The following is a 122,430-nucleotide window of genomic DNA, read 5'->3' as shown; positions in this document are numbered from 1 at the left end:
CATCATTGATGCCCTGGATGTGCTGGGGATCACATTTCCTATTACACGGCAATCATGTGTGCACACACATGGCTATGGGAGGTGTGACGCCAGCGGGTGACCCACCCCTTCCATAGTAACTGAGAGGCATTCCGGCTGAATCACTAAGGACCACATGATCTTGCCTGTATTCCCCTTCACCCTATAATTCTGACACCTTTGTGATACCCTTACACCAGATCACAGTATCAATTGCATAATCACACAATTCACTGCTTCTACCAGTGTTTTATTTGACAGTTTACAGATATATTCAGAATTCCTGGAGAACATTTTAGGCTTGCCCTTACCTTGTTAGGAATTTGCGCTCGTATAGGTATTTATCTTAAAGGAAGTGCTTTTCTCAAATTTACCATTTCCCTATCGAAGTGGGAGAGTGAGGTTCTTGTCTCACAATAGAGTTTTATTAAGCAAGGATACAGAAAAAGCTCTCAACAGTTACCAGTGAAGGCTTTTCCCTGGCAGTCTTTCATTTGGAATTGACCAGGAAACTTGTGGCCTTACAACTCTCAGGATGTCTTTTGTTGAGGAAGGATTTATGGAAACATCTTTAATGATTAACTTCTCCTTTGAAGTGTGGTCATTTTCTGTGGTCAGGATGTAATTATTAGAAAAACATTTTAACCCTAGCGATTGGGACAGAGCACTCTGATTTTTCTTCCCAATCTTTTTGTTTGTTTGTTTTCTTCTGTTTCAGTGCCTGCATACCTGAAATACCCTCAGAGCTTAGTTGGGGTCTCTATTCTTTCCCTACTGGAGTCCCATCCTTTCCCTATTCAATAGGGATGGTCTTGTGAGTCATTGTTCTCTCTTCTGGTGGCACGGACTTAAGCTCAAGGCACCTGTGCCAGGGAAGCATTTTCCTTGGCTGAGGTTCACCAGGCAATTTTCTCCAAGTTGTGTCATCCAGGTCAGCTGGATTTCATTGGCATCACTTGTGCAACAGAAGCACTTGTAAAGCCAGCATCTCTCTGGCTGTTCTAATTCATTTCTCTTCACTCCCTGGGAGGTGACCTGTGTAAGCAGGAAGCGATCCTGAACAAGCAGACCCACATTTAGTCAAGTGTGGTTGTGGCTCTTGTGGGTAAGTCTCACCTGAGCTACTTTTTAAAAATGCAGAGTTTTTTTTTTTTTTTTTAAGATTTTATATATATATTTGAGAGAAAGGGAGAGTACAAAGGGTGAGTGAGAAGGAGAAGCAGGCTCTCTGCTGAGCAGGGAGCCCAACCTAGGGCTCGATCCCAGGACCTTGAGATCATGGCCTGAGCTGAGGGTGGGTGCTTAACTGACTAAACCACCCAGGCACCCCAAAAATGCAGATTTCCAAATCTTACCCTAGAGTCTCTGAATCAGAATCTCTGGGATGGTGAGTTAAATGTTTGCATGAAAAAAATATCTAGGTGAGTCTGAAATTTAAGAACTATGGAAAATGTATATTTCTGAGTTCCACAGAATCTGCTTCTAGAGTTAGAAAACCAATGCCCAACAATCCCAGTAGAATACAGTCTGTGCAAAACGGAGGCCAGCTGAATCTACGGATTACATTCAGGGAGGATGAATATGTGAAGTAGGTGGACGAACATGTGGAGCAGCTAAGAGTGCTCTCCACTGATGCAGTCAAGAATTTCCTAGAGCTCCGTGTGCTCTGTGCTCTCTTAAACTGAGATCTCCAGATAGAGAAACTTAGTTATACGTTTATTCATTGGTAGAATTGATAGGATGAAATAAATCTATTTTTTGAGTCATTCCCTTTTGAGAGGCAGGGCAAGAGATTCCCTTAGTGTCTTTGCAGGGTTGGCCTTCTTATGTCCCAGAATGCAGAGAATGTGGGAATCTATCAAGGCTGCCTCGAGGAAGTGGCACACCTAAGGTCTAAATGCACATCATTCCCTCTCCTAAGCCTATGCTCCAGGCATCGGGCGTGCCTCTCTAGATGCAACTCTGTTTCAGCGTGGGCAAGGAGATGGTTCCAGTCACTGAGGATGTTCAGAGAAGTGGCTCCCAGGGCACTCCTCACTCTGAAAGCCCTGGCTTTCTATTCTAGGACCCAGTGATTTATCAGACCTTGTGCAAGTCATTTCTCTTCTAAATATTCCATCTATGACAACTGGACTTTGCCTACGCATTTGATAAGAACTGATAAATGATTCAAAAATAGGCTGTACAGAGCAACAAAATCAAAATATGTGTTTTCAAACCATCAGAGAGTTGGGATTCAGACCCTGATCGTGATAGATACTCTTGGGCTCCTGGGTGGCTCAGATGGTTAAGCATTTGCCTTTGGCTCAGGTCATGAGTTCCCTGGTGGGCTCCCTGCTCATCAGGGAGTCTGCTTCTTCCTCTCCCTCTGCTCCTGCTTTTACTCTGTCTCTCTTTCTCAAAAATAAATAATCTTAAAAAAGAAAAAAAAGAGGTGGATTCTCTTCTTACACCTAGGGAGTATACTGATCATATCAGTCTATAGATTCAGGTAATTCTTCACTTGCATGTGAACCCTTAGGTTGAAGGTTCTTCTAACAATTCTGCTTTGGTCATTCCTTTTTTTTTTTTTTTTAAAGATTTTATTTATTTGTGAGAGACACACAGAAAGAGACAGAGACACAGGCAGAGGGAGAAGCAGGGGGCCCAAAGTGGAACTCGTTCCCAGGACCCTGGGATCACACCTTGAGCTGAAGGCAGAAGCTCAACCACTGAGCCACCCAGGCATCCCTCTTTGCTCATTCTTGAGTCTGTTCACTGACCACTACCAGAAAACCTAAACTCAAGTACATAGAATTGCCTTGGGGTCCTGTAAAAAATGTGGTTTCTGATTCAGTGGTTCTGGGGTGAGATCTGAGATTCTGCATTTCTAACAAACTCTCCGGTGATGCAGATGATGCAGGTCCATGGGCCCCACTGAAGAGCAGCCTTGCTTAAGACACACTGTCTTATTTCTGTTCTTCAGGGAGCTGTTTCTGAGACTGTGGTCCCAGCTCAATGAACTGATAGCGGGTGGGGCAGATCAAAACCCAACACAAACAATGCAGGATCGGACTTTGCTCTCAGCAGCTCCTGGCATGAATGCTGTGTTGGCTGCTAATGTATCATAAAATCCTCTCCCTTTCATACCTGATTCAGGTCTTTCAAGCCAGCTAATTCTTTCTCTGGGAAAACAAATTTGGAGTTCTAGCCTGTCTGCTCCCAGCCATATCCTAAACTGGTGACAATCATCACGACTGCTGTTGAACATCTCCCAAAACCTCAATGGCTCTGTGGTGTCTGGATCCGATGGTGATTTTTTTATCTTTATTTTCTAGTTTTGCCCATTGAGCTTTCTGTTCCCCATTTATCCCTGGCTCTAATCACCCTTTTTTTGGCTAAAGTCTCACCCGAAGCCACTGACTTTTCTATACCTCCCCAGTCATCCAGCCTGCCTAGCAAGGGGTCTAGTTTATAAGAGCCAGGTCTCAATGTATCTATGCTCAAACTGGTGCCACATGACTTTTTAAAAAAATATTTATTTATTCATAAGAGACACCCACAGAGAGAGGCAGAGACATAGGCAGAGGGAGAAGCTGGCTCCCTGTGGGGAGCCCAATGTGGGACTCATCCCAGGACTCCAGGATCACGCCCTGAGACAAAGGCAGACACTCAACCACTGAGCCACCCAGGTGTCCCGGCCACATGCCTTTTAAAGAAGGTCCTTGCATCCTTTTACACCTGTAAGCTAAGAGTAGAAAAGGCTGATTGTCATCTCATAATCATCTTGGTTAGGTCTAGGATTTTCCTCCAATAATTCCCTGTATTGAGGGGCCTGGCTGGCTCAGTCGGTAGAGCATGCTACTCTTGATCTCAGGGTTGTAAGTTCAAGTCCCATGTTGGAGATGGAGATAACTTAAAAAAAAAAATCTTCAAAAAAAAAAAAAATCCCCAACCTTGATCTTGGAGAATAATCTTCCCATGTAACATGAGTGATACTCCTGAGGAATGCTGTATGTAGGGTGCTTGATTTGTTTTTTCACCATGCCCTTGTTCAACATTTGGACCATCTCTATATACTTTCCAGAGACAAACTGTTCTCAGTCGTTGAAATTTCAAATAAAGTCCTTTTTCTAATAAAATATCAATGACTTTTAAAAAATGTTTTACTAGAGTTGTCAATATGTCAGATGTATGCCTTCCAGAGTTTTCATATTTCAAAGATTTTTTTTTTAAAGTTTAATTCCAGTTCAGTCTCCACAATTTGGATTAATTAAATTTAAGTCCTTAGCCATTCAGGCACTGTATATTTTCTGTGGAACCACCCACAAACTCAAGTATATCAGCAATTCCCAAATGCCAGCTCTCAGCTATCAGCTGGGGAACTCAAGGGACACACACACACACACACACACACACTCACACTCACTCAGGAACCTACCTTCCTTTCTCTCTTCCCTCCCCCACAATAGATTCTGGTTTAGTTTTTAAAAGTTCACCAGGTAATTTTGACCATCATCCAGGTTCAGAAACTAGTGGGATGGTTCCTTGAGTCTATCTATCTATCTATCTATCTATCTATCTATCTATCTATCTATCTATCCTGTTTTCTTTATTCCAGAAAAGACTTAAGATACCGACTTAATAAAATACAGTATCTTAGGAAACTAACCATTTAAGTAAACAAAAAATTGATAATGATTTAATTTTCACCTTCTTTCCCATGATTTTGGGTATTCCAAATTTCCTCGGCATGTATAATTACGATGATAATAACGTTTAAAGAGTACATTTTTATGGATAAAAAATTGACCCAGTGACTTGTCACAGTTGCCCTGTCTACTTTTTTATACTTGATAAGTTATCAGTTAACCAAATATCTTTATTTTTAGGCTCTGTTCCCTCAGAAGACTAATGAGGCATACTTTTATGGCTACAACTTTACAGAGTACTGGTAAGATGCAAGACCTCTAAAGTTCTAAGTTTCTGTCCTCTATGACCTGACAACTTCCCTGCCCCAGAAGAATGACTCCCATTCTACTTAGTTAGCAGTGGTATATGTAAAATATAAAAAGGGAACTTGATTGGAACTTGAAATTGAAATGTAGCCTATTAGAATCATAGAATGAATCTGAATTGGAAGACCCACTTAACATCCTTTGTCCCCCTCACAATCACACACACACACACACACACACACACACACACACACACACACACACAGTGCCCTTTGTCCTTACTGCCAGCGGATTGCTTCCCCCTGGTGGTGAAAATAGTTATACCATTTCAGTTTTCAAAAGTAATTTGAGGGCAGCCCCTGTGGCGCAGCGGTTTGGCGCCGCCTGCAGCCTGGGGTGTGATCCTGGAGACCCGGGATTGAGTCCCACGTCGGGCTCCCAGTGCATGGAGCCTGCTTCTCCCTCTGCCTTGCCTCTGCCTCTCTCATTCTCTCTCTCTCTCTGTATTAATAAATAAATAAAATTTTTAAAAAAAGTAATTTGAGAACATCTAGGGTGGCCCAGGCGGTTAAGCATCTGCCTTCCACTCAGGTCATGATCCCAGGATCCTGGTGATGTGGGAGAGTTAGGTTCTTGTCTCATGGAGGCGAAGAATGAATCTCACGAACTACGGAGAGTGAGTAAACTGATAGAAGTTTATTAAGCAAAGATATAGAGAAAGTTTTCAGAAGTGAGAGGGGTCCCGACAGGGTTGCCAATGAGGGCTTATAACATTGGTCTTTTATTGAGAGCGTAATCAGGGAGCCTAAATCCTTTTAACATTACCTATTGACATCACCATTGCGTAAGGACTATTGAAAACATCTTTAATGGCTTACTTCTTCTTGGGGTCTGATTATCCTCTGTTGGTCACGAGTAGCTGTTACAAGACACCCTCTCAACCCACACCTTTTACTGAAAGCTAATCAGGGAACCTAAATCCTTTTAGCATTATCTTTTGATATCACCATTGAGTAAGGACTAGTGATAACATCTTTAATGGCTTACTGCTTCTTGGGGTCTGGTTATTCTTTGTTGGTCACAGATGACTGTCATAAAAAAAGATACCCTCCCCGCCCATACCTAGGGTGGGCTAGTCTGGCTTGTTCCCTTATCTCTGGTTTCCTTACACCTCAGCATTTTTGGGATTTTTGTGAGCCTGCTTCTGCGGCCCCCTACCTAGTGCTGGCTAGCCCATTTGTCCCTAACTCACTAGAATTGAATCCCTCATCAGGCTCCCTCACTGGGCTCCCTGCTCCAAGGAGAGCCTGCTTCTCCCTCTCTCTCTGCCTGCCACTCCCCCTGCCTGTGCTCTCTCTCTGTCAAATAAATAAATAAAATCTAGAAAAAAAATTCGACTTCAGGTCACAGTTTATAAATTTTTACACACCATGAGTTGCTTTGACTATGATTATTACAACCTATGCTTTTATGACAATAACACATAATATCAATGCTAAACCAGCCCATGGTTTTAACAAAGCAACAGTTATCTACAGGCAGGTGAAGCTCATTACATCTCTAATTTTTTTTAACTCACTGTTTCAAATGAAACAACTTATCTCTGTTTATAATATTCCTATTGTTAAGAAATCTTACAGAAATGCAGGTAATTGTTATAAGTCAGCCCTTACCACGCTAAGCATTATAAGCCAGGATGGTTAAGTTTCTGGAAATGGCAAATTGCCACCTTGTGGTTATAGCCTTAGTGACAAAAGAAAGCATAACAAACCAAAGGGATCTGGACAGTTTACAGCCAGATCCAGGATTTGGTAAATGGTTCATGCCCAGAAAACAGTTCATCATTTTGAGGCAGATTGCTCTGAAGAACCTCAATGAATTTGGACTCATTTTGAAATAATCCTTTAGTATCCTGGAGAAGGTAGATATAATTATACCTTTTTCTTTAAGAAACTACTTTTATACCATTTTCAAAGGGTGTTTGTATATACTGATTACTTTTATCTGGTTCTTTAGCAACTCTGTGAGGTATACAGGGAAAGTATTAGTATATCTTGTCTTTTTTTCTGGTCGAGGAAAGAGCACACAGCAAAAACAGTCCCAGAAATGGGAAAAGAATCAGTTGTCCCAGTGTTTGTGAAATGCTTCAGATTCAATATCCAGTTTTTGGCTGTCCATTACTCGGTTGTCCCACCCACAGGATCTAATGTAACTCATCCCAAATTGCTCCTTCTCCTGGATTCCTATCCAGGAGGGTTAATGCTATCACCATCAGTAGCCTCATCAAATGAAACATCTGGGAGGCCTCCTGGAACCTTCTCCTTCCTCTGTCCCCACTTGCAACCGACAAGTCTTATTGGTTTTCCTGACCCTCCTCCACATGCTGTTACTCCCCCACATTACTCCCCTAGAGCTGCCATTACAAAGTACCACAGCCTTTGGGGAGCTCAAACATCAGAAATGTATTTCTCACAGTTCTGGAGTCTAGAAGTCTGAGGTCAAGGTATCATCAGGGTTGGTTTCTCTCTGAGGCCTCTCCCCTTGGCTTGGCTGTCTTCTCTGGGTATCTTTCACAAGATCCTAATGTGTGTCCTAATCCTCTCTGCTTATAAGGAGGCATACTAGGTATATTGGATTAGGGCCCAACCTAATGATCTCATTTTAACTTAATTACTGCTTTAAAGATCTATCTCCATATACAGTTATATATTGAGGTCCTGGGGATCGAGACTGCAATATAAGAAATTTGAGGATGTCCCAATTTAATTCATAACAACTCTTTTAGATTTCTGAACTGGTTGAGGGCTGCCTTCTCCTACCCTTCACTTTGCAACATGTTTCCACCTGCATCTTCTGCTCCAGTTTATTATTTACAGGGATCTTTTAATATGAATCTGATCGTGCAAACTCCTCTGCTTCTAATCCTTTGATCAAGTCCATGTCCCCTCACAGGGTGAAGGAAGAGCTCTGGCATCCAGCCCCACATTTTGCACCTGCCTCCTTCTCTTCATGCTTCTTTTTTTTTTTTTTTATTTATTTATGATAGTCACACAGTGAGAGAGAGAGAGGCAGAGACACAGGCAGAGGGAGAAGCAGGCTCCATGCACCGGGAGCCCGACGTGGGATTCGATCCCGGGTCTCCAGGATCGCGCCCCGGGCCAAAGGCAAGCGCCAAACCGCTGCGCCACCCAGGGATCCCCTCTTCATGCTTCTTGGCCTGCACTTGACTCTCACTGATGCACTGTGACAGGGCCATGCTGTTTCATGCCTCAGTGCTTTTATTTATATCCACACCCTTATTCCAACAGACCTTTTTCTCCACCTGCCTACCTTTTCCCCATTCTTCAAAACTCATAGCAAGCAAATGGGCATGTTTTCTAGTTCCTACAGGCCAATCACAGCTCTGGCTTCCAGAACAACTTGTTTGTATGAGTGTATCTTGGGGTGTTATGAGGGATGGATATAGGAAGATCAAGATCACTTACTGTTGGTACAGTTTGTCAAGGAAATGGTGATCTGGCTCTGACATTAGAAACTCACTACTCCAACAAGCTGTCCCCTGTACTTTGAGAGGTGTCAGCTGCCCTAGACTGGGTGGCCTGTGTGAACCTTCCCATAGACACAGTCTTCTATAGACAAATGACTTTCTTCCCATTTATGGCTGGCTGTACAGGCATTTTTGTGTTGTATACATTTTAGCTTTGGCTTGTACCTGTGAGGCTGTTAATTTGTGGAGATGCTCACTTCTGTTTTCTTTTACCTACCCTTTCTCTATCCCCAGCCCAGATGATTGTGGGACCCATGTCTTTTTGCCTCAGGAGATTTGTAGCAATGCGGAGAGAGAAGGGGAATCACACTGACTTTCAGTGCTCTAGGTTTTCTAGGTTGTGAATTTTGCCAACACATCTGCTCACAGGTTCAGTCAGAGAAGTGGCCCGCTTTCACATTTTAGCCAGCCCCAACCTCATCATAAAGGTGAATCTTTAAAATAATATCATGTGAGATCTTCCATACTAGCAACGTTATTGCAAACTTTACTCTCACTCCAGCATGTGATTACTATTATTGATTTTGCTTACAAATCCTACCACTGCCCGCGTGAAGCTGTGTCAGGAACCAACTTTGTCCAGCCCCCAACCTCATGTTATAATCAAATGGGATGTTTGTGTTTTTGCTTCCTGGTCTGTAAACTGCCCAAACAATGCCCTATTCATCTTTGTACCCCCAGGACCCAGTGCTGGACACATAGTAATTCTCCCAAAATATCTATTGAAAATAAAGTTAAAATAATCCTATTTATGGGTGGATAGGACAAAGGCAACCCAAGTAAATATCTTAAAGTATTTTTAGTGAGAAGTTTTTGTCACTGGAGGTAGAGAGTGGAGGTGAAGGTACAGATAAAAGAAGATTAGCGATGGTTTGATCATTATTGAAGCTAGGAAAGGAGACTGCATTATAGTAGTCTCTCTGATTTGAAAATTTCCCTTTTAAAAAGTAAAAAGCCCCCCCCCCAAAAGTCCATTTTATAAACAGGCATGAGAAAGAAGTGTTAATGTTATAATGAAGATGTTCTGGAAAGTTTATATTTTGCATTTTGTCACAATGGCCCTTAGTTGAGGAACAATGGCAGTGACTTCCATGTCTGGTGGGGAGAAGCCCGGAAGAGGATGTCACTGCTGTGGCTAGTCAGCCCTTGATGGTGTCACAAGTTTCCCTAGGATAAAACCTTCATTTAGCTGCAGAGGGAACAACTGAGTATTAAAATGATCATTGTTATACACTAGCCTTTGGCTCAGATTTGGCAAACAGATTTGTCTTTAATGATAGTATGAGTAAGGGATTGTAGAATCTGATGGGATTGTCTGAAACATCAGACCTGGAAATTTCCACAGCAGGGGGATGTCATGAGATTTGATACTGAGCTAGCCATTGAAAGTTATAAAAAAGAAAACGACATGGAAATAAAAAAATAGGCTTGATATTTTTATGTGATGAAAGGAGAATGAAAATAAGTACACTCTACACTATTTGCGATGAGAGACACAATGATAGCATATAAAAGTTATGGTGTTGGGACATTTTGCTATATCATGGATAAACCTGGAAAACAGAATAAGTCTAAGAGCCTAGTCATAAAACTGCATATTGTGTAAATCAGTTTATAAGAAATGTCTAGAATAAGCAAATCCATAAGACAGAAACACATTTAGTGGTTGCCTACACTGGCCTGGAAGAAAGGGAGAGGAATGCTAGGGTACTTGGTCTCCTTTTAGGGCCATGAAAATGTTCTAAAATTGTGAACATTGTTGCACAACTCTGTAAACACTCTGAAAACCATTGAGTCGTATACTTTATTAATTAATTTTTTGAGTTGTACACTTCTATGGCTGTAATTCCTGGTGTATAAATTAATGCTTAATTAAGGTGTTAAAATGTTGGGATTCTTGGATAAGAGGTTTCTTTTTTCTTAATTGTCTTAATACATTATGATGTAATTCATTACATTATCTTTTCCACAGACAATCCACAATGTATGGTCAGTCATAGTGCAAATCCAGTAAGGATGTATCCCATTCACCAATGAAAATGAATTTTTGTTAAAAGAAAACTCCAGAGAATATGTTTCTGATAAACTTCAAAATCGAAGACTCTTAAAATTAAGTTCAATCCGTTTTTTGGTGAGTGCTTGGCAATTAAGCACCAAAGGAAAATGGCGTCTTGTTTGGTTTTCTAGCCGATGCCATATGGTCTGCCAATGCCATCTTCTCTCTTTCCTCTGTTGCTTTGTCAAGGATGCGCTTGGCAAGGAGAGTTCTTATACTAGTTGGCCCTCCAGGGTAGATGTGAGCAGTGGTCCCTAATCTCAATTGGAACTTAAAGCTGCCTCCCCAAACAGTTGTTATTTTAATGGCAGGTCCCTTGCAGGTTGTCAGGTGGCAAAATGTTATGGAATTGACTTCTTTTACTTCTGATTCCTGTAACCACATATCCAACTTGTTGAGCATTTGTTTCTTACCTATAAAATAGGTACCATGGTAGTAGCTACCTCAAAACACAGCCATGTTGATTTCAGGGCTGGAACCCGGAAAGCACAAGATAAGCCTAGAATCTTGCTGTGCCACAGGTAAAGAAATGCTCAGTGGATACATCAAAAGGAGTTACCAGAAGGCACTCTCACTGGTCACATTTGGGACAATTTGAGCATCAGAATAAATAATGAAATAGGAATGGATAATAAACTATCCATACCGATAAAAATAGGTGAATAAATATATAAATAGATTCTACTTTACAGTAAAATGCTAACTAATCCACATAGAAGGAATAATGGAATTAGGAAAAGAACCATTTGGTAACCATCGTAATAACTGATTTAGGCAGGAAACATCAACAGATGCTAAAACTAGTGGGTGAGAATTTGAGGGGGAGTAAGCTGTTTACATAGTCTCAAAATATCTCTCAAAAAGATATTATTTTGAATGGGAAAGAGAGTAACCACAGTGGAGAAATCTGACAGTATCACTCTCCAAGTGATCGAAGTTAATACCACCAGTAATAGGACAAAAAGATACCAAATACCTTCTCTAGGATGTAGTGAGATGGTGACAACATCACATCAGAGGTAATTCCTGCCGAGAATGCTTAGCTAAATCTAAGGAAACCCAAACTGAGGGAGAGTCTATAAAATAAATGTCTTGTGCTCTTCAAAATATGTCAAGATCATAAAAGACAAAAAGGACTGAGGGATTGTTCTAGTTTAAAGGAGACTAAAGAGATGTGATACTAAATGCAACCTGGGTGTTAAAAAGAAAACAAACTACAGAGGTGCCTGATTGGCTCAGTCAGCTAAGCAACTGACCCTTGATTTTAGGTCAGGTTGTGATCTCAGAGTCCTGGGATTCAAGCCCCGTGTCGGGCTCCGTGCTCAGGGGCGAGTCTACTTGAGGATTCTCTCTCTCCCTCTCCCTGCAGCTCTCTCTCTCCCTAAAATAAAAAAACAAATCTTAAAAACAAAATGAAACAAAAAACAAACTGTAAAGGACATGAGGGCAACCGTTGGCAAAATTGAAATAAGATCTGTAGATGAGATAACAGAACTATCAGTGTTAATTTCCTAATTTTGATCATAGTACTGTGATTATATAAGAGAATGCCTTTAAAAAATGTATTTTAAAAGATTTTATTTATTTATTTGACAGAGAGAGCACAAGCAGGGGGAGCAGGAGAGGGAGAAAAAGGCTCCCTGCTGAGTAGGGAGCCCAACATGAGGCTCCATCTCAGGACCCTGGGATCATGACCTGCGCTGAAGACAAATGCTCAACCAACTGAGCCACCAGGCACCCCTAAAAAATAATTTTAAACGAAATACACACTAAAGTATTTAGAGATGTTAAGATGTCTGCAACTTACTCTCAAACACTCCAGCCAAAGTTTATGCACACATATACCTGCACACACATGCATATGTGCACACACATAGTGCACAACCATATGCACACACCTACACATGTGCATACACTTGCACACATACCCACACAGAAGAGGTGAAGAGAGGAGAGAGAGAATATGATAAAGCAAATGGGGTAAAATGTTAACATGTAGAGAATCTGCATGAGAAAGGGATCAATTCATGAATTTCCTAGGATTTTTTTTTCCACTGTAAGAATCTACTACAGTAGAAGCCCTGAAGTTGAGATTTAATTATTTATTTATTTTAGTAATCACTGTAACACAACGTGGGTCTCAAACTCACAACCAGAGATCAGGAGTCCCATGCTCTACTGACTGCAGCAGCCAGGAGCCCCTAAAGTTGGGCTTTTAAAATGGCTCTGCTGACCGCTCACCACAAGGAACATTGCTTTTCAAAACCAAAGTAAAATTTTGAATAATTTGCTCTGGAGACAGAAATCACTCTGACAATATAATTACTGAATAGTGGTTATGTAGGAAGCTGCTTCTCACATGGGCTGCTCTCGCTGAAGATGCCCAGGGTGACCGTGAGCAGGGACAACAAGGTTTCCCTACAGATTGGTTACCGCTCTCTTGAGCAGTACTGAGGAGTTCCACTGGCCTCACATAAGCATCTCCTTTTCCTTAGAATGGACACTTTGTCTTATCTTTCAAAATCTTTAGGGTTGAGAGAATTGTTACAAAAGAAAAAAATGTATTTCATCCTATTTATTCTTCTCCAAATGGCAAAAGAAAACTCACTGTTGTTGTAAAGTTGTTTGTCATTGTTGCTTATTATTTTTTCCAAAACAAAAAACAGTAAGACAAATAATCACATGCCATGTATAAATTTGTTTTATGTAGCTGAGAACTTGACCTATGAACATAACAGAAATGCTTATATATGTAGTTGAACTGGTAGTCGGAATCCTCAAAATGTTGAATTCTTTATGTATACATATGTAATCTTCATCTCACATTACCAAATAGCCCAAATGAAAATGCTGAGCTTTAGTGCCTGCAATGTAGTAGGTGCTCCATTTGTGATAAATATGAACATATTATAAAGCATTAAAAATCACAACATTTTGGAGTGGGAAGGAAAATTAGAGATTATCTTACACAAGCTGGTTATTTTACAAATGAAAAAACTCAATCTCCAATTTCAAAACTGGTAATTAGAGTAAGTACTTCTCAGGGTTCTGGTGAGGATAAAATGAGATAATGCATGTGGAGTACTCAGCATAAAGCCTGGCATGTGGCAAATGCTCAGTAGGGATCAAACGGTATTCATGTCAAGTGGGGACTAATTGTTGACATTGCGGTAGAAAAGCAAATGTGATTATAGGAGCAAAGGAGAGCATGAAACCGAATTTATTTGGCAAGAATTGTATATGTGTCATAATTACATAGTTTTCTTATGAAACTCCACTCCTAGTTTAACAATCAAAATTAAAAGAAGGCGTAGAAGAGGGGAACAGGAGGAGGAGGGGGAGAGGGAGAAGAAATCTTTCATATATAGAAATTCATCTAAAATGCGCACGGGAACTTCTCGGAGTGGCTGTGTCCCTCTCCAGCATCATATCCTGAGATCATGGTTTACTTTTGAGATTCTCTGTGCCTTACCTAGTCTCCTTCTGCCTCTCTATGATATCCAAAGGTGTACCCCGCATATTGTATACGTATCTGAACTCCATGTAGGTGAAGTAAGTGAGTACTTCACTTTCAGCAAGGATTTCCTAAATTATGATGCCAATCTAATGGTGTTGACTAATAACACAATATTTTGCTCATTTGTTTTATATCTAAACCTTATTTATTCTTTTTTTTCAGGAATATTGTTAGAACAGGAAATTCTGGATGGGAGTAACATTACTCTGGTAGGCAGAAAATGTCCCCCAAAGGTGCCCTGGATTGGTTGGGTGGGCCCAATGGAATCACAAGGATCCTTCTAAGAAGGAAGCATGAGGGGATCCCTGGGTGGCGCAGCGGTTTAGCGCCTGCCTTTGGCCCAGGGCGCGATCTTGGAGACCGGGATCGGGTCCCACGTTGGGCTCCCGGTGCATGGAGCCTGCTTCTCCCTCTGCCTGTGTCTCTGCCCCCCCCCCCTCTATCATAAATAAATTAAAAAAAAAAAAAAGAAGGAAGCATGAGGGTCAGAGTCATTAGAGTCACCACCTGTATGATGGAAGCAGAGGTTTGAGGGATGTCATTGCTGGAAAGAGCCACGAGCCAAGGAAAGCAGGTAGCTTCTAAAAGCTGGGAAAGCAGAAAAACAAACTCCCCAAGACCCCCAGCCACTATGGAGGGTGACTTGAAGCATTAGGCAAGAGGTGATTTGGGTGATTTTTTTTTTCTAGGTATGGGAAAAATGTAACCATTTCAATGGGCTCTGGGCCTGAGATTTCACCTCCACACCAATTATATACTTATAGCCCATTTTGGTGACTTTGAAAATCATGCACTTAGTTTTTAAAAAAGGAATTTATTTCATATTTAGACCATCATTAGCAATGGGAAACCACTTAAGTCTGCAATTTGGTGGAAGGAAATAGGAACCTATTAATCACCTTAGTTACTTCTTAAGAGGGAATGGAGAGGTGTCCCCGGGACCCCATGGGACAGGATGTTGTGTTGACACCAGGTGGGCTCCTAGGTGGCAGGTGGGTGATTGCAGCAGAGCCTGGATGTATACAGCTGACAGCTTGGACAGCAGACAGGTGAGCTGGGAAGGACTTGGTTGTTACTCAGGGTCTGAAGCCTGTAGGATGAGGAAAAATCTTCCAGGGACCAGGATCTGGACAGTTGACAGAACATATCATAAATTAATCCAGCCTCAGACAGCCCTGGCTGGCTAGCAGGGTAAGTGGCAGCCTGGGGGACAGGACCACAAGGAACTCAGCCAGTGCACAACCCCCCACCAGCAGGAGGCCAGGGGGAACCCAGCCAGTGCACAACCCCCCACCAGCAGGAGGCCAGGGGGTACTTCCAGGGAGCCTGTGTGCACCTGACCTCCTTTCCCATAATTCCCAATCATCTTCTCTCCCATAGCCCTAGTGCCACCTTCAAGAGTGAGGTTACCTGAGGAACTAGCTAGCCATTTTATCCCAGAGAGGCCTCACATGACCTAGAGAGATGGTATAAATGATCAGGTTAGGTTAAACTGGACTGGGTGTTTATTATTATTATTTTCTCCTTACTCATAAAATGACCAGATTAACTATAGTCAAAATAAAGGAGCTATGTTTTTCTCTGTATGTTTGAGTGATCAGATCATGCAAGTGAACTGTGACCCAGATATCTTTTCCCTTCTTTACCCCAGCAAAACTCTCGAAATTCCATATAGGAATTTCTTCAGCAATAGCCCTAAGAGATGCCTTTCAGACTGAACCTGATTATCTCTATTAACATTATAGCTGCTACCTGATGGGTCGCAGTTTGAACTTTTGAGGTGTTATAGATGATTCTGAAATCCTTGAAAGCTCTGGACTCAAGTTGCCAGGAAGATTCACAAAAGCCTGCACTTTGACTCCTTGGGACACATCCATCTTGGTCAAGGTTACCATCTTGATGAGATCATTCCACTGTCAGAGGCAAGAGTGAATTTACTCTGCCCCTGTGTGGCAATGACCAGGTTGAAGGCTGTAGCCGGGCTAACGTTGTTTGCAGGCACATCACAAGCTGTCCCAGAGTGAATTACCTGCAGGCACTCAGGGAATGAAATCTCAGGAGGGCAGGGACTTTTTGTCTGTGTTCTCTGCTCTATCCCAGCTCCTAGATCAATTTCAAAACCCATTGAATGAATAAATGTACCAAGACTCTCGGATATTTATCATATAATAAACTGTTGCCAGTCTTCTGTGTGATTTATTTTTCAACTGTCAGCAGGACTTTATGTTAAATTTGATAGGACATTGACATTTCCACTTGTTTTCAAGACAGCCCTGCACTCTGTCACTATCTTTCGGATCCATCTCCTATCACGTTCACTAGCCCTTCCAGCCCTGTGCCATCTGCATATTTGATGAGTGACATCCGTCTGCTCGTCTGCTCTACATTACTGTAGCTATGTGTGGGATGGGGAGAGAGGGCTGGAAGGGACAGATGGGCCCAGCAGGGAATCACGAGCAATTAGAACAGAAAAGATGTCATGGAAACCTCTGGAAGCTCAGCATTAAGCAAAATAGAGTAAGTCCAGATCGAGTGTCATTTCAGATGGAGCTAATTTAGAGGATTAGACAACTTTCACTTGGCATGAAGATAGGAGACCTGAGAAAGAATTCACCCCAGGGGCATCGTAGGAAAATGAATTAATGGAATTTTGTACCTGTATGAGTAAGGGTTCTCCAGACAAATAGAATCAATAGGGGAGTGTATGTGTGTATATTTGTGTGTGGCAAAGAAAGAGAGACAGGCAGAGGGAAAGACCATTTTCTTAAAAAATTTTTATTTATTTATTTGAGAGAGAGTGCGAGCATGAATAGGAGCAGAGAGAGAGAAGCAGGCTCCCAGTTGAGCCAGGAAGCCCAACATGGGGCTCTGTCCCAGGACCCTGGGATCATGACCTAAGCCAAAGGCAGATGCTTAACCATCTGAGCTACCCAAGAATTTCTTATGTTTAGAATTGGCTCACACGACTGTGGGAACTGGCAAGTTCAAAATCTGCAGGGTGGACCAGCAGGCTGGAGATCTAGCAGTTGCACTTGGAGTCCAGTGGCAGCTTGCTGACAGCATTCCCAATCCCTTGAGGGAGGTCATTCTTTTTCCTAAGGCTTTCAACTGATTGTTGAGGCCCACCCACAAGATGGAGGGCAATCTCTTTTACTCTCTTTTACTGATTGAAGTATTAATCCCATTCAAAAAAAAATACCTCCACAAAAACATTTAGAATAGCATTTGAACCAAATATCTGGGTACAGTGGCCTGGCCAAGTTGGCACATGTAATTAACCATCATAGTACCATTTACGGGAAACCCAACACAAACAAACTGGGTTTACCTACCTGGTGAATTAGAACATTCTCATCCCTCTGGGTATTCACATGCTTCCAGGCTCTCTGTAATTCCATACCTTGTGCCTCCCCCACATTATTAACTCATCCTGACATGCCCTTCTCCAAACCACTGGAAAAAGTCTACTCATCTTTCGAAGTTCAGATCAAATGTCAACTCTCGGATACTATCTTTCATACCACATCCCATCTGGGAGAAGAAATTCCTTCTTTAGTCCTTTATGCATGTGCTGTTACAGCATTTAGCACATTGCATTCCAATTGCTTGACCCTCAAACAACAGATTAGCAAAGTGGTTACAAGTATAAACTTTGGTTTACCCAATCTCTGTATACTTTAGTTTCTTCATCTATAAAGTGGAAATAAAGTAGTACCAACAATCGGAATTTATAGCAAGGACCCAGTATATGTAAGACTCTTAGAAGTGTCTGGTATATAGTAGCCACTTGAAGAAAAGAGAAGGCAGGTATTTTCATTCTTCGTGGTATTGTTGCTATCTGATGCCTATCTTGTGGAAAGATGAAATGTTTCTGGAGGACAGGGAGGTTACCATATGCCACTTTACATCCCCTCTAATATTATGTGGAACAGAGCAGGGATCTATAGGTATTTATTGGAGTGTTCATTACCTTATATTTGTTGAGTGCTCTCTAATCATAGATATATATATATTCATTCAAAGGTTGGCAACAATATTGTCCATTTCAACCTCATTGCAACCTGGTGAGGTCTTACTACTCCCATTTTAAAGATGAGAGGAGTGAGAAGCAGACATTAAGTGAATTGTCCAGTGTCCACACAGCTGGCAAGTAGCAGTCTCTAACTCCGGGGTCAGTGTGAAGAAAGGGCAGGGATGCCAGGAATTCAGGAAAGCTTTCTTTTCTGATCTAGGCACCGCCCTTCCTCCCTCCACTTTTTTCTTCTTACCTTCCAGAACATGGGCGTTCTGGACTGCTAAGGCTGCACGCAAAGGGAGGACCCTGCTCACACTGCAGAACTGACTCAGGAAAAGGTGTAAGCAGCAGAGGGCCATCAGTATAGGATATCCTCAGCCGTGACCGTGGCCTCTTCAATTTTGGTCTTAATCTCTGGGAGCGGAATTTGACTGATTGCCACCACTACCAAGTTGGCAGCGTGGGCAGAGGCACTGGCCACGCAGATCCAAAAGCACTCTTCATATTGTTCCTCCACCACCACGAAGCGGAACAGCTTCTCCTGGAAGTTGGCGATGCGCTCAGTCAGGTCGTGAAATTTCACGGCGGCCATGAAGCTGGTGATGGCCAAGGCCACGACTCCACCTGCAACCCAAACATCACCCTCATTCGGTGCGCTCCTCGGCACAACTGTACTGGCCGTATGTGAGGTGACATTTCTGTAGCACAGGCAACACACTTGCTTTGGGTTGAAAAAATTTTTAGGGGGACACAATGGTTTTTTTATTAAGTAAACTCTACCCCCAAGGTGGGACTCTAACTCAAGACTCCAAGGTGAAGAGTCACACACACACATACTCTATTGACTGAGCCAGCTAGGTGCTGGGGGTGACACACATTCTAATGTGCTTTTATTCAAAAAAAATTTTTTTTTAAAGATTTCATTTATTTGAGAGAGTGAGCAAGAGAGAGAGCACAAGCAGAGGGTAGAGGGAGAAGTAGGCTCCCCATTGAGCTGGGAGCCTGATGTGGGGCTCAATACCAGGACAGATGCCTAACTGACCGAGCCACCCAGGTAACCTGAAGGTTGTGAGGTTTATTTTATTTTATTTTATTTTTAATTTTCATTTATTTATGATAGGCACACAGGGAGAGAGAGAGGCAGAGACACAGGCAGAGGGAGAAGCAGGCTCCATGCACCGGGAGCCCGACGTGGGACTTGATCCCGGGTCTCCAGGATCACGCCCCAGGCCAAAGGCAGGCGCCAAACCGCTGCGCCACCCAGGGATCCCGAGGTTTATTTTTTTTATCCTTTAAAGATTTTATTTATTTATTCATGAGAGACACAGAGAAGCAGAGACATAGGCAGAGGGAGAAGTAGGCTCCCCAGGGAGTCTGATGTGGGACTCGATCCTAGGACCCGGGGATCAACCTGAGCTGAAGGCAGATGCTCAATTGGTGAGCCACCCAGGCGTCCCAGGTTGTGAGGTTTAAATGAAAAGAAGCCGATCAAAGAGGCCAGGTGCCTCATCTCCTGTTATTTGGAAGGTTCCCTCCCACCCTCACAGCTGTGCTCTACCTCTTCCCCTCCTCCCACAGTGCTCTCTCTTCCTCCCTCCACCCCCCCTTCTCTTTTCTTCTCATACCCCCACTTCTCCTCTTTGCTCTAAGTCCTCAGCCACTCACTCATGCCACCAATTTGGCTCTTTAATGTGACAGAATTCTGCAACTTTCAGCAAAGAGGACACTCATATCCATGAGGAAGTTTGTAGACTAGGGAAGGCTGCGGTAGGCACCTACCTACTTGGAACTCAGTCTAGTAGTGACAGTAGATGTGGATTTCTCTCCCTGAGGGCCTTCCTTACCTGCAAGGACGTTCCATAGGCAGATGCCCCCGGGGCCATTGACTGCCCTATATGGAACCTGGATCATGTTGAGAATGGCAAAGCCCATGCTGACCAGAGCCAGGGCCAAGGCCAAGAAGAGGAGCAGCAGAATTGTCACGTGGAGGCCTGCATTGAGTTCCTTCACCAGGTGGGGGAAGACTGGGGGAGAGAAGACACAGCCAATATTTCAGTGTCAGAGCTGAACTCAAGTTCCTACAGTCCAGGCTTGCTTACCACAGAGGCTTTAATAGAGGGGAATGAGAGCAAGGCAGCAAGGGCTGGGTTCTCAAAAAGGAGACTTACTGAGATGAATTCATGCACCCCAGATTTGCCACTGGTCAGCTGGCCAACAATCCTCTCTTTCTTGCAGAGGATGCAAAATCTTTTTTTTTTTTAATTTTTTTATGATAGTTACACACACACACACACACAGAGGCGCAGGCAGAGACATAGGCAGAGGGAGAAGCAGGCTCCATGCACCAGGAGCCCGATGTGGGATTCGATCCCGGGTCTCCAGGATCGCGCCCTGGGCCAAAGGCAGGCTCCAAACCGCTGCGCCACCCAGGGATCCCTGATGCAAAATCTAAATGTATCCCAGCTGACAATTTAAGTTGCATTGACTTCAAAGCCCTAGGATCTGGTGTGAGCTAATAGACGCCAGCCCCAGATAGTGTCTCTTTAGCAAAGGAGGTTAGCAAGAGAGTCAGCCCAGGAGGGCTGATTGAAAAGCTTTGATCTGGGTCAGAGAGTTGCCTTCATTAAATCAGAGAGGTAGAAGAGGTTTCAGGTACATCTGCAAAGAGTGTAGAAGGGTGGAGCAGAGTGAAGCCTAGACCTGGCATTTAAAGATCTGACTTCAAATCCGTTTTGCTCATTTGCTATAAGTATAAAATTGGATCCTCTAAATACTGCCTCTCCTATCCATCTTTCCAGATTATTGAGTGAATCAAGTGAAGTGCATAGAAATAATAATAGCACTTAATGAGTATTAATAGGAAGCTAGGAGCATCATCTTGGATCCCTCAAAATGACTTGGCAAGGTAGTCATTTTTCCTCTTGTATGAAGGACACTCATGTATGCAGTAGTCTATTATAATATCATTTTTCCATATTTATGTGGCAGATAATTTAGTGACTTATTAACTTGTATCTGTTTTCTCTATATTGGCCACCACATAGTAGCTATGAACAGTAAATGATACAGTATGGCAGATATTGCCTGGGAAAGACTGAACTCTCAAAAAGGCGGCTGTGGCTGTTGCTGTTCTATTGTTTCTCTCCAACTTAGGAAAAGTGAGTGATTCCTCAGAGTCTCAGTTTTCTCATCAGTATAATGGAGTAGAAATAGCTGTGTATGTACCGAGGGAATCAACATTTACTGAGCAGTCACATAAAGAGCCAAATGCTTTACATCATTACTTCACTCACTACTTGTGACAAGGATATAAGGTAGATTTTACTTTTATTTTTTTAAAGGTTTTATTTATTTATTCATGAGAGACACACAGAGAGAGGCAGAGACATAGGCAGAGGGAGAAGCAGGCTCCATGTGGGGAGCCTGATGCGGGACTCGATCCCAGGATCCCGGGATCACAACCTGAGCCAAAGGCAGACACTCAACCTCTGACCAACCCAGGTGCCCCTGGGTAAATTTTATTAAACCCATTTCTGCCTAGGCTTGGACATTACGTCCCTTATCTTTGGGCAAGGTGACTCTGAATTCTATATAGGATTATAGGCCCAGATGCCACATGATATATGGAGTTTAGATCACTCTTTTCAGTAGTTACACATGAATTAAATTGACAGAAGCTAAAGAACACCCAAGCATTATCCCCCTCCTCTGCAGCTAATCCAGGGTTTCTACTGAGCACCTCGTGGTCAAATCAGGGTCCATCTTGTGCGTCTGAACTCCCTGCTTCATCATTTGGTGTCATCATTTGATGATCAGCCCCTCCTTGTCCCCACTGGGGAGCTGGGACTCAAAGTTTTCCTGGTTCCCCTTATTCCCCTGGTTCTTTTCTGGCTCAAGTGCCTCCCTGTATTCACAGAAGATTGGTGTCTCCCAAGCTTGAGATTTAGAGTTTTTGTTCTTCTCCCTTTAAAACCCTTTCAAAAAAAAAAAAAAAAAAACCAAAAACCAAACCAAAACAAAAAAAACCCTTTCCACTGAAGTTTCCAGATGCCTCACATTTACATCCTAGTTCTAATCTAACTTTCTTTCTAGTTCTGTATTTCCATGTGTATTAATCTTCAGGTGGTTATCTTGTTAGTGTCAGAAACTTTACCTGAAGTTTCTTCCCAAGGGATTTTTATTTGCAAGGCTTCTCTCCTTTCCTGATGTGCCCTCGTTTTTTTTTTTTTTTTTTTCTTTTCAAACTTTCAGCCCTGTCCAAGAGAACGTTGTGATAGGTGCAAGTCTGTCTCTGACCTGCAGTGGCGCAAAAACAGCCAACATAGGAGGAGCCTGACCCAGCTCCAGTGAAAGTCTTCAAAGAAAATCACAGCCAAGGTGTTGCTGCAAATGGAAGTTTATATAACCTCCCTTGGGACACCCAGAGGCAGCGGGGAACAAAACTGTCTTGAACATTGCCCTCAGAGCTGATATTCAAACATCCTTTATGATTCTCACACGGTTCTGGTGCTTCAGAGAGCAGATCGGGTTAGATGAACCCTGGGTGCTGTCTCTGTACATCCCTCTGGGAAGGAAGCAGAGGAGGGAATGGGACATTTATGGAGTTCCTCCAGTGGGCAAACAGAAAGTGCTCAATTGCTCTGGCTTCTGACGAAGGTGGTTTACTTTCTGTGAGCTGGGATGGCAGGGGTTTAATTGGCTGCTGCCGAGGAAGGGCTCAGTCTTTATCTCCTCTCCTTGGGCCCTCTTCTACTGCAAAGCTGGTGTCTGCTTCAGCTCCTTCTCCAGAAACAGTGCTGATGCTTAGGGATTCCTGAATTATGCTAAACCTACTAGCTGCCACCTCACAGTTTCTAATACCAGTTGAATTGTGCCCTGGCTACCATTCCCCACAAAAAAAAGACGGGTTGAAGTTCCAATCTCCAGTACTTCAGAATATGACCTTATTTGGAAATAGGGTCTTTACAGAGCTAGTCAAGTTAAGGTGAGGTTGTTAAGATGGGCTCAAATCCAATGTGGTTTGGTGTCTTTATAAAAGGGGAAATTTGCACACAGAAACCTACAAAGGGAAGACCATGTGAAGAGACACAGGGAGGATGCCTTGGGAGACAGTGCCACAAGCCAAGGAATGCCCCTGGGATACCAGAAGCTGGAAGAAGCTAGGGAGGCTCCTTTCCCCATAGGTTTCAGAGGGCGCATGGCTCTGTTGACTTGCTGATTTCTTGAGTTCTAGCCTACAGAACTGTGGGAATAAATTTCTATTGTTTAAGTCACCCAATTTATGGTAGTACTTTGTTATGGGAGCTCTAGGGAACTAATACACCCTCCATTTGTTGGGGTGACCACTTAGTCATTTCTTTTTTTTTTTTTTTAAGATTTTATTTATTTATTCATGACACACAGAGAGGCAGAGACATAGGCAGAGGGAAACACAGGCTCCCCATAGGGAGCCTTATGTGGGACTCGATCCCAGGACCCTGGAATCATGCCCTGAGTTGAAGGCAGACATTCAACCACTGAACCACCTGGGCATCCCCACTTAGTCATTTTTAATGGGATCTGTCCACCCTGGATCCTTCCACCCCTGAGAATCCCCATTCATCCACCACCTCCCTCTTACCCTTTGCTGAATTCTGGAAAAACAATAAGGATGACTAGGATGATGCCTTGCTTTGGGAAAGTTGCCAGTCACAAATTCCAGAAGGAGCAACATGATGAAAAGTAGAACTTTGGGGTCAGGCTAACCTGGGTTGGGGTCTGGCTCTAGCATTCAAGGCTCTGTGACCTTCAGCAAGTTGTTTAACCTCTCTGAGCCTTAGTTTTCTAATTGGCAGAACTGTGGAGGATTAGTGTAGCACAGGTCACAAGTTTGGTATCTTGCATGGGAACATTCAGTATAAATTAATTTAAAAGCACTTTATTGTTATTCATTCAACCAATGTTCTTGAGAGCCAGTGTTCTGATGCACTCTTTTGGGGGCTTGAGATCATCAATGAATAAAACAAGATCCTTGCCCTTGTGGCACTACATACTAAAGGAGTGGAGACAGATAATAGATAATAAACATACCAGAAAAATTATCTAGAATGTAAGAAGGCAGTTGTCATGGTAACATGATATATCATGATATATAATTACCAAGGGCTATTTTTATTATATCCCCTAAGTACTATCTTACTCATTAAAGTCTCTGGAATCATGCTGCTATTGACTGTCACTCCCTTGTTCAAGCTTTGGAACTTCCTTCTTAAGGTTCTTTAATCTCAATTAACTATATTTAAAAATTGAGCCTTTTCTCCCCCAATTGTATTTGTGTGTGTATAGTTTTAAAAGAATCCCAAACTTCAGAAAATTGTAAGAATGGTACAAAGGAATTTGTTTTTTTCTCCTGAACTGTTTGCAGGTAAATTTCCCCTGCATCCCTGAGTATTTTAGGGTCTATTTCATTCAAAAAGAGATTCTCTTGGGGCACCTGGGTGGCTCAGTGGTTGAAGGTCTGCCTTTGGCTCAGGTCGTGATCCCAGGATCCTGGGATCAAGTCCCCTGCATCAGGCTCCCTGTACGGTGCCTCCTTCTCCCTCTGCCTATGTCTCTGCCTCTCTCTCTGTGTCTCTCATGAATAAATAAATAAAATCTTAAAAAAAAAGAGAGAGATGGATTCTTTTACGGAACCACAATACCAAAATCAGTGAATTAATGCTGGTACATGACTGCCACTTAGTCCCATACCCTATTCAAGTTCCACCAACTGTCTCACCAAGTGATGTCTTTTATAGCAAAAAGACCCAATTCAGAACCACCTACTGTGTATAGTTGCTATGGTCTCCTTTTGATGTCTTTTATTTTTACTTCTTTATGTGTGTGTTTTTCTGTTTGTGTGTGTGTGTGTGTGTGAGTGAGTAATGTTGTTAACAGCTACCTTTCCAATATCTCTGGTCTAATTTCATTGTTGGGTAAATATAAATATTCCCAGAGCTTTTCGCCCCTGATTATCCATAACAAATATACATTTCCTTCACATATATAAGGGATGCCAATTCCTATTATTATATTTATCAATGGCTTTAGCTTTGTCTTTATGCATTTAATAAGATACTTAACCCCGAGGAAGATTCTAAAAACTATGATTCTGAAATATAGAAACCAATTGAGTAAAATTCCTTGTCCCCTTGCATCGCATTATGTTGATTAATAATGGTTGTGGAGGACACTGTTCTCACGAGCAATCTGATTCTAAAGACTTGCAGAATATTGCCTTTTTTTGCTTTGTTTTTAATTCCCAGAAGATCCCTTATAAGCTGGGCTTGGATTTCTGCTCTGTTTACACCCAGAGCAGCTCTGACGTAAGACTGGATGTCAGCCACTGACCGTGCCTGCTCGAGTTCATGGAGAGCTTCCAGTACCTTGCCTTAGGTCTTCCCTCCAGGGATCACCCAACTTGGGCTTTCTTTCTTTCTTTTTTTTTTTTTTCCAACTTGGTCTTTCAAACAAAGTAGGCTGACTCCAGAGCCCAGCACACAGCAGCCCCTTTACTTGTTCTCAGACTCTGGAATATAAATATAAATAGAAGTGGAAGCGTGCTGGGCTGGCTGAGAATGCCCCCGTCACGTGGCATGGGTCTGAAGTCTGCTGTTTCCTGGCTGGGGGACCTCAGGCAAGTTATATAACCACTCCAAGTCTCAGTGTAGTCCTCTGCAAAATGGGAATGTTAAGAATTCCTTCTTCATAAATTTGTTATAAGGCTTAAAAGAGAGAAGCCATGTAAACCATTTAGCAGAATGTCTGATACATGTAAGCGCTCAATATTTTAATAGTTATTTCGAAGAGAGGTAAACTACAGAAGTACACAAATCCCTATCTTTTATGTCTCTATAAACTTCTGCAGAAAAAAAAAAAAGTTCTTTTTTTTTTTTTTTAAAAAAAAGTTCTTGATGCTGAATAGGAATGTCATCATGCCTGAGATTGAGGCAGAAGTCAAATCCCATAGTTAGGCATAAGCACCCTTGTAAATTAAAAAAATAAGAAAGAAAGAAAGAAAGAAAGAAAGAAAGAAAGAAAGAAAGAAAGAAAGAAAGAAAGAAGGAAGGAAGGAAGGAAGGAAGGAAAGTGTTCTACAGCACCTTGCATACCCTGAGTATACTCACTCGTGAACTGGGACTGGCGGCCCCCAAGCCCGCACTGTCGCACTTTACATCCTCGGAAGAGCCCATAGTAAATATCCCCAATGAACTTGACCAGCTCTGGATCGGTGGCGTTGACCAGGTCCACTCCAGTCTGACAAAGGATTTTCCCACTCAGCCAGTGGGGCACTGTCAGGGCGACGATGATCAGGATAAAGGAGGAGAAGCTGAGTAAAGATGCCAGCCCATACCACGCCTTTTTGAACCATCCAGGCATTCTAGTGGGTGCAGGTCATCCCGCAGGTTTCCAGGCAGCAGCGAGAGTCACTGACATTCTCTGGACACTCTGCAATTGCCTGGTCCAGGGTCAGCTCTTCCAAACACACCATTTCGGGATCTCGAGTGCACCTCCTGGTCCCCCCTCAGTGCCTGCCTCCACAGCCCATGTTTACTACAAGCACATCCAGAAGTCTCTGCCGAGACCGCCTTCACCTGACTCAAGTGTAGAGGAGTGTGTTACCCAAGGAAGTAATCCTATAGCTCCCACTAGGCTACAGTTTCAGCAGAGGGTTTAATTGTTCCACGTTTCAGGTATTTAAATAACCCTGGCGTGGACCTCTTGATGGCCAGGAAGTCATTAGCAGGCAAAACTAGGTAGATCTGACTATAAAGAGACACTACTCTCAAAAAAATGCATACAATAGGAGGAAAAGGAGCACGTGATGATTAGCACTTGAATGCTTCCTACAATGCATGGTGTCAAATGTCTAGCTCCTGGCTGCGTGCCTGGGCATTTCTTTCTCTAAAATGTCACTGCTGTCAGAACCAGAACTGTTATTAATACCATGCTATGACCTCTGTTCTCAAGGCTTTTAATTGAAATGTGTAAACAAGGCTATATGATGCTTGGATTTATCACTGGGTGAATCTGCCGTGGGTAAAACTGCAGCAGTCATCAATTTGTGGCTGCTGGGGCAGCCTGGACCCCAACACTCAACACTCCTCTTCTCCAGCAGTATCCTCCCCCATCACCAGCTTTGTGTCATCTGAAGTGGGAAAGAAAAGCGTTTCTCTATTGTGTTCGCAGATAGTCCTACCTTGGGGGGGGAGGGGGCTTTACTTCTAATACTGAAGATTTGTTTCTTTTTCTTTTAATCTGTAGCTACTAAGAATGAAATCTTCCCTACTTTCTGCCCCCCCCTCCACTTTCTATCTTATACTGTGGCTTTTCGATTTTGACGTTTAATCTATTATGTCAAGTTAATGTCATGTGAGACCGGTAACAGCAACTCTCAATAGTTTTGGGGAGTCAAATTTGGCAGAAGTGGCACAGTAAAAGTTTTATTTGGTCACAGAGGTCTGGAGGTGCCATAGGTCTGGGTTCAGGAGTTTCCACTGTTAGCCAGCAGGAGTTCCAGAAACCTCACTTGGAGAGCAGCAAGGAGCCTGAGGAACATGTCAGTTTCCTTCCCTATAGTGGGGTTCACTTCTGTGGTCTCTCCACAATGAAAATAAACAAGAGTTTATTGAGTGTCTCTGAAGAGTGTCTCTGAAGCTTGTGTAGAGCTTTCCTTAGTACAAAGAGCTTAGCTTTTGCCATATGTTTGCTCTCCCCTGATGCAGCAGAAACCCTTTCTGGTAGGCAAGAGACATACTATTCTAATGACCTCTCTCATGAGAACTCTGGATGTCAGGGCTGGGGCTGGAGTTCAGGTCTTTGAAATACAACAGCTCATCTTCATCACAGTATCCTGAAATAGCAAATGTTTTTCTGGAGGTGAATGCATACAAAAGGCTGAGAAGAAGGGTTGGCATGTTAATACATGACCAATAATGTTATTTATTCTTATAGTAATGAAGGTCAGCTTTGGACCTGTGTAATACCTTTGCATTGTATTTCTGCCTCAGATGATGGACCTATGTCAACTTTTGGTATTTTAGAGATTGAGCAACTATTTTTAGAATAATTACTTTAGAAAAATATGGGAAACAAATGATTCCCAACAAGCTCTGGCAATGCTGAATGGAAGTGCGGTTAAGTAGGGCTCTATTAAAGATCTGGGTTAAAATTCCTATTTCTCTGGGCAAGTGCTTGAGACTCTCATGCTCAGTTTCCTAATCTGTCATGGGATTGATGGCATACAGAGGGCACCAAATAAATGGTGTTAACCTCCTCATCTGGTCTTCTAGCAATTCTGTTCCTGATAATGAAGCTTCTGATAATAGATTGTGTTGTGGGCTGCATCCGGTTCCCTAAGAACATATTTTTGTGTGCCTTATCTGGCACAGGTGTATTGAGCAAACATCTGTGTGTCTGCTTTGTACAACACTGTATGGTGGGAGGGTGACACAAAACATGTATAATATTGCCAAAACAGTGATACAAAAATTGTAGGATACTATACTTTAAATGTTTAACACTTCACAAATCAGTGCTTTTGAAACAACAACAATAAAACCACGAAAATTATGACAAGAGTTCTAAAAAATTTGACTACATGTGGGACACCAGGCCTTTGGTCTGGTAGAGACAGTTTAAGATGTAGGTCCTATAATAGTGTCCTTGGACCTCTGTGACTGTATATAAGACTCCATTTGACAAGAATGTTAAAGGCCCACAGTTAAGCCCCACCAAATGGTACCAACTGCCCCCACTAAAACAGCCTGGCATTTTCTTTCTCCCAAACTCACAATCTCTAAGAAGCGCAGTGATGTAACAGAAGTAGTGGCAAAGATAATAATATTAATAATGCTCAATCGGCATCTATTGAACTCCTACTACTAGCCACACACTGTTTTTAGTATCATTTTGAAAAATCCTTTCCAAAATCCTAGGAGGACAGACCTTTAGCATTCCCATTTTACCGAGAGGCGACTGAGGCACAGAGCCGCCAAGCAAGTTGTGTAGGGACACACAGCTATTAAACAGGGAGTCGAGCTTCAGAGGTTGCACTCTTATTTATTTATTTAATTTATTTTTTTAAAAAGATTTTATTCATTTATTCATGAGAGACACACACACACAGAGGCATAGACATAGGCAGGGGGAGAAGCAGGCTCCTCTCAGGGAGAGGATCCCCCGATGGGGGATTTGATCCCAGGCCTCCCCGCCCCGGGATCACGCCCAGAGCTAAAGGCCGACGCTCAAGCCGATGCTTCAGCTCAACCGCTGAGCCACCCAGGCGTCCCTTGCACTCTTATTTAAAGGCAAAATATATGCGTGGTTTGTGCCGTCAGCCCGACGGACTCTCGGCGTCGTGAGCGCACACCCGCTCTCCACCCTCCCCGGGGGCCCTTAGCTCCGCGCCCTGCAAGCCCCAGGTGCCGGGCACCTACAGGCGGGCGGGCGGGCGGGCGGCGGGGCTCGTCCGGCGGGACCGCGCGCTAGGCGGCAGCCGCGGGCCCGGCACAGGGCTGGCGGCCGCGCGATCCCTCTTGGCCAGTGGGCGGGGCCGGGGCGGGCCCGGTGGGCGGGGCCGGGCGACCCGGGGCGCTGCGCTCCGGCTCTGGGCGTTGGGCTTTCGGCGAGCCGGGCGGGAGCAGCGGGATGGCGGCGGCGGCGGGCGAGGCGCGCCGGGTGCTGGTGTACGGCGGCAGGGGCGCGCTGGGCTCCCGATGCGTGCAGGCGTTCCGGGCCCGCAACTGGGTAATTCGGCCTGGTCTCCGGCGGCTGGGGCGAGCGGCACGTTGGTGTTGGGTGGCAGGTGTGCACGCTGGTGATGGGGGAGCATCGGGGCCTGCCCGGGCACGCTGGGGCCCGTGTGCGCACCGGCCTGAGTGCTCGCGCGTGCATGCTCGGGTCTGCCGTGCCTGGCCCCGCGTGTGTGCCCACGCTGCGCCCGAGGTGCCGGGCCCTTGCTGTGCAAGGAGGTGGGGGATGGGGCTGCTCGCTCGGGCTCGGCCAGGCCCGGAGAGAATTCCAGAGCGCGACGGAGAGGAGCGGGCTTGAGACTCGGGGAGAGACAACGAGGAGGCGGCTCTGGGATCACACTGCCAGGCGCGGGCCACTATTGCGTAACGCCCTCGAATCTCACTTTCCTCATCCGTAAAATGGAGATAACGTTAGTATTTACCCCTTAGGGGATTGTGCGCCTTGAATGAGATCACTGGTGTGGTTGTAAAGCACCTGACTCGTGGTAAAAACTCTTTAAATGTCAGCCATGAGTATTACCATAATTACCCGGTTCCTTTAGTCCACTCTGGACCTGGTATTTTGAAGGCGTAGCCTCGCAAATGCTGGTGGCTTCTTGTTTTGCGAAGACTATTTCGACTACTTTGCATCGTCGGGTGTTGCTCCCTGTAGGGTGCAAGTAGGGGTGGCGCTGACCTCTGGCCCGAGACCCTCCCTGCGATCCTGGTGGAGACTCCGCCCTGTCTCTCCTCGCTGCAGCTGTCACTTGCACAAAATGTGCTGGAGCTCTGGGGAGCTTTGTCTCAGGGGTTTAGTTAGTAGCAGCAGGAACCAGGGAGACAGGGTCCCAGGGTTTCCTTCCAGCTCAGAACCTGATATAGGACTTCTAAGGGATTCTCAGCACACCACCGTCTTCCTGCTCTCAACAGGCGCCTTCCAGGCTCTGAGGGGTGACCGTGGGGAACTTGTAAGGAGTGTTGGCCAGGGGCGGGGCACCGTGTTCCTACATACTCTTAATTTCATTTACTCTTCTCCAAACTTGGATATAGCGGATCCTGTTGGTATCCATGTGTTACAGATATGAGGGCTGTGAGTTCCCCTGGTGGGGGCACTTGGTAAAATCTGGCAAGCTGATTTACCTCTGACTGTCCCCCCCCCCCTTCCCCTTCATTTCTAGGAGCTCTGGGAGGGGCTACAACCTGGTGTATGTGTCTGTGTCCCCTGTGGCTGGTGACATGGAAGTAGTGAGTGTTGTTGAATGGAATCTGTGTTCTTCAAAGCTTGTGGTAGAGATACTTATCTCCAGGGCCTGTGGACCTTGGGGCCCTGGGAACTTTCTTTTTTTTTTTTTTTTTAATTTTTATTTTTTAATTTTTTTATGATAGTCACACAGAGAGAGAGAGAGAGAGAGGCAGAGACACATGCAGAGGGAGAAGCAGGCTCCATGCACCGGGAGCCCGATGTGGGATTCGATCCCGGGTCTCCAGGATCGCGCCCTGGGCCAAAGGCAGGCGCCAAACCGCTGCGCCACCCAGGGATCCCAGGGGCCCTGGGAACTTTCTGAGAAAGAATTGGGTGTCACTTGTGCTAGGAGCTTTTTCAGTTAATTTTCACACTAGCCTTGTTAATTGTTAACCCCCATGAGAAAGCCACAATACTGCAGGATGAGGACCCAGAGCCATCCCTCTGTGCTCTAGGGCAGGGGTCTGAAAACTAGTCCTCCAAAGGCTGAACCTGGCCTGCCAGTACAGCTCAAGAACTAAGAATGGTTTCACATTTTTAAATGGGAGAAAAAAAAAAAGAATACTGTTTTGTGATACATGAAAATTAAACGAAATTCACATTTCTGGAGTTTTATTGGAATATAGCCACACCCATTCATGTATCTGTATTGTCTGTGGTTGCTCTGGGGTTCCAATAGCAGATCTGAGTTTTTGCAACACAGACCGTAAAGCTAGCAGAATATTTGGCCCTTTACACCAAAGATTTTTGCAGGCCCTGGTCTAAGGGTCTCTAGAAGTGCAGGGTTTATCTTCAGAGGTGAGAGTGGAGGAGGAAGGTGAGGTGTTTGGAGGCAGATGAGATGGGCTGGGCTGGGGCTGGGTAAGGGGTAGGCTGGCTGAAGCCAGATGTCCCTGTAAGGATCCCAAGAGGTCAGTAGTGAGATCCTTTCTCTAGTGGGTTTTCTTTTAAGCTTCTTATCTGTCTCCACTGCCCCCATTTCTGGATGTGGATCTTTAACGGAATGACATCTTACTGTCTCTTGACCAAAGCTGTTTTCTCTTTCACGCCAGTGGGTTGCCAGCATTGATGTGGTGGAGAATGAAGAGGCCAGTGCTAGCGTCGTGGTTAAAATGACAGACTCATTTACGGAGCAGGCTGACCAGGTAATTCCAGAAAGAGACCCCCCCCCCACACCCAAGCACTGTAGGATGGAGACCCTAGGAGGGGAGTGGTTTCCACTGGTGGTGTGTTCTTTTTTTTTTTTTTTTTCCAACTAGTATTTTCTGTGAAAGACATTTGTGCTCATTGAGGGAAATTTGGAAAAATTAAAAAAAAAACAAACAAAAAAGAAGATAAATTACTTGTAATCCATTTCTAGATAGCTCAATGTTCACGTTTTGGCCCATTTTCTTGTCTTTTCTATGCATGCTATATGTTTTTAGTTTTATAAGTTGAGATAATCTTGTATTTTATATTTTATGGTCAACTTTTTTTAACTTAATTTAAATACTGCAGACCACTTAAAAAAACTCCTGTGTGTCAGCGTGTGATTTTTAATTTCCTTAGTTTCCACTTCCTGCACATGTGTTTTGCAGTTTTTCTTTTTTACCATTATCAAGAATCCTGTGGTGAACATCTTTGTTTCCATCTCTGATTATTTAGGATGCATTCTAAAAAGTGGAGCTTCCTGGTTCAAAGCATGGATACTAACAAAACAGATTATTTTTAATTATCAAATGATATGCTAATTGTAAAACGAGAAGTCAAATAAATATTAAGTAAACTGTGAAATACCCCGTTTCTCCCCATGATAGGGTCACTGTTGATGGGCGTCTTGGTATAAATATCAGGATGCTCTTAAGTGGGCTGATCTTTCTGGAAGAGCCATTCCCACAAGCTTGTTGGGGGGCTGTACTCTGGTTTTCTTGCCAGCACTGCAGCCCGCATTTCCAAGGAAATCTCCACATCATGCTTTGTGCCATGTGCCATACTTTTGTAAACACTCAATGAAGCAGGCGAGCAGGTGGTGATAGTCCCATTTTATGGCTTGGGAGACCGAGTTTCAGACACTTAAGCGACATGGCCAGCAGGCTAGTGGGTGGTGGAGTAGGGAGCATGGATTTTCTAATAAGAGATTTACTGGGGTGCCTGGGTGGCTTAGCCGGTTGACCATCCCTCCAACTCTTGATTTCGGCTCAGGTCACGATCTCAGGGTCTTTGGATTGAGCCCTTCATTAGACTCCATGCTTAGCTTGGATCCTCAAGGAAATCTGCTTGAGTATTCTCTCTCCCTCTCTAAAATAAATTTAAGAATCTTCAAGAGAAAAAAAAGTCAAGAGAAACTTATTAACAACTTTCATAAGCTCAGGGTCTGCTCTTTGTTTAGTTATGCTTTCTCTAGTAATCTGAACACTGTTGGGACTCTGATGTTTGATGGTCGTTAGCGGAGTTTTAACAAATATTTCAGATTTTAAAAATGATGCATGTATGATGTAGAAAATTCAGTAAAGCAAAAAGGGGGGGGGGATCATTTTTAGTCCCACTATGTAAGTAATGTTTTGTATTTCCTTCCAATCCATTTCTCCAAACGTATACATGTGTTCAGTCTAAAAATTAAAAAAACAAAAACAACCCAAACTGAGCATACTGTCCTGCTCATTTGCTCTTTCTAAAGCATCAGTCTGACAGAGGTTAGTATATATAAAGCCAGCTGACTTCTAGAATATAGATTTTTGTTGTTTTTTTTTTGACATGATCCTGGTGTTTTCTATACTTGTTGATTACCTGTTGGCCTTAATGATAAAACCCAACCTGTTGTTAAGTGTCAGGCACCTGTTCTGAGTGCTTTATTCACATTGATTTGCTTAATCTCTGTAACATTCACAGACCAAAGTTTCTGATTGATTTCTTTCAGAAATGGGGAATTTGAAGCAGGGAAAGGCTCTGGTATTTGCTCAAGGTCAAACAGGTGGGAGGTGTCAGAGCTGGGATTTGAACCTAGGCAATGCGGTTTGATATCTGCCCTCTTGGCAGCATGGGCTGCCTCCCGGCAACATGGCTCCATGTGAACAAAGCAATAATAGCTAAACTAAATGCAAGGAAGCACCCAGGCTTAGGTATTGGCAGCCCTTCTGGATGTGGTTCTCTGTAGTGTTTCTGTGTTTACTGTCTCTTCGATTCCTGTTAATTGCAAGTTTCTGATGTCACGTGCATTTTTGAAATTGTCCTCATCTGAGACTTGACTTGATAGTGCATTTTATTTTAAAAGATTATTTATTTATTTATTAATGAGAGACAGAGACATAGGCAGAGACATAGGCAGAGGGAGAAGCAGGCTCCATGCAGGGACCCTGATGTGGGACTCGATCCCAAACTCATATCACGCCCTGAGCCAAAGACAAAGACAAATGCACAACCGCTGAGCCACCCAGGCGTCCCTTGATAGTGCATTGTAAAGACAAAGATGGAGAGATGCCTTAGTTATTACAAGCTCAGATTTTTAAAACCTTTTACGCTCCCTAACCCCCCACTCACCCAACTAAGAGTTTCTGGACAAACCATGACATCTTTTTGTTTTTAAGGCTTCAGAAAAGGAAATTCAATCCTAACACATGGAAAATTGACCCCCAAGGCAGGAAATTCACTAGAGAGAGTGAGGAGATAAGATGTGAGAAAGACATTAAATCTTTTTTTGGAGGGAAGAGGGAGAGAGAAAATCTTAGGCAGCCTCCACACCCAACATGGAGCCCTTAATGGGGCTTGATCTCAGGACTTTGAGATCACGTCTTGATTGAAACCCCCCCCCCCCAGCCACCCTGAAAGTCATTCATTAAGTCTAATGAAAAACTATTAGAAAACTATTGGGCAGAGAACAAAATTGGAGGAGGAGGAATTTAAAAATGCATAAATGTGAAAAAAACAAGTCAAACAGGTGTGTTGTTTCTGCAAGCTCTGTACTTCCCTGAAAAGTAGAACATGCACAGGGTTGTGTGTGCATACGGACGTCGGGAGAGATCCAACTTCCAGCAGCTGTGATCTGGCCTCTTGGTAACAGGACTTGATTTAAGCACAAGAGATGGGGGCAGCCTGGCAACCAGGGTAATAGGAGAAAGGTCAACAAATGTAAGGCAGGATTAGATGCGATGATCATGAGTAGAGGCCATGGGGAATTCCAGAATTTCTTACAAGGAAAGATGTAGGTATAGGGTGTAGGGAGAGGAAGGAAAGATTGGTTTCCATTGCCAGAGGATTCTCTTTGAGAGAGTGATTGGGGGCCTCAGAAATTGCTGGAGAAGGAAAGAGGACAGAACATGTTGTCGCTGGCAAAGATACACGGTCCCAGGTTAAGTCACCTCAGCCATGCTGGAGAAATGTGAAAGGGCCGTGGTCGATGGCCAGAATTGCCTGTCTTGCCAGATTTTTGTTTTAATAAATTATAACAGAAGGACATGTATATATTTTCAATACTTTAAAAATTTCAGACAGAAGTAAAGAGATAAATGAACACCCAGGCACTTAGTATTTACTAACATTTTACCATGGACTGTGTTTTTTTTAATTGAAGTATAGTTGACTTTTTTTATTGGTCTTAAAAATATTTCTCATTGGCATTTTGATTTGGGGTTGCAAGTGAAAAGGATTTTTGTATTGAGGGGACAAGAGAATTGATTATCTCACTATGATTCTGTGATGCCTGAAGAAAGTTTGGAAGGAAATATACCAGCAGGTTAGCTGTGGGTATCGATGCTCTGTGAATTTTTTAAAGTCTTCTCCTACTTTTCTTTATTCATTTTTTTATTAAGGATTTTATTTATTTATTTGACAGAGAAGGATACAACACGGGTGGGGGAGGGGTAGTGGGAGAGGGAGAAGCAGGCTCACTGAGCAGGGAGTAGGTAGGATGTGGGGCTTGATCCCAGGGCCCTATGATTGATCATGACCGACCAAAGGCAGACCTCTAACTGACTGAGCCATCCAGGCAGCCCCATCTTTATTAGTTGTTTTATTCCAGGCATGCTTATGTCCCAACCTTTTAGAATGTTCACAAGAAGACACTAGACTGCTTTATAAAAATCACATTGAAATGTAGTTGGGGTTTACCATCTGACATGCTTATTAGAGATTGGTCCTGCATCTACATTTTCAAAGTGTTGTTCACCTGTTTAGGGTTACCTGATGGTTTATGCGCCTTCCCTCCCTTTCGTTTAAGGTGACTGCTGAGGTCGGAAAGCTCTTGGGTGAAGAGAAGGTGGATGCGATCCTTTGTGTGGCTGGAGGCTGGGCTGGGGGCAACGCCAAATCCAAGTGTGAGTCCTTTTTTGCATTAACCATTCATTCTTGTCTGCTCTTTGTCCAGCTGGCACAGATTGGGGCCATCCTATTTGCCAGGCCTGATGTTTTTCTATATTTCTCCCAGAATCTTTGCAGTAGCTCTGTGAAGTAGGGATTAACCTCCCATGGGACAGATGAAGGAAAAGCTCCCCATAAACGGGGTTAGGGGATGGGGGATGTTGAGTTTGAAGTTTAAAATAGAAGCAGAGGGCATAGCTCAATCAGTTGAGCATCTGCCTTCAGCTCAGGTCCTGATCCAGGGACCCTGGGATCGAATCTTGTGTCGGGCTTCCTGCTTTTTGGGGAGCCTGCTTTTCCCTCTCCCTCTGCCTCTGTCTCTCCGTTTCTCATGAATAAATAAATTTAAAAATCTTAAAAAAAAAAAAAAACATAGAAGCAGAATGAAATTATCATTGTTTCTACCCTAATCTTTCAGGGCCTACAAGGATTCAACATTGAGTATGTATTAAAGCTGAGTCCATTTCTCAACTTCTTCTTATGAAAATTTCCAAATACATAGAGAAGTTGGAAGAACAGTTCCTTGAAAACCACGTGCCCTCTATCTAGATTCAGTAATTACCATTTGGCGTCCTTGCACTCTCTTGCCTTCTGGTGTGGGTGTATCCTGCATGTGTGATTTTTTATTAAGCATTTGAAAGTACATTGACATTTGGCCATCCTTCGGCATGTATCTTCAGGGAGTAAACCCATTCTCCTATGTTCTAATAATACCATTTCCATACCTAAGAAAGTTAATAATAATTCTATAAGACTAATAATATTCAGCCTGGATTCAAATTCCTCAATGTGTTCCAAATCTTATATCATTATTTGTTTGTTTGTTTGTTTTTACCCCATCTAAATATTCCAGTCAGGGTTTGTGCATTGCATTCTGTTGTTATTTTTAGTCTGTTAATTTAGATTTTTTTTTTCCTGTGATCAACTTGGTGAGTTTGGGCATTTTTGCCATAGAATGTCCCAGAGGCCCCCGTCAAAGCTGTTTTAAAAAGGAATGGATTTGGGGTCACCTCGGTGGTTCAGAGCTTGAGTGTCTGCCTTTGGCTCAGGTCATGATCCCGGGGTCCCAGGATTGAGTCCCACATCAGGCTCCCTGCAAGGAGCCTGCTTCTCCCTCTGCCTGTGTCTCTGCCTCTCTCTCTGTCTCTCATGAATAAATAAATAAAATCTTTAAAAAAAAAAAAAAAGGAATCGATTTTCTGTGAAATCAGTTAAATGTAAAATTGGTATTTTGTGGGGTGATCAGGTTGGTGAAACATGCTTGATGGCCTTTTGTGTGTTTTGGGAACAAGAATTGATACTTTTTTGTCTAGTCCTTTATAGCCAAGAAATGCAGTCAGCATCTTGGTTATCACCTCCTGAAGACCCCTCCTCCTGTATCAGGAGAGCTTTCTTTCTAGATTATGGGTGTCTTGCCCGGCTGGTGATGTGATATACGTTACCACTTAATCCCTGCTACGTCTCAGGCAAAGCCAGAGGGTTAAAATAAGTGTGAAATGGTTGTTATATCAGTTTTCTTTTAAAGAGCCTTTAAAGCCAGTATTAAACTTCCAGCCATAAAAAAATGTAGCTCTATAAAAATCCTCTTGATGCCCATGCAGTACTCAGCCCTCAGATTTTTATCACAGGTAAAATCTGACTTAGACATACGGCTTCTTATTACACATCTAATGCCTTTCATCGTCCCCTTCCTTTAAGATGTTCTGTAGGGTAGAATGATTTTTGAGGTGAAGCCAGTCCAGCATATTTGTTAACAGTCCTCATTGACTGGCTAAAATTTTACCAGCGGGCAGGTGAAGGAGCTGAGATGTGGGTAATCACACGGTCTGGATTCGAACCCAAGTCTCTGACCACAGGCCCTGTTCTGTTTGGACTGGACCTTGCAGTCAGGGACCAGGAGAGCAGGAGAGGCTCTCTGCGCTTCCTTGTTAGACGCCGTGAGCAGAGCTCACCTTCCACTTTCTTCACTGCGAATGCTGAGCTCGTGTGTTGTTCTTTCTTTGCTCAGCTCTCTTTAAAAACTGTGACCTGATGTGGAAGCAGAGCATGTGGACATCAACCATCTCCAGCCACTTGGCCACCAAGCACCTCAAGGAAGGAGGCATCCTAACCTTGGCTGGTGCCAAGGCTGCCCTGGATGGGACTCCTGGTAAGCCTTCATTTCCCGGTCTGTGAAATGGGAGCGAGTGCTCGCTTCGGCAGCACATGTACTAAAATTGTGAAATGGGAGCGCTTACTCTTGCCCACTGGGTTGCTGGGCACTCTGCTGAGGTGAGGGACCTGGGAGCCTTTTACCCTCCAAGATGCTTCACAGATAGGTGGAGTAGGTGGAGTCTGCTTCCTTCAGGCCTGGATCTCTTTAGGGGAAGGACTCCTGACCCTTCTGCTTGCGTTGTCTTCCTGTTGGTGGTGGATACAGGATCCTGTAATCTGGCATGCCCACCCGCTTCATTTATCTGGGATCCACCCAGGGAGTGGTGCTGAGCTAGATTTTAATCAGTTAATAAACAAGTTTTATCATCATCATATCACACTGTGTCCGTAGGTCCCTGGGAAGCAGCCCAGCCTCTGAAAACGGTGGGGGCCGTTAGAGTAAGAGAAGCTAGCTGCGAATTCCTCACTTGAGCTGGGTGGCTTCAAACAGATTATTTGATATCTTTGACCAAATCCTGCTGTAGTTTCTTTAATTGTCAAGTGAGAGTAACGCCTCCCCAAAGTGTAGCTATGTGGCATTTGAGGCATGGACGTGTATGCAGTGCCCAGTATGCCCCGAGCCTTCTTACAGCCACTCTCTTCCTTTTGTGTATATTCTCATTTGTATATTATCATTTAATCCCAAGGCGGTCGGTTATTACCTTTCTCGTTCACAGGGAAGCTAACTAGAACTTAGAGAGGTGAAGTGACTGATTGTTATATAATAAGTGACCTGCAAATTTACTTTGAACCAAAACCCTGATCATTTCTAAATGGTGTGCTTGTTCTCCAGTATCACATGGGTGGATGCTTTCCTTTTATATTTTTATGCCCAGTGTGACAATGGACCATGCCCCTGATGGGGCTTTATTTTTTTTTTTTAATTTTTATTTATTTATGATAGTTACACACAGAGAGAGAGAGAGAGAGAGAGAGAGAGAGAGAGAGAGAGAGAGAGGCAGAGACACAGGCAGAGGGAGAAGCAGGCTCCATGCACCGGGAGCCCGACGTGGGATTCGATCCTGGGTCTCCAGGATCGCGCCCTGGGCCAAAGGCAGGTGCCAAACCGCTGCGCCACCCAGGGATCCCCCTGATGGGGCTTTAAATAGAAATTTATTTCCACACAGTTCCTGGAGTCTGGAAAGTCTAAGATGAAGGTGCTGGCAGGGTTGGTGTCTTCTGAGGCCTGTCTCCTTGGCTTGCAGGCGGCGTCTTTTCCCCCCGGGTTCCCTCTGTGTGTGTCTGTGTCCTGACCTCCTCTTGTAAGGAGACCCATCAGATTGCATTAGAGCCACCACAAAAGACCTCATTTTAGCTTAATGACACCTTTAAAGACCTTGTCTCCAAATACAACCACTTTCTGAGGTGCTGCAGGTTAGGACTTCAACACATGATTTTTGGATATATAATTCAACCCATAACACTCCCTTTGGGATAAGGCTAATGAAACTTGAGTGGTATGGGGCTTACAGCACAGGGGGGGCAGAAAGTGTCTACCTCTACTATCTAGGCAAGCTCATCTCTTGAAAAAAGGAGAGGAGGGGTTTTTTTGGGGGGAGGGGGTAGCCTTTTTAGTAAGTGGTAGAGAACTTGAATGCCTTTTTCAATTTTAATCTAAGTCACTGAAGTGTGAGGCTCTTACAAATTAACGATTTCTTGTCACTCATTTTTATTCCATGTCTTGGAGCATATGATCTTACAAGTCCACAGCGCTTGCAGTAATTAATGCTGTGTAAATGTTAGATGTTAGTTTGGTGGAGATCGGATTTTTCTTAAAGGTGACATACAGCAGGGGCACTGGAAAGTGAGTCGAGATATGAGTGAATAGCTTGACATTTAAAAAAGAAAACCCTACGACCAAACGACTAATTTTTCTAAAAGACAGAACAGTCTCTTTATGTTGGTTTTTAAATATCTTTTTTATTTATTTATAGTTTCAGATACTGGTTAAGACTACAGGTTCTGGAACCACACCAGTTGGTCTTTGGTTGTGGTTTGGCCACTTACTATGCAACATTTGGCAAGTTACTTAACCTCTCTGGGCCTCAGTTTTATCATCTATAAAATGGGGGTAAAAAGTACCTCCTCTATATGGTGATTGTGACTTATAAATGTCTTAATGGACATAAATGGCTCAGAAAGATATTACAGGGGCACTAGTCAATGTGAAAATTATTTATTACTATTTATTATTATTATTTCTTATTACTTATTCCAGACTGACTTTAAAAGCCCAGCGATTTCTGCTTCATATATCAATAAGCTTATTCATTTTTAAGTTCTTAGTTAGGTGTTGTTAAATTTATTTGAGTCAGGGAGTCTTTAAACTTTGATTTGGAACCTGGGGAAATATGTGTATAATCTAAAAGTAAATGACAAACAGCCTTAGTGGTCCTTCAGATACAAGAAAGGTTGTTCAAAACGGGAAAGTTTTCTCTTAGAAAAGCGCTCAGAAAACCCCACTCTCCTACGTCCCAGCTTGTATTTACAGACTATCTCCTGGTGGATAAACTATCAGAATGAGGGTGACCACTCTTTTACCACTTAGGGATCTGTGCTGTGTTTGGAAATCAGTCTTTAGGGACAACACCAATCCTTTTAATAATTGGGAGGAAGGTATTTATCTTCTTCATGAATGCACGAATTTTTTTTTTTTTTTTTTTTGCATCTTGCAAATGATCTCCTTACCCACATTGTATAGAATCCTGTGGAATTAAACCGTTAGGGTCTGGTAGCTTGTTGGTGGTTGCTTGTTTCTTTCTTCATTGTGTCATTTGAATGGAATGAGGAGGGGGCCCTGGATGTCTGTTGGGGCCTGGTGCTGCATGCATAGATTCGTGCACTGGTTTATTTTAATTGTGCAGAGTTCGGGGCACCTGGGTGGCTCAGTGGTTGAGTGTCTGCCTTTGGCTCAGGTCGTGATCCTGGGATCCTGGAATGGAGTCCTGCATAGGGCTCCCCACAGGGAGTCTGCTTCTCCCTCTGCCTGTGTTTCTGCCTCTCTCTTTCTCTCTCTTCTCTTTCTCTGTCTTATGAATAAATAAATAAAATCTTAAAAAAATTAATCATGCAGAGTTCGTCAGGTCTTTGTGTCCCTGTTGGCTTCCTTCCCCCGATTAGACATAGAAGCCAGAGGTGGTGAAATCTTCTCGTGCTTCTAAATAACTCTTTGAGACCTTGACCCTTTTTTGCAATCCAGGGGTGTTGGAACGCTTAGTGATTGGTTCCTCAGTGGGGCTGTGATCCCCACCTCCCCTGGACATTGGATGCCTCCTGGACTGTTATACTCTGAACAGTGTGAGTGCTGGGGTTTTCTAAGGAGGCTGCTGATCTGGAGGAGAGGCATTTACAGCGACTAAACCTTGCTTCTCTGTTGGTTGATGAGAATCCACAGTTGGGTGCTATGGAGGAGAGAGACTGGGTTCATGCCACCCATCCGTGGGACAAATGGAAACCTGTCCTAGTAAAAGGCCTGCCTTGCTTCAGTCTGCAAACATTCACTGACCGGCGGGAGGAAAGGAAAGTTAGTAGGTGGCATGTGTACTTAGGTGATAGTTGTTCCACTTCTATATTTGGTAAACAGCGAGTGGGACTCCAGGGTATGTTACTTCTGTTCACTTGACAGGAAACGTTTATTGAGCGCCCACCCTGTGCTGAGCCCACAGGTAAGTACATTATCGCCATTTACCAGGTAGGGGTAACGGGGTTAGAAAGGTTTTGAGAACTTACCCGGATCTCTTCAGTGGTGAGTGGAAGAGCTGGGATTTGAACTCGGGCAGCCTGCACTCCAGATGACTGCTCTGTCGTGCCCACAAGCATTTTTCCATCCGAGGGAGTTGCATGACCTTTAACCTTGGTGTAAGTCTGTGTATGAGGCTGGGCACCTGACACACCCTGTCTGCACCTCAGCAGTACAAATAACATCAACTTTGTGGTTTTTATGATAAATGCTATGTGCTGGGTGAATAACAAGTGCTCTTGAGGGGACTTGGGTGGCTCAGCGGTTTGGCGCCTGCCGTTGGTCCAGGGCATGATCCTGGAGTCCCGGGATCGAATCCCACGTCAGGCTCCCTGCATGGAGCCTGCTTCTCCCTCTGCCTGTGTCTCTGCCTCTCTCTCTCTCTCTGTTTCTCATGAATAAATAAATAAAATCTTAAAAAAAAAGTGCACTTGAATATTAGGTTCCTTTCACTTCTCTCTGCAGGTGTCCATCCTTTTCTTCCTCCCCAACTGGCGTGGTGTTCTGCAGACACACACGTGGTGGCCACTGGTCACTGACCTGTCTTCCCCCCCTTCCGCAGGGATGATTGGCTACGGCATGGCCAAGGGTGCTGTTCATCAGCTCTGCCAGAGCCTCGCCGGGAAGAACAGCGGCATGCCTTCCGGCTCTGCGGCCATCGCCGTACTCCCGTAAGTGGTGGGGGCTCCCCGTCCGCTACCCACCTCTGCCCACTGCCAGGAGTCCACATGTGAGCAGCTTTCCACCAGGGACTTGGCTTCTAAAATTTGCCAGAGGCCCTGAAGATACTTCTTCGGATGTTGGGAGTATCCCGGGCTGTCCACAGTAGCTGATTGGCTGATGGGTCGGTCTGTCTGTCTGTCTTTACTCTGTCTTTGTTTGTTTTGTTTTGTTTTTTTTCCTTTCCTCCATCGTCCCTCTGCCTCTCCTTAATAAAAGTAATCTACACGTTTTATTTTAATATTTGTAGTTCTTTCAAGTCATTACAAGGCCAGTGGAAGAGAGATTGTATTTAGTGTTTGTGTGTGTTATTGTGTGTGTGTGGGGGGACATATCTGAGGGACAATACGGGACACTGGGAGATGATCTTGTGACCAGGAGGAAGGTCCTCGCTAGTCAGCTGTCCCAGGCAAGGCAGCTGCTTTGGATGTAGGGTTCCTTTCTGCTGGAATGATTCTAGCACCAACTGGCTTACCTCTTACCTGCAGTTCTTTTTTTTTTCCCCCAAGATTTTATTTATTCATGAGAGACACAGAGAGAGAGGCAGAGACACAGGCAGAGGGAGAAGCAGGCTCCCTGTGGGAAGCCCGATGTGGGACTCGATCCTGGGACCTGGGATCAGCCCTGGGCCGAAGGCAGACGCTCAGCTGCTGAGCCTCCCGGGCGTCCCTTGCCTGCAGTTCTATAAAGTACATGTTGGGACTGCGAGGGCCCTGGGCTTTCTGGGTCCCTTTCATTTGTGAGCTTCTGTGACCTGCTCTGCCAGCTACTTTGAATTATTCCTCAGGCTTCACTGTTTTTGGCGAAGAGTCCTACCTGCCTGAATCCTGTCTTTTCATAAGATTTTGTAGAAAACATGTTTGCCGCAAAAATAAAGGATGAAACGGTCTTTTTCCCCTTATTTAAAAGAATGTTATTCTTATTAGCCTTAAAAAGCCCTGAGAAGAGTCTGCTGCATTTTAGGGAGTGAATAAAGATGTAAACAGCGAAGCAGTTTACTTAATAAAGACTGTAGGTAAGAACAGGCAGGACTGTGTTTAAAGAGGCTCTTTCGTTTGGTTCTGTCTGCCTGAGGGGTGAGTCCCAAAGCCCCTCACTGAATGATGCTTAGACGTGGTCTCTGTAATGTGGGGCTTCCTGGCTCCTCTCCGATTGTCCTCTTGTGGTCTCCCCATGTAAACACGGCCACCTTGGTGCCAGAAACTCACGGTGTGTTTTCCTGGCCAAGGAGGTCGGGGCAGCAGTGGGGAGGCACACATGACAGGGCTGTGTCTGTGCACCGCAGGGTTACCCTGGACACCCCGATGAACAGGAAATCCATGCCCGAGGCCGACTTCAGTTCCTGGACCCCCTTGGAGTTCCTGGTTGAGTGAGTATTGACATCATGCCATAACGTGGGCAGCTTCCTGCCTGGGTTCCTGCCTTTTACAGACCAGGGGCCATGCCAGGTTCTCTCCTCTAACCAGTCCAGGTGGCTCTGGGAGGTTACCAGGCCCCTGAGGGTGTGTCACACATATATCAGTGTGGATCTCAGGGAGCTGGGGTGAGAGTGCTGATGTGAATCTCGAGCTGACCAGCCTGAGTGCATTGTCGAACTGCTCCAGGCCCCAGTTTTCCTGTCCATATAATGGGTCCGTAGTAATTGTTAAGGGGACTACATGTGGTAGCACTTGGCATAGTGTCTGACCCACACAGTGGGTGCTCGATAAGCCTCCACTCCTGTTAATGGCATCGTCTCTGCTACTGAGGAGCAGCGAGCACTCTGGGAGTAAGATGCTGATCTAGGTGCATAACTGGGCTCTTGGGCCTAAATTAGTGCAGAGCCACAGACCTACAAAAATTATCTTTGTTCCCGAAATCACATTTCCGTGTTTGTGAAGGTGGGTGGCATTTGAAGATCTTGAAAGAGTGAACTTCCTCATTTCTTTCGTGTGTGTGCCTAGATCTCAATTCCCCAAGCCCTCTGTGCAGTAAGCACGTATTCTCCAAGCACCCACTGTGGGCCAGGTGCTGTGCTGGGCCCTGGGGCGGGGACGTAAATAAGGTGCAGTCCTTGCCCTCACCGAGCTGGGGGGACAACCTTACCCTGCAGTGCCAGCAAGTGAGCCGTTCGATAGCTGTTATGCAAGATGTTTGCAAAGTTTGAGATGTGCTTCTGGCCTGAGGTTACATCCCATTTTAATTAAATTGAGGGATATCAGGGACTTTTATTTGATGTTTGGAACTAGTTTTATATAGGCCTTGTTATATGCCAGGTACCATTTTAAGCACTTAAAACTATTATTTAATGTTCACAGCAAGTCAGTGGGGGAAGTTTGAGGACTTGGAGGCATGGGGGCAGGGGAGGTAAGTATCGTGCCTCAGATCACATAGCAGAGCCCAGATCTGAGCTGGGCAGTGTGGCTGCAGAGCTTGTGGTCTCAACGAGGCCCACAGTTCTTTCTGCCAGCCACGGTTTGAATTGTGTTTTGCATTTAAAAACATGTTTTGTTTTGTTTTTTAAAGCCAGCACTTCCAGCAACATCTCTGACCTAGACGCTAGATGGAACATTTGGGGTCAGGTGTCTGAATTAGTGCCACGCCATAGGTCCACAGAGGGTGGCTGGGGCAGCCATCCTTTGTTCCAGAAATCATGACCCCATTTGTGAGATTTGAAAACACACAGGGGACACCTGGGTGGCTCAGTGGTTGAGCGTCTGCCTTTGGCTAAGGGTGTGATCCTGGAGTCCTAGGATCAAGTCCCACACTGGGCTCCCCACGTGGAGCCTGCTTCTCCCTCTGCCCATGTCTCTGCCTCTGTGTGTGTCTCATGAATAAATAAATAAAACCTTAAAAAAAAAAAAAGAAAAAGAAAATGTATAAAGCTTATCTTCTTTGTTCTAGAACCTTCCATGACTGGATCACAGGGAAGAACCGGCCGAGTTCAGGAAGCCTAATCCAGGTGGTAACCACGGAGGGGAAGACGGAGCTTACCCCCGCATATTTTTAAGCTTCATCTCAGTGCCTGTTAGGGACCTGCCAGAAGAGTCGTGTATCTCAGTGTGACTGTGTCCGGTCCTGTGTTTTCTGTAATCTTGTTTGTGGTACGAGATAGTGAGTCCTGTTTTTCCTCTCTCCTCATGTGCATTTGTTCTCCTCGGACAGTGTAAAATGTTTATGGTAAATAAAAATGTGTGAGGGTGGAGGCCCGCGGAGAGCACCATTGGTCTGTTAGCTGTGTAAGTTTGGGAGGTCTTGAATGGGCCCCTCTTGTATCTGTCATCTCGAATTGCATTTGAGACAGGGATTCTCTGTTCCTGACAGTGCCTGTTGTCTAGTTCAGAGATTTGTTGATGATTGGGGATGTCTGGGGGTCTGAGTTATTGAATGTTATGTTTATGTCACGGACCTAGTTTTTGGAGCCTCGAATGGAACTGCCTTAAAACTTTTGTGGTATAAGCAAAATCCTGTGGACTCCGTGAAGATATCTTTTCCTGTGCAGTTGCCAAAAGTGCAACAGAACTACTTGTGATTATTTGGAATTTATCTTCCTAATAAACACAATTTATTGTGTTGTCTTCTTTAATCAACTGTGGCTTAAACATAGTCATAGATTAATGTACCACAGTCATGGGAAGGGGGCAGACTCAAAGCCTGAGATATGATTTTTTTTTAAGATTTTATTTTTGATGAGAGACACAGAGAGGCAGAGACATAGGCAGAGGGAGAAGCAGGCTCCCTGCAAGGAGCCCCATGCGGGACCTGGTCCCAGGACCCTGGGATCACGACCTGAGCTGAAGGCAGACACTCCAATCACTGAGCCACCTAGGTGCCCCTAAAACAATTTTTATAGAGGTAAAATTCAAATAACAAAATGAAGCATTTATAAGTGAAAAATTCAATAGCATTTAGTGTGTTCACAGTGCTCTTTCACCACCACAGCGCTGTTTGGTCCTTTTTTTTTTTTTTAAGATTTTTTTATTCATGAGAGAGAGAGGCAGAGACACAGGCAGAGGGAGAAGCATGCTCCATGCCAGGAGCCCGATGCGGAACTTGATCCCAGGACTCCAGGGTCACGCCCTGGGCTGAAGGCAGGCACCAAACCGCTGAGCCACCAGGGATCCCCATGTCTAGTTCTAAAATACAATCATCATCATTGCTTCTCGGCCTTTTGGCTAAGATCAAGTGTAAAATACACTCATCACACAAAATTAAACCCCAGACCCACTCAACAGTTAGTCCCCATTCCCCATGCCCCCAGGCCCTGGCAACTGCTAATCCGCTTTCAATCTCCATGAAATGACCTATTCTGAATATATCATGTAAATGGAATCTGGCAACCTGCAGATTTTGGTGCGTGACTTCTCTCACTCAGCGTGTTTTCCAGGCTCAGACATGTAGCCGATGTCAGTGATGTAGGAATGAGTTAGGGGCAGATGGGGCTAGGCAGGGAAAGATAAGGGAAAGGCCCAGAGTCCGGCTCCCAGAAATTTTTGGGCTCCCATAAACCCCAAAGACACCGAAAGGCCGAGTCAGGCCTACCCATCCCAAGAAAATACATTAGACAGGAAAAACAGGAAAATAATAAACCTGGCTCCCTAGCTCCAAAATGTTAGGGAATATCTCCCTTTGATGGTTACTAAGTAATCAGAGAAACTCCCCAGACCACAAAGAAATAAGTCATTAAGGTGTTATCAATAGTCCCTGCTCAAACCAAGACTGCGCAAGAATCTTAAGGCCATGGGCTCCCTAGGCTCTCAATAAAGGGTCAGCCAAAAAGCTCTCCATGGCAACCCTGTTGGGTCCCTCTCACTTCTGAGAGCTTTCTCTGTATCTCTGCTTAATAAACTTCTATCGCTTTGTTCACTCTTGTCTTCGAGACAAGAACCAAGCTCTCCAGTATCATCGGGACTTTGTTCTCTCTTGTGGCCAAACAGTATTCCATTGTTTGCGTCTATGACAAGTAGCTCATCCACTGGTGCGTTGGTAGATCTATAGATGGGTTCTGCCTTGAATAGTGCGGCTGTGAGCATTCAGGTGGTACTGGTTTCCGGTTCTTGCGGATAGAGTGGGATTGCTCGGGATTGCTTGGTCATTTGGCAATTCTGCGTTTCACTGAGGAGACTTTCCTGATCCTTACGTTCTACTTTGTAGGGGCCAAGGGCAGGCCATCCCGAGATGGGCCACTTCAGCATGATGAATACTGTGAGCTGAAGGCAGTGAAGAGCTCAAAAGAAACATGCCCCTCCCTCAATTATGTAGGAAAATCTACATTGGGGGTCTTTCCCAGAATTAGGGTGATTAGCAGAGATGAACTTTATCTGAGTGACCCGTCTATAGGACAGGACAAACAGCTAATTACCAAACATCTGCTCTTCTACTGCCTGTGAATGACGCACCTTCCCTTCGAAGACCCGGACCCCTGCCTTCGGGAGGGTAATAGTTCGGGATGACCTACGTACCTCATTTTGCCTGTCTTTGGAATTTCCATGTCTTTGTGGATTCCCCACACGTATATTATTACATTTGGTAGTTTTCATGTGTCTCATGTCAATTTGCTTCTTAGTCCACCTTGAAGGACCTTTGAAGGCGGGGGGTGGGTGGGGCAGGAGACTCTGGTTCCTTGACACTGTCAAAGGGATATTATCCAAGTTTTACAGGAAAGTGGGGTCTTAGGAAGGTAGAACTGATTTGTTTAAAGTCACCCAGTGTTATGGTCTGGATGTGTCCTTCCCATCTGACTTCCAAATTTATATGTTGAAATCCCAAAGCCCAATGTGATAGTATTAGGAGGTGGACCTTTGGCGGGGGGTGGGGGGTGGGGGGTATGCAGTGACCCTTATGTATAAGATTAGCTTAGTGCCCTTATAAAAGTGGCTCCTGTGAGCTCCCTAGCCCCTCCAGCACTGAGATCCAAGTCTGTGACCTGGAAGAGGGCCCTTACCCCTAACCATGTTGGCACCCTGATCTCAGACTTCCAGCCTCCAGAACTGTGAGCAATAAATTTCAGCTTACAAGTCACCCAGTCTTTGGTGTTTTGTTGTGGTGCCTGAACGAGGACACCCAGGCAGAGAGCAGTAGAGCTGGAACTGCCTCACAAGTGTGGCTGTTGACAGCACACATACCATACGGCATTGCATGTCTGTTCTGGTGATACTTAAGACAGATGATTTCCGTTCTTCAGGTGAAGAAACAGTCCTGTAAGTTAAGTGGCTTTCTAGTGGTATAGTTAGTTTTAGGAGAGCTAATTTCATTCCACTTGGCAACTAGACCTTATGATTGATTATTTAGCATGTTTCTTTTGCTTTCCTTAGTGATGTGCAAAGAGGATAAAAGGAGCAAGGGGGTGAGGAAGAGGGGATGTGTTCTCTCATGCATTAGCTACTCATTCAAGTATTTTTTTTTTAAAGATCTTACTTATTTATTCATGAGAGGCAGAGACAGACAGGAAGAAGCAGGCTCCCTGTAGGGGAGGGAAATTTTTTTTTTTTATTATACATACTTAATGGTTAGGAAAACAAAGTGTTCAGAAATGTTTAAACTACCAAGAATTAATTCTCCTAATGCTCCAGAAAAAGCCCTTTATAACAATTTGATAGGGCCGCCTGGGTGGCTCAGTTAGTTGGGCACCTGACTCTTGGTTTCTGCTTGGGTTGTGGGATCAAGCCCCATGTCAAGGCTCCATGCTCAATGGGGGAGTCTGGTTCCTCTCTCCCTCTACCTCTGCCCTTCTGTAGCTCTAAAATAAATAAATCTTTTTAAACATTAACAAAAATAACTTGATATATCTTTCCAGATATGACCCATACAAATGCACATGCACACATAGGGGAGGGGACTCGATTCCAGAACCCCAGCATCATGACCTGAGCCAAAGGCAGACGCTCAACCACTGAGCCACCCAGGTGTCCCTAAACAAGTAATTTTTGAGTGCCTACTATGTAGTAGGCTCTGATCTGTGACACACAGGAACTAAGTAGACAAAGACCTCTGCCCACATTGTTTCATTCTATACATTAAACAGTGTACTAGAACTTGAATATGTTTAGAGCATGTGAAAAAGGTAGAGCCTGCTAAAAAAAAGAGCAAGGTTAGATGGTAAAGGAATGTTGGGGAGGGAGGGGCTTACAGTTTCAGGTAGGGTGGTTGTTATGGACTGGATGTGTGTCCCCCACAAAATTCCTGTGTTGGAGCCCTAACCCCTCAATGTGGCTGTAATTGGAGATGGCCTCTAAAGACGTAATTCAGGTTAAATGAGATAACAAAGCAGGGGGTGTGTGCCCAGATCCCATATGATCAGTGTCCTTAGGGGAAGAGACACTAGAGAGCTCTTTCTCTTGAAGAAAGGCCATGTTAAGCATTTGGGAAGAAGACTTGCCATAAGACACAATCAAATTGACATGAGACAGATTAAGAAGAGAAAATCAAATTTAAGGGCGTAAATCAGAGAATCTACACAGGCAGCACATTCCAAAGGCAATGAGACAGCAGGAAACTTACCTGAGCTTAGGGGAGGGGTGGGGCCTGAGGGTACAGAGGGCAGAAGCTAATTGGCAGAGAGGTGGGGGGAGATCTTTGGAAAAACAAGGTTGCCCTATTATGCAGATAAGTACCTTAGGTAGAGGGGAATCTCGGTTATAGGCTAAATTTCCAATGTAAATTTAGACAGTTGTAGGGGAGGCAGAGCTTTTCCTGAATCTGCTGGGTTTTGATTACTTGTAACTCAAAATAATCTTTATGCCAAAGCACAGACTTGGGGCAATCTGCCTTGTGCCCCTACAGTCGACACAGCAAGAAGGTGGCTGTCTGCGAGCTAGAAAGAGTCCTGAAGTAGAATCCTAATCTGCTGGCATCTTGATCTTGGACTTCAAGCCTTCTGAAAGTAAGCTGTCGTTTGGGCCACCTGGTCAGTGGTATTTTGTTACAGCAGCCAGAGTTGAGTAAGGCAGAGAGTGAGCGAGGACCTCATGTTAGGAGGTGACATTTAAGCAAATCTTAAAGGAGGTGCAGAAGCTAGCCACTCTTTGGTGGCGGAGTGGAGTGGTGGGGAGAGTGAGGGGCAGCCATAGATGAGATCAGAGACATGACCATGTGGGGCCCAGGTTCCCAAATCTCGGTTTATGGTGCCCTTTTTGTCTTAGTAATTTTTCATGATGCCTTACATCAAAGGAAATACTGAACAAGGTCTTATGAGTTGTTAGATTCTAACAATTCAATAGTCAAGTCTGACAGATGTTGCTGTGTTAAGCTCAGAAATGGAAGCCATCCTCTGTGCCCCCGTGAATATACGGTGCTGTCCTGGGGTGCCTTGGTGGACAGTTTGAAACTGGCAAAGGTAGAGTGGTCTATTTTAAGGACTTTGGCTTGGACTTTTGGCAGCCACGGCTTTGACTTTGAGCGAAGGAGTGACAAGGTACATTTTAAAAGATTGCCTTGACTGTTGTGTTGATAATCTTTTTTTTTTTTTTAAATTTTTATTTATTTATGATAGTCACACAGGGAGGGAGAGAGAGAGAGAGAGGCAGAGAGACAGGCAGAGGGAGAAGCAGGCTCCATGCGCCGGGAGCCCGACGTGGGATTTGATCCCGGGTCTCCAGGATCGCGCCCTGGGCCAAAGGCAGGCGCCAAACCGCTGCGCCACCCAGGGATTCCCTGTGTTGATAATCTTGAAGCTAATTGCAACAATCCAGGCAAGAGATGATATAGCAGCTGGGGGGGGGGGGGAGTGATGGACGTGGTGAGAAGACAGTTACATAATAGCATGTATTTTAAAGATTTAATGTGAGGGTGAGAGAGAAAGAGAGAAGAGTCAGTGATGACTCCCAAGGTCTTTGACGGTGAGCAGAAGAGGATATCGAGTTGTTTATAAATGTGGGGGAGGAGGCTGCGGATAGGGCAAGCTGTGCTGTGGGTATTGGGAGTGTAGTTTGGACAAACAGATTTGCTCTATGAATATCCCGGTGCACGTATTGGTGGGTAGATGTATCTTGAGTCTGGAGTTTAAGAGAGAGAGAGAGAGATCTGGAGGTTGTGGGGATAGAGTTGGCATTTGATGCTATGAGATTAGATGGATAAGATCCCCCAGGGAATATGTCGGTCATGATCTAGGAGCTAAGAACCACACAACGATGTGAAGAGGGCAAGTTTAAGGTAAAGAATGATTGAATAGCAAAGGATTAAGTATTAAGGGCTAAAGAGAACTTCCGAAACTTGCACTAGGGGAGGAGTACTCAAAGAAGGACAAATTTGGAAGGCAGACCCCTCCCCAAGGCTGACATCTAGACCTCTTTGGAGAAGGTTTGGTTGAGGCCCATTGGATGGCACAGAAGTTTGCTGGGTTTCCTGGCCAGTGCTGGTCTATGATCACTGGGGAAGCAGGAAAGGTCCTGCCAAGGTACAGGTAGACTGAAGCTGGGAAGCACTCCCACTGGGATAGCTTTGAAATTCACTGGGGGTTCTGCTCTTTGGGAGTTGCTGAAACTCAACGGGAAGCCATCCATGAGAGTGTGGCTGGATGTCCCTTGCATGTGCAAGGTAGTCATGAGGCAGGAGCAATACAGAAATGAGCCAAAACCGGGAAGAGAAGCTGCTTCCTCTTGCAGGGTCCCTCTAGCACTCTCTATTGGCAAACTTCACATCATGTCAACTGTGCAGGAGTAATGCTTCCAAGGCTCATCTCCATTAGAGCAGAGTAGGCAATGAAATGTGACTTTGGAACAGAGGCAATACACCGGTAACTGGCTGCTATGGACTAGATATTTGTGTCTCCCCCCAAATTCGTATTTTGAGACTTACCCCTGCCTACCTCTCCTCCCTTTCCCCCTCACAATGTGATGATGTTAGGAAGTAGGGCCTTTGGGAGATAATTAGGATGAGATGAGGTCATCAGAGAGTAGGGCTTGCACAATTAGTGCCCTTAGAGTCATGAAAGAGCTTGCTTTTCTGTTCTGCTTGCTGGAGATGTGAGGATAAAAGCATTCTGAGTGCAGAAGTCAAGGTTCTGCCCTCAAAAGTGGGCTCTCACCAAAACCTGAGCATACTGGCACCCCAATCTCAGACTTCCAACCTCCACAACTGTGAGAAATGCATTGCTGTTGTTTATAAGCCAGTCAGTTCGTGCTGGTTTGATACAGCAGCCCAAACTATGACACTAGCAATCCATTAAGTGCGTGCAGAGTAGTGAAGACCAAGGACCGATCGCTCTAAAACTGAGAGGTTGAGAAGAAGAGGAACTCAACCAGGGACACTGAGAAGGAACAACCGACAAGGTAGGAGGAAAACTAAGAATGTGGTATCCCTAGGAATAAAGTGAAGAAAGCATATTGAGAAGGATAGTGCTGTCAAGCACTGTTGAGAAGGCAGGTAAGATGAAGGACTTTGTTGCTGGCGGCCACCCAAAATGCTGCTGGCCAGTTTCAGGAGAGCAGCGGGGGCAAGAGAGCAGGGGAGGAAAGGAGTTGGGGTGCAGACAGCTTTGACTCAATGTACATACTTTGTTGGAGTCTTCTAAACTTTGTTCCTGATCAGAATCTAGAAAAATCTAGCAGGCTTTGAGGTCTGCTTTGTCCTCAGACATAGACTCTGTTGCTGACATCTTTTCCCAGGGGGCTGATCTGATATATAAAATTTGCAGCCTGGCTTCTTGAATTTTCAGGTTTCCTTAACCTGAGTTTGCTGAAAAGTGCTTGTCCCCAGTGCTCATTTCCTGCCATGCTCCTGACTGAAGCTTCTCCTCCCTCCAGATGGGTTCTCAGCAGTTTGGAGGTCAGCCAATACATTCCCAAGGTGTACACAGCTTCTGGTAGTAGTCAGAGCTGCATGTCACAGGGCTGCTGAGCACTGGGAAGGAGCCCCTTGCAGTCTGTTCATTACATAGATGTGGCTTTTCTTGGGAACTTACAGCCAGAATGTGACCTATGCCCAGAAGCTGTAGAGAGTTAATGATTAAGTATAAGGACTCTGGAGTCAGAATGCCTGCATTTGAACAGGGTGCTTCCTTTTACTTGCTGTAGAAACCTTGAGCATATCCTTTAATCTCTCTCAGTGTCTAAACTGAATCAGAAATGGGAGCATAATGGCAACAGTCTCCAAGGAGTAAGCAGATTAATACATGCAAAGGGACTGAGCAAAGTGCTCAGGAAATATTAGTTAAGGGGCACCTGGGTAGCTCAGTTGGTTGGGCGTCTGCCTTCGACTCAGGTCGTGATCCTGGGGTTCTAGGATTGAGTCCTTCATTAGGCTCCCTGCTGAGTGGGGAGCCTGCTTCTCCTTCTCCCTCCACTCCTCCCCCTGCTCATGTGCTCTTTCTCTTTCTCTCAAATAAATAAAATCTTAAAAAAAGAAAGTTTTAGTTAAATAAATTAGTTTCTGATTTATGTTGAAATATGATGGAAAACAGTCATGTTAGTTTTTAAGAGCTACATCATTTAGTAGTTCAATCAGCTATTAAATACCTTCTCAGGGTCAGGTTAAAAACATGCACTTAATTGGCAAATATTTACTGACCCACTCTGATTTGCAAAATGCTGTGCATATTACAAAGGTGAATAAGAGAGATCTGCCTTAAGAAGCACTTAAAGTCTTTTGGAGAGAGAAGTAGGAACACAAAGAGTTATCATTTATTGTTTATTGGGTGCCAGGAACTTGGAGTATGTTCTCATTTGATTTTCAAAATAACCCTCGGTGTGTGTGTCGGTTTATGCGCTCCCCAGATACACTTGCACAGCTTTATGCCTAGAGCCGCCCTATATAACTTGTGGTTCCTCTAGTTCTGGGCCTAGCCCCTGCTGCTGTTGCTGCTGCTACCCTTTGTCTGCACTGCCTGCCAGAGATGCCATCTTGCACACTGGCTGGTGGGACCTACAGGGGCTGGACTTCCCCAGTGGTGACCTGGAAGGGCCAGGTGATCACTCTAAAGGGGACAAGTTGCCATCCCTTTGTGGGGTGGGGGAGGAGCCTGGAGGGAGCCTCTTGCTCCCTCAGCAGGACTTCTCTGAGATACAATAATTTATTCAGCCCCGGATGAGCACTGGGTGTTATACTATATGTTGGTAAATAGAACCTAAATAAAAACAAATGTAATAAAATAAAATTTATTCAGCCCCTCTGAAGACCTCTCTCAAGACCAAGCAGCCAGCTGCACTTGTTACCAAGCTGTGATCAGTCCAGGAATGTGCTGCCTGGGATTTTTCTTTTCCTGCCTCACTGTCTTTCCTCTTCGTTCCTGCTTCCTGAGATTGCATCTACCCCAAAAGAAAGTGCTAGCACATAAACTTTTATTCTTTAGGGAACTCCCATTATTATGGGATTTTTACATATCTATCTATCCATCCATCCATGGACAAAAATGATATCAAACATGTTAATTCCTGCATCATTAATTACTGAAATCCTCGAAACAACTCAAGAGACCAACAGCAGAGTGTTGTTAATCACTACTGCTAACATTTATTGAGCGCTTTCTATACTGTGTAGGTACTGCTTAATAAGCATTAACCAATCTTTACAGCTCTAATGAGAAACTCCTACTCTGATGTCCCTTTTACAGTGAGAGGTGTGAGGCAGAAGGAGAACTACTTGCCCAAAGTCACTTAGGAGGCAGTGAGAGCCAGGATTTGAACAGGCATTCAGTCTATAGAGTCTGCTCTCAGCCACCCTACTATACCAGCCCACAAATAAGCCAGAGATTTAGCATCATTTAGTTGTGCTAATAACAGATGTAATTTATTATTATTGCTCTTATTAAAGATCACGTTTTCAAATAATGCTTAGTGATATGAGAAAATTTTTAAAAGATTTTATTTATTCATGAGAGACACACAGAGAGAGAGGCAGAGACACAGGCAGAGGGAGAAGCAGCCTCCATGCAGGGATCCTGATATGGGACTCGATCCTGGGACTCCAGGATCATGCCCTGGGTTGAAGACAGATGCTCAACCGCTGAGCCACTCAGGCATCCCGATGTGAGAAATTTTTCATGGTATAATACCAAGCAAAAGGCAGGATGCATGATATATGTTATTATATAATACCACGTGACTCCAGCTAAACACATTGTGCCGTATTTTGTCAATGTGAAGACACTCTGTGTATTTGTATATTTCACTGTTGTTGAAACCAGTAGCATCTTACAACTGATGATGTGTCATAGCTTAATTGGTAGTGTTCTTAATGCCCATAAAGTAATGGTGTCACTTAAAACCAACAGTGTTTTAGATGCAGTAAAATATTGTATACAAGTAGGTGGGGAAAAGTGGGAGGAAATACACCAAAAGGAGCAATAATGAGGGGTCTCTGGGTCATGAGTGATGACTTAAGTTTATACAAATGAGTTGAATCTTGACCACTGTACTCTGCCTCTGCCAGAGAAGGATGGTTGTTTCTTCTTGTTATCAGTTGGTTAATAATTTGTCCTCATTTATTTACTCTCTATCTTGCCTCCTGCATGATAACAAACAAAAGGCAGAGTCTGTTTACCGGGTAAACACTACATCCCACACTATTCAGTTAGGGAGTGATCTAGCTAAGTACACATAATAGCGGCTGTGCGTGCTGGTTCCTTGACTGACTCAGGCTCTTCACTCCTGGATCTGCGGGGATGATGACAATATATGGTGCCTACTACATGCCAGGCACCATGCCCGTTCCTCATCTGTTTCAGCCTCAGAATAACCCTATTAGTCACGATTATTTTTCCATTTTACAGATTAGAAAACTGAGGCAAAGAGAGGGACATCCACTTGTCTGGCCCACAGCTCTGGGTGATGGAACTGGGGCTTGGGAGGACGATTGTACACTCTGAGCTCTCCATCAGCCTTTCAGTTTTGCCCTCAGGGGTATTGGTTGGACTGGGGGTCCCTCCAGGAGGTTAAGTGACTGACCTCAAGGATCACCATGAATTGCTGATCCAGGTAAACAAAAAGCTCATCCAAAGCTTGGGTGATGGGAAAAGTCAGGGAGTGGATGGGGCATGACGTGCTCCCCTCCCGTCCTCTATGATCTCTGGCTTTCTCCCCATCCCCTTTTCTTCTCTCTCTTTGCCTTGTCTCTGTGGTCCTCGCTTCCTGGAAAGTGATAATATATATATATTTTTTAAGTAAGCTCTACACCCAATGTGGGGCTTGAATTCACGACCCCCCAGATCAAGAGTCATAGGCTCTACCGACTAAACCAGCCAGGAGCCCCAGTGATAAGATTTTATATGGCATTCGTTGCCCTACAAAAAGGTATAGAGCTAAATTCTATATATATATAAAAGGGAAAGCTCATCTTAAGCTCTTCATTGAATTCTAGCTAATTCTTAGCTAAAGAAAAAACGTGGTTTAGGAAGTTTGCCTGTTCTTTTTTTAAAGATTTTATTTATTTGAGAGAGAGCAGAGTGAGAGCACGAGGGGAAGGCAGAGGCAGGGAGGGAGAAGTAGGCTCCCTTCTGAGCAGGGACCTGGTGGGGGGCTCCATCCCAGGACCTGGGATCATGACCTGAGCCCAAGACAGATGCCCAGGTCCCCGGGCTTCCTGCTCTTTAGAGTCTTTGCAATAATCTTCCCCTGTTATTTCATGCTCATTCCACAGAATCACTTCCAGGGGAAAGCTATTCCTAGCACCCCTACTGGCTCAAATTCCACATTAGGACTTTTCATAGTCCCTTCCAGAATTGTAGTTTACTCTTGTTTGTGTGATGGTGATTAGTCTGTCCCCCATCAGCCTTTAAGCTCCATGAGACAAGAACAGCAGTGTATGCCTGTTTTTGTTTTGTTTTGTTTTAAGATTTATTTACTTTAGAAAGAATGAGAGGGAGAGAGAGCACGTGGGAGCAGGGGAGAGGGGCAGAGGGAGAGACAAAATCTCAAGCAGCCTCTCCCCTCGATCCCACAACCCTGAGATCATGACCTGAGCCAAAATCAAGTCGGATGCTTAACTGACTAGGCCACCCTGATGCCTCACTTGTTTTTTAAACTCACCTTCATATCCTCAGCACACAGCATGGTGCCTGGTACCTAGGAAGGGCTGTATATTTGTTGCATATGCAGAGTGCTCTGAAACAGAGGAGGAAATCACAGCCCTCCTTAGAGTGTACAGGTTGCCATGAACCCCTGTGGGTGTCTGCTGTAATGGCCTGGCTGCTTTGATCCCCTGCTGTGATATTGTGATTTATAATAGAAATTCGTATTTGGCCTTAGTCCTGGTTTCTGGCACAGAGCTCCTAAACCCTTGGAATTTTTGAGGTGATAAGAGCAAGACAGGTGTGTTTTATTACATTAACGAAGTGACTTTTGGACCACACCTGAGGTTGAGCACAGTTGCCAAGAGAACCAATCAAGTGATTGGAGGGTTGGAACTTTCAACCACTTCCAGCTGAAGCTCTGGAGAAGGGAGAAGGTCTGGAGGTTGAATCAACTGCAAGTGACCAATGATTTAATCAATCATATCTATATGGTGAAACCTCCACAAAACCCAAAAGGATGGGGTTTGGAGAGCTTCTGGGTTGGAGAACAGGTGGAGATGGGGGGAAGGTGGTGCCCTCCCCTCCAAGAGGACCTGGAAGCTCAGCTCGCCTTCCCCTATATCTTGCCCTCTGCTGGTCCTGAGTTATATTCTTTTATAGTAAACCGGTAATCTGGCAAGTAAAATGTGTCTTTGAGTTCTGTCTTTTGAGTCCTCAAGAGGGAGGCTTGGGAACTTCCAATCTAGGGCTGGTTGGTCAAGAAGCATAGGTGACAACTTGAGCTTGTTATTACCAATTGTCATGGGTAGTGCTGTGGGACTGAGCCCTTACCCTGTGGGATGTGGTGCTATCTCTGGGTAGATAATGTCAGAATGAGTTGAATTGTAGGACATCCAGCTGGTGTCGGAGAATTGCTCGGTGTGGGGAAAACACCCACGTGGAATTAGTGTCAGAATCCTTACCTGCCAAGCTCTTCCTGCCATTCTCTAACTTAGTCTTGTGCCAAAGTGAGACAAAATGGCACCCAGAGTGGTACAGGAAGGCAAGCGCTTTTGGGCCGAGAGAGGATGACTGGGCTGCAGGCTCTCAGCTCTGTCATGGTCTCTTTCATATCATGTGAGGCAAGACTTAGGGGTGGTCTTTGTGCCTCTGGTTTTTAGGAAACAGTATGGACATGAGAATCAGTAAACTTGATACTGAATCCTTTTTATCCCTCACTCATGCTCCAGCCTAACATGCTTTCTTTCACCTGCTCCTATAATGGTGTAGCCATTCTTTTCTACTTCCAGGAAGCTCAAACAAGCCTCACTGGGATGTGTGGGCTACCAACAGTTAATAGTTTGATACTTCTTTGAATGGATATGAAAAAGTATCTGTTGTGGAGAAACAGATTTTTGGTTAATAAAAATTTCATGGCAAATGCTTTTTTCTTTCTTTTATTTATTTTTTAAGATTTTATTTATTTATTCATGAGAGACCCAGAGAAAGAGGCAGAGACACAGGCAGAGGGAGAAACAGGCTCCCTGCGGGGAGCCCGATGCAGACTCAATCCCAGGACCCCAGTATTCAGGACCTGGGCTAAAGGCAGATGCTCAACCACTGAGCCACCCAGGAATCCCTCTTTCTTTCTTTTTTTTTTTAAACTGATTTATTTCTGCGAGCAGTAACCAACCCAACATTTTGAAAATACTTTGGCAACATCATTCTTGTTGGTAGTATTTATTCTGGTTTCCCTATCTGATCTTCCAGATCAGATTTCTTGGGAGGGCCTTGAAAGGGCTTGTGGTTTAGGTGGTCAAAGGCTGCGACACAGCAGAGAGGCAAACATAATCTGAATCAGCATTTCAGCCCACGGTGATGGGCTTTAGCTGCCTGTGACTGCAGGTGCAGAGAAAAACTCAGAGGAGCGGAGTTCTAAAAATGTCCACTTGGCGGTGCTGTCAGCTTATTTAGGTACAAACTATTCTGGTAACGTTTCAGTGACTGTTACAAATTGATGCCCCAGACAACTATCCACCAATGCAGATCCCACGATTACAATTACACAACTTGCAACTGGATGAATAAGTTCTGGAATCTAATGCACAGCAATAATGATTATAGTCAACAATGCTATATTATGTACTTCAAAGTTGCTAAGAGTAGATCTTCAATGTTCTCACTACACACGCAAAAATGATAATTATGTGATGTATTAGAGGTGTTATCAAAGATTGTAGTCATATTGCAATCTGTAAATGTATCCGGTCAACATGTCCACTTTGAAGTAACACAATGTTATATGTCAATTACATCTCAATAAAAACAAGAACCAAACAAGAAAGACAGCATGTGGTGTGCTTATTTGCCTGTTTCACCTTCAGGACTGTAAAATTCATGGATGAATATCAGTGCTCCCAGAGATGCTGCTCGGTTGTCTTCTTTCTCCAACTTTGGTTCGTCAGCAAACGAGATCATGTAGGGAGCTTATTAAAAATGGATTCCTAGAACCTTCCCCAGTTCTGCATCAGTAGTTGTGGGATAGAGTCATGTCTTAATTGTCTATTGTTTTATAACAAATCACCCTCAACTCAGTGGCTTAAAAGAACAGTGCTTATTATCCTACATAGTCTCTGTGGGTCAGGAATTTGGGGGTGGCTAATTTGGGGGCTCTGGCTTGGGGTCTCCCACAAGATTACAGTCAGATGTCACCTGGAGTTATGTTCATCTGAAGGCTTGATTGGGCTGGTATATCCACTTTCCGGGAAGTTGCTTCCAGGAAGAGTCCAGGACAGGAAAGGCGTACTCGACTGGCTCAGATATCTATTCAGCCACAGGTGCTGTCTGGGATTGGCAGAATTTTAGATGCTGCTTCTTTTGTTGGTTGCATCCCTGCTGGGGTCCTCTGACCAGCAACCCTGAACATAGCTTTCTCCTCCAGCAGGTATAACCCTTTGCCCCTTCTGTGGGGCCTCTAGGTTTCCAGGTTTTCCTTCTGTGCTGGTCACTTTGTTCTTCCAGGCCATTCTCTTGGGCAGTGGACCTTTCAAGATTGTTTGAGATGGGCTCCTTCCCACATGGCCCACATCTGGCTGCTGAAAAACTTGAGCCTTTGCCTCTGTGAGTGAAAGAAAGGAGAAATACCATAGCTCTCCAAAGCTCCCCTAAGACCTTGCCTCTCCCTTTTCATCCCTTTGTTGTAGGCTGGAGGTGAGTGTTCAAGGACCCTGGTAATGGATTCTCAGTTTCCTCATGGGCCCTGCACAAATGATCTCACACTCTGCTGGGGACTTGGTACCTATCCTGTTCTTGGCCTGTGGGCATCACTAGAAACTCTGACACATAATATCCTTTCGACATCCTGTTCTATCTCTCCATACTCCAACAATCAGGCTTCACCAACCAGACTCCCCTTCCAAGGAACCTCTTGGCCCTCTGCTCTTGGGTGTCCCTGTGGTGACTTGAATGTAGCAAATCAGAGGTCAGCATCCATCCCTGTCTCAGCTTGGGCTGCTATGATAAAATACCACAACCTGGGTGGCTTATAAACAACAGAAATTTATTGCTCACAGTTCTAGAGGCTGTTAGTCTAGGATCAGGGAACCTGCATGGCCAGGGGAGGGGCCCAGTTCTGAATTTCAGACTTCTCATTGTATCGCCCCCTGGTGGGAGGGGCTGGGAGCTCTCTGGAGTCTCTTCTATAAGAGCACTAATCCCCTTCAGCAAGGCTTGGTGCTGTGCTATGTGCCCTCTTCTCTTCCTGTGATATTCTGTGCCTTCACTGGACCCCTCTTATGCCCAGCTTGCAGCCTGTCTGCCCGTATTTTATTCCAACTGTTGCTGGGGCCACCAGCTTTGAGCAGGTTCAAGATTCGCGCTTCCCTAGCGTATCTTGCTGCCTATTTCACTTTCTGCCCTGGCCTTGCCTGACCTGGAGGTTCCAGATGCCTTCAGGAATGTGCCAGGTATTTGCATAGGCACAAACCCTGAAGGGCAGGAGTGAACACGGAATGAGTAACTCTTGAGCCTGGGCCAGGGAGTGGGGTGGGGGGTGCGGGTGGGGGTGGTGGTGGTGGTGCGGGAGCTGGTAGACTGATGTCTTCTCTTCTGTCCTTCAGGCACTCAGCATGAGGTACATTCCTTGAGGCGCCTTCCAGAGTCCCAGGGGGTGCACCCCAGTGGCCCCACATGATCCAGCTTGATAAAGCACCGTGTACTGGCTTTCTTTTCTGCTTGGTTCTCTCTTCCCAAGCCCCCAGACCTCCATCCCTGTTCCCTAGGAACCACTTCCCAAAATAAATGAATGCCTATGATCCCTCATCTTAGCTTTGTTTTTTGGGGGGAACTCAAACTATCTTTAACTCTGCCACTGCCTTTGCCAAATTAAAAGTATGATAATTATCGGTCTATATTTCTTTCTTTACCAGCTACAAGATCTTTAAAGACTGTGCCTTATTTTGTCATTCATGTAGTTCATAATAAATGCTTGTTCAATGAATGGCTCAGAGATAGGAATACTATGATAAGTTTACAAATAGCACCTAAAGGGTATTGGGGTGAATTATGATTGTAAGATGCCTTCCAGGCTTTAGCTTATCTAACTCTAGAGCAATTTTAGGAGGCAGATGTTATTACCCCGATTTTACAGATGAAGAACACATTTAGAGAGGTCAAGTGACTTGCCCAGACACACAGCTAGGGAGAAAAGAAGTGAGGATTTGAACTCTGGTCTGATTCCCAGATTGGCCTCTTACCACTATTACCGGGAAGCTAGGGAAGCTTGTTGTTCTTGGAGCATAGAGGGCCAGCGAGGGAGTCTGCGGAGAGGAGGTTGTCTTTGCCAGGGGCTGGATCATGCGGGAGCTTCGTCCTAGCGGTTTTTATCTTGCAGACAAAGGAGAACCTCCCAAGGCCTTCAAACCTTTTCTCTTTGTGAGCCTCTCCAGGTTTCGTTGCCTTTTAGAAAATACAAGCGGTTTGGAAAACATCCACAAGGGGGCAGGCGTTGGCCATAGATGAAGAAGCAAGAAAACCTGGCGCTGGAAACTGGTTCAATTTTCTTTTCCTCCTGGGGCCTCTGCTCAGCTCTTGGAGTAGCTCTAAGATCGATAAGTAACCTCCAGCACCGGAGGCTTGCTGCTGTTCCTTCTGATTTTTTTCTCCCTCCCGGCCTTCCTCTCTCCTTCCCTCCCACCCTTTCTCCCCTGCACTCCTTTTGTTTACTCTCTTCACTGAAGTGGAGAGTCGGGCTAAAAAAGTGGTGGAGTCTTCCTAAACATCACCACACTTGCAACATCTTAAAGCCCAGTCCGCGTACAAACAAATGATAGTACACACACACACACACGCACACACACACATCCCAACAAGAGCTTGTCAGGAGTCCCTGTAAAGGTTTCATCACCTCTACATAGGAAATGGTTATTGATTCCAATTCATCCCTAACTAATATTTACTGAACATACCGTGGGTGTCAGGCTCAGTGCTGGCAGACCAAGCATATGCTATTCCGTTGAATTTTCACACAGATACTTTGAAGTCCATAGGATTTTCCATATTTATAAATGAGGCACTTGAGTCTCAGAGAGGTGAAGAGCATACCACTAGCAGGCCATAGAGCCATAATTTTAACCAAATTTTGGACTTCCACTCCACTGATCCTGCCATTAAACCACACTGGATTGGTTGATTTATCACCATCTCTATGTGAGTGTGATTCGAGGCGCCCAACGTGGGGATGGGGGAGATGCTAACCAGCTATCCTTGGTGCATAGATGAAGATGAGGGATGGGGGACAGGAACTGCTGTTGCTCTAAACGTCAGTTTTCTAACTCTGAGCAGAGGCTGGAGGCCTCAGGGAAGAGGAGTAGAGTTAGGGGTCATGGAATGGAAGTATTTCACTAACTCAAGTGGTCTGTGATCCCTTGCTCAGCCAAGGACTATCCTGGATATTCCTAGTGGCCAGCACAGGGCTAGGATCCAAAACACTAAGGTTCCACTGAATCCCTTGTACAGAGGGAAGACTAAAGACTATACCTGAAGTGACCAGTCTATGGCCAATCAGTGGAAGAGCCAAGTGTGGAACCCTGGTTTTTCATCTTGGGGGTTTTGAGTATTTCCTCCCACCAGTTTTCCAAAGTGTATATTGCTGTTCCATTGGGGTAGGTGTATAAGGAGATGGAGGGTAAAATGGGACATGGGTGAGTGTTTTTCACTTAATAATCATGTGTTTATTTTATTGTGTATTAGAAGATACCTGATAAGCACTTCAAAGCCATTGATTCCATGGATACTATTGTTAGAATGAGGCTAAATTAGTAAGTAAAAAATAGATTTAAACATTACATAAAGAATTAATCAGAATAGCCAACAATATTGAAAGAGAACAACAAAGTTGGAGGATTGATGCTACCTGGCTTTAAGACTTACTATAAAGCTAGAATAATCAAGACAGAGTGGCATTGGTGAGAGAACAGACAAATAGACCAATAGAACAGAATAGAGAGCCCAAAATAGACCCAATAAATACAGTCAACTGGTCTTTGATAAAGGAGCAAAGGCAATACAATGAAGCCAAGATAGTCTTTTTACCAAATGGTGCTGGGACAACAGGACATCCAAATGTGAAAAAACTGATTTAGACATAGGCTTTCCATCCTTCACAAAAATTAACTCAAAATGGATCATAGACCCAAGTGTAAAATAAAAAAACTATTAAAATTTTAAAACATAACATAACATAGGAGAAAACGTAGAAAAACTTGGGTACGATCATGCCTTTTTAGATATAACACCAAAGGCATGATCCTTAAAAGAAACAATTAATAAGCCAGGACTTCATGAAAATTAAAAAAATTCTGTGCTGGGAATAGCAATATCAAATGATTTGGAAAAAAGCTGCAGAATGGGAGAAAATAGTGGCAAAAGACACATTTGATAAAGAACTTTTATCCAAAATATACAAAGAACTCTTAAAACTCAACAATAAGAGAACAAACAACAAACAACAAAAAATGGACCAAAGGTTTCAACAGATACTTCATCAAAGAATATATACAAATGGAAAATAAGCATATGAAAAGATGCTCCCTATCACATGCCATCAGGGAATTGCAAGCTAAAACAATGATGAGATACCACTGTATACCCCTCAGAATGGCCAAAACCTGGAGCCCTGACAACACTAAATACTGGTGGAGGCAGCAGGAACTCTCCTTTATTGCTAGTAGGAATGCAAAATGGTGGAGACACTTTGGAAGACAATTTGACAGTTTTGAACAAAACTAAATATACACTTACCATACAATCCAGCAGTTGTACATCTTGGTATTTACCCAAAGGAGTTGGAAACTTATGTCTACACAAAAACCTGCACCTGGATGTTCATAGCAGCTTTATTCATAATTGACAAATCATGGAAGTAAACAGGATGTCCTTTAGCAGTGGAATGGATAAACTGTGGTCCATCCAGATAGTGGAATACTATTCAGCATTAAAAAGTAATGAGCTATCAAGTCATAAAAAGAGATGGAGGAAACTTAAAGTGTACTATGAAGTAAAAGAATTCAATCTTAGAGGGCTCCATACCGTATGATTCCAACTATGTGACATTCTAAAAATGGCAAAACTACGGAGACAGTACAAGGATCAGTGATTGCTGGTGGGAGGGGGAGGGAAGAGACTAATAGGCAGAGCACAGAGAATTTTTTAGGGCAGTGAAAATACTCTGTATGATATAATCATGGATACATGTCATTATACATTTGTCCAAGCCCATAGAAAATAGAACAGCAAGAGTGAACCCTAAGCTGAACTATGGGCTTTGGGTGATTATGATGTGTCACTGGAGGCTCATCCTTGGTGAGAAATGTACCATTCTGGTGAGTGATGTTGATAATGGGGGAGGTTATGCATGTGTGGGGGCAGGGGGGTATATAGCAAATCTCTGTATCTTCCTCTTAATTATGTTGTATACTTAAAACTGCTCTAAAAAATGCATAAAGAAAATATTACATAAAATATTAGTTTCCTATTGCTGTAACAAATTACCACAAAGGTAGTGGTTTAAATTTGTCTTACAGTTTATTGTCTTACAGTTCTGGAGATCAGAGGTCCTAAAGTCAAGGTGTCAACAGGGCTACATTCCTTTTGGAGGCTCTAGGGAAAAACCTGCTCTAGAGTCCAAATTATCAATTATTACTTGCATGGATCCTGTCCTTGGTGATGCATCCAAAAAGGCATCACCACGTGCGAGGTCCTCCAATATTGTCTTATGTTATCTGCTAGTGATTCTATAGTTTTACACTTTACATTTAGGCCTGTGATCCATTTGAACTTGTTTTATGAAGAGTGTGATTTGTTTCCTCGCCTTTTCCAGATTCTAGAGGTGCCTTCCTTCCTGGAGGCCTTTTCCTTGCTTCCCATCTCCTTCTTCTGACTTCAACCCTCTTTCCACCCTTTTGCCGTTATGTGGGACCTGCCTGGATAACGTAGGACAATATCCCCATTTTGAGATCCTTAATTTAATCACACCTGCAAAATCCGTTTTGCCATGTAAGGTGACATATTCATAGGTTCTGGAGATTAGGATGTCAACATATTTGGAGGGGCCTTATTCCGTCAGATAGTAGACGTGGTCTGAATATATGGTACAAACCATGAAGATCTTATTTGAATGACTGAAAATGAGGAAATACCGTCTTACACCCCAGCTGTCTCCTGAGAGGACATTTATGGATGTGAATCCCAAATTCCTTAGGGATTTGTGTAGTTGAAGGGTTAAGTAGGGCAAAACTTACTACTTGCGGGTGTTAATTGCCTGTTAATGAGGACAACTATGTCAGGAGAAAGGGCTTCAGAAGGCAGGTAGACCTGGAGTTAAATCTGGGAGTCAGGGCTGGGCAGAGCTGATTTGTTCCACATAAAAGCATGAGAAGAATCTGAGGCAAGGGCGATGGTTGGCCTTGTTGGAGTGGCATGGGGCTGAGGGATACCTAAAGAACAGGATGCTGATATTTAATCTAGGTTTGTTTTCATTCTTGCTATGTAACTTCTTCTTGTGTCATGCTTGTGGAGTGTAAAAATGCTGTGCACGCACTTGTGCATGTGCTAGTGCATGCATGCAACACTTGAAAAAAACTTTAGCTCCCACTGGCCAAAATTTTTACCCCCACCCTTCCTCCTTCTAGTTAAGAGAAAGGCTGATTTCACAGCTTGATCTTGAGGGATGGGTTGTGCTAGGCCCAGGCAGAGGCAACCATGAGAGCAAAACATTTGCAAACTTTGGCCTTGTGTATCATCTCAGTTAACTCTCACCAGAAACCCTGAGACCCAGAGAAGTTATGCAACGACCTCAGGTAGGTCAGCCCAGCCAGGAGTTTAGTCATTTCTGTGTGACTCCACACTCAATTCTGGACTTTGTGGGCATGGGCAAACATGGCTGGTCACTGGATTTTGGAGACAGAGTGGTCTTAATGCTAGAGTTCATATTTCACCTTGAACTCAATGTCACATCAACTAGATCCTCTAGTATCAACTTCAATGACTATTAATTCCCCCCAAATTAAAAAATGTGTGGGGAGCTATATTTATAGGTGGGGTATGCTATAATATATTAGATGTGAATCTGTACTGTTGCCCGAAATATGTTCCTTAAAACATCATTGTCTCAGAATGGTAATAGAATGGTAATAGATGTCCATGAAAAAAAGGGTTTCACAAGTAAGGAAAATATTGAAAATCTATCATCAATCTATCTATCTATCTATCTATCTATCTATCTATCTATCTTCCTTTTGTCTGTCATTTATGCAGTCCTTGCGGAAGGTCTCAAAGCCTCTAATGTTTACATTGGGAATCTCCAAAAAGGAGATGTAGTACACAGCATTTCCTTGGGATCATTATGGAGAAATGTGCTCCTGGCACAAAGAAAGTACTCTGTAAATGTGTGTGGCATGAATGAACGAATGAGTGAATGTTATAGGTGATATACCATAGGAGTTCCGCGCAGGGAAAGAGGACTCCTTGGATCAATTATACAGCTCAAGACTATGATCCAATGGAAAATATTTATGAAACATTTATTAGGCTAATAGCTACCGTTTACTGAGTACCTATTATGTACTAGGCATGATGATGCTTTCTTCTATTATCTTTTTAGTTAAAATGGGATCTAGAGGTATGTCCAGTTATTTGGAAGGGCTTTTGTTGTCTCTACAGAAGTAATTTTTACAAAGCAACTGTGGTAGTCCGACAAAGACTTAACCTAACCTGCCATCATAATAGGAAGAATTAAAGAACAGCTGACCCTTTAAGTCACATGAAATACTAGCAATTAATGGCAGAGTGTTATGCATAATTAGACACCACTAGTGTGCAGCTCCTTTTTAAACGCAGCATTTATATTGGATGCCAATCTTTCCTTTAGTCAGGGAACCATCCTTGTACTGTACATTGTTAAGTGAAAGCAAGAGCTAGGTTAAATTCTAATTAAATGTTGCCATTGTTATTTGAAAAATAACAGCTTAGTGTTGGTGTCAAATGGACTTTTATTAGCAGATGGAATGAAGCATTTTGTCATTCGAGTGCTGTCTAATACATGTGAATGACACTGCCTGGGAAGCCTTCCTTGCCTTTAGTTAAGGTTGAAACAAAGAGAATTGGATGTAAGGATGTAAATGAGGGTGTCATTTAGCACAAGGAAAGGATTATGTTGTATCTGGTTTTCTTTGAGCTTCCATCGATGCTTTGTAAGCAGGCTGGACATTTTCCTGTGCAGTAAATTCCAAATATAACTCATGTTCCTGGTTGACAGTTCAATGGACAAACTCTTCTCTCCTCCTGTTGACAACTTCTCTCAACTGGCTATTTGAGCAGGATAGCCGTGCTTTTCCCCGGGGCAGAAGGATAAAATATGAAAGAGAACTCTGAGTTTTAAGAGAACATGTACTTATCAAGAGGACAGACTAATTAAGTGTTGTTTTAGGACAGGGAGGAAACACAAGGCAGAGGTTCACGTAGATACAGCTCTTAGGGAAGTGGCATAATGGCAGAATTGGACGTCAGAGATTTACTTAACTAATTACCGGCTCAGCCCTCCTGTGTGCCAGCAGTGTGAGTGCCCTGGTAATACAGGACAGTTACTGCTTCTGAGGCTGTTAGATTTTAGGAGTGGGAAGACTTGTAGTTGAATGTGGCTGTAAGGTGGATGGCCGAGTCCAAATGCCAGATCTTTCCGTTTCTATCCATGTGACCCTGGACACATTACTTCACTACTGTGAGTCTCCATTTCCTCACCTGTGAAATGGGAGCACTGACATGTACCTCATAGGTTCGCTTGAGGATGAAATCATGGACTATATGAAAAGGTCTGCTTGGTTCTAGATAGTTGCCTGCATACGCATTACTAGCCCTCAGTGACCTGCTGGTTTCCTTTCTCCTAATGCCCCCCCCACCCCACCCTTGGATTGTAGAATGACTTCAATTGAACCAGCACAAAGAGGGTTACATAAAGAGAAATAGTTCACACTCATCCTAGACAACGATAATGAATGAGAGAGCAACTTGATCAAGGTTATCTTTTTCTTTTTTCACTGGGATTGACTCTGAATGAATCTGGCTAGATGTCATTCCATGTTTGGGAATGATCTCAGGACAACAGTGTTATCTTCTTTTACTATCAGCTTTAACTCACATCATTAGCTCTTTTATCCCACAGACATCCACTGACGATGTGGGTAGTGTGGGTGAGTGATGGGTGGTCTTGACAGATGAATGAGAAGAGCTAGTGCTCTGAAGTCATGTTACTTAGTGGCTATGTGCTTAGGAAAGTTGTTTAACATCTGTAATATATGGAGACTAAGTTCTACCTCAGAAGGTTGTCAGACACTTAAATGAGACAATATATTGTAGTGGTTAAATGAAATCATATGTCATATAATACATCTGCAAAATATAAATGGGTTGGTACTGAAATTTACATTAATATTATTATCTTAAAGATCATAAGTTCCTTACTCTTCAGATTTGTGTCTTATTAGAAGAGCAATGTAGTATCAAGCTAGTAGTATCACAGTTAAGTGTGTGAGCTCTGGACTCAATTTTGGAGTTTAAACCTTAGCTTTGCTACTTAGCAGCAGGTATTTTTTTTTTTCTTTCTTTTTTTTTTTTTTTGGAGCAGGTATTCTTGAACAAGTATTGTCTCTGAAACTCAATATTCTGAACTTGAAAATTAGGATAATAATGCCACCTGACAAGGTGCTATGAAAATTCAGTAATATATACAACCCTGCTTAACAATGAGGGACAAGCTAGCTGGTAACACACTAACCCTTCCAAGGACAACAATTTACAGGTTGGAAAAATAACAAAGACAGCTAGTTGAAGACATTAGAGAACAATTAAGGCACCAGTGAATTTTGGTAATCTCCTATTTCCTCATTCCGATAGTGGTTACTTAGATGGCTTCGCCTTGTGCAGATTCATTGAGTGGCACTCTCATGAGCTTTTCTGTATATAGGCCATTGTTCAATAAGAAAGTTTATTTTAAAAAATGGGATAGGTTTTCAGAAGCACTGATTATAGCACTAGAATGAAGTATGTGCATCCATAGATATTATCTGGTATGTATGTATGTATATATTTACCCAGGCCTCACCCTGTACCCTACACATAGGAGATGCTCAGCAGATCTCTGTAGAATCTAATTGAACTGAATGCTCTTTTTTTTTTTCCTGGTGCCTCTTGAAAATATATTTTCTCTCCTTTGTTTTCCCTTTCCAAAACTCAATTATATATCAATTTCTTCCTCTATTGTTTATGGCAAGTTGACCATTTTGGCAGAAACTTTAATTGCACCAGTTGTTCATGGGAAGCATCAATGACATACTAAGTTTGATGACAAAGAGATGTAATCACCCCAATACTGCGATTGAACTGTCTGCCAAGCTTGAGGCTGAGCTTCAAACACATCCTGAGCACATGATGAACCCATGTGGGTGTCCTGATAACCACTCACCACCATGTTAGTGGCTTCTGCAAGCAGTGTGCTGTTCATACCCAAGTCAAGGACAGCAGATTTCTGTAAAGCAGAGAGATTCCTGAGTAGGTAGCCATTTTCCATATTTATGGTTAAATAAAGAAAATGTTAATTAATATAGTAAAGAAAGCTCAACTTTTGACTTAAAATGAAGGCACTTCTGTATTTTTTACTCCTTGAACTAAAAAAAGAGCTGAATTGGGAAGAGCCTTATATGAACTGAGACTTTGGAGGTGTTCTGGATAAAATGTCTGAAAGCAGGGAGGCTTCCTTGCCCAATGGAAAGAGGGGTCAGAGAGCCTAGTTGTCACTCTGAATCCCTCTACTCACCTTTTCCTATCCCTTCAGATACTTTCCTTCTGAACAGTTCCAGTTCCCCCTTATAAGCAAGTTATAGATGTACATAGGAGTGTACATAGGAGACGTACATAGGAGACGTACATAGGAGTGTATGTAGGTAGAACCAAGAGAATTGGAAGTCAACTTTAGAAAGAAGTCAAAATAAGAAGAATTGGCGGCCTTAGCAGATTCTTGGTTTTGTCTCTCATTTCTTCTTCCTTCACCCTCTGTCCATCACTCAGCAAATTTAAGGTCTGTAGGTTGGAGCAGAAAACTTGAGGGTGAAAGTCAGTTTTAGAACTCAGTTAACTCCTGCTTTTGTCTTGTTTATCCCCTGCCCTGTGCGCCCCCTCCAGCACATTCCTTACATCTGTATTGGTTTACTTAGTGATGCATTTAAAAGATATTCTTTAAAAATTTAATTTAGAGGGCGCCTGGGCTGACTCAGTCAGTTCAGTGTCTGCCTTCAGCTCAGGTCATGATCCAGCCCTGCATCAGGTTCTCTGCTCAGCAGTGAGTCTGCTTCTCCCTCTCCTTCTGTGATCTCTCTTACACACTCTCCCAAAAAAGTAAATAAAATCTTTAAACATTTTTTCATTTAGTATTTTAGTGGTTTTTCATTGGATAGGTGTCTAAAACACCTGATCTGCCATCCTGTCAGAAATAAAATTTCATCAATGTATTATCCAAGAAAAGGTAGTTCTCATTAGCTCCAGCTTTTGAAATATTATTTCCTTGTTGGTACATTATAGTCTCCTATGTAGATCATGTCATTTATTTGTTTTCTAAATATCTCCCGAGAGGGACTCTTGAGTGGCTCAGTGGTTTAGCGCCTGCCTTCGGCCCAGGGTGTGATCCTGGAGTCCGGGGATCGAGTCCTACATCAGGCTCCCTGCATGGAGCCTGTTTCTCCCTCTGCCTATGTCTCTGCCTCTCTCTCTCTCTGTGTCTTTCATGAACAAATAAATAAAATCTTAAAAAATAATAATAAATAAAACAAATACCTCCTGAGAGACTACTGTGCGCCAAGCATTGCTTTGGATGCTGAAGTTACAGTGAACAAAACAGAGCTATTGTGTAAAAAAAAAAAAAAAAAAAAAGTGAAGTGATCCAAAGGGGCACTTGCACCCCAATGATTCTAGCAGTAATGTTCACAATAGCCAAATTATGGAAAGAGCCCAGATGTCCATCAACAGATGAATGGATAAAAAAGAAGTGGTATATATATGCTACTCAGCACCAAAGAAATGAAATTTAGCCATTTGCAACAACATGTATGGAACTAGAGGATATTATGCTAAACAAAATAGGTCAATCAGAGAAAGACAGTTATCATATGATCTCACTCATATGTGGAATTTAAGAAACAAAACAGAGGAACACAGGAAAAGATGGGAAAAAATAAAAGAAGATGAAATCAGAGAGGGGGACAAACCATTAGAGACTCTTAATTATAGGAAACAAACTGAGGGTTGTTGAGGGTGGGGGTTGGGTGATGGGGTAACTGGGTGATGGGCATTAAAGAGGGCATGTGATGTGCTGAGCAGTGGGTGTTATATAAGACTAATGAATCACTGACCTCTGCCTCTGAAACCAATAATACATTATATGTTAATGAATTGAATTTAAATAAAAAAATACACAGTGGCAGTGACCTAATTTTGTGTTTAATGGCTCCTGAAAATGTGTGTAAAATCAAATGTTAGAAAGTCTAAACAGGCTCATCTAGTATAAACTGGAGTGTTCTCAAAATATTATAAAGGAATGCCTGGGTGGCTCAGCAGTTAGGTGCCTGCCTTCAGCTCAGGGTGTGATCCTGGGATCCAGGATCGAGTCCCGTATCAGGCTCCCTGTGAGAAGCCTGCTTCTCCCTCTGCCTATGTTTCTTCCTCTCTCTCTCTCAGTCTGTGTCTCTCATGAATAAATAAATAAATCTTAAAGAAAAAAGAAAATATTATAAAACTTCTATTTACATCTTGCCTTTTAGTTGCAATTTTGCCGATACATTTCTAACATGTCAGGATGCTTCTAAATTTGTTTTTGTTTTTGCTCTTTCATAATTAAACACACACTTGATCATTAAGGCCTCACGAGTACCTGTTGAAGCTAAAGATTTGTCACTTTGGACACATATAATGATCTCTATCTCCACCTCAGTTCTATTAGGTTTATGACATTTACATTTCTATCAGAAAATTAACATTTTAGTTTTTTTCAGTTTTTCACTTATTACATGAGATGAGGATCCAATGTTTTCCACCTTCACCAGACAAGATAACAGCTGATCTTTATAAACTGCTTTGGGCACTGTGATAAATGAACATTATCTTATTTAATCCTGGGATAGGAGTGCATCTGTGGACCATTTTATAGAACTGCATTCTGCTCAATGATTTATTAGAGAGAAAGATAAATTGATGCATTAGAAAGATCATCATGGCATAATGAATAGTACACAAAAGAAATGATTAGCATTCTTTCAAATTTCAACTTATTCAAATTGAGCTGTAGTTATTTCAATGAGTGAACATCTCTTGATTATACTTTTCAAGCAATACAAAGTCTAAGAAAGGCTGTAAGTCAATAAACTTCAAAGTTCTAATTGATTTGGAGTGAATGTGTGGGACTTTCTTATCATGAACTGGACAGGTGTGGGTTGAGATCCCCACTTTCCCTCTATTACTAGCCACGACCTTGAACATTGTACTTAACTCTTTGAACCTCAGTTTATTTGGCTGTAAATGGGAGCTGTCACAATAACCTCAAAAGATCATGAAAAGGATAAAATAATTGATTTGTAAAGTGCATATAGCTTGAAACTTGGATCGTAGTTGTCCAAAAAATACTTGGGTTGCCATTTTCTGCAGTCAGGTATATTGTAGGTATTCAAGGGATATTTGTTGGAGGTGTTGAGGTATGATATTAATAATCAAAATGGGATATAGGATTAAAATAAAATTAGTTATTGAAGTTGGAAAGAAGGTTAAAACCTTTCAAACTTTACTCATTCTTTCTTTCCTCATATGGAACTCTTTAAGGCTGGACACCTCAGAATGGCTAATTATTTGCCTAATTGTTTTGTTTTTTTAAGATTTTATTTATGAGAGAGAGAGAGAGAGAGAGAGAGAGAGAGAGAAAGAGAGGCAGAGAGAGACACAGGCCAAGGGAGAAGCAGGCTCCACACAGGGAACCCGGTGTGGGACTCATCCAGGGACTCCAGGATCACGCCCTGAGCCGAAGGCAGGCGCCAAATCGCTGAACCACCCAGGGATCCCCTATTTGCCTAATTGTTTTGTTTCTTTCCCAGCTAACCCTGGTGGAATAACTCTATGACATAAAAATGCCCTCAGGCAAATAAGATTGTAGATGAGAAAGTAGGGAGTATGTATTTCCTCCTGCTCTCTGCAGGTGGAAGTTCTACTTCATGGGATGCTGAGGAGACCTTTCCTGGCTTAGTCTTCCTTGGTTAGTCTTTTTAGGACAGAAGGCAAGGGTGGGAGAAGTGAGCTGCCTGCCACAGCTTTAATTTATAAGGTCCTTAGGAAAGGCTCGGAAGTAGAGATCACCAAAGCTCCCTGATATCTGTTTTTTTTTTCTTTCTGGGTCCACAGAGGACTACACTTCCCAGCCCCCTTGCCTGTTGGGGGAGGGGGCATATGTCTGCTTTTGGCCAAAGGGTTGTGGCTGATGCAATATGTGTCACTTCTGAGCCAAAGCATAGGACATGCAGACATAAGATCTCCACGCTCTCTCTTCTTCACTTTGTCTTGAGATGTCAGAGGCACTGAGACTCAACCTACGTCTGAATTACTGCATTACTGAATTAATTACTTCAACTACTGAATTAAAGCACTGGTCACAGTTGCCCTGGAGTCCACTGTCCCACAGGGGTCTTTGCAAAAGTGAGGACTAAACTATTTCGGCATTAAGGCACTGAAATTCAGGAACTATTTGTTACTGCCTCGTAATGTAGTTGATTCTGACCAATAGACTCTTTAGGAAGGTTTGAAATGGGGAGCATTCCATGCTACCAACAAACTATCTTAAAATTCTGCCAGACAAATATTCCTGTCTTACATTATGGAGGACCAAGGCCTGAGGTGGGAGGTGAGAGGAAGGGAAGCGATGAATCAAGATAAGCTGCAACAGAATTACTGTGTAAGATAACACCCGGTTATTTCTTTCTGGGTTTTGAATTAGCCTGTAAACTTTCTGCACTCTGAAATTCTCACATAAATTCCGTACTGTTTGACTATGTGAAAGGAATCCTTTGGAAGACTAGTTGTTTTCAAAATGCCTTGAAGATTGCTCACAGCAGAAAGCAGCTAAGTGCCTGCTGTGGCTGAGCTCCTTTGCAAGCTGAGGTTGGTAATCGTGAGACTTCAAGCTACCATTCTTCCTTCACTTGAAATGAACAAATTCGGGTCAACATGTAGGGAGAGGGGGCTAACCACATCAAGGCATGTGTTTGGCTCTGGGATGCAAAGATGCATACTCTCTCCCCTCAAGGAGCTCCCAGTCTAGTGGGAGAGAAAGATGCAGACATAATTTGCTACAAAACAAGTTAGCCCGAGGAAGTGCTTCAGTAGAGGCATAAACAGCAACAACAAAAGCCAGAGTTCAGAGAGATTCACTGACTTGGGGAGCCTGGGAAGACTATATGTTGGAGCTTGTACTTGAAGGATGAGAAAGACCTTGACGGTTTTCTGTGAGATGCAAAAAACAGCCAGTGTTGTATTTCTACCCTTTAGGATTTTACTTCTAAAACGGTAGAAACTCTAGTTCAGGAGATAGAACTTGGGCATTTTAAAAGCCCATATAACCAGAGATCTGGGCTAATGGGAAAATAGTCATAATATTGTCACTGAATGCAAGAACTTGTTGATATATTTTGCTAAATTGCCCTTATTAATGATTCATCAAATCTTTTTTGCTTCCTGCTCTAAAAAAATCTTGTTACAGAAATCAACCCACACATAGACACACCCAGTTCTTGGCCTTTGGCAATCTTCCTAAGCAGAGTGTATTTTCCAGATGTGGTTGTTGACATGCAAATTTTGGAATGTGGCAACGAAGAATACATAATGTTGGACCCTGGCTCACGGGTGCCAACGTGTCCCGGTGGACGCCCCAGAGACTCAGACCCCAGACAGGCAGATGCAATCAGCAAGAGGGTTTATTGAACGTTTGCGCAAACGGGCTCTCCGCCTCCGAGGAGGAAAAGAGCCCCGATTAGCAATTACAGGGATCTTTTAAAAGGCAAAAGGAAAGAAACTGCCTAAAGACAAAAGAACCGCGGGAGTCGCATGGCATCCAGGTTGATTTCGGGGAGCGTCAACGTGAACCTATTCAGGGACATTCCAATCAGGGTGTGGGGGGGGAAATGGTTTTCTTATTGTGAACAGAATGCTTTTAGTTGCTAAAATTTCAGGAAGACGCCTGGATGGGCTGCCTCTGGATTAGGGCTGGCCCTACTTTCAAGGGGGGAGGTTTCTTCAATAAGAGGGGGATAGGAGACTCAGAACAAATCTTCCATAATATAAAAAGATCAGTGGTTTCTTAACATGTGGTTTCCAGAACATCATTTTTGAAATGTAAATAGAAGTAATATTTTTTAAAAAGGTCTATGTGGTACATTTTCAATCAGTATGCTAGCTACCAATTTATTACCTTTCAGCCCCAAATTCACCCTTCATTACCAGCTCCATCACGGTCTTCTTTATAGTGAACATGGTATTGAACTTTGTCAGTGGAGAGCCCTGGAGAGACATTGCAGGAAGAAAGGGATGGTGTTCAGGTTCCTGACTCCTGTGTCCCTTTATTTTTGCTTCTAAAAGCACCTTTGTCTGCATGCCCAGAGCACCCAGTTCCTTGGCAAGCTCAGTCACTGCCCAGGCTGGTGACTGTGGAGGCCGAGAAAATTAAGGCCATTCCACTTTAAGTTCAGCTTTAGCACAAGTACAGCCATCCCAGGCCCCTGTGAATAAGAGCTGAACTTTACCTTACTTCAGTTACAGGAAGAAAACTGCTTACAGCTTAACGTCCTTAACGTCCTAGAAAGCCCCATATTAGAATAAAAACAGAGCCCAAGCCAAGGGTAGGAAGCCCCTATTAGAATAAGAACAGAGCTCAATGCCCTTGAAGGCCTCATATCAGAATGTAAACAGAACTTGAGGAATTGCTCCACCTCTTCTGGAGGTCCGCTAGACCAGCCCTTAAAACTAAGCTGAAACCCACCTCGGGGTCCAAGTCCCTGCTCCACTGTGGCGGGTACACTTGGACCCAAGCTGGAGCTTTTAAATAGACCCTCGTGTGTTTGCATCGGTGTTGGCTCCTTGGTGGATTCTCGGATTCGCGATCTTGGGCACAACAGTGACCATCTCACATAGTCCCCCAGGTGTGGACACTGTGTTCTCAGGCTTTGTGCTCCCTGCAAAATTTTGTTGCCCACCCCTCTGTGCCCTGGACAGAAGTTTCCTACTTACCAGCAGATTGCAGACCAGCTCTAGCTCAACAAACTTCTTGGCCATCCAGTGGGCTGCAGCCAAACCTTTCCTCTAAATTCCAGCCTTGGGGAGGGAGTAAGGCTCTCTCTTCCAGGATTTTGTCATTCCCTGGAAATTCTTCTTGGCTCTAGGGCATTGTTTAGAATTCTCTTTACATCTTCATAGTTCCATTGTTACATAGACAAATTCTTTATAGTTAGAGCATTAGCCCTGTTCAAGTTTCTGTGTGGCCTCTGTGTTCATGGCTGTGATAGTATAGCAACGGTTCTCAAACTTTTATTCTTAGGACCCCTTTATACTCTTAAAATTACTGAAGACCCTGAAGAGCTTCTGGTCATGTAGGTTATATCTAATATAATATATCTAATAACATCATATTAGAAATCTGACAAAATTTGAACCCATTTATTAATTCGTTTAAAATAATAAATATGAAAAAAATAAAAGAATAAAAACGAACAAACAAAAAATGATAAACATGTTAAATCACATTGAAAAAACATCTTTTTTTTTTTTTTTTTAAGATTCGTATTTATTTATTCATGAGAGACCCAGAAAGAGAGAGGCAGAGACACAGGCAGAGGGAGAGGCAGGCTCCATGCAGGGAGCCCGCTGTGGGACTTGATTCCGGGACTCCAGGATCACACCCTGGGCCAAAGGCAGGCGCTAAACCGCTGAGCCATCCAGAGATCCCCAAAAAGATATCTTTCAAAACAAAAAAGCATTGGTAGGAGGAGTAGTATTGTTTTACATTTTTGCAAGTGTCTTTCATGTCTGCCTTAACGAAGACAGCTGGATTGTCATAACTGTTTCTCCAATCTGTTGTGATTTATTGTTTAACTTGAAATTTATGAAGAAAATCTAGCTTCTCACAGGTATATAGTTGGAAAGGGTGGAGTATTTAAGCAGCCTTTTTAGATGATTGTGAATGGTCTTATTTGATGCCACATCCAAACTCAATAAATGGTATTTTTCAAGAGGGTGGTTGTGATGTGGAATCTGAAATTAAAATTCATTGATTTATCTTGTACTTTGAGAGTCTATACAGTATCAAAACACCACATTCATTAATATCAGCACTGATCTCATCAGAAAAATATCTCTAAGTATTAGAATCTGTCAGGCTCATAGTGATAGATACAAGTTAAACACAATTCTAATACTCAGTTGAAAACTTGAGGTTGATCATTAGCAAGAGAATGCTTGCCAAATAACAAAGTCTAAATAACCATAATTTGTCTGTTACTCATCCTTTCTAATTAAAAAAAAATTTTTTAGGGACACTTGTGTGGCTCAGTGGTTGAGTGTCTGCCTTTGTCTCAGGTCGTGATCCCAGGGTTCTGGGATGGAGTCCCGCATCGGGCTCTTTGCATGGAGTCTGCTTCTCCCTCTGCCTGTGTCTCTGCCTCTCATGAATAAATAAATAAAATCTTTAAAAAAAGTTTTTTTTTTTTGAATGACAAAATGGCTAATTCAGCTTGCAACTCAGACAATTACAAATGTATTTCTCCAAGACAAACCATAGTATTTAGGGATGCTGCAACAGAGTTATGCCTACTTTCCATTTCATTACAAAGAATATTAAGAAGATGTGTGTTCAAGGCTGAGATTTAATGAAATTAGTCCTTTGTTTCTCTTCTAATGAGTGATGAAATGAAACTTGCATTTTTAAAAAAAAAAATGCCTAGCGCATGGGGTGAAGAATATAATGACTTCTAATACAGTGTGGTCTTACTGCTTTGAATTGTGATAAGGACCAGCAGTTTTACCCACCATTACTTTTCCAGCATTAATGTAGGTGTCTGCATGTTGAAAAGGCAAATAACTAGTATCATTAAGAAGATCATTTTGACTTCCTAGATGCCCTGAAAGGCACTGAGGATCCACAGGAGCCAAGGACCACACTTTGAGAACCACTAGGATAGTTACAGATAACTACAGATCTTTAGGAACATAAACCATAAGGGTTTATTATTTCTTGCTCATATTACATGTCCTTATAGAATGATTAGCAATGACTACAGATCTTTAGGAACATAAACCATAAGGGTTTATTATTTCTTGCTCATATTACATGTCCTTATAGAATGATAAGCAGTTTAAGTCATCTTTACTCCAGTGCCCAGGATTGGGAGCAGTCTGCTTCTGGAATATTGATGATTGTCATGGTAGAGGGAAGACACAAGAGGACACCCATGAACTGGCTGTTTAAGGTTTCCATACAGACGTGACTATAGGAGTGATACATATCACTTCCACCCTCATTTCATTGGCCATAGTACCTAGCCATATGGCTACACTTGAGTTCATCAGCATGGAGACATATATTCTTCCTTCAGCTAGGGGAGCTGGATGCATGGCAAACAGTTGTACAATTTATTATAGTAGTCATAGAAAAGTAAAAGATATTTCATAATATGCTCCTTTCCTGGAGATTCACAATAAATAAAGGCATAATAAAGACATGTAGAAATTCTGCAGTAATGAAATACTGCATTTGGTTTAATTGAGAGTAGGGCTACAGAGAGAATATTTTACAGTTATGGTCTTATGCTCATTTTCCCCTCACTGCTTCACATTTTGCTGAGCCAGGGCTGAGAAAATGCCAGCCTGGACCAGTTCCTTCCCCCAGGCTCAACAACAGGTTAAAGAACACTGGGTCATCGTTCAGTGACTGACCAACTGAGGCTCACTCTAAGACTTTCTTGATCTTTTTCTTCTCATTAAGTCTTTAATTTTAATTCCAGTATAACTAACGTATAGTGGTATATTAGTTTCAGGGGTATAATATAATGACTCAACAATTCTATACAGTACTCAGTGCTCATCATGATAAGTGCACTCTTGATTGCCATCACCTATTTCACCCATATCCCATCCACTTCCCCTCTGGTAACCATCAGTTTGTTCTCTGTAGTTAAGAGTCTGTTTCTTGGTTTTTCTCTCTCTCTCTTTTCCTTTATTTTGTTTCTCAAATTCCACATAGGAGTGAAATCATATGGTATTTGTCTTTCTCTGGCTGACTTATTTCACTTAGCATGATACTCTGTAGCTCCATCTCTGTTGTTGCAAATGGCAAGATTTCATTCTTTTATGGCTCAGTAATATTCCATTATATATATATATATATCGCATATATAATATAAAGAGGAGGAGGAGGGGCAAGATGGCGGAAGAGTAGGGTCCCCAAGTCACCTGTCCCCACCAAATTACCTAGATAACCTTCAAATCATCCTGAAAATCTACGAATTCGGCCTGAGATTTAAAGAGAGACCAGCTGGAATGCTACAGTGAGAAGAGTCCGCGCTTCTATCAAGGTAGGAAGACGGGGAAAAAGAAATAAAGAAACAAAAGGCCTCCGAGGGGGAGGGGCCGCGAGGAGCCGGGCTGAGGCCGGGGCGAGTGTCCCCAGGACAGGAGAGCTCCGTCCCTGGAGAAGCAGGAGCTGCACCAACCTTCCCGGAGGAGAGGCGCCAGGGAGTTAGAGCAGGACCCCAGGAGGGCGGGGATGCCCTCGGGCTCCCTGCAACACTAACAGACACCTGTGCCCCCCCCCCCCCGGGGAGAGTGCCCCGAGCCCTAAGGGCTGCAGCGCGCACGGAGGGACCGACCGGAGCAGCTCGGAGGGGCTCGGGCGGCGGCTCCGCGGAGGGGGCTGCGGGGCGGGAGCGCGAATCCAACAGCGCAGGCCCCGGAGCACAGGGCGCCGGGACACAGCCCAGGATCCGGCCTCCCCCGGGACAGGCAGAGGCCGGGAGGGCCCAGGACAGCGAGGACGCTCCTGCCCCGAGCTGAGCAGATCAGCGGCCCCGCCCCGGAGCCTCCAGGCCCTGCAGACGGAGAGCCCCGTAGTTCCTGCGGGGGCTGACTCCAGGCTTCCAGAGTTGCCGTAACCACCGTGGTTGTTCCTCCTGGGGCCTCACGGGGTAAACAACCCCCGCTGAGCCCTGCACCAGGCAGGGGGCAGAGCAGCTCCCCCAAGTGCTAACACCTGAGAATCAGCACAACAGGCCCCTCCCCCAGAAGACCAGCTAGAGGGACCAGTTCCAGGGGAAGTCAAGGGACTTAAAGTCTACAGAATCAGAGATACTCCCCCGTGGTTTTTTGTTGTTGTTGTTGTTTTTTTTTTTTTTTGTTTGTTTTTTTTTTTGCTTTTTGATTTGTTTCCTTACCCACCTTTTTTTCCTTTCTTTCTCTTTCTCTTTTTCTTCTTCTTTTTTCTTTTTTTTCTTCCTTTTTTTTCTTCTTCTCTTTTCTTTCCTTCTTTCTCTCCTCTCTTTTTCTCCTTTTCCCAATACAACTTGCTTTTGGCCACTCTGCACTGAGCAAAATGACTAGAAGGAAAACCTCACCTCAAAAGAAAGAATCAGAAACAGCCCTCTCTCCCACAGAGTTACAAAATCTGGATTACAATTCAATGTCAGAAAGCCAATTCACAAGGAGTATTATACAGCTACTGGTGGCTCTAGAAAAAAGCATAAAGGACTCAAGAGACTTCATGACTGCAGAATTCAGAGCTAATCAGGCAGAAATTAGGGCAGCCCCAGTGGTGCAGCGGTTTGGCGCTGCCTGCAACCCAGGGCGTGATCCTGGAGACCCTGAATCGAGTCCCACATCGGGCTCTCTGTATGATGCCTGCTTCCCCCTCTGCGTGTGTCTCTGCCTCTCTCTGTCTCTATGAATAAATAAATAAAATATTAAAAAAAAAGGAGATCAGGAAATCAAATTAAAAAAAAATCAGGCAGAAATTAAAAATCAATTGAATGAGATGCAATCCAAACTAGAAGTCCTAAGGACGAGGGTTAACGAGGTGGAAGAACGAGTGAGTGACATAGAAGACAAGTTGATGGCAAAGAGGGAAACTGAGGAAAAAAGAGACAGACAATTAAAAGACCACGAAGACAGATTAAGGGAAATAAACGATAGCCTGAGGAAGAAAAACTTACATTTAATTGGGGTTCCCGAGGGCGCTGAAAGGGACAGAGGGCCAGAATATGTATTTGAACAAATCCTAGCTGAAAACTTTCCTAATCTGGGAAGGGAAACAGCATTCAGATCCAGGAAATAGAGAGATCCCCCGCCTAAAATCAATAAAAACCGTTCAACACCTCGACATTTAATAGTGAAGCTTGCAAATTCCAAAGATAAAGAGAAGATCCTTAAAGCAGCAAGAGACAAGAAATCCCAGACTTTTATGGGGAGGAGTATTAGGGTAACAGCAGACCTCTCCACAGAGACCTGGCAGGCCAGAAAGGGCTGGCAGGATATATTCAGGGTCCTAAATGAGAAGAAGAACATGCAACCAAGAATACTTTATCCAGCAAGGCTCTCATTCAAAATGGAAGGAAAGATAAAGAGCTTCCAAGACAGGCAGGAACTGAAAGAATATGTGACCTCCAAACCAGCTCTGCAAGAAATTTTAAGGGGGACTCTCAAAATTCCCCTTTAAGAAGAAGTTCAGTGGAACAATCCACAAAAACAAGGACTGAATAGATATCATGGTGACACTAAACTCATATCTCTCAATAGTAACTCTGAACGTGAATGGGCTTAATGACCCCATCAAAAGGCGCAGGGTTTCAGACTGGATAAAAAAGCAAGACCCATCTATTTGCTGTCTACAAGAGACTCATTTTAGACAGAAGGACACCTACAACCTGAAAATAAAAGGTTGGAGAACCATTTACCATTTGAATGGTACTCAAAAGAAAGCAGGGGTAGCCATCCTTATATCAGATAAACTAAAATTTACCCCGAAGACAGTAGTGAGAGATGAAGAGGGACACTATATCATACTTAAAGGATCTATCCAACAAGAGGACTTAACAATCCTCAATATATATGCCCCGAATGTGGGTGCTGCCAAATATATAAATCAATTAATAACCAAAGTGAAGAAATACTTAGATAATAATACACTTATACTTGGTGACTTCAATCTAGCTCTTTATATACTCGACAGGTCTTCTAAGCACAACATCTCCAAAGAAACGAGAGCTTTAAATGATACACTGGACCAGATGGATTTCACAGATATCTACAGAACTTTACATCCAAACTCAACTGAATACACATTCTTCTCAAGTTCACATGGAACTTTCTCCAGAATAGACCACATACTGGGTCACAAATCGGATACCAAAAGATTGGGATCGTCCCCTGCATATTCTCAGACCATAATGCCTTGAAATTAGAACTAAATCACAACAAGAAGTTTGGAAGGACCTCAAACACGTGGAGGTTAAGGACCATCCTGCTAAAAGATGAAAGGGTCAACCAGGAAATTAAGGAAGAATTAAAAAGATTCATGGAAACTAATGAGAATGAAGATACAACCGTTCAAAATCTTTGGGATGCAGCAAAAGCAGTCCTAAGGGGGAAATACATCTCAATACAAGCATCCATTCAAAAACTGGAAAGAACTAAAATACAAAAGCTAACCTTACACATAAAGGAGCTAGATAAAAAACAGCAAATAGATCCTACACCCAGGAGAAGAAGAGAGTTAATAAAGATTCGAGCAGAACTCAACAAAATCGAGACCAGAAGAACTGTGGAACAGATCAACAGAACCAGGAGTTGGTTCTTTGAAAGAATTAATAAGATCGATAAACCATTAACCAGCCTTATTACAAAGAAGAGAGAGAAGACTCAAATTAATAAAATCATGAATGAGAAAGGAGAGATCACTACCAACACCAAGGAAATACAAATGATTTTAAAAACATATTATGAACAGCTGTAAGCCAATAAATTAGGCAATCTAGAAGAAATGGACGCATTCCTGGAAAGCCACAAACTACCAAAACTGGAACAGGAAGAAATAGAAAACCTGAGCAGGCCAATAACCAGGGAGGAAATTGAAGCAGTCATCAAAAACCTCCCAAGACACAAGAGTCCAGGGCCAGATGGCTTCCCAGGGGAATTCTATGAAACGTTTAAAGAAGAAACCATACCTATTCTACTAAAGCTGTTTGGAAACATAGAAAGAGATGGAGTACTTCCAAATTCGTTCTATGAGGCCAGCATCACCTTAATTCCAAAACCAGACAAAGACCCCACCAAAAAGGAGAATTACAGACCAATATCCCTGATGAACATGGATGCAAAAATTCTCAACAAGATACTAGCCAATAGGATCCAACAACACATTAAGAAATTATTCACCATGACCAAGTAGGATTTATCCCCAGGACACAAGGCTGGTTCAACACTCGTAAAACAAACAATGTGATTCATCATATCAGCAAGAGAAAAACCAAGAACCATATGATCCTCTCATTAGATGCAGAGAAAGCATTTGACAAAATACAGCATCCATTCCTGATCAAAACTCTTCAGAGTGGGATCCCTGGGTGGCGCAGCGGTTTGGCGCCTGCCTTTGGCCCAGGGCCCGATCCTGGAGACCCGGGATCGAATCCCACATCAGGCTCCCGGTGCATGGAGCCTGCTTCTCCCTCTGCCTGTGTCTCTGCCTCTTTCTCTCTCTCTCTGTGACTATCATAAATAAATAAAAAATTAAAAAAAAACTTAAAAAAAAAACTCTTCAGAGTGTAGGGATAGAGGGAACTTTCCTCGACATCTTAAAAGCCATCTATGAAAAGCCCACAGCAAATATCATTCTCAGTGGGGAAGCACTGGGAGCCTTTCCCCTAAGATCAGGAACAAGACAGGGATGTCCACTCTCACCACTGCTATTCAACATAGTATTGGAAGTCCTAGCCTCAGCAATCAGACAACAAAAAGACATTAAAGGCATTCAAATTGGCAAAGAAGAAGTTAAACTCTCCCTCTTCGCCGATGACATGATACTCTACCTAGAAAACCCAAAAGTCTCCACCCCAAGATTGCTAGAACTCATACAGCAATTTGGTAGCGTGGCAGGATACAAAATCAATGCCCAGAAATCAATGGCATTCCTATACACTAACAATGAGACTGAAGAAAGAGAAATTAAGGAGTCAATCCCATTTATGATTGCACCCAAAAGCATAAGGTACCTAGGAATAAACCTAACCAAAGAGGTAAAGGATCTATACCCCAAAAACTATAGAACACTTCTGAAAGAAATTGAGGAAGACACAAAGAGATGGAAAAATATTCCATGCTCATGGATTGGCAGAATTAATATTGTGAAAATGTCAATGTTACCCAGGGCAATTTACATGTTTAATGCAATCCCTATCAAAATACCATGGACTTTCTTCAGAGAGTTAGAACAAATTATTTTAAGATTTGTGTGGAATCAGAAAAGACCCCGAATAGCCAGGGGAATTTTAAAAAAGAAAACCATATCTGGGGGCATCACAATGCCAGATTTCAGGTTGTACTACAAAGCTGTGGTCATCAAGACAGTGTGGTACTGGCACAAAAACAGACACATAGATCAATGGAACAGAATAGAGAACCCAGAAGTGGACCCTGAACTTTATGGTCGACTAATATTCGATAAAGGAGGAAAGACGATCCACTGGAAGAAAGACAGTCTCTTCAATAAATGGTGCTGGGAAAATTTGACATCCACATGCAGAAGAATGAAACTAGACCACTCTCTTGCACCATACACAAAGATAAACTCAAAATGGATGAAAGATCTAAATGTGAGACAAGATTCCATCAAAATCCTAGAGGAGAACACAGGCAACACCCGTTTTGAACTCGGCCACAGTAACTTCTTGCAAGATACATCCACGAAAGCAAAAGAAACAAAAGCAAAAATGAACTATTGGGACTTCATCAAGATAAGAAGCTTTTGCACAGCAAAGGATACAGTGAACAAAACTCAAAGACAACCTACAGAATGGGAGAAGATATTTGCAAATGACGTATCAGATAAAGGGCTAGTTTCCAAGATCTACAAAGAACTTATTAAACTCAACACCAAAGAAACAAACAATCCAATCATGAAATGGGCAAAAGACATGAAGAGAAACCTCACAGAGGAAGACATAGACATGGCCAACATGCACATGAGAAAATGCTCTGCATCACTTGCCATCAGGGAAATACAAATCAAAACCACAATGAGATACCACCTCACACCAGTGAGAATGGGGAAAATTAACAAGGCAGGAAACCACAAATGTTGGAGAGGATGCGGAGAAAGGGGAACCCTCCTGCACTGTTGGTGGGAATATGAACTGGTGCAGCCACTCTGGAAAACTGTGTGGAGGTTCCTCAAAGAGTTAAAAATAGACCTGCCCTACGACCCAGCAATTGCACTCCTGGGGATTTACCCCAAAGATTCAGATGCAATGAAACGCTGGACACCTGCACCCCGATGTTTCTGGCAGCCATGTCCACAATAGCCAAACTGTGGAAGGAGCCTCGGTGTCCATCGAAAGATGAATGGATAAAGAAGATGTGGTTCTCAGCCATTAGAAACGACAAATACCCACCATTTGCTTCAACGTGGATGGAACTGGAGGGTATTATGCTGAGTGAAGTAAGTCAATCGGAGAAGGACAAACATTATATGTTCTCATTCATTTGGGGAATATAAATAATAGTGAAAGGGAATATAAGGGAAGGGAGAAGAAATGTGTGGGAAATATCAGAAAGGGAGACAGAACATGAAGACTCCTAACTCTGGGAAACGAACTAGGGGTGGTGGAAGGGGAGGAGGGCGGGGGGTGGGAGTGAATGGGTGGCGGGCACTGGGGGTTATTCTGTATGTTGGTAAATTGAACACCAATAAAAAATAAATTAAAAAACAAAACAAAACAAAACAAACAAACAAAAAAAAAAGGAATTATGTTTCCCTCTAGACTGCAATCAGTATTTGTTGGAGTATAAATACAGAATAAAATATACAGTTCATTCCTTTTTTTTTTTTAAAGGTTTTTTTTTTTAAATTTACGATAGTCACAGAGAGAGAGAGAGAGAGAGAGAGAGGCAGAGACACAGGCAGAGGGAGAAGCAGGCTCCATGCACCGGGAGCCCGACGTGGGATTCGATCCCGGGTCTCCAGGATCACGCCCCTGGCCAAAGGCAGGTGCCAAACCGCTGCGCCACCCAGGGATCCCTACAGTTCATTCCTGAATGAGTGAAAATAACATTTAGCAAAATAAAAAAATAAGACAGTATTTTTAAATAATAAAAAATAATATAAAGAGGATGTGAGATATATATGTAAATATATATATATATATATATATATACATGTTACACATATATATACATATTTATGGACATCTATTTATCCATTCATTTATTGGTGGACACATGGGCTGCTTCCATAATTTGGCTATTGTAAATAATGCTGCAATAAATATAGGGGTACATGTATCTCTTTGAATTAGTGTTTTTGTATTTTTTGGATAAATACCCAGTAATGTGATTACTGGATCATAGGGTCATCTATTTTTAACTTTTTAATGGAACTCCATTCTGTTTTATACAGCAGCTGCATCAGTTTGCATTTCCAGCAACAGTGTATAAGGGTTCCTTTTTCTCTGCATCCTTGCCAACACTTTTTGTTTCTTGTATTTTTGATTTTAGCCATTCAGACAGATGTGAGGTGATATCTCAGAGTTTTGATTTCTGTTTCCTTGGTAATGAGTGATGTTGAACATCTTTCACGTGTCTGTTGGCCATCTGAGTGTTTTGTGTGGGGAAATGTCTGTTCATGTCTTCTGCCCATTTTTTAATTGGATTATTTGCTTTTTGGATATTGAATTGTCTAAGTTCTTATGTATTTTGGATACTAACCCTTTCCTGGATATGTCATCTGCAAATATCTTCTCCTATTCTGTAGATTGTCTTTTAGTTTTGTTGATTGTTTCCTTTGCTGTGCAGAAGCTTTTTATTTTGATGTTGTCCCAATAGTTCATTTTTGCTTTTATTTTCCTTGCCTCGAGTCACATATCTAGAAAAATGTTGCCATGGCCAATGTCAGGGAAACTACTGCCTGTGCTCTCTTCTAGGATTTTTATAGTTTCAATTCTCATACTTAGATATTTAATCCATCTTGAGTTTATTTTTGTATATAGTGTAAGGAAGTGGTCCACTTTCATTCTTTTGCGTATAACTGTCCAGTTTTCCCAACACCATTTGTTGAAGATACATTTCCCCATTGTATATTTCCTCCTTTGTTGAAGATTAATGACCATATAATTGTGGGTTTATTTCTGGGTTTTCTATTCTGTTCCATCGATCTATGTCTTTATTTATGTGCCAGTACCATACTGTTCTGATTATTACAGATTTGTAAAATAACTAGAATTATGATACCTCCAGTTTTGTTTTTCTTTTTTAAGATTGCTTTGGATACTGGGGGTCTTTTATGGTTCCATACAAATTTTGGGATTGTTTGTTCCATCTCTGTGAAAAATGCTGTTGGTATTTTGATAGGGATTGCATTAAACATTTAGATTGCTTTGGGTAGTATAGACATTTTAACAGTATTTGTTCTTCCAACAGATGATCATGGAATGTCTTTCCATTTCTTTGTGTTGTAAGATTCCCCTTATTATCACTCACAACTGTGCTCATTGACAGGGACTGTGGATGGGACTATTTGTTTAGCCAAAGGCAGTTATTGGAACCACTAATGAGATTTGCCACCACCACAGTTTGGAGCACTCTACTGGTAGAGTGAAATCTGAGCAGGTGAATAACAAACCTATTTCAGAAAGTTGGAGGAGCCATTAGGCACCATAGTTTCATGGCCTGCAGGGGATCACCATCTACTGGGGCCTAGAAGTCATCATAATTGTCTTTGGTTACTTGTGGCCCTCTTACAAGGCCCTAATATTCAGATAACTCATTACTTTAGTTTGGACTCCTTTGATCATGATACATCTTGGTTACTGCTTATAGCCCAATAAAACCCTCCCTTCTCTCTAAATCTAAATTATATCCTACCCCTCATGCTGGTTGTTCCTTCCTCATAGCGCTTTGCACCTTTTCTGCACAGCATTTATCACACTTTGTTGTAATGACTTCTCTATTTGTTTATTTCCTGTATGTGTTTCCACCTAAACTATAAGCCCCATGATGGTAGAAATCATCACTAGCTTCCTCATCACCATGCCAAACTTGGTGTGTGGCATGTGGCATGTGGCCTGTGGTAGATTATCAATAAATACTCCCTGAATGGGTATATGAATAAATAATTGGAAGACTATTCTGGAAATAAGATTTTTAGGGGTAGATTTCCATGGTATTTATTGTTTGTACCACTTAAGTAGTGCTTATAATTGGAAGTGCCAATATCACCTTGATAAGTGGACAATAAATGCTAGAAAGCAAAACTCTGACATTTGATGACAATTGGGAATATTTGATAGCATAACTTGGTAAGTAATAATAGATTTGTTTTTTTCCCTCCAAAATGGTAGAACACTTTTGAGAATGATTTAGATTTTTTTCTTTTATAATCAAAACCCATTATTGACCAACTCCTTGGTATCACACCTGGGAGAAAGAGGCTGTTGCATCAGGAAGTTTTGCAGAGTATAATTGGACAAATATGAGCTTCCTTAAGTTTCACCACTGTATGAATTTATGTGATATGAGGTTAGAAGTAAAAATAATGCCAGCCTAGAAATATAGATAATAAGGCCTGTGAGCAATGGCAGATGGGGAAGCAGAGAACTCCTCTCAGTTGGCCAGTGAAATGTGGTACATGGTAGCCATTCTTCCAATGTAGGCTTCCATATGAGTAAACATGGGAGTTAAAAAAGGGTCCTTGACAAATGTTGAACAAGAAACACAAACAGTCGAATCAGGACAGGGGTATTCCTTTCCTTTAGATTCAGTAGTTCCCTAATGAGAATTTAATTAAAACCAAAATTGTACCATAGTTAAATCTTTGTATTTTGGTCATTTGGCTGTCCACAAATAAGCTCAAGAAAACTATATACTAAGCTGTGTGTAATTATCATTTCATAGTTGAGTTTAATTTTACTCAACTACTCTACTGTTCTTCAAAATGTATATGTTGAAAAAGAGCCATGCCAGGATGTTTAAAGAAAAGGAAGGGAATTGTGTTGACCTATCATTTGTGTTCAAGATTTCAAGTGGGCGGAATGGGTAAGTGCACTCCTTACAAAACTGCCCTGTTCATGTTTGGATGTACAAAGGCATTATGTAATCTTGTATGAATTTCTTCACATCTTACTGATAATCCTTTAAATTCCTTGAAATCTAAGGATATTGTCTCATTCTGTTTTGCTTTTCTGCATAGCATCCAGATTAGTTGCTTGGGCATAATAGGCGCTATATAAATATTTGATATTTGTTGACCAACTGATTATCTCTTTGGCCCTTTGAACTATTCAAGCTCTTAAGGTGGGATCTATGAAAGACACTGTGTGAATAGTCAGGTAACTTACCAACTGCCATTTTTATTCTTGCCTTGAATCTTGCTCATGCTGCTCTCTCTTCCCTTCCCTCCTTTGATTTATCACTTTTCAATATCTGGTTCAGGTTTTGTCTTCTCCATGGAGCCTTTTCTGATTGCTGCCATCTATGGTGATCTCTCATACTGCTAAACACCTCATCTGCATTAGTCTTTTTTTTTTTTTTTTTTTTTCAGTCAGGGAGGTCAGAGGGAGAGGGAGAGAGAGAATCCTAAGCAGGCTTTACCCCCCAGTGAGGACCCTGACATGGGGCTTGACCTCATAACCCTGAGATCATACCTGAGCCAAAATCAAGAGTTGAATGCTTAACCAACTGAGCCATCCAGGCGCCCCTGCATTAGTTGTTTCTAATAAAATAGCTGATGACTTTTAGTGCAAAATTATCAACTTAAATTGTGAATGGCTTCTTGGTTTGACTTGTTTTCCTAAGTGTATAATAATCTTTATGAAGAGGGACCAAGTCTTTTCCAAAAATTTCAGCAAAAGATCTTCAGTTGATAGCACAAGTCAGGACAAGAGAGTTATCACGCTGAGTGATATTTAGGTTTAACCAGGGGCTAAAGTCAAGTCTATTCACTATATATGCTTCTCTCTTTCAACTACAGGATCAATGATAAAGATTAAAAATACAGGACTACAAAACCCATTTCTTTTTATTTTAATTAACTATTAATAATATTTTATTAAAAATGAAGAAACCAGGGAAAATGCTAAGCCACATGGCAGAGACAATAGGCACAAACTTGGGCTGCCTCATACAATCCGGAACATATGATTACCATAGCAGTGGGCCAATCTCTTAGCCTGGCCTATCAGAGCACAGCAACCTCCTGGTAACAGTGATTGGTTCAAAGTTGAAGACTTTTGTTGAACTTAGGAGAGTCAATTGCAGATCTTTTGCTGAAATTTTTAGAAAAGACTTGCTTCCTTTCCACTAGTGGTTACTAAGTCAGACCTGTTGTAGTCGTCTTGTAACCACATAGGAAGAACCTGAGAATGAAACCAACATGGAGAAGCAGAGCCAACTGATTCCTGAGGACATCAGTTGAGTACTAGTATCTAACTATGCCCCAGATGGATAATACTTGGTCCCTCTTCATAAAGATTATTATATACTTAGGAACACAAGTCAACTTATGAAGTCAAGCCCCACGTCAGGGTTCTCACTGGGGGTAGAGCCTGCTTAGGATTCTCTCTCCCCCTCTCCTTCTGACTTCCCTGACTCAAAAAAACAAAAACAAAACAAACAAACAAAAACAACAACAACAACAAAAAACTAATGCTGTTGAGGTGTTTAGCAATATGAGAGATCACCATAGATGGCAGCAATCAGAAAAGGCTCCTTGGAGAAGAAAAAACATGGTTAAATCTGAATGTCACTCAATCATGATAACTCTCTTGTCTTGACTTTTTTTCTGACATGAAATAACTCACATCTCCCCTTTAAGGACAGCAAGCTGGCTGGTTGGAGAGGAGTAGCCAGGACTTGCTAACTCTTTAGGTCATGGGTGATGTTGGGGTGCTGTCCCTACTGGCTACAGAAGTGACTGTGGCTTGTGCCAGGCATCCAGCTGGTGGAATCAACAGAAATATGGAATCTATAGATAAGATGTATGTGAGGTATGCAGAGGGAATTAGTGTTTGGCACAGAGAGTAATCTGCATTCTCTGGCTACAGTGGTTTTGTCTATAATTGTATGGTGAAATTTTCAGCTATTTATTTGATTGCTAGGTAATATTTTTCCATTTTGCAATGATATTTATGTTATTTTGACATCAATGAGCTAAAAAGGGAACTTTTAATGAAAAATTAGGGAATGGATTTTCATTTCTCAAGAGAGTTGATGATGAAAATTAACTTGTACAAAGATATTTGTTGACATTTATCATTCACTATGGGGGGCATAATATTATTACCGACCACATGAAACCAGAAGGCACAAATCTGCTGGAATATCAGAATCTACTTCAAATGTTGGCAGTTGTTTTAAGATGATTGTGACTAATAATGATGAATTAATGTGCTCTGTGAAAGTAGGTGCTTTTGAGTTTCATTCTGTGAAGCATAACTCTTCATTCAGATTGACTACTGCTCATTTAAATTGATTTTACTCATTTTCTATACCAAGTCTTCTTGTGAAATATGAAAAGTAATATAATAACTGTTAATGTTTTGACTCCATTAATAACTTTTAAAACAGTTAAATGGTGCTAGCTTTTTTTTTTTTTTTTTTTTTTTGGTGCAAGCCTTATATCCATATCCTCAGATGCTTCAAATAGAAAATTAGTTAATTTCTGGGGCACCTAGGTGGCTCAGTCAGTTAAATGACCAATTCTTGGTTTGAGCTCAGGTCATGATCTCATGGGTTGTGGGATTAAGCCCCATGTCTGGCTCCACACTCAGCTAGAAGAGTCCGCTTAAAGATTCTCTCCCTCTCCTTCTACCCCTCTACCCTTCCGCCCTTCCCCCCACTTAAGCATGCATAGCTCACTCTCTAAAATAAACAAATAAAATTCTCCCCAAAATAAATAAATACATATTTTAAAAAATATTTTTGAATTTATTTTAGAGAGAGAGGGAGAGAGTAAGCAGGGGGAGGAGCAGAGGGGAAGAGAGAGGTAGAGGGAAAGAGAATCTTGAGCAGACATAGCGCCAAGCACCAGCCCCACTCAAGCTTACCCAGTACCCAGATGATCACCACCCAAGCTGAAACCAAGAGTCAGTGGCTTAACCAATGGAGCCACCCAGGTGCCCCAATAAATAAATCTTTCAAAAAAATTAGTTAATTTCTATAATGGTTTAAATTTTTCACCAAATTATTGGAAACAAATCTGGAAATTCCTTCTACTGAAGATGAAGCATTGTAATAATAATAATTATAGTTTAACATTGTGACTGTTGCTGTAAATTAATTTAAAAAGTTTAATATTGAAGATGAAATTACTTTTAACATAATAATACAAATACATTTTTTTGGTGCAACACAATGTTAAAACAAAACAAAAAATTTTACTAAATTGTGAAATGTATAGAGCTAAATTGTGCTTGGAATTGATTGCATCCAAATAAGCTGTGATAATCTACTAATTAAGATAGAGCTTTTCCTGTCAAATTTTAAACAATTTTTCATAAACACCATTTGAGTAACTGAAATAAAACATTTGTCATTAAGCTGAAGCTGGATTAAGAAAAAAAAAAAAAAACAACCCTGCTTGCTTTTTTTTAGCTGCCTACTAATAATCAGATATTAGAAATGTTTGACTCTATAGACAAGAGTTGATTGAAGCTTTCAGCAATTTCAAATTTATTAAACATAACATGCAATTTGGAAAAACAGTACAACTTTATGAGAACAATAAAATTATAAAGCCATTAATTCTTTAGAAAATACCTTTGACATTGTACTAAAGACAGATATGGTTAAGAAATTGATTGAAGTACTTGATGTATGATGAAAAATTATTCTGCTTGTTATTTTTAATGTTCAGAAAATCAATATAAATAAAGTTTTCTTTCATTGTGCCGTAATGGTCATGAATATGTTTTTTTTATTTTATTTTATTTTATTTTATTTTTTTAAAAGATTTTATTTATTTATTCATGAGACAGAGAGAGAGAGAGACAGAGAGAGAGAGAGAGAGAGAGAGAGAGAGAAGCAGGCTCCATGCAGAGAGCCTGATGCGGGACTTGATCCCTGATCTCCAGGATCACACCCTGGGCCAAAGTCAAGCACTAAATCACTGAGCCACCCAGAGATCCCCATGAATATGTTTTTTTTAGAGAAAAAATTTACTTTTGAATAGAACTATTTTATAATTCCACCAATTTAATAAAACCAAACTTGTTGGTCAGTAAATACATATTTCCAAAACTATACAATTGCAATTAAAAAAAACCTTTTATTTTAAAAAATTCCACAGTTTGAAGGATAAATTGTATGGTCATTCTAGGGATGGGAGTGATCAGCCTCAGTGGAAATCCCCAAGCTGAGTATAGAGATGAGTGATTCTCTGAAAGGCATAAGGAGGGAATGGATGCCAGTAGACCAATCAGATTATGTATACAGCCTCCACTTATCTGAGGTTTTACTTTCCCTGGTTTCTGTTACCCACAGTCAACCACAGTCCAGAAGTAGATGATCCTCCTTCTGACATATTGTCAAAAGATCAGTAGTAACCTCACACTATGTCACATGCCTACATCATTCACCTCATTTCATCTCATCATGTGGACATTTTGTTATCTCAACTATCATGAGAAGATGAGTGAGTACAGTACAATATAATATTTTGAGAGAGGTGCCACACTGACATGACTTTTATTATAGTATATTGCTAAAATTGTTTTATTATTAATGTCAATCTCTAACTGTGCCTAATTTATAAATTAAACTTTATCACGAGCCTGTAGGTACAGGAAAAAACCATAGTATATGTAGGATTTGATACTATGAAGTTTCAGGCACCCTCTGCAGATAAAGTGGGGACTATTCTATACCCAAGTACCAGATCAAGACTCAGGCTTTCTGGTTGTACCTCTGATGCTCCAGTACTGAAGTTCATTTTCTATTCCCCTCTAATCTTTCAAGGTGCAATATTCCATCTTCGTGACCCTCTGTTTGTCAGCTTCTCAGGGCAGTTCCAAAGAGCATAGTTTCCTTTAGGTCCCTGATAGCAGCCAAAGGTTTCTTCTTTCAACATTTCTAAAAGCTCCAATAAGCACGTGTGTCAGTTCACTGTAAAAAAAATTCATAATGCTTAAATCATTGTTCTCAGCAACATGAGTAAAATGTGGAACAGAGGCAGAAGCTTTCAAAAAAAGACTTAGGAAAGACAAGAAGAGACTATTTCATATAGAAATAGTAGATTTTACCAGCTTCTCCCACTCCCACTCCCAAGGCTCCCCCCACCCCCTGCCATAGTAAGCTGGAGTTGCTAAAGCAAAGTCCTCACTCCATTAATTATGAAGTAAGGAGAAAAAAATGGGTATCGATTTTAAGCAATTCCATTCTACTTGCTCAGTATTAATTGAAAGTTATTCCTCTGATACCACTTAAAATAAATCTTCTGAGGCACAATAGAAATTAATGTTTAAAATATTCATTCAAGGTTAAGTGAACTCAGAGTCGAACTTCTATAAACAATATCTTAAAGTCAGAACTGGATTTTATGTGAGTGGCAGAATGATTTCTGAATTCTCTTTAGAGCTCATGGTTCAAGAACTCACCTTCTGATGTGCATGCTTGGAGGTGGACGTGGGAATGGATGTTTAACAGGTGTAAAGGTAATGTACTACCCCTTACCCAGAAGTGCCCCAACATCCATTCATTCACTTACTGATTTATTTAATCACTCTTTCTGAATACCAGGATTTTGGTGGCACCAATTCAGGTATAACATTATACCAATCCAAGTATGATATACCAATCGAGGTATAATAATATACTAATCTTTTTTTTTTAAGATTTTATTTATTTATTCATGAGAGACACACAGAGAGAGGCAGAGACACTGACAGAGGAAAAGCAGGCTCCATGCCGGGAACCCGATGTGGGATTTGATCCTGGGCCTCCAGGATCACGTCCTGGGCCAAAGGCAGGCGCCAAACCACTGAGCCACCCAGGGATCCCATAATATACTAATCTAAGTATATTTTTGACTAATGCTTATGTAACGCTGACAATATGCAATATATTGTTTGAATGCTTTAGACATATCAAGTCACTTAACTTTCACTACAACTTGTGAGGGAAATATAATCATCACCATTCCATTTCACAGAAAAGAAAACTGAGGTATAAAGATAAATAGCCTACTGAAGGTTACATACCTCCTAAATGGTACAGCCACAATTTGGACCCAGGCAAGCTAGCTATAGTCTGTGCTCTTAATTGTTATACCTTGCTGTAGCTGTTACAAATATCTTTCCTATCTATAGTAATATCCAAGATGTCCTTTGGTGACTGTAAGTGGTTTAGTTTAGTTCAGAATGTCTGTCCCCACACTCTAGAACAAGAAATGAATACAGCCAGTGTAAGCATAAACTTAATATGCTTTTAAAGAAGGATACAGTGAGCTTTGATATTTGTTTCAGTCTCTTTTTAAGAGAATTGGTAAAACCTTCATGCAGAAATGCCTAAATATCTTTTCAGGTCAGTGTTAGATTATGTTTTTAAATTTTTTTTAGTGGAATGCATATAGAAGTAAGAGTAAGAAAGACCTCATTTGTTATTGAAGTTCCACCACTAGTTTCCGTACCAGTAAAATAAGTAGATCCATATGCCAAATTTGCAGGGTTGTTGTGGGAGTTAATAGAGACTAGTTTCAGGACTCCAGGGATGTTCTACAATTTGATTTTTGCTGTAATTCAGCACCTAACCTAGAGTCTTTTACATCACAGGAGTTTAATAAATATTGATTAAGTGATGAACAAAAGTGCCTGAAACATATTGCATTTTATAGGCTCTGAGAAACACATTTTCATATTTTAACTTCTCCAAAGTTAGAACATGTCCCACAAGCAATGGAATATCACAATGGATCCCATTCTAATGGATATTGAGATGTAGTTGTCATTGCTCATAAAGCTGTGAACTTGGTTATTATTCCAGGAGCATTCAAGGGGTGAATGTAAGTCCTGATGATATTTGAAAATCTTCCATCAACTTTTTGGTAAAAGATATTTCAGCACCAAAACTTGCAGAATGGGTGCTAGTGGTTTGGAAAAATATCTCCAGAGAGGAGAGTACAGCACTCTCAAAAAACAACTATTAGGGCAGCCAGGGTGGTTCAGCCGTCTAGCCCCGCCTTCAGCCCAGGGCGTGATCCTGGAGTCCCTGGATTGAGCCCCACGTCGGGCTCCCTGCATGGAGCCTGCTTCTCCCTCTGCCGTGTCTCTGCCTCTCTCTCTCTCTGTCTCTCAAGAATAAATAAATAAAATCTTAAAAGAAAAAAACAACTACTGTATCATCAATGCATTTGATGGCGTAGAGGATAATATTCTATGGGAAAGAAAAAAATATATATGTTCCTCTGAGACAAAAGAGACTTAGAAGGTTGAACACTGAGTATAAGCATTTTGAGTAATAACTTAGGCAATTTGCTCTCTCTAAATATTTCTTTTTGTGTACCTATATGAATGATGCAAGATAAAAGTCCATGTTGAGCCAAAGGCAGACAATCACTGAGCCACCCAGGCATCTCAAAAGTCCATGTTGAGATGAGTCTTAAAAGTCCTTTCAAATAGATCATGAATGATAAGCAAGTACTGTACTGTTTAATTGGCAGTATTTTCTTCTTTTCTGGTTTTGCATGTATTAAAAGGTACATTACATGGTTGAGTTTGTAATAATGCCATGTTAAACTCATAAAATATGATAGTGTGAGTTTAATAAATTATAGGTACTGTTATTAATTAATCAATAATAATTATTATTTCATTTAAACATTATCCAATAGATTTGTATTGAAAACAGATCCATTAATATGTACATTCGGCACATACAGCATATAAACATGTTTCCCAGTCAGGAATTTTCTGTTTATCAGTTTACTGCATTTTCACGTGTCCTGCCACCCAGGGAAGGGTCTGTGTGGAGTTCAAGCCGAAATCTCAACCTTCAGATCATGTTGGGAGTCTCTCAGTAGGATCGATATGATGAACTTGCCTCTCACTTTTCTGAGTCTGAAATGTGAATGCCTTTAGGAGGCCAGTGGTTCCTAACCTAGGGTCTGAGAATGTAGTACAAGAACATACAAGTGGTTTAGAAAACTTAAATGGACATTTTACTTACTAGAAGGTAATGAGGCGAGAGTTGAAAGACTTCATTTCACCTTGAATTTTGAAATATATTTTTTCTGGGTATAGAATTCTAATTTGATACTCTTATCTTTTAATACTTTTGTGATGTTACCCCAATGACCCCAATGTCTTCTCTCTTACATGGTTTCCCATGAGAAGTCTCCTCTGATTATTGTCTTTGTTCTTTTGTAGATAATGTGACTTTTTTCCCCCTCTGGCTAGCTAATGGCCTTATCTATTAATTCATTGTTGGTTTCTTTCTTTCTTTCTTTCTTTCTTTCTTTCTTTCTTTCTTTCCTTCTTTTTAGATTTATTTATTTATTTGAGAGAGGGTCAGGAGGGGTAGAGGCAGAAGGAGAGAGAAACTTAAGCAGATTTTGTACTGAGTGAAGAGCCTGACACAGGGCTTGATCTCATGACCCTGATATCGAAACCAAGAGTTGGATGCTTAATTGACTGCATCACCCATATACCCCTTCGGTAATTTTTTTTAAGGACTTTACTTTTTAGAGCAGTTTTAGGCTTACAGCAGAATTGAGAGGAAGCTACAGAGATTTCTCACTTACCCTTTGCCTGTACACATGCATCACTCCCCCTCCTATCAACATCACTCACCAGAACAGTACTTTTTTTTTTTTTTAGTCAAGGATGAACTACATTGACACATCATAATCCCTCAAAGTCCATGGTTTACCTTAGGGTTCATTCCTTATTTTCTATATTCTATGGGTTTGGACAAATGTATAATGACATATATGCATTATTATAATACCATATGAAGTATTTTCACTGCCCTAAAAATCTTCTGTGCCTATGTGTCTCCCTTTAGCTCCCTCACTTCCTACCTCCCTACAGCATCCACTGATCTTTTTTATTGTTTCCATAGTTTAGCCTTTCCCAGAATGTCACATAGTTGGATCCAAACAGTACATAGCCCTCTCAAATTGGCTTCTTTTGCTTAATAATAAGCATTTAAGATCTCCATGTCTTGTCATGGCTTAATAGCTTATCTCTTTTAAGTTCTGAATAATATTCCACAATTTATCTATCCATTCACCCGCTGAATGGTATCTTGGTTATTTGCAAGCATTGGCAAGTATAAATAAAGCTGCTATGAACATTTGTGTGCAGGTTTTTTTAAAAAAAGATCTTATTTATTTATTCCTGAAAGACACACACACACACACACACACACACACACACACACAGAGGCAGAAACACAGGCAGAGGGAGAAGCAGGCTCCAGGCAGGGAGCCCAACATAGGACTTGAACTGGGTCTCCAGGATCACACTCTGGGATGAAGGCAGTGCTAAACCACTGAGCCACCCGGACTGCCCAGTGTGCAGGTTTTTGAGTAGACGTGCTTTCAACACATTTGTATAAATATCATTGAGTACAACTGCTGGATCATAGGTAAGAGTGTGCCAAACTATCTTCCAACGTGGCTGCACTATTTGCCATTCCCACTAGCCATGTATGAGAGTTCCTGCTACTGCTTTTTGGTATTCTCAGTGTTCCAGATTTTGGCCATTCTAATAGGTGTGTAGTGGCATCTTGTAATTTTAACTTACATTTCCCTTTTGATGTGTGATGTGGAGCATTCTTTCATATGCTTACTTGCCATCTATATATCTTCTTTGGTGGAGTGTCTGTTAAGGTCTTTGGCTCATTTTTTAATTGAGTTTGTTTTCTTTCTTTTAAAAAAATATTTATTTATTCGTGAGAGACACAGAGAGAGAGGCAGACAGAGATAGGCAGAGTGAGAAGCAGGGTCCCCACAGGGAGCCTAATGTGGGACCCAATCTTGGGACCCCAGGATCATGCCCTGAACCAAAGAGAGACACTCAACCACTGAACCACCCAGGTGTCCTGGGTTGTTTGTTTTCTTATTGTTGAATTTTATGAATTTTTTTGCATATTTTGGGTAATAGTCCTTTATCAGATGTATCTTTTGTTAATATTTTCTCTGCAGCCTGTCTTATAATTCTCTTGATTCTATCTTTCACAGACTAGAAATTTTTAGTTTTAATGAAGTTCAGTTTATTAATTGTTTCTTTCATAGATTGTGCCTTTGTATTATAGCTAAAAAGATAGGGGCATCTGGGTGGTTCAGTGGTTGAGCATCTGCCTTTGGCTTAGGTCGTGATCTCAGTGTCCTGGGATCAAGTCCCACTGCAGGTTTCCTGTAGGGAGCCTGCTTCTCTCTCTGCCTATGTCTACCTCTCTCTCTGTGTCTCTCATAAATCAATAAATAAAATCTTAAAAAATATATAATCATACCCAAGGTCATCTAGATTTTCTCCTATGTTATCTTCTAGGACGTTTATAGTTTTATAGTTTATAAACTATATTATAGTTTATAGTTTATATTATAAACTATAGGTTTATAGTTTTGCATTTTACATTTAGGTCTATGATCCATTCATGCCTGACAATTTCTTTTTCTTTTTTTTTTTTAAGAGAGAGATAAGAGAGCTTGGGGGAGGGCAGAGGGAGAAGGAGAGAGAGAGAGAGAGAGAGGCTCTCAAGTAGGCTCCATGATGTGAGGTTCCATCTCATGACCTTGAGATCATGACCTGAGCCAAAATCAAGAGTCGGATGATTAACCTCCTTGCCACCCTAGAGCCCCAATGCCTGATAATTTTTGGTTCAATGCCATATATTGTGATTTTACCTTTTAAGGTGCTGAATATTTCTGTATTCCTATAGCCATTCTTGATCTGTGCTCTGGGATGCGGTTTGATCCTTTCAGAATTTACTTCTGGCTTTGTTAAGCAGCATTAGAGGAGACTTTAGGTCTTACCACTGAGGTAGCACCCTTCTGACTTCTCTAGCTGATGCTCCATGAATTGCAAGGTGGTGGAAATGAACCATTCTTGGCCTTTTTTTGAGCCCTGGTGAGGACACCTCTGATCGTTTAGAACATTCTCCCTGCACTTAGCCCTGTCTTAGGTAACTTCTCCCAAAGCATCAGGACTCAGTTGAAGATTTCACAGGGAGGTCTTCACAGTTCTCTTTCTCTCTCTGTCTTTATGTTTTTCTCTTCTCTCTGTCTGTCTTCTTGTGTGTGTAGAGCTCTCTTCTTTCTGGTATTCTGTCCTGCAAACTCTGGCTCACTTGGCCTTCCTGGACTCCCAAATTCATCAGATGAACTTAGAGATACTGCCAGGCTTCTCCTATCTTTCCCCATCCTGCTCTGCAGCTTGGAAACTCTCCCCAAAGGGTATTTGTTTCCCCTTTCTCATGGAGCACTGTTCTGTGCTGCTTGATGCCCAAGGCAACTGTTATTTCATGTGTGTTATCTGTTTGTTTTAGTTCAGGACTTTGGATTTAGATAAACCTGGGTTTGATTCCTGGCTCTAGTGTTCCCTATGAGTGTGACTCTATATTTTATTTATAATTATCCTAATTGAGCATGTTTCCACATCTGTCAAATAGGAATGATAACATCTACCTTGCAGAGTTATTGAGGGACTAAATGAGATAATGTATGTAAAACACACATAAATAGCTGATGTGTATTAGGCACTTACGTGATAGGGTTTTTATAAGTATGAACCAATTTAATCTTTGTAATAATCTCATGAAATAGGTACTATCATTTTACAGAGAAGGAAACAGAATTTGTATTATTAGGGACAGCTTTCAAAGCCAAGCTATCTGGTTCTAGATCCCTGTTTTCAAACACCACCTTCTACTGCTGCTCTGGGCATACAACGTCACTCAATAAGTGGTCATTATTATTATCACTCACTGCCTGAAATATCCGATTTTTATTTGGAATTACATCATGCTGATCAGAAACCCATAGTGACATTCTGATAAATAAAAATATATAAAAAGAAATTTTATTTATATACAGCTTGGGAATTTAGGTATTTCAAAACAAGAGATACCCAGGGGAGATACTTTCTCTCCATCTGTGCTCTCTCAATCTTAGTATGGGTCTGAACTATGATAGAAATATGTGACTCCTTACATTTAAATCAATTACAATAAATTTAGTTCCTCAGTGACACTAGCTATATTGCAAGAGCTCAGCAGCCACAAGGGGCTAGTGGCTACCATATCCCAGCTCAGATATGAGTCATTTCCATCATCATAGGAAATTCTCTTGGACAGCATTGGTCTAGGTTCTTCCTGTGTCTCTCACCCACATTACCACCCCATAAGTTATCTCCAGGTTCTTCAATATGTCTTCCTTATTTACTTAGTAAATATTTATTTGGTATCTCCCAGGCCCTGGGGACTATGACAATGAGCAGAATCAGACATGGCACTTTCATACTTCTTCCCCTAGCCTCAGGAACTCCCCAGGCCATATTCTCCTGGCTTCCCTGGGTTCCACTTAGCAGATAAGTCTGAGCATGTCTCTTTTCTTAGAAGCCTCTAGGAGCACTTCCCCGAGAAGATAACCTCATTGCTTCTTGTCTACACCACGGCCTTTCAAGATCTGGCATCTGCCTCCACCTCCAACCCTTGACCTAGTGCAGAGGTTCATGAAATGTCTACTGCCAGGAGCCCTTCTGGTGGCATGACTCCAGCACCAGTGCTCCATAGGTCTGTTCTGCGGCCTTGCTCTCCCAGGCACTGAGAGCCAGGAGCCTCTAGCTGGTCCCCCACACAGGGACTGTGGCAACATACCCAGGTAATTCTCCAGCCATGCAATTCCCCTCCTTTATCTTGACTAACTCCAGCTCATCCTCCAAGATTTGGCTCAGATGGCACCTTCCCCTCAATGCTCCTTGAATCTTGGACCTGCCTCTATTAGGGGGATTTGAAATCCCAAAGTTCAACCAGTATTTGAGTATCTCCTGTGTTCCACACACCATGCTAAGCTCTGTGAAGGCAAAGCCAAATGAGATTGGTCTGTGCCTTCAAGACCTCTGCATTTACAGAGGGAGATAGTCCACTGACCCACCAAATAGAATACACAGTCTCATACACAATGGTGTGAATGGTAATGGAAGGAACAAAAAGTAGGGAGGTAATGAAGACTCAAGAGATATTGTCAAGGGACACCTGGGTGGCTCAGTGGTTAAGCATCTGCCTTTGGCTCAGGTCGTGATCCTAGGGTCCGGGGATCGAGTCCCACATCAGGCTCCCTGTAGGGAGCCTGCTTCTCCCTCTGCCTATGTCTCTGCCTCTCTCTCTGTGTCTCTCAAGAATAAATAAATAAAATCTTTAAAAAAAGACAGAGACGTTGTCAAGATAGGGGCAGTAGCTTATGGAAGGCCTTTGTCTAAACACTGTGATTGCCACAGAGTTGATTTCCAAAGATAACTGTGGAATAAAATGCAAATAATAATAATAATAATAGCCAGCAGGTATTGTGCACATATTATGGACTCAGCCCTGTGCTAAGTGGCTTTACATGGATTTTCTCACTATTCCGCATTACCATCTCAGAGTTATGAATATTGATGTCACTTTACCCTTGAGGAGACTGAGGCTTAGTTAAGTCGCTTGCCCACGGTCACCCTAGCTAGTAAGTACTGGAGTAGCATTTGAATCTAGGCTATCTGCCAGCCTCTTGCCCATTATGAGGGCAGTAGGGTTTTGTAGAATGAATAAGAGTTTCTCATGGAAAACAAGGGTTACAAATTTTCAAGGTGATGGGAAAAGCAAAGGTTTTTTAAGGTGTGGCTCAGAGAGGTTAATTAATTTGCCCAGGTCACATAGTGGGGATTGGGAGTTTGAGCATGTTTCAGCACACTCATTAAATGCCAAGGCTGGAGATGATGAAATGAAAAGTGGAAGAAGTTCTTTTTAAAACCTGCTTTGCTCTCCCACTTGGTATGTAAAAATGAAAAGACTATTGATTGGGAGGGCGAAATGTGCAACTAGTAATGAGATTCCCTCTGAAAATCCTTTAAAGTCTACATAATTAATTTATTTGGGAGATGGAACAAACTGCACGTGCAATGCGTTAAAATTATGAACAGCCCTGCTTGGGTCACTGCCTGAGGCTGTGCGGCCTGATGCAGGGCTCGGGATGCGTCCACACGCTGCTGCTGCACAGCCCTTGGAGTCATGTTCTCTGCGTCAATTATTGATCACACCCAGGATTCGAGCTGTCATCTCTCTCGGCTCAGCTCTCAGAGCTCAGCTCTGCTTTGGCTTCTGCCCCTGTTCTGAGCCAGGAGCAGGGGTGAGGGTGGGAGTGTCTGGAGAGGAGGTGTGTGGAGAACCCCCTACCCCGTGCTCCCATCCTGCTGCCCTGAGCAGATCCAGTGGGACCACATGTGATCACAGGAAATCTAGCCTTTGAGAAGCCCCCTATGGTGTGACAGGATTACCTGGTTTAGAAATGATGCATTGAATTCAGGAAGAGGCAAAACTAATCTATGCTGATAAAGTCAGAATAGTGTTATCCGGGCCAGGGAGTATTGGCTGGAAAAAGGACATAAGGGAACTTTCTGGGGAGATGTCTGACTTGAACCTGATGGTCTCCTAGTACAGCCAAGCTTTGTTCATTTTATTGTATGTAAATTATGACTTAAAAAAGAAAGAAAGGGGCACCTGGGTGGCTCAGTGGTTGAGCACCTGCCTTTGGCTCAAGTGGTGATCCCAAGGTCCTGGGATCCAGTTCCTCATCAGGATCTCCCGGGAGGAAACTGCCTCTCCCTCTGCCTATGTCTCTGCCTCTCTCTCTCTCATGAATAAATAAATAAAATCTACAGAAAAAAAAGAAAGAAAATGAGAATTGTGTTTTATAAACTGTCTTGTTTTCTTCCAGTATAGAAAAGTTAATAATAATAATAATAATAATAAATGGCTAGCTCTGAATTCATACTTTATGCTAGCCATTGTTAAGTTTTTTTAGTTAAAAAAATTTTAATACGACTATTTTCAAGAAGAGTTCTAGGTTTACAGCAATATTGAAGTGAAAGTACAGCGTTCCCATACACTCCCTGCCACCCTTTCCTCCCACAGCCTCCCCCATTAAGAGCCCTCACTAGAATAGTACTTTTGTCACAACTGATGAACCTACACTGACATATCATAATCATCCCAAGTCCATGATTTGCAATAGGGTTTGCTCTTGGTGTTGTATGTTCTATGTGTTTAGGCAAATGTATAATGACTTGAATCCATCATTATGGTATCAGTTTTTTTACTGACCTAAAAATTCTCTGTCCCCTGCCCGTTCATCCTCCTTCTCCCAATTCCAAGCATTTTTAAACCTGTCCAATTCTCCTAACAGTCTTGTAAGAGGGGTTTCTATCTTTACACCCTGATATCAAGGCACAGAGAGCTTGCCTAAGGCCATATGGTGGCAGAGGCAGGACATGAACCCTCCCTCAGCTGTTGGTCATTATGCTTCCCTGCAACTCTCCTAATTCACAGTTTTGTGTGCTGACCCAGGGTGAGTTAATAGCACGTTGACTTCTAATACCAGATAGTGGAGCTGGGGCTGCTGAGGGGGAGTGTGGTGTTCAAGACGTCAAAAGGGAAATGAGAACTCCCCTCCAGGGAGATCCTCCAGGGAGAGTTGGATCTTGGGGCAGGTGGTAGGGTTTTGTGCCTTGTCCCCCAAATAGCACACAGGTGGCAAGACCTTTAACAGAGGGACTGCATGAACACCTGGTACTGGACATCCAAAGCATAGCCTTGACTCAGGCTTGGCAAAGGTCCAAACTTGAGTCTGGTGTCAAGGGGAGTGAATGCTGTAGGCAGGGATGGGTCCACCTCCCATCACACCTGTTGGCTTAAAGAGTGAGCATCTCAGGGGCCTTCACTGGGGATGGAGAACCTGGGGCACATCCCCAGATTTTCTCCTAAAGCCCTGAGACCCTTGTCTAAATGAGAGTATGTTTGCCACGTGGAGACTGGGATTAGAATTCCCGTCAATGCTGATATAAAATAAGAAGTGCATTTTATCTGAATGTCACAGAAAAGTCATACGGGTTACATGATTTTGCAAAATATTTTTTACAAATGCCATTATTTAATCTTAACAACAACCTTGTGTGAGAAGGATTGCCATTTTTGTTTGACAAATCTGGAGAGAATGAAAGCTTAAAGCAGTGGATAGTCGCTGAGGCAATGATAAAACCCAGGAGCCTGACTCCAAATCCATTGCTTGCTTTTTTACGCCATGGTGTCAAAGGCATGCTTTGAGGGGAAAAGAATTGCCCAAAGATGTCCCGTGGGAAATTATCTTGATACAATGCTAACTCTAAGGGAGGCTATCACAAAGCTGTTATAACAGAAAAGCTCAATGACTAAGTTAAGATGCTTGAATCACATGGCTTAGTGTAGAAATTTAAAGCATATAGTGCTATGCACAAGGAACAGGGTGGGTAGTTGATGCACTTAGGAAAGGATATGTGTGGGGGAAACGGACTATACTGCCTGGATCCTAGCTTGTTACAGAGCTCCTCTGTCTTACCTCTCTGCTCCATCAGATTTCCCTGCTGTTTGGAGGGGTTATGAAGAGTGGAGTTGAGGTTGAAGAAGAAGCATGACAAATGAAATGTGCCTGGAGCCAACAGTGTACTTGCTCTATTGGAGATGCTGTGGCAGTTACGCTTGGCCCATAACTGTAATCACCAATTACCCCGATGAGCAGCTATGGATTTAATTTTGCAGAAGACTTACAGGGGCCAGAATGGGAGTCACCAATGGATGGCTGATTTAAGACCTCATAAATGTTGAGTGCCTCATGTATAAAGAATGTATTGTGACTATTTGGAACCAAAGATGCTCCATGTATATTTAGAGAGTCAAGAATATTTGATATCTCTTGACCTTTCATCTCTTTCTATGCTCAGCACACACATGCTCTACTTACTTCATCTACTATGCTAACACGTTTGCACACGTAACCAACTTATTTATACATTCTTAACACATCTAACAAATTCTGCCTGTGTCTCACAAGCTATTTGCTTCTATACTTAGTTTCATTTATTCTTCTTGTTTGTGTTTCTGATTTTCTCTAGCAGAACTGAATATCTTAAATAACATAACAAACATATTCTGAATGTGTAGGGGAGTCTGTGCAAGTGTCTTTGTGGTGACTGCAAAATAGGAACTTTTTGGACTAATGGAGATGTAGACGTCAAATGCAAAGAATGTGTGTGTGAGCTTTGAAGTTAGACCTGGGTTTGAACCCATTTCTGGCATTGACAGGTTGTGGGGTAGGTTCCAAATCTTGGTGACTCTTGGTTTCCCCAGGTTTAAAGGCCATAGCTATACCTATCTCCTAGTGTTGTTTGAAGATTTAGGAAGATACTATATTAAGCATTAGTGCAAGTTCTGGCATGCAGCCAATGCTCTATAAATGCTGTTTTATTTATTTATTTACATTTTTATTTTTAAAAAGATTTTATTTATTTATTCATGAGAGACACAGAGAGAGGGAGGCAGAGACAGAAGTAGGCTCCATGCAGGGAGCCCGACATGGGACTCGATCCCGGGTCTCCAGGATCAGGCCCTGGGCTGAAGGCAGTGCTAAACCGCTGAGCCACCAGGGCTGCCCTAAATGTTGTTTTAGACCCTTATGAAGGATTTACTTCTTTCTGATGACTTGTTAATTCCACTTATGACTCTTCTGAAGAAGAGCCACTTTTACAACAAGAGACTATGATAGAAAGAAACTTGTATTTGTGGAAGCCAGAGCTGCCATTGTAGACACTGTGCACCTACTATGTCTTCAGGGGACCACCAAGGAGGGAAGCACATGTGTTGATGGGACACACGTTAGCCACTTGGGAGCAGGAGAGAGGCTTTGGAAAGGCTCCATGGTGTAGGTGAGCCATGAGTTGAAATTTATAGCATGAGCAAGAGTTAGTAAAGTAAAACTGGGAGGAGATGGAAGGTCTTAATTTAGGCAGGAGTAGCAGTGGGAGGGATTGAAGGCAAGGGAGAGCTAGTACATGTTGAGGACCTGTGGGTGATTCCACCTGGCTCCAGTGAGCAGGAAGATTGACAGGTAACTTACAGCTACACATGGACCAGTCCTGACCTTACTAAAGGGCCAAAGATGGAAGTAGGGTTGGAAAAATAACATTTGTGTTTATTCAAGTCTAAGGAGTAAGAACTGCAGTGAAGTTAGGAATGAATAAGGAATAAGCATGAGAAGTATGTGTGATAATGGGGATTTTATTTATTTTTTAATGTATGAGATGGTTTTACCCTTCAAATAATAGTACTCAATATAAAAGGATTTAAATTTATGCCAGGAAGGTGGTGGGAATCCAAGATCTGAGATGTGTCTTCATGGATATATAGTTAATATGCATGAGGCTAAGATGATAGTGCACATATTCAACTTGGCAATAGTGAAATTGAAAAAGCAGCTTCATGTTTTTTTCTCCCTTGAAGGAAAGTGTAAAGGTGGAAGATTTAGCATCAGCCAAATTCATTCTGATTTCTTCCTGTTGGCATATAGCTCTTTCTCCCTGGTCAGCTGCAATAGGAAGTGGCCTTGAGAGATAGGGTGGACATTGTTTTAATGTAAATAGAACTTTAAAAAGTCCTTCCAGGAAGTAGCTCTCAGACAAACTAACTGACAGGTCTGAGATTTTATTGTATTAAGTTGTCCTTCCTGGGGAAAATGCAAGTGAGTCTGACCACTCCTCTTACCCTGACACAAGCTTTCTTCAGGAAGGGACACATGAACTTTATTAGGGAAAGCAGAAGATCCATTATGAACCACTTTAATGTAGCTTTTATTCAGTTGGCCATTTGCTAATTTAATAAAGATTGTGTACCCCTGGAGGCTGATACTCAGAAATTTGAGAAGACAATTATTGAAGGGTTCAGCAGAGCAACTTGAAAGAAAGCTAGAGTTGCACTTCCCAATTTCTGGAGAGGGAGATGTGCCTGGCTTATGCTCCAAAAAAGACCATGTGGGCCAAGAGAACAGTGGACTCAAAGTCACTGGCCCAACGGACTTGACTTTGACACTCTTGGGCTGTGTGACTTTGAGTGACTTTACTTCTCTAAGTCTTAGTATCCTATTTTAAAAATGAGTATAACATAATCTACCTCCTAGAACTGTGAACGTTGTATGAGATGAAGTGTATAAAATGTTGAGCCTACAACGCTAAGTCTGTTGACTTCAAGTGAGTTGGAGCCAAGAGAGGGAAATGAGGGTGGCCCGGGGCCCAGTGAACAGGATGGAGATGCTTACTCAGATAGGTGACTACAGCCCTGAGCATTCTGCTTGATGTAGGAGTGGGTGGAGGGGCTTGCTGCAGAGGCTTGAGCAGTGTGGGAAGGAGCTACACCTAGCTCTAGCTCTTTTGCCACACAAAGCACATTTTTAGGCGGTATAGGGCACCCAACCAAGCATGCTGTCAAAACTCAGCACCCCAGAGGGCAAGGAGAAGGTAAAAGTGCTCTCTCGTGGCTGGGAAAGGGATGGATCCCAGCACTGACTGTGAGATTGTATTCTACTGCAGCATCCAGAGAGGGGCAGCTGAGGGCTTCAGATATGTTGATTGCAGGTCATGGTAACCCTAAATGTGGCCTATGCGGTGTTCAATGTTGGAATCATGGTGGAGGGGGCCCTCTAGGAGTGTAGAGCAGGGATCCAGGCAATGGATGATCCCCAAGGCCAGGTATATATGGGAAGAAGCTCCTGTTTGGGGAAGGAGCCTGACCCTGAGAAGGACAGGACTCTTTGATGAAAGCCAATGCCTGCTACAAATGGCTTCACACCCCAAAATTACAAGTGAACTGTAGCATCAGAGTCAGAGGATGTGAGAAATGGTAAAATTTATACTGTAGTAACCATAGATAATTTACAAAATCTAAGACTTTCAAATAAGTAGATTTTTAGTGTTCCAAAAGATAAGGAAGGGATAGAAACCATTAGGTAAGAACAGGATCATGGCAAAGATCAGGTGGATTTGAGGAAGAACCAAATAGAAATTCCAGGAACAAAAAATGCAGCCATTGAAATAAAAAAAAAGAAAATCATTAAGTGGTAGACTAGAAATAGTTAAAGAACCGATGAAGTAAATGACAAAGGTAAGTAAAGGAGCCAAAATGGAGCACAAATGTGAGAGAGATTATAAGAAAAGGAAGACAGGGGACTTCTGGGTGGCTCAGCAGTTGGGCCTTTGGCTCAGGGCATGATCCTGGTCCTGGGATCGAGTCCCATGTGGGGCTCCCTGTGAGGAGCTTGCTTCTTTCTGCCTGTATCTCTGTCTCTCTGTCTGTGTCTCTCATGAATAAATAAATAAAATCTTAAAAAAAAAAAAAAGAAAAGGAAGACAGATTAAAGGATTAAAAATGTTTCTGATGAAAGTATCAGAAAATGAGACAGGTTATAATGGAGAAAAGGAAGGACCATGAAGGGAAATGGATAATTTTTCAGTTTTGAAGAAAGCTCTAAGGCATTGTTAAAGGAATCCACAACATTTTTAAATGTGTAAATAAAAACAAATGAATTCAGGAGCACCTGGGTGGTTCAGTTGATTAAGCGTCTGACTCTTGATTTTGGCTCAGGTTAAGATCTCAAGGTTGTGAGATTGCTCCCCAAGTCGAGCTCCACTATCACCATGGAGTCTGTTTGTCCCTCTCCCTCTGCTCCCTCCTCCTGCTCTCTCTCATAAATAAATAAATAAATAAATACATAAATAAATAAATAAAATCTTAAAACAAAACAAATGGATTCATAGCCCTATCATAGGAAAGAAAAATATTAAATTCTATAAAAGAAAATCATTACTTATAAAAAGTGCATGCTTCTTATAGAAAACTTGAAAAATAAAATATAAGCTAAACTATTATGTTAATTAAATTATAGTCAACTACTATAACTTGGGTGTGTTTCTTTCATTTCAAGACTTTTTTTTTCTGTGCATATACATTTTTGAAGAAAGCCTAACTCTTTAAGTATGCATAGTTTCATGAGCTGTTTTTCACATTGAATGTATCATGAATTATCCAATATTATTTTTGGAAGCAATTTTTAATATTTAAAAGTCTCAAACTTACAGAAATGTTGCAAGAACAGCAAAATAAAAGTTCTCTCCCAAATCATTTGAGAAAAAGTTGCCACTGAGGCTTGATCACCTCCAACATCACCTTTAGTGTTTATTTCTTACACATGAGGACATTTTCTCATAGAGCCACAGTACAATAGCTAGAGGCAAGATGTCAATATTAATGTATATTAATCCTCAGACCTCACTCAAGCTTTGCCAATACAAATGGATCTAGCTAGTTCAGAATCACACCTTGACATTAAGTTGTCAGTCCTGCCAGCTCTCCAGTCTTTTCTTGACTTTCATGGCCTTTATACTTTTGAAGACTGAAGGCTACTTGTTTCACATGATGTCCCTCACTTTGGGATTTGCTGATATTTCCTTATGGTTAGATTCAAGTTTTAGTTTTTTGGCAGAAATTTCACAAAAGTGATGTTATGTTGCATTGCATCCTAGCAAATAGCACACAATTTCAATTTGTCCTATAGCTGATGATGCCCACTTTGACCACTTGATTAATGCAACATCTGTCAACCTTCTACACAATAACATTACTCCTTTTCTCTTTTATAATCAACAAGCATTTGGAGGGAAGGTACTTCAAACTATGTAAATATTTCATTCCTCACCAAACTACTCTAATTTTCTTTATTTATATCAGATGGACTCATGGTTTCCTATTTTATTTAATGAGTATAAATCAATTATTATCATTTTTCTTTCGATGCTCACATTTTCCCAGATTTGGCCACTGGCATTCCCTCAAGCTGGCTCCTCTGTCATTTGACATGTTCCCATCATTATTGGACCATTTCCTTGCTTTTTGGAACAATGAGGTGTTCTAGATACATATTGTACTTTGCTTTCTTCAGTCCTGGAATCAGTCACTTCTTCAAGGAGCCCTGATTCTGTTTACTGGAAAATGATATTTAGAAACCTAGACCTGGACACTAGGTGTTTTTATTTGTATTGGGATATTGCGGTTCCTATACACTCTCAGTGGATACAGCAAGGAGGTACATGTATACACATACTGTTTCTCATATATTCGTATTACATCTATTTATCTATCTATCGATCTCATATTTTGTTTATCCATTCATCTATAAATAAATGTTTGCATTGCTTCACCTTTCAGTTATTGTGAATAATGCTGGTATCTCATTTTTGCTTTTATTTGCATTTCCCTAAAGATTGATGATGTTGAACATCTCTTCATGTATTTATTGGACATTTGTATATTGTCTTTGGAGAAATATCAAGTTCTTTGTCCATTAAAAATTTTTGTTGTTGTTGAGTTGTATGAGCTCTTTACATATTCTGAATATTAATCCCTTATCAGATTTATGATTTATAAATATTTTCTTCCATTCCATGGATTGTCTATTCATCCTGCTGATAGTGTCCTTTGATGCAAAAGAGTTTTTAATTTTTTAAAAATCCTATTCATCTCATTTTATTTTTGTTTTCTATGCTTTTGGTGTCATATCCAATAAATCATTGCCAAATCCAATGCCATGAAACTTTTATCCTATGTTTTCTTTTAAGAGTTTTGTAGTTTTAGCTCTTTCATTTAGCTCTTTGATTCATTTTTAAGTCAACTTTTATATATAAAATATCCTATGTTACTTCAAACTCTTTGTAAACATAATTTTTAAAATAGGCAAACTTATCTTTTAAATACTGCTTTATTTTTAGACCTTCAGGATGCTTATCTAATGCTTTTATAATTTTATTACAAGAGAAATTCATTTTCTCAATTTTGGTGCTTCCTAATGTCTGAACTGGTGGTGGGAAACAATGTGGCTCAGTTGAAGAAAGCAGAAGGAGCAGAGAATGGGAACATCAGTGGTGGACAGAGAGATTGAGGGAGGAAGTATCTAAATCTCCTTTAGTATCAGTTGGTAAGAACCATGTCCCCTTCCATCCTGCAGCTTCCTGCTCTAGAGACTGCCTGTTCCTGATTCACAGGCAGCCTACAGAATTTTATTCTCCAGTAAGAATCTCTTTATTGTCCCATTATTATTTTGTGGCCATATTGCAAGCCATTGGTCCTCTGGGTGGTGCCAGGGGTTCTGTTGGAACCCAGAGGATCAGGGCCACTCAATAATAGCCACCCTTGAGCTGTTGAGCAGGGAGATAAGCACTGCTGGAAAGGAAATGGCATCCATTACTTAACCCATGATCTAGGATAATGATTTTTCTCTAGGACATCACCCAATTAGAGTGCTTAAGGATGTTCAATTGTAACTGCTTGCCATTCTCTGATTGATTTGAGAAATAAAAAAATTGCTCATTGCAGACTTCCTCTATAAAGTGAGGTCAGAGAAGAAAATCATAGACTATTGGACTATTAGAGCTGGAAGGACCTTGGAGATATTATCTAGGTCAGTGTTTTTCAAACTTTTTTAGCACTAGATTTTTTATACAAGTGCAATCAATCATATGATCAATCTCAGTAAATAAAAACAAACAAAAAAACAACTTATGCTTAAACTTCTCTCCTCCTTCTTCTGAGAAGAACCCTCTATCTAGTTTAACACCCTCAGACTGAGACCCTGAGAAAGGACCAATGGGTTCAGAGTCACCCAGCTTGTGATTGGTGAGCATGGGGCCAGAACTCATGTTTCCAATTCTTAGGTCATGGCATCTTGTTCTGACGTATTTTGTTTTTCCAGAGCTCGGATGAGAATAAACAAGAGGAAAATTAATCTGGTATTTTGAGGATATCCTCCCAACTCAGCAGGGAGTATGACTTAGTGAAAGGCCGCAGAGCTATTTGTGGTCAGGATTGTGAGGGGGAAACCTCCTTGGTGGGGGCTAAGGGTGCCTCAGGGGTCAAAAGCAAGGCACCTTCAAGGACTGGGGATGAGAAACACTAGGAAAACAATGCAAACTGGCCTGAAGTAGGGACATTGTACAAACAGATGAAACATTCTATTTATCAGAGAGTCTCTACTAGAATTTCTATTGTAACAGGCAGGGGCTTCATGAGCTCCTGTAGGCTGTGAGTGAGTTGGGTGGTAGGAAATCCCTGGCTCTCCTGGCAGGAAGAAGCAGCTCTCCTGCCCTGATTGCCACTTGATAGAAGGTTGATGGTGTGGTGCGGTGGGAATAGAAGAACAATGTGAAGGGAGGGAGGTTAGAGAGGAAGGATTTCTCAACCACTGTGATGATTGACAAACTCTGGGCAAAGAAAATATAATAGCTCTATGGGCTACATCTTAGTGGGGAGAATTGGGGGATGTTTAGTGCTGGAGAAGGGAGTTTTTAGGAGTTATTGTCAGAGGGAGAATTTTTCTGGAGTCTGCTGCTGGGTGAGGGAGAGAGAGATGCCCTGAGGAGAGAAACTGACTGTGAGAAAACTGTACTCCAAGGACAACTGACTGTGAGAAAACTCTTCTCCAAGGACAGTTAAAATATTTTCTGTGCACTTTTCTTCTTTGCCATTTCCTCAAGAGTCTGAGTAAAGATTTAAATTGGTTTAGAGCAGTCTTTGAATTGTTGGACTCTGATTCTTTGAAACACAGAAATCACATCATGTATGGTCTTTTTGCTGGTCTGTCATTGTCAATCTATTGGGATTCTCCCAATCCCCAATCCTGAGCTTCCTCTGGAATCCAGAATCCTAGTTGTTTTATGCACTCTGCCCTGAGGCTTATGTTGTAATGTGGAGCTATTGAGAGCCTCTGTTCCAATTGCTCCATGCCCATGTAGGTCTAGTTGTTAAATATTTATAATATCACCCCCCATTTATCCTACATTCCCAAGTGTGCTTGGTGAAAAATCTAGCCTCATGATGAACATATGAGATGAACATTCTGTTGCAAAAGATGTTTAAATCTGTGTATGTGGGGTGTGATTGGGAGGTGGAGGTTACTTAAACTGGCAGACTGGATTTGTGGGAAGACTGTAGGCCACATGTCTATGTTTAGGCTTTGCATTCTTGCTTAGCAGGTTTTAGTTTCAAGATCTAGCTTCCAAAGGAAAATATAAGTGTCTCAGTAGCCCCTCTAAGTGATAAATATTATGAGCAATTTTTGCATCCATTACATTTTGGATGCGGTGTCTTGTCTATTCTGTGTTTGAAATTATCCTTGAGATAATGGAAAATATAACTGCACAGAGTAGGGTGCTCAGATACAGTGGGTGCTAATGAATTTTGACTAAATTAATGAATTGAGTTTTTCTCAAAGGTGTTGTCTTTTGGATTAGATAGGATTCTTGAACAGAAATTCTACTTAGACTAGTTTAGTTAAAAAGGAAATTTTGTTTTCTTGAGTAGATGAAAATGAAGAGGTAAAGCTTGGGACAACTGAAGCCAAAGACCTTCTTTCTTTGGGCTTGACTTCTTGCTGAACATCAGCTTCATTGTCCTTCTGCATCCAGCTTTCTATGAGGAGAGGAAGCAACAATTATTAGCTTCCTGATTCATCTCTTCACTGTGTAGCCCAAGAAGAAAAGACTCTTACCTTAACTCCAATTTAAGAACATCTGAGTAAGAATTTTGATTGGCTTGGCAGGAGTCATGTGATTTGATTCTTTGACCAATCACTATGCTAGATCAGGTTAAGGTACTAAGATTGGTTCCAGATGGATTCAACCTCCACATCTGTGACCAGGGGTCAGGCTACTGTCATCCAGGGGTCCAAGAGATTGGAATCAAAAGGAGAGAACTGTTCACTGAAAGAGCAGTGGTGATACCCAGATCACAGACAGAAGAAGTTTGACAGATGACAGTACTGCTGCTCACATTACACATATAAAATTTAATAAAACAATTGAATACAGTGATATTGATTCAGTGCGTTACTCATTTAGATTGGAGAGACTGAGGTGCATAGAATAGTCACATTTTGGAGATGATAAGACTTGAGCTGGCTTTTGAAGTTTGGGCATAATTTGGATGTAGGAAAGAACAGGAACAGGCCTTTGGGCAAAGGAAGAGAAGTGGATCGAATTAAAATCATAAGTGAAGATGTAGTGTGGGAGGAATAATAAAACACCACCACCAGCAACACCAGTAGCTAATAATTATTGAGTACTCACTATGGACTAATATTTGTTTAAAGTACTTTACATGTATCATCTCATTTAATCCTCACAACTCTGAGATAGAGCAAAGGAAGATGGAATATATGAATAGAGAACTGTGGAAAATATTTTGCCTAAGAGATGAGGTATTACTAATTAGTGGTTGAGAAAAACCATTCATACAATGTCCAGTATTTATTGAGCCCTGATTAGGTTGTAGTCATTGTACAAATTTGCTTTATAAAATTTAAAAAATTCTCTTGTAGGTTTGGCTCTGGCAAGCTTTGCTTTTAATTTCTTATATTAGTCATGTTAAGATAAGTGATACTGCATTAATTAAACTCCAACTTCTCAGTGGCTCAAGAAACCAAGGCTGTTTCTTGCTTACTCAAGTTCATTGAGCTTCTGGATAATTCTCCAGGACAAAGCATCAATATTGTGGCCCCTGCATCTCATCACAAGGCCTTGATTTCTGTATGATCATCTCAGCAGGGGAAGGGAACACAGAGAGGGCTCACCAGCAAAGAAACACATCAGTGCAGACTTGTCACATGACACCACCTAACTTACAAAGGTAAAGAAGTATAATTCTTCAATGACTGGAAGAAGAAACCTGGATATGAGGCACACAAGAACTCCCCTTATTTCTGGAGTTCTAGGAAGGAGTAGTATCCTTCCTTCTTTCCTTCCCTCTTTCCTTCCCTCTTTCCTTCCTTCCTTCCTTCCTTCCTTCCTTCCTTCCTTCCTTCCTTCCTCCTTCCTCCCTTCCTTCCTTCCTTCCTTCCTCCCCCCCTTTACTTCCTTTTCTCTCCCTCCCTATTTCCTTCCCTCCCACCTGTCTTCAGGATTAGCTCTGCAGTTAGGCTCTAAGCCTCAAACATGACTCCCAGAAACATCTGATTAACTGACCATTCTTTTAGTTCCACAGCTCTGAATTCAGAAAGTGTAACATCTGGACCAGGCTGCATTAGCCTGGGGAGCCTGAGGGAGATTAATGGCTGTGCTGCTGTTTGACACACAGTATTGTAGCACATTTTCAATCATATTGCATATTGTATAACTCTAAGATTGATGAGGTGTACCTGCTTCAGGTGCAGTGGTCTCTAGGAGACATCCAGAACTGCTGCAGGCTGGCATAGGGGTAGCTGAGCTGCCAGAAAGTCAGACTTCTTTAGCAGTTGTTCAAGTCTGAAATCCAAAGTGTTTGGAAAGCCTTTCAGGAAATATGATTCATTTTCAGGCCTTTTCTGCATGGTTGGAGTCTCCTGTGTATGATATCCAGTTAATTATGCATTTTTTGTTGCTTTGAAGTGATAATTTCTCAGATTATCTTGGCAACTTCTTCATCTGATAGAAGAGGATCTGTGTCACCCCTTTATTGTTTGAATTATTTCAAATCCTACTCCTGAATGGTTCTCTGGGGTTGCCAAAGGAAGCAAGAGAAGCACAAAACCATATTATTCTCAACACCTCAAAGAAACTCACATCTGTGATTGCCCATCATTAAGCGGCGTGACCATAACATTTATTTTATTTTATTAAGAATATATTGCCAGAGGTTACAAAATCAATGCCCAGAAATCAATGGCATTTCTATACACTAACAATGAGACTGAAGAAAGAGGAATTAAGGAGTCAATCCCATTTACAATTGCCCCCAAAAGCATAAGATACCTAGGAATAAACCTAACCAAAGAGGTAAAGGATCTATACCCCAAAAACTATAGAACTCTTCTGAAAGAAATTGAGGAAGACACAAAGAGATGGAAAAATATTCCATGCTCATGGATTGGCAGAATTAATATTGTGAAAATGTCAATGTTACCCAGGGCAATTTACATGTTTAATGCAATCCCTATCAAAATACCATGGACTTTCTTCAGAGAGTTAGAACAAATTATTTTAAGATTTGTGTGGAATCAGAAAAGACCCCGAATAGCCAGGGGAATTTTAAAAAAGAAAACCATATCTGGGGGCTTCACAATGCCAGATTTCAGGTTATACTACAAAGCTGTGGTCATCAAGACAGTGTGGTACTGGCACAAAAACAGACACATAGATCAATGGAACAGAATAGAGAACCCAGATGTGGACCCTCAACTTTATGGTCAACTAATATTCGATAAAGGAGGAAAGACTATCCGTTGGAAGAAAGACAGTCTCTTCAATAAATGGTGCTGGGAAAATTTGACATCCACATGCAGAAGAATGAAACTAGACCACTCTCTTGCACCATACACAAAGATACACTCAAAATGGATGAAAGATCTAAATGTGAGACAAGATTCCATCAAAATCCTAGAGGAGAACACAGGCAACACCCGTTTTGAACTCGGCCACAGTAACTTCTTGCAAGATACATCCACGAAGGCAAAAGAAACAAAAGCAAAAATGAACTATTGGGACTTCATCAAGATAAGAAGCTTTTGCACAGCAAAAGATACAGTGAACAAAACTCAAAGACAACCTTCAGAATGGGAGAAGATATTTGCAAATGACGTATCAGATAAAGGGCTAGTTTCCAAGATCTATAAAGAACTTATTAAACTCAACACCAAAGAAACAAACAATCCAATCATGAAATGGGCAAAAGACATGAAGAGAAACCTCACAGAGGAAGACATAGACATGGCCAACATGCACATGAGAAAATGCTCTGCATCACTTGCCATCAGGGAAATACAAATCAAAACCACAGTGAGATACCACCTCACACCAGTGAGAATGGGGAAAATTAACAAGGCAGGAAACCACAAATGTTGGAGAGGATGCGGAGAAAGGGGAACCCTCCTGCACTGTTGGTGGGAATGTGAACTGGTGCAGCCACTCTGGAAAACTGTGTGGAGGTTCCTCAAAGAGTTAAAAATAGACCTGCCCTATGACCCAGCAATTGCACTGCTGGGGATTTACCCCAAAGATTCAGATGCAATGAAACGCCGGGACACCCGCACCCCGATGTTTCTAGCAGCCGTGTCCACAATAGCCAAACTGTGGAAGGAGCCTCGGTGCCCATCGAAAGATGAATGGATAAAGAAGATGTGGTCTATGTATACAATGGAATATTCCTCAGCCATTAGAAACGACAAATACCCACCATTTGCTTCAACGGGATGGAACTGGAGGGTATTATGCTGAGTGAAGTAAGTCAATCGGAGAAGGACAAACATTATATGTTCTCATTCATTTGGGGGAATATAAATAATAGTGAAAGGGAATATAAGGGAAGGGAGAAGAAATGTGTGGGAAATATCAGAAAGGGAGACAGAACATAAAGACTCCTAACTCTGGGAAACGAACTAGGGGTGGTGGAAGGGGAGGAGGGCGGGGGGTGGGGGTGAATGAGTGACGGGCACTGAGGGGGGCACTTGACGGGATGAGCACTGGGTGTTATTCTGTATGTTGGTAAATTGAACACCAATAAAAATAAATGTATTAAAAAAAAGAATATATTGCCAGAATAACATGATGGTTAAAAATATGGCTCCTACAATCAGACCTAGGTTTTAATCATGGTTTTACCACTCACTGTGTGATTTTTGGGGATAGAGCTTTTTGTGTTTTGACTTTCTCATTGATAAAATGGGAGCAATAAAGATCCTGATCTCAAAGAATTGTGAGTCAATGAAGAGAAAACACTTAGCATAGTGCATGGTGGTTAGTAAGTGCTTGATTCACACTGACTTTTATTATTAATAACCTTATGCTGTTCATACAGAAGATAAATGTTAATCCTTGTTTTTGTTAAATAAAACTTTGGAAAATGAATCATTACTTAATAAACAGCATTTATGTATTAGTTTGAATCTCTCAAAACTTGTGGTCTCAGTAGGGGATATCAAAATAGAGCTATTGGTGGTGAAAAAGAGATTAGGAATCACTGTCCCATAATAGAGCAGAGGTTGTGAACTAAAGCCCACAGCTGAATGTGGCCTGCAGAGGAGTTTGATGTGAACAATGTTTATTTTGGGTTAAATATGATTTAGCTGCTAATGTTTAAGAAGCAAAAGATTCCACGTAAAAACTAGCATCTATGGGGTCCCTGGATGGCTCTGTTGGTTAAGCATCTGCCTTCAGCTCAGGTCATGGGGCCCTGGGATTGAGCCTCACATTGGGCTCCTGGTTCAGCAGGAAGTCTGCTTGTCCCTCTCTCTCTGCTCCTCTCCCCACTCATGGTCTCTCCTCTCTCTCTCTCTCTTAAATAAATAAATAAATAAATAAATAAATAAATAAATAAATAAAATCTTTTAAAAAATTGAGCATCTCTTTTCTGGCTCATATCTGGACTGTTTCACTGTTTTATGCAACATGTCTGGAAGGCAGAATAAATGATCCTCCAAAATGTCCATGTCCTAACTCCAGGATACTGTGAATATGTGGGGTTACATGTTGAAGGGAAATGGAGGTTGTAGGGAATTAGGGTTGCTATTCACCTGACCTCAAAATAGGGAAATTTTCCTGAATTGTCTGGGTGGGCCCAATGTCATCACAAGAGTCCTAATATATGGGAGAGGACACATGGTTGTGGAAGAATGGTCTGAGAATTGCAATGTTGCTGACTTTGAAGATGGAGAAAGATGCCCATAGGCAAGGCATGTAGACGCCTCCAGAGAGAGACATAGCCTTGATTGTACCTTGATTTTACTCCAGGGAGGCCCATATTGGCTTTCTGACCTCCAGAGCTGCAAGACAACAAATCTGTATTGTTTAACCAATTAAGTTTATGGTAATTTGTAATAGCAATAATAACTAATGAATACACTGCCAGTATCCCTGTAGGAAAAAACTATTTTTGCCAGTTCTTAATCTCCATGTTTTGTATGTAATTCTTTTGAAGCGCTTAGTTTTACTGGCAAAGTCACTAAGCTGAACAGAGCTACAGAAGAAGCTCCTGGCTTCCCTGCTGGAAAATGTAGATCAATAAGAATGCTTGCTGCCTTTGATGTCAGGCGTATGTGCTGGCGCCTGTAAAGGACTTTCAGCTGTACAAGAAAATGGTACTTTCAATATTTAGGAGTATTAAGTTATAATGACCATGGAATGTTATATTTCCTACTGTCGCGATTTTAGCTCTGGATTTTCATGTGGTTTGCAAGAGTTCAGCATTTTTCTTGAAGACAGATTAGCTGGCTTTCTGGGTAATGTCAGTTGGAGGGGAAGATCCTGTCTGAGAAGGTGTTTCATTTGTCTGTGCATAAATGACCAAGGAGACCCTTGGAAGGTACTAGGGCTGAGAAAGTCAGGAAGAAACAGAATTATTCTAACTAGAACCTGGAGCAAGTGTTAGGAGTCATTGTGAGCAGATGTGATGGGGACCCAGGCATGCATTAGAAACATGTAACCAGAGCACCTTTTGCATGGAGTGGGATTCTGATACCAATTCCAGTTGGTGGGTTTTGGGTTTTTTTTCCCCACACTACCAAGCAATTCCCTGACTC

At 42.2% G+C, this 122,430-nt stretch overlaps 2 protein-coding genes and 2 long non-coding RNA genes across 5 annotated transcripts; 3 read left to right on the top strand and 1 right to left on the bottom strand.

The window, feature by feature from the left end:
- Window positions 1-1,041: 1,041 nt before the first annotated feature.
- On the top strand, window positions 1,042-13,143 carry LOC129510437 (uncharacterized). Its single transcript, XR_008664593.1, has 5 exons — window positions 1,042-1,123; window positions 3,157-3,309; window positions 4,890-4,951; window positions 10,475-10,633; window positions 12,155-13,143. It is a non-coding gene; the product is annotated as an uncharacterized LOC129510437 (long non-coding RNA).
- Window positions 13,144-18,446: 5,303 nt separating this feature from the next.
- CLRN2 (clarin 2) lies at window positions 18,447-26,487 on the bottom strand. The gene is made up of 3 exons (XM_055326882.1): window positions 26,235-26,487; window positions 19,935-20,114; window positions 18,447-18,714 (listed from the first exon to the last, which is right to left on the bottom strand). The coding sequence occupies exons 1-3, from the start codon at window positions 26,485-26,487 to the stop codon at window positions 18,449-18,451; spliced, it is 699 nt and encodes a 232-aa protein (XP_055182857.1). The 3' UTR covers window positions 18,447-18,448.
- A 3,213-nt stretch (window positions 26,488-29,700) lies between these two features.
- On the top strand, window positions 29,701-46,631 carry QDPR (quinoid dihydropteridine reductase). The gene is made up of 7 exons (XM_055326601.1): window positions 29,701-29,856; window positions 32,136-32,228; window positions 36,275-36,371; window positions 38,423-38,563; window positions 42,909-43,017; window positions 44,352-44,435; window positions 45,950-46,631. Exons 1-7 carry the CDS (start codon window positions 29,758-29,760, stop codon window positions 46,053-46,055), a joined length of 729 nt encoding a protein of 242 aa, XP_055182576.1. The 5' UTR covers window positions 29,701-29,757; the 3' UTR covers window positions 46,056-46,631.
- A 4,045-nt stretch (window positions 46,632-50,676) lies between these two features.
- On the top strand, window positions 50,677-62,369 carry LOC129510555 (uncharacterized). Of its 2 annotated transcripts, none has more exons than XR_008664616.1 (2): window positions 50,677-50,927; window positions 62,087-62,369. It is a non-coding gene; the product is annotated as an uncharacterized LOC129510555 (long non-coding RNA). The 2 variants fall into 2 exon arrangements; XR_008664615.1 differs by lacking the exon at window positions 50,677-50,927 and adding an exon at window positions 52,339-53,313.
- The last annotated feature ends 60,061 nt before the right edge of the window (window positions 62,370-122,430 follow it).

Source organism: Nyctereutes procyonoides, unplaced genomic scaffold (assembly GCF_905146905.1).
Source record: "Nyctereutes procyonoides isolate TBG_1078 unplaced genomic scaffold, NYPRO_anot_genome, whole genome shotgun sequence".
Taxonomy (NCBI): Eukaryota; Metazoa; Chordata; class Mammalia; order Carnivora; family Canidae; genus Nyctereutes; species Nyctereutes procyonoides.
This window is presented reverse-complemented; position numbering and strand designations above follow the sequence as displayed.

Coding starts and splice junctions, on each gene's coding strand:
- CLRN2 (XM_055326882.1), bottom strand. CDS start 26,487: ATGCCTGGATGGTTCAAAAAGGCGTGGTATGGGCTGGCATCTTTACTC. Junction 20,115..26,234: donor CCGCCAGTCCCAGTTCACGA/GTGAGTATACTC, acceptor TCTCTCCCCCAG/TCTTCCCCCACCTGGTGAAG. Junction 18,715..19,934: donor CCTATGGAACGTCCTTGCAG/GTAAGGAAGGCC, acceptor TTTGGGTTGCAG/GTGGAGTCGTGGCCTTGGCC.
- QDPR (XM_055326601.1), top strand. CDS start 29,758: ATGGCGGCGGCGGCGGGCGAGGCGCGCCGGGTGCTGGTGTACGGCGGC. Junction 36,372..38,422: donor GGGCAACGCCAAATCCAAGT/GTGAGTCCTTTT, acceptor TTCTTTGCTCAG/CTCTCTTTAAAAACTGTGAC. Junction 38,564..42,908: donor TGCCCTGGATGGGACTCCTG/GTAAGCCTTCAT, acceptor CCCCTTCCGCAG/GGATGATTGGCTACGGCATG.